This window comes from Sceloporus occidentalis, unplaced genomic scaffold, assembly GCF_023333645.1.
Source record: "Sceloporus occidentalis isolate IW3139 unplaced genomic scaffold, rSceOcc1.0.p SCAF_2, whole genome shotgun sequence".
Taxonomy (NCBI): domain Eukaryota; kingdom Metazoa; phylum Chordata; class Lepidosauria; order Squamata; family Phrynosomatidae; genus Sceloporus; species Sceloporus occidentalis.
The window spans coordinates 246,767,781-246,911,959 of NW_028316982.1; the positions used below are offsets into that span (position 1 = coordinate 246,767,781).

Here is a 144,179-nt window from a genome sequence, read left to right on the forward strand (position 1 = left end):
TTATACCAGAAATAACATCTGGCCCTCTCTATCATGAACCATACAATCTCCTTCAGAATTGCACTTTGCTGTTTAAAAAATAGCAATTTAATCATGATGGCTGTGAGCCTGCAGTTTGATTGCTTCATTTTGGTCTTCGATTTTTAACAATAGGATGACACCATTTTCCTACTGAATCAGTAGCTAAAAGGTTGTTCTTATTTTCCCTGAGGTTCTGCAGTGCTGACATGTTTGCTTATATATGTGCAAAATATAAAACATGCATTATGCTTTGTGTCTTGGATATCTCAGTACAGTTGTTATTTCTTTTCACATAATCTCTGATTTATGGGAACTCTAAGGTGAACCTATCCCAGGATTTTTGTGGCAAGATTTGTTCAGAGGTGTTTGCTTTTGCCTTTCTCTGCTCTTCCCAGGATTCCCTAGCAGTGAGACAGAGCAGTTAAAGTCTCAGACTGGATAATTTGTACCATGTGTTCTGGACTCATGTTATCTTTTTATCAGTTAATCTTCATCCAGTTTTCAAATCCTGAATGCGCATTCTAACATGGACTGATAGAAGACAACATATACAAACACATTTTAAATAATAATAATAATAATAATAATAATAATTAAAAAGCAGAGCAGGGGCTGAAGAATGTCGATTGTGTGTATTAGAGACAACGCAGAAGCAATGTCAATTATTTGTATTTTAACATACCCAGTCTTTCCAAAATGATTGATGATGATGCTTATCTTCTATCTGTTGATTCACAAAAGTAATGAAAGAATTTCCAAACAGAATAAACGGAGACCTGTATAACCAGTTTCTTCATTCAATGAATCCCTTCTAGGAGTATTCCTATTGGTGCCATCCACACCCTTTGATATTCAGTGGAACATGGATGACGGGATCTTCCGTTGTAACAGAATGTTCTCTTGTGTTCCTTCCATGAGGAGAGAATCAGACATTTATGAAAATGTCCTCACCAAAACAATAAAAATGTTAATCAACAGAATGAACAGGGCAGAGCTTTGCAAAGTTACTTTTTTTCATCAGTTCTTAAAATTCCTGAGTCAGCATGGCCAGTGGCCATGTTGACTGAGCTGTAATTCAAAAAGGTATTTTTTCCAAGCTGTATTCAAGAGTTATGCATTTCTTAAGAGAACAGTTGTTTTATGATATTGCTCCCCCAAATTATTTCCTACTGTATATTTCCAACAAATGTGGAAATATGACCCTTTTTGAAAAGAGGTGAATTTTAGAAATGTAGTGTAGCTTGTACAATTCTAAAATTCATCTCTTTTCAAAAAGGAGTGGGTCATATAGCCACATGTGTTGGAAATATACAATAGGAAGTAATTTTGGACGGCTAGTATTGAATTTTGGACTATGACCCTGGAGATAAGAGTTTGATTCTCTGCTCAGCCATGGAAACCCCCTTGGTGACTTTGGATGAGCCACACACTCTCAGCCCTAGAAAACCCCATGATAGATTTGCCTTAGGGTTGCCATAAGTCAGAAGTGACTTGAAGGCACACAGCAACAACAACAACAACAATGTGTAGCCTGATGATCATAAGAAGATCTCCAGGCTAGATAGACCAAAGGTCCATCTAACCTAGCATTCTATTTGTACAGTGCCTGACTAGGTAACTCTGGGAAACAAACAAGTAAGGTAGGAGTACTATAGAATCCTGCCACCTGTGTGAACAAAAAACAAACATATTGCTTCTGATCCTAGAAGAAATATACAGCCACTATGACTAATGGCCTTGCCTCTGGTATCCATGTGAGGACAAAAGAAGTGTGGTTTTTTTTTCCCAACTAAAGAAATTCTTCTGCAGATCTGAACATCTCACTGATGGAAATTTGAACTGCCGAATCAATAACCTTAGACCTGGTTGTATACCTAACCAAATATGTTTCTGTAAGGCTGAGTCAACCTGGAAAAGATGCAAATGCAAAGTTTGGTGTTTCTAGTTGACTGGCATGTCTGGGCAGCATTCTCTGTGTAAGCATTTCTCACATAGGAAGCTGTGGAAATTTTGGTTTGTCACACTTCTTTTAAAGCTATCCAAGTTGGCGCCATTACTAATGGTGTCTTAATGGTGTCAAATAACATCTGTAAAGTCTGTTCATTGTATTTCTCTCCCCTTAATGCAGACTTGAAGGCAACTCTCTTTGGTGTGGAGACTTTTTCACCCAACCCTGGTTTTGTGGCCAGGGAAAACAAACATTTCAAGACTAGATTTTTTTCTTTAAAAAAAAATATGAATAGGAAAGTCAAAACTGTACATGCCCTTTCAGTAAGTAGATTGTATTTAAATTGCATTTTTTATTATTTGCTTGTATTTGTTTTCTGGGTTACATTCCCTTCCTAACTTTGGAAAGGGGTTCTATGTTTACACTTTGCAGAGCCAGTAGAGTGGTTGTCTGCAATGCTGCCAGGCACATTGTGAAAAGATACTATCTATACTCTGTACATTTGCTTGAGGCAATCTACCTCTGTTTTGGAAAACTTAATTCAGCATTATGCTAAATGTATGTGCCCACATTTTGCAAGCCTTCTGATCCCTGAAACATGTGTGTGTGTGTGTGTGTGTGTGAAGTATTACAGTATTTTTCCTATTTGGTTTTATGGTAAAGTTATATACATATGCATGTATGCATGCGTGTGTGTATCTTCTATTTTACCTAGAACACATATGTTGAATAAAAATTTAAATTGGTTTCCTAGTTGCTTAACCATAAGCACTAATTTAGTGAAAATTTTTTAAGTACAGTATTTGGCAGAATATGCCCATACTTAAAGCCTAACTACATGTTACACTGTATGTAAACAGCTTTTCCTCTCAGGAGATAGAACACCCATTCCTGCAAGGAAAAAAAAAATTAGTCTGGAGCAATAGTATAGGGAAAAGTACATGGGGAAGGATGGTGGTTCAGAGAGGAAGCAAGTTTAGACAGAAGTGTTAAGTGCTTCCTTCCCTTGCCGTCTTAACTAGAAAACATCCCTTCCCAAAGTTACTTTGAAATGGAGAAGGTTCTGTTTATAGTGTGACCATGAGGTTGTCTGCATGGGCCAAATACATTTGGACCTTTGTATCAACAGGGAATCCATTCTGGACCCCGACCTCCACTGATACAAATGAATGGCTGGATCTCAAATCCCTTTGTCCCTAATGGCGGCATGATGTATATCCTGCTCCACAAGTGGCCATGTGCGCACACAGCTATTTGGGACAATGGAACTTTCCGTCAAAGAATACACAAATCCGCAGATAGCAAGCCCATGGATAGCGAGGTCCCACTGTAAAAAGTCATCCTCCCTCCTCTATGGGGGACTCTGGATGACACAGGACCCTGGTTCTGATGTGAACTGTCCAGATGATGCCCGACCAGTTTAGCACTGTACCCACTGTATTCTTGTTGTTGTGTGCCTTCAAGTTATTTCAGACTTATGGTGACCCCTTAAATTGTTTTTTAAAAACTTTCCTTTTGCTTTGTGTCTTCCTGGAAGATTTCAGAGCCCTCCTTTGCAATGCCAGGCAGCTGTTTACAATGTGTTCTGCTGTGCTGCTTTCCACTGCACATTGCTCACTCTGAGATCAGAACAAGGAGCCCAACCATGTAAGTGACACTGAGCACTTTGTTCTGACTTCAGAGTGAGCAATGCACTGTGGCGGCAGTGGCACTGGATGGCACAGCAGGACTTGCATTAAAAGAATTACTTGACATTGCCGCAGAGGGGCCCAGGTAACAATGGGATGTTGGGGTAGCTCCAGAGATAGAATATTCCAAGCTGCTCCCAGAATATTTTCACCCATGCAGACCTGGGCCATATATCTTACTATGGAGTGTACATGGCCCTTCCCTTACGTGGGAATCTGTTCTGGACCCTTCCCCCCCGGACATAAGGGAAAAAACATGTATGTTTGAGCCTCATTAGAAGAGGTAATGGGCCCCATTACCTCTTCCAGGACACGCCAGGGTTTTTGCTGGCATGCACCTGCTTATGACACATATGTACTGTATAAGTTTTAGTCTGTTTGGATTACTGCAACATGGTCTACATGGGGCTGCCTTTGAAGGCTGTTTGGAAACTTGAGTCATACACATGGATTGTATAAACTGCTACTATGCACATATTGCCCTGTACCTGAAATTAGAAACATGTGTGTGCGTGTGTATGCCTTCAAGTTCACCTGTCAATGTATGGCAACCCTATGAATTTCATAGTGTTTTCTTATGCAAGGAATACTCAGAGCTAGTTTGATAGTTAGCTAAAGGGTAAAGGTAGTCCCTTGACATGCATGTCTAGTCATAACCGACTATAGGGGGCTGTCTGAGGACTACTCTGATGGTCATGTGGCTGTTATCTTCCCACCAAAGTGGTACCTATTTATCTGCTTGCATTCACATGCTTTTGAACTGCTAGGCTGGCAGAAGCTGGGAATACTAATGGGAGCTCACTCCATCACCTTGCCTGTCATTTAGCTCAGTCCTGTGTTGCAGGTGTATCTCTGGTAATGAAACAAATGTTTTCTTGGTCATTACTTCTTTCACAGACAATTTGGTACCACAATCAGAAAGAATAGGGAAAGGTTCCTACTCGCAAAAAGAGAAGAGCATTCAACATGTTTCAGCAAACTTTTTATTTGAAAACAATAATATGCACATGTGAAATTAAACAAACAGGTCAGATATGCCTTGCAATGGTAAAGAAAAACATGTTGAACCACATAGAAACCTCTGAAATGCTTCTTCCAAAATGAATCCAGGTATATATATATTTCTTCCTCCTCCTTCCACCTTTCTTGTGACTTCTATTTTGGTGGTCAGATGTCTTTAAAATGTTGGCGGGGGAGGGGGGAGCTGGTGAGTAAAAGTTATCTACTGTCATCTTTCTCCTCTGTTTTGCTGTTCACACATGCTCAATAATTGATTCTGGAGGTACCTGCTGTTTACTTTGCCTGTTGTAGGCAGACAAACTAGAGTAGAAATGGTTAGAGTAAAATTCCACTCTTTAAACTCAAGCTTTGTTTATTGTATTGTTTACTGCAGACTTGTTGCTACAACTCAGTACCAGAAGTTTATGCTTCTTCAGCCCTCCTTTACCATCCTCCTCCCAATGCCAGGTCAACTAAAAAACTTTCAACTACATAGAGGAAAAGGAGGAAGGGGAGCTGGGTGAGTGTAAAAATACTGTACTTTGTACAAAGGACTTTGGTCAGAGGCTTTATTAACAGGCATGTCTGTACAGCTTTCCTAAATGATGACTAAATTTCAAGTAACTTTTAGATGATGAAAATATATTCTCTGCTGATCATGTTTGCAATACCAGATTGCATTGACTCATGGGTTACTATCAATTTGCTCTTTTTTATGTCAATGTATATCTCTCTTTATCTATCTCTTTTTAAACATCATTGTAAATGTTGCTTGCGTAGCACCCTGGCTGAAAGGCAACTGGAGACAAGCCAAAATGCCATCACACATATGGCTTAATTTTTAAATGTTGGCAGCGATTGCACAGAAATGAAGGTGCATGACGTGCCATTTTACCTGCAGTGACTGTGAGGCAGCTTCTATAGACATTGCTTTATAAAAAAAATTAAGGTTTCCCTCCATCTTATAAAAATTACTGTGGCTGTATATAAATAAAGATTAATGATCAGAATTGTGCAAGAATGCTTACCATAGTAGAATGTCTGCACAGAGAAAAGGCTGCTTATTCTGGTTTTTTGTTTACTTGTTTGTTTTTGTTTTAGGCTAATAATCTTTGGACAAAATCCCACCATTAGTTTCACTTCGAGTAGACCAAATGAATTATTATTATTATTATTATTATTATTATTATTACATTTATTTATATAGTGTTATAGGCTTTTCATAGCGCTTTACAAGGGAGTGATAACAACGATCCAAAATAGAAACAAAAGCCTGTCTATGGCGAACAATCTAAAACCACAAAAAATTATAAAATTAATAATAATAATAATAATAATAATAATAATAAATTTTATTTTTATCCCGCTTTTCCACGATGATCAAAGCGGCGTACAGATTAAAATTTTAACATTGAAGTACATACATAGCAATAAAACAGTGTATAAAAATATCATGTTAAAAACTATTACACAGCCAGCTGAGTTAAAAATCCACAAAACAATGCAAAAAGCATTACAAGATAGGAGGAAAGGACATAATATCACAACTCATGGGGGGAAAGCTTCTTGAAAGAAAAAGGTTTTAAGATTCTTTTTACTATATTACTATAACAAAGTTATAAAAGTGTAAATTGATACAAATAATATAGTCCTAAAATCAAAAGCGATCACATACATGCCGACTGACCAGAGTTCCCATTGGTTTAATGGATTTGCTTCACTTGGGATTAAAATTTGGCTTTAGGCTTTATATAAGTTGTTCACAGATTAATTTTTCATAGTTCAACAAGTGCCTCCAATTTTTTGTAGTCCTACAAGGGCCTCTTGTGGACAAATTCAAAACAGCAGTATTTGGAGCTGTATTCTGACATCAGCTGGATAAAGTGAGTATTGTAAGTGCACCAAAATGTGCAAGAGAAAAAGTATGCTCCTCTTTTTCATTCTGCTGCAGATTCTGGAATAGAAAGAGACAAAGGAATGTGTTCTGCAGGGTTTTTGTTTTTTGTTTTTAAGAAAAAGGACACCTCTTCACACACATTATTTGTGAAGGGTTGTCCCTTTTCCAAATTTCAGAACATGTGCCTTTTCTACATTGGAATTGCATACCTTCCAAGATTTCACCAATGAAAAGCAAAACATATGTGGCCAAGCAGCCTAGAGCATGATTAAGATCGCAAAAATATTAATAAGGAAGGAAAAAAAAAAACAAGATAAGAGGAGCTGAAGCCTTCTAAATATGAGCTGATAATTGTGTTTGACTGCTGGCTTATAATGAGCACAATTAATTTATAACTGTTGTATTTGCTATTTTAAAATAATGTATTTTTAAGAGAAATAATAATGAATAAATACAGTCAGCCCAGATTCAACCATCCATGGTTTGAAATACACACACACACACGCACACACACACACACACACACACATGTTCAAAACCTTGATTTTGTCATTCTATATAAAGGACACAATTTCTGTGCTATTGTATTTAATGGGACTTCAGCTTCCATGAATTTTGATATCCATGGGGAGACCTGCAACCAAACCCCAAGGCCAACTGGTGTTGCCATTCTGATTTTCCAAGAGAGAGATAAACCTCTGTTATCAAGAGACACAACATGGGCTACTGACGCACTGCAGAAATAAAGCAGTTTGACACCACTTTATATAAGTTCTATGGTTCAGTGCTATGGAATTCTGGGACTTGTAGTTTGGTGGGGCACCAGAGCTTTCCCAGAGGGAAAGGTAAATATCTAACAAAACTATAAATCCCAGAATTTCATAGCAGTTAAAAGTGGTGTCAGACTGCTTTATTTCTACAGTGTGGATGAGACCCTGGAGAGGTCAAAGGTTTTGTTCAAATTAAGTGTCATCTATGCATTCAGCTTCTCTATCAGTGAAACCAATAAAGGAAAGTGAAACAACCTTGTGTCCTTGTCCACTTGTCCTTTAATTTTGTTGACTTGATTAATTCACTTTTCTATTCTTCTAGGATGTTTACATCCTTGAGGGGGACGCTGGGTGTTGTAGTCCAAACAAAATCAGTATTCCAAACTCTACATTTGGAATGTACAAACTAGAGCTTTCTTCAGTATCCATTGTGAGGTTCAGGAGCTTACTGTGATAACACACATGCCAGAAAGAAGAGCCCAAAAATGATAATCTCTCTTTCACATAAATCTGCAAACCAAAGCCATTTATTGGGCTCAGTTGATCATTATAGAAGAGTTAGATGGCATCATCATCTGACTTCTATGCCTGTATCTTTCTTTTGATGCTTGTTTGTTTTGAATTATGTAATTATTTTTAAAGTGTTTTACACACACACACACACACACACACACACACACACACTTTTAAAACTATGGCCCGGTACAGACTGGTGCCTTGTGTTGGCCTGGGGCCGATTATAGGGCTTGGGAGAGTGGAGCGTCTGCATGCTCCTGAGCCCTACCATGCTGTCTGGATGCCACCATGGCTTGACCCTGCCCACATGGGGGCCGCCATTATGACATACATGCAGTGCAGAATCTAAATGGCGCCATGCCACGCTTACGTCAACGGTGCACATGAGGATGCCAATGGCACCCTGGGCGCATCCCAGAAAGAACCCACTACAAGCGAGTTCTTTGTACTCCCCGTGGAGGCGTGCCATTTGGTTGGTGCGGCCTCCATCCATGGTAAAAATGGGTGGCTGCAGGCTGCCCTTTTGGGGTAGTCTGTCCGGCTCCTATTATACATTCCTAATGAGATCTGCTTGAAGATTTATTACAAATAAATAAGTAATGTCAGTAAAACTTTAAAACTCATCATCACCTCAGTCACATGCCAGAACATGACATACTCTTACCTTGGCAGTCTGTCATTGCTCCAACTCCAAAAAAGTCCTGCAGTTTGTCTCCTCAACATCCCTCTTCTACTATAACTTTAGCCTATTCCCTTTATTTGGATCCAGCATCTGGCATGCAGAAGAATCTGAACATGGAAATTACTTTCTGTAATAAAGGAATTATAAATACTGAAGAGTGACAAATTCCAGGAGGAGATGTGATTTATGCCACCTCAATGAGTATTGACTGATAGCAGATTGGGTGAAAAACTCCTAGTGTGGATGTCCAAATATCCTACATCAATGGCTTAAATTCAGTTGTTAGTACGAGCTTTAGCAAACACAGGGACTCAATTTGTTGTTGTTGTTGTGTAACTTCAAGTCATTTCCAACTAATGGAAACAGTATCATGGAGTTTTTCTTGGGAAGATTAGATGAGTGCAGGTTTGTCATTGACCTCCTCTGTGGATGAGAGTGCATGACTTGCCCAAAATCACCCTTTGAGTTTCCGTGGTATAATGGGATTTGAACCTGGTCCCCAGAATCCTAGTCCAACACTCAAATCATTACAGCACACTGGCTTAAAATGGCCTCAGTTTTTGCTTATTAAATCAAAGTTTAAGTAAATCCCATTGATTCAGTGGATCTACTCTAGTTTCTACCAACAAATGAATAAAGACTCATGTCTGTACTTGTGAACACAGATTGCTCCTTTAAAAAAAATTAAAAAATAAAGACTCTGAAAATAATATGAAATTTACCAAATATAATTACTGTATATACGTGACTATAAATCGACCTTATGTATAAGTCGAGGGCAGGTTTTGAGGGTATAATTATGGATTTTGATGTGACCCATGGATAAGTTGAGGGTAAAACATAGGGGCATGTAACAAATGATCTAAAAGATGAAGGAAAGGAAAACAATGCCAAAGAACTTACAAAATTCCAGCAGGCATAACTGTGACCAAACTAAAGGCTGGATGGGTGAGAGAATAGAGGGGGGACAGTGCTTCCAGGACAGATGACACTCTTGCCTTAGTGACCGTGGAAGGATGCAAGTCTGAGTCGAGCTTGAGCCCTTTTGCTGGTATTGAACACACAACCTTATGTTTTTTGCGGGTTTTTCAGGCTATGTGGCCATGTTCTAGAAGAGTTTCTTCCTGACGTTTCACCAGCATCTGTGGCTGGCATCTTCAGAGAATGCTTGCCTGGAAAAAGTTGGGTATATATATACTGTCAGGGATAAAGTCTTCTAGAACATGGCCACATAGCCCGAAACTCCCCCAAAAAACTATGGATGCTGGTCATGAAAGCCTTCGACTTCACAACCTCATGGTTTGTGAGTGAGTGGCTGCAGTACAGGCATTTTTAACCACTGTGCCACCAGGGCTCCTTTGCACCACCAGGGCCACCAGTACCTACAATGACCCATGGATAAGTCAACTTAGGTTTTTTGGGTCAATTTTTTGACTAAAATGTCTAGACTTATACATGAGTATATACAGTAATGTGGAGAAAAAAAACCTGAACAGAAACACTGTAATTTAATTAGATATATGGTTACAACAGCTAGGGTGGTATATGCAAGATCCTGGAAAAGTGAGAGATTGCCAAATTTAATGGAATGGGTGGAAAAACTGGTGGAAATAACAGAAATTGACAAATTAACTTACTTGATTTAAAAAATTCATTGGAGGGTTACTTGCAAACATGGGGTCCATTTATGGAATATATAAAATGTCAAAGAGGAGACACAATGATATTAGGGTTTGACTTATGAACATTAAGGAGGTAGTTAGAATTAATACAAAGAGAATATAATGGAAACAATTGGAGGGAAATGAGAAGTCTTTTTATGGAAGATTGGGGGCTAAGAATAAAGGGGAATGTTAGTTTCTCCGTAGTTATTGTTGGAATGAAGTGCATTCTTGTTATTATTTTTGTCATTATATATTGTCTTTTGTATTTGTGTGTGTGTGTGTGTGTGTGTGTGGTGTTTGCTATAGTTGTATTTTAATGTGTTGAAAATTAATAAAATATTTTATTGAAAATGATATGAGATTATAAAACTGATAAAATAATACACTGATAAAATAAGCCTGTTGTATCAAGCATAGAAGGGTGCTTTGGTTGGCTATAAATCAGTGGTAATTCCACCAATAGTATCTTGCAAGGACTTGAGGCTCAACTTGAGACTTGAAGGTAGAGACTTGAGACTTGGAATAAAAGACTTAAATACATCACTGTAGGGGTGGAAAGAGAGGAGGGGTAGAATCTTGCCCATCCCCAGTATGTCAGGCAAAAACAAGCTGCTGCAGCTTTTCCTGGCTTGTCTGTTCTTGCTCAATACCTTTTACCATCTGGACCACACTATAATCCATCCAACCATCACTTTGTTTATATCTGCCTTTCTTCCAGTTGGGGGGCTCAAGGTGGCTTACAAGAAGCAGAAAATTTCAATAAAAGCAGATACTGTATAGGTGACATGATAGCCATGTTTAAATATTTGAAAGGATGCCATATGGAAGAAGAAGCAAGCTTGTTTTCTGCTGCTCCAGAGATTAGAACTAGCATCAATGGATTCAAGCTACAGGAAAAGTGATTACGTCTAAACATTAGGAGGAACTTCCTGCTGGTGAGAGCTGTTTGACAGTGGAGTACACTGCCTTGGAGAATAGTGGAGTCGTGTTCTTTGGAGGCTTTTAAACAGAAGCTGGATGACCATCTGTCTTTGATTGTGTGTTCTTAACAGAAGGGAGTTGGACTGGATTTTCCTTGTGGTCTCTTCCAACTATAAATCTGTGATCTTAAAAACGTACAAAACTTGAGATTAAAACAGTATTAAACTAAAAACAGAATAAAAATCATTAAAACATTACTTTAAAACAAAGATTAAAAACAGTACAGTATGATAAAAAGCCCTTCTCTTGTTAACTAATTTTCAAAGGCTTGCTGGAATTGAAAGGTCTTAACTTGCTGTTGAAAAGACAACAAAGGAACAGGCATCTTGAATTGTCATCTTGATCATTCTCTTGCTTTGGGTGGTTTTTTTTGTCTGTGTGTGTGTGTGGGCGGGGGGGTACCTAAATTGCTCCAAATTAATTTTTGTTGGGGAATGAATAAATCAGCTCACTTGATTTCCCCAAATCTCATTGAATTCCCTGAAATTTACTTCTAGGTAAATGAGTATAGGATTGCAATCAGGCTGCTACCACATTGCAGATTAATGGAGTTTTGCATTGCTTTTACTGGCATGGCTCAATGATATGGAATCCTGGGATTTGTAATTTGTCGTGGCACCAGCATTCTCTGACAGAGAAGGTTAAATCTCTCACAAAACTATAAATCCCATAGCATTGAACCATGGCAGTTAAAGTGGGGTCAAACTGCATTAATTCTGCAGTGTAGATGCAGCCTAAGAAATCTAAATGGTTCATTATGTTCTGTAATCCATGTTGAAAAGGATTCCTCCAAAAAAGAAGGATGAAAGAAAAAGAAGACAGAGAAAGCACAACTACTGTAAAATATTTGGTGGTGGTTGTGTGCCTTCAAGTTGTTTCCGACTTATGGCAACCCTATCATACGGTTTTCTTTGAATAATTTGTTCAGAGGAAGTTTGTCACTTCCTTCCTCTGAGGCTGAGAGAATGTGACTTGCCCAAGGTCACATCATGGATTTTATGACCCAGCTGGCATTCGATCCTTGATCTCCAGAGTTGTAGTCCAACTTTTAAACCACAGTGCCAATATTTTTGACCTGCCACTTAAAAAAAACAAGACTTCTCATTAGAATGGTATGGTTATCCATACGTGAATATATTAATCTAAAATCTTTAGTGTTCTCCATTTGGAGAACCTTGCCCTTGCAACCTTAAAGTAACAGATGTTCCAGTTTGCCAGTAATATAGGTAATACTTAGTGGTACCATAGCCCTTTAAAATAAAGGAGGAGGGAAAAAAAGAGAAAGAAAGGGGGAGCCAGAGCATTTGCTGCATTGAACTACCTTAGGTCAGCTGCAGCAGTGCTCACCCGTGGGTCTTCCAAAACAGCTGATTTTACAGAAGGCACACACGCCCCTCAAGTTGCAGATGCAATCAAATCCGAACAACCAAGGGAAGAAATGATATAATACTCTGGCCAGTGCGCAGATGCTGTTTATAGAGAAACAGTCTGATACAGTGGCTGGCCTGTGTTGGTGCAGATTGCTCACCTGCTGATGTAAGTACTGGCTCAAGACAGAACTGCTCAGTCACCACAGTTGCATGGATGAGATTTTTTGCTTTCTTTGTCCTTAATTCATTGCAAATTGTTGATTAATTTCAGCAAGCACTTTCATCTGTCGATCTAGGGTTTTTTTCCCATCCTTAAAAAGAGCGGTTCATTTGCAGATAGATCAAAAAGTAGGGATTTGTTCCTTCTGTTTTTGTTGCGCTCTGAAGGTACTGTGGATGTATGAACAAGCTTTTCTTTGGGTGGGTGCCTTAACTTATTGGTGCAGTGATCCTATGTAACCTCATTATTGGTACAACCAGAGTCTCTAGCAGATATTACCCTTGAGCATTGATTTCATGGTGCAGCCTTTGTTTGAAACAACAAAACTGACATCATCAGCAACTAAACATATTCATTACACGGCTGGTTGTAACAAAGGGCTCTCCTGTTTATAGTAAAAAGTAATTTTTTAATGCAATGACATTAGGAATGGTTTATCCTCATCCTTGCAGATTTTCCAACGACCTCACAAAGCAGATGTCACGTATGACTGATAGAGCAAGTAATCCAAAGGTTTTGAGGCTTCATAAAACAATGATTTCAAAATCTATTTTAGGACTTTCCTTGTACCATATATTTTGGCAGCTGCTTTTCAGTTAATCTGTTCCCTCTGTCTGGAGATAGGCTTGAAATGTTGTATTCTTATAACAGGTGAAGAAAAGATAGTTTTTCAACTCATACAGAGACAATTGTTCAGTACAGAATGTTTTAATTGCAGCTGACCTCTTTGGTCTCATCCCATACTATGTCAAATTGATTGCTTTTGGTTCATCTGGATTCGGTAACAAAATCATTGGGTAAGTGATGAATCAAAGGGCTGCCATCTCTCATTTCTCTGTAAGACTTTCTTTTAAAAATAATCTCATTTAATCCTAGGGCCCCACTGAAAATGACTATTTATGCAAGATAAGGTTACTCCAGTATTGCCTTGTTTGACATTTATGCTGAATTTTGTCTGAATTTTTCTGGAAAAAATAGACCTTCGGAGGGGCTGGTGTCACTCTAGATATAGGTGCTGATCCCATTTAAATGCATGTGATACAACAGCCAGAATAAATTTACTTTAATTTCTGCATCGCCAAAGAGCACTGCTGAACATCAGACTCTTGTTTGTTATTTATTGTTTTGTGATATAAGCTTCTTTAAGGACATTGAGGCAATGTGCATCCACATTGCAGAAATAATTCATTTTGACACCACTTTAACTGCCATGGTTCAATGCTATGGAATTTTGGGATTTGTAGTTTTGTGAGACATTTAGCCTTCTCTGTCAGAGATCTGGAGCCACAGCAAGCTACAAATCCCAAAATTCCATAGCAGTGAGCCATGGCAGTTAAAGTTGTTTCAAACTGGATTATTTCTGCAATGTGGATGCAGCCAGCATGAACAACAAGAAGATTTGATTCTAGGGAAACATGATTGGCTTCAGGTTAAGCATGTATAAAGATTTTTTTCTCCTTGTGTGTGAATATTTCCAGTGCTCACTCTAGTCCAGCATATGGAAAAGTTACTTTTTCTTTTTGACTTTTGACTCCCAGAATCCCATAGCCAGGATGGCCACTGGTCTTAGACTTGTGGAGTTGGAAGAAACTACAAATGCCATTCAGTCCAACCCACTGCCCTACAGGAATACATAATCAAAGTACTGGCTGTTTGGTCACTGCTTCCTTTTCGCCTGATCACCCTGGGAACAGCAACTGAGCAACTGGCTGACCAGGAACCGAGAAGACTACCAAGTTTCATGCAATCCTCATCCCCACCATGGTCCTAAAGACTACTGGTTCCCCTTTTCTTTCTTGTACACCAATACTTTGACTGAAAGCCCCCTTGTCACCCCTTTCCCCCCACACACACACACTAAAGCAAAATCTTTTTATTCATATACTATGTCGAGGGGGGGACACATCCACAAGGGACGTAATAGGGGTCCCAAGACTGAATTTTTTTAATACCATTGCACTATACCAAGCATTATCATTTCCAATGAGCCAGACCATCTCATGATGTGTCCAAAGTACAATAGCCTCTGTTTGATCATCTTTGGTTCAAGTGAGTTCAGACCTGATTTGCTGTAGCATCAATTCATTTCTTTTTAACAGCCCGTGGTATCTATACACACTTCTTCAGCACCACATTTCAGATTAATTGGTTTTCTTCATTTCAGCTTTTTTTACTTTTCAGCTTTCACGACCATACATAGGAGATTATCGCACATGCTTTATCCTGTTGTTTTCCTGACAGGATAAATGCACATTGAAGTTCAAAGACTGGTCATATTGCATTCTCTCGTTGGCAGCCCATCTGATTTTCCCATCCTTGAAAAGTCCCGGGATAAGCCTGGGTTGCAGATGGGCTGCTGATGGGAGAATGCAGTAAACCCTGTCTTTGAACTTAAATGCACGTTTATCCTGTTGGGAAAACGACAAGATAAAGCATATGTGATAATCCCCATAGAAATCAGAAATACTATGGCATGAATGATTCTGACTTTGGTATTTAACATCTTTCCACTTGAATATTGCGGCCTCCACAAATTATCTGCCATGCCTTGCTTTATAAATTCATTCTCTGTATCCTACATTAATGGAAACAATCCATTTCTGATGATGGACAGAAGGGCCAGGTAATGACCAGTTAAGGGTAAATAAATAGGTAACATGGCACTATTCCTATAAACTGGTCAAGAAGATTCCCATCTTGACCATGAAAGCCACTGGGTGACCTTGGAGAAGTCACATGCTCTCAGCCTCAGGGGAAGGCAATGGCAAACCTCCTCTAAACAAATCTTGCCAAGAAAACCCCATGATAGGGTCGCCTTAAGGTCACCATAAGTCAGAAATGCCTAGAAGGCAAACAACAAATTATTATTATTATTATTATTATTATTATTATTATTATCCTTTATTTATAAAGCGCTGTAAATTTACACAGCGCTGTACATACAATCTTTTAGTCAGACGGTTCCCTGCCCTCAGGTTTACAATCTAAAAAGACACGACACAAAAGGAGAAGGGATGTCTTATTTTTAAACTGCAGCTATGTTTATTATTATTATTATTATTATTATTATTATTATTATTTTGTAAGCCACCTTTAGGCAGGGTGTAAATAAGATGATTGGCTGATTTTTCATCTGGTTTTTGATATTCTTTGGGACAGGCATCTGAATGACTATATCTCCCTACTACAAGAACCGACCTGGGTTCTGTAATCTTAAAAGGAAGGCTTTCTTTTGCACCTGTATAGCCTCTTAATTGCACTTCAAATACTTTCCCTAGTGATCTATTCTGTCAGTTTCTGATTTTTCAGGTAGTGGTGAAATGTTGTCCTCTAATCATGTGCTAATATCCTTTCACATGACATAGTTATAGCACTCCACTTTAACTGCAATGACAATATTCCATGGAATTCTTGCAGTTTAAGGAGTGGTATTTAGAACCACCAGCCAGAGAATTCTAGTCCTTCACCAAACTACAAACTCCAGAATTCCATAGGAAGGACCTGTTGCAGAAGACTTTGATCTTCCTGGCCATTCCATCTCTGACCTTAGAACTGTGGTCCTTGAAGGAAAAACTATAAAGGAAGATTGGAAATTGCTGAATTGGAATATATCCACAAACTCCAATCCATCAAGTGGGTTGAAGAGATTCAATGGCTTCCTGACAAATAGTTTTTTGTGGGTTTTTCGGGCTATGTGGCCATGTTCTAGACACACTTTATATATTGTGACACTGGTTAACAACCACACCGCATGAGGATGCTCTTAGCCAGTTTATCACACCTCATTTCTAGTTCCCAGCCTGTATGCACCACATTTCAAAGCTCCTTCCACCACTGATATGGTCATCCAGCCACCCTGGCCTTAGGCATCATCTTTCCTCCTGCCTTTGTCACTAAATATCCATAGTAAAAACTGAACTTGTCACCTCATTACCATATGTATAAGTTTTGAATTTCTACACCTATTCATATAGGAGATTATAAAGATCCTTCCTGGGCACCAGTTTACTCCATGCATCTGAGGAAGTAGACCCGAGACTACCAAAACTTGTGCTACAAATTCTTTTGCTCAGTTAGTCTCAGAGGTGCTGCAAGAAACCTTTGGATACTGATATAGTAATCATAATATTAGTACAATGCTTCCTTCTCAAGCACATCTCAGTTTATGGGAGTGTTATTATTGACTAATTTAATTTGTTTCCCATTCTGTTTTGTTATCAAAGTCTATAACGGATGAGTCCATCATTGGATCTGTATTATGTCCCATTTGAAATTGTTAACAAATTGGTTGTCCTGGATGTTTTATATTATTATTATTATTTTAAAAAAATGCAAGGACAGTATTAATTAAATCATCAGCTCCCAACCAGCAAAAACCAAGATATGATATTAGGGAAAATTAGAAAGACCGTTTAAGGAGAAATTAAGAGATTATTCATCTCAACCCCCCTACTTCTGATCAATAAGAAGTACACTGGACCCTCCACATTCACTGGGGTTAGGGATATGGGACCCCCATGAAAGTGGAAACATGCAAATAAAAAACACACTATTTTGTAACCTGAGAGAACACCTCTCTAGGAATCTCTAGGTCCTCCAGGACAACTCTATGGTCAACATCTGCCAGAAGTTGACCACAGAATTGTGCTGGAGGATCTGCAAATGCCTAGGGAAGTGTTCTCTCCAAGAATGTCTAGTTCTTCCAGTGTGACTTTTGGCAGAAGTGGACAATAGGGCCCAAACAGACAGGCCAAAATAAAGCTGCTTTGAGTCACTTTGGAAGTATGCTGTTCAAATGATGCATGCGTTCTAAGAGGCCAAAAGCTGCGCCAAAGCCTGCTCCAGCCCAATAGAGTCACACTGGAAGACCTAGAGATTCCCAAAGAGAACATATTAATCAAATCAGTGAATAAACAAAGCTGCAAAAGTCAAAGCCGCAAATGGGGATGCTCCACTGTGAAACCTTTCAGGACAGAATCAGGAAACAAGAACCATTTTCTTAACTTTGGAAGCATCCTTTGCTCAGTGGAATGTTCTTTGTGAGTAAGCATTATGAGTAAGCATTATAAAAATTAGATGCCACAAGGAAGGGCATTACAAGTCAGGGTAACATACAGTTCTATGGGAGATATTTTGCTATGTTTTAATTTCTTTTTTAGTTTTTGCCCTTGAAAAAACAATACTCCATCAGAGTTTAAAGACTACTGTGTAAGCAGCTCCATAAGATGCTTTTTCCTCTTTATTGCCATAACATACACATCATTTCAGCTGCTGCCAGGAAATTCAGTTTCTGCTGCATTAACTCTCCATGAAAAATTAATGCTGTTTACTGCTTTGAACTTCATGAAGCATTTTTGTTCATCTGGCTACACAGAGCAGGTCAGAACAAAATGTGTATATGCTTACACAGAAGACAGCCTTTAATTGTGAATGCTACTGAGTGTCTATAACTTGCCTAGTTAATAATGTCTAATTTTGAGGTCACTTTAGTTTGGACACCTAGGGCCTTTTCACACCAGCCCATGTTCCATGTTTGATACTGTGATTGTAGCTATCATTGCGCTGTAACTTTGTCACGTGGGGCAGTTTTGGATGGCCTCCCAGTACCTTCTGACACTTTTCTCTGCCCTTATCTTTTGGGGGATGCCCTTCATCCTTTGGAGGGAGCAACTTGGATGTGTGTCACTAAGAGCAAGGAATCTGTGGAAACTCCAGTGAGAAATCAGAGACATTGGCTTAAATCCAAAGTTGTGCTAGCAGCCACCTAATGCCCTAAATTTTCACCCAAAAATTGGCCTGGAGGGATTTCCAGCCTACTGGAGCAGATTTTAAGGGTGCAAGCAAGAGCCTTTTGGAGGAAGGATAATCTGTAACTCTGTAAGCAGAAAAAACTCACTGGAGCATGGCTTTTCTATGTCTAGCCTGGCAGCTGCATGATCTACAGCTACTGCAGAATCCAGGGCCAGATTTTTATCTAAACTACTTTGATAGCTTTGCTTTTCCTAGATTTCTTTACTCCAAATGTCTTGAACCACAACTCTCATCATCCCCAAGGCCAGGATTGGGATGGTATTCACTGCATAGCACTATAGTTATGGTGCTTACATATTTGTAACTACCCAACAGCATTCTGGCGAAGGTCCCCTTCCAAAAAAAACTACAAGTGGATTTTCAGCCATGTGTACATGTGTGTGTGTGTGTTTGTTTGAGGATTCCAGCATAGCAAATTGGCTTTCTGAATCTTCACAGTTGACTACTCCTGGACTAAAATGTAAGTCTGAACATGGGCTCATTACATTCTTAGGACGATATCAGAAACGCCAGAAAGCTATACATCTCTGTTTATGATTTACTGCCTATTTTGCTGGCATCTGTATATACTCTGATGCTGATGGCAATGAAGATGTTGTTGTTTTTATGTACCTTCACTTACGACCCTGCCATAGGTTTTTTTGTTTTGTTTTGTTTTTTGGAGGAGGTTTGCCATTGCCTTCCCCCTTAGGCTGAGAAAGTGTAACTTGCCCAGGGCTTCAAGAGATGTTCTAGCCCAACTACTCCATACTGACTCTTGAAGAACTGGTACCACCTTGAATACACAAAATCTAGTCTGATTTTGAAGATTGAAAAGATTGGGCCTGGCTGGTATTTGGAGGGGGACCATGAGAGAAGAGAAGAGAGGAACCAAATATCTCCAACTAGGCTGAAAATAATCCTATGTGAAGTCTCGAAGTCCCTCTGAAGTCAGAGTTGACAATAATAGGCTAGTTGAACCAATACCTGAATCAGTACAGTATAAAACAGCCTCCTAAGTAATTGTAAGCCATCCTTAGTGCTAGAATATAATCTCATGAAATCATGCCTTCCTGTCCTGTTGAAACCACAAAATACATGTTTTCTGGTGGTGGTGGTGGCTGTTTAGATCTAAAATGCTACAGTATATTGTGTTGTTTTTCTTTATTGCTAACCCATGAAATATATATAAGTGTGCAGAAGTTTGCTCTCTAGCACAAAACTACAGCTTCTAATGAAATCATTGTCTAGACTTTTCCAGCACTGTGCTTGTTTAGTTCACTGCATGAACAGTCAGTAAAGTTTTATGTCTTCCCAGGAGTGATACATATTTCATTTTTTTTTAAAAAATCTACCAATAAAATTCTAATTAAAATTTATCTGATCCTATCCAAGGAGCTGCTCACTTATAGTCCCTAGTTGTAAACTGATGTACGTTGTTTGTACAGAGTTTTTCTAGATGGAGTGGGTAGCTTCAGCCAAAAAGAAATGTTTTTTGCTTTGAACTACATGTTTTAAGTGTCTTAGGTCCCATACAGACAGGCCAAAATAAAGCTGCTTTGGGTCACTTTGGAGGTATGCTGTTTAAATGATGCATGCGTACTAAGAGTCTGGAAGCCACACCAAAGCCACAATCCAGTCCTAAGGACTGGAGCACAGCTTTGGCGCAACTTCCGGACTCTTAGGCGCTGTACAGACCGGCGCTTTGCACTGGCCTGCACACATACTATGGTTGCCTCGGGGTGTCCTTTCCAGACGCCCCGCAACCCTAGTACATCGTAATGGTGGCGCCCTTTCTACATGGGTGCCGCCATTATGATGTCACAGCCGCGCCGCCTCCAAACGGGGCGGCATGGACGTGATGTCTTGGCGCTGCTGAAGGGTACCTGTGGAGCCCTTTCAGTGGCGCCAAAAGGAGCTCCGAAATGGAGCTCCTCCCTTTGTTTGTGTAGCTGGCGCAGCCTTTACGAGGCTGCGCCAGCAACACAAAAGAGAAAGGGGCCGAGTGGCCCCTTTCTCCCTTTCCCCGCCACTGTCAGGGTGTCCTTGGGGCATGAAGCCCCAAGGACACACCTTTCCAGGCCGCAGGGAAGCAGCATTTTGCCGCTTCACCGCGGCCTGGAAAAGCAGCGGATCGGAGCCTCAGGGCTGCCGCTGTGGCAGCTGAGACCCCGATCCGTCGGGGAAAGGGGCGGGTGCAGGCCACCCCAAAGGGGCAGTCTGTACACCACCTTAGTATGCATGCATCATTTAAACAGCATACCTCCAAAGTGACTCAAAGCAGCTTTATTTTGGCCTGTCTGTATGGGGCCTTAGTCTCTGAATTTGAGCTCCATTTTCAATCTCACACTTAGCAAGCAGTACAACACAAGCAGCAACTAAATTATATATCCCATTGTATGCTATAAAATAAGTTTTTGTTAAATGAAAAGAAACTATTGGGGAATCTCTAGGTGAAAACCTACTATACACCCAAAGACTTTAAAATTACCAACCAGATTCAGTTGCTCTTATACATGCAGCCTAGCATTCTTGAGATAGTGCTTAAGAACACAAAGACACAAATGGAACAATCTCATGGTTTGGGTGATGGTTTTCCCTTATGAAATATACTTCTCAAGTGTGCAGCAATGTCACAATCACCATTTTCATTCTTATGTAATATCCTAGAGATACATTTTCAGCATGGTTGAAGTTTCAGATGACCTATGGAATTCTAACATCAAAAGGAGAAAGCCACTCAGCTAAATTTCATGGCTAAATATGAACACTCTGTCATCACATGTTTCTTGCATGCCATACCTCTTCTGTCGGCAAATGGTACACAGCTGAGAATCTCCTGGGCCCCATGTGGCTGAAGATTATATGAGGCTTATTAACAATAAATATTTGAGCAGGTTTAGTTTATATTGTTGTTTCTTGAATCTTGAGATACTTTCTTGACTTGAAAATATGTTATCTCTGATTTGCAGTCAAACAGAACCCAAAGCACTCTGATTTTGTTTCTTCTCAGCAGTTTGAACAGAGCTTGGAAAAGTTTTTTTGTTTTTGTTACAGCTCTAAGAATCTGCAGCTGGCTGGGGGATTCTGGCGGCTGTAACCTAACCAAGAACTTTTCTAATGTCTCACCTTGAAAATGTTTAGAATTTTACAGATTTATATTGTAAAATCTTTTAGCAGGCAATTAAAAAGCCCTCAGAGTTGGGCCAACTATGAATCAACGGTTAAATCAAAATATAGGTAAATCCAGTGTTTCAAAGGCTGTGCTCTAGGAATACATCCATTGCACAATGGCCAAAAAAGTACAACTGCATGTGTAAGGCAACTTGGAAATACAGTACAGTGGTACCTCGGGATACGAAATACCCAGGTTACGAAATTTTCGGGATACGAAAAAATCCCATAGGGAATTATTGTTCCGGGTTACGAATGTTTTTTCGGGTTACGAAAAAACTTTTGGTGCTTTTTTCGGCTTTTTCGCACCAAATCGCGGCTTTTCCCCATTAGCGCCTATGGGTTTTTCGGCTTACGAAGCCTTTCGGGTTACGAAAGCGGCCGCGGAACGAATTACTTTCGTAACCCGAGGCACCACTGTATATGACATCCACCATTTTCTGACCTAACAGTTTACACCAATGTGAACAGAACAGAGAAAACAGAGAGCAAAAACCCAGGCAGTCTTAGGACCAAAACACACTGCAGAAATAATCCAGTTTGAGACTACTTTAACTGCCCTGGCTCAATGCTATGGAATCCTGGAAACTGTAGTTTTTGTGAGACATTTAGCCTTCTGTCAGAGAGCTCTGGTGCCACAATAAATTAAAATTCTCAGGATTACCTAGCACTGAGCAAAGGCAGTTAAAGCGGTCTCAAACTGGATGATTTCTGCACTGTATTTTGGATCTTACACCACTGACCCCTGTGGGCATTTCTTATGCTCTGTGTCACTGCACACTTATTACATTCAATTAAAATATTTCACTTTCAACAGTAAATCCAACATAACCTGGCTCAGCAGAATCAGTATAATAGTTTGATTACAAGAACAAATGTGCGGAATAAGATACATAAGGTGCCATGAAACTCTTTGTTGTTTTGCTTTGACAGACTGACATGCCTGCTCCTTTGAAGTTTGTTACACAGCATTTCCCCCTCTTTTACTATGAATGAAAGCTTTCTTGGGAATCAGTTGCTGGAAACCATCCCACTTTGGAATCTACTGTATTACATTTTTTATATCAAACCAAAGCCTAGAGAACAGATGACATGCTCCTCTTTCTGTGGAAGGAAAGTTTCACTCCCATGGCTAAACTTCTCTAGCCTATGTATGCCTCTTGTTTTTAACCACAAATCTTTCTTGATTACTTAATGTTTGTTTCAATGGATTCCTCTGAAATTTACGCCAAACAAGTATATTTCCCATTTTTAGTCAACACTAATTTTTATCTTCTCATTATTGGGTCATCTCCCTTTGATGCATGCAGTAACAAGGGATGACATTAAAACTTGCTAAAGGCTGGTTGGTTGGGGGCCAGATTATTATGACAGAGACACATTCACCAACTCATGAATGAATAGTATACTCATTACTGCTGGCAATGCTGTCAGTTTAATGTTACTTTGCTCTGATCCAAGGGTTCTGGCAATAGTTTTAATGAGCAGTGTAGTTTCATCCAAAGTTCACAAATATCAACAGATTATTTGAATATTAATACCCATGCCAACTATTTTAAACTACTTTTTTAAATAAATAAATCTAATGTTAGTCCCAGATGAAGTAGACTAATTGAAATCAGTGGGACTTCTAAAAGTGGTGACTAACAAGTCCCATTCAACATTTGTCCTGTAGTTGGGACTAATCTTTCAGACTAATCCAGTCTTCCCAAAAGTCCTTTGAGAGTAGCATGTTGCTTATCAACTCTTTGAATACAACTTTCTCCAGGCAACAGTTCTCTCAAATAGTTCAATTATTTCTTGGTCCTCCTGGGTAGGAGGGAGTACATGTTAAAATGTTGTCAACCAAATTATTTCCCCATATTTTTCTCTAACTTACATGTTTATCCTACCTTACCTTCAAGGAGCTTGGTCTGGCCTGATATACCTGCTCTCTTCCCTCTCCTTAACTCTTTTGGTAGAATTCAAAGATATAGCTGTGTTAGTCTGTAGAATCAGTATGTAGAGAGATCTTGTAGCACTCTCAGAGAGAGAGAGAGAGAGAGAGAGAGAGAGAGAACTTCTCAATGGAAATTTTAAAAACATTTCCAAAGCAAGGCACATAGGGATGACTTGAAGTCCATTTAGTGCCTTCCACAGAATTAACTAGTCCCCCCACCCAGACATCAACAAAACTATGACCAGTAAATGAACATTAACATTTAATGAGCTAAAGTAAGTCCAGCCATTGACATGAATGCTGGCTTCTATCATACAGGTGGAGGAAAACAATTTAATATGGAGCACACTCTTTTTGAACGCCATTAAAATAAAGTCCATTAATAAACAGCATTGTTTGTTTTAACTCTTCCTCAACATTAATATCAAGTTTCAGCTGTTTAATCTATATTTCATTTTTTTAATCTTCCTCTTGTGACTATTTGGGTAAATTGCCTGAACACTTAATTTTATTGAAGCTGTTTTCCCAGCATACTTATTTCTTATAGGCAACAAGCAGGGACTTCACTGTGTTTTATTATGCTTACGTTCCTTAAAAATCCAATTTTAAAAGCCAACATTTTTCAAAAATGGATTTAAAATGCTAATAGAAATGGTTTTAAGGATCAAGAAATAGCAAATAAATATGAGAGGATTCTCTTCTACATGATAATAGCGGCAAGGACAGTATATGCCAGAAGATGAAAAGAAGAACAAAGTCAAATATAGCAGAATAGATATAATAATAATAATAATAATAATAATAATAATTTGTTTTATTTATATACTGCTATTCCAAAGATGTTTGGAAGATGTTTGATTATATAGAAATTGATAAACTAACTAGCCTGATCAGAAATAAGTCAAAAAAGAGCGGTCAGAAATTGTAGAGTTTCTGAAGGTAAGCTGGGGGGGGGGGGGGAGATAAGAAGGCCATTTTTGGCTCTTTTTCTTGCTGCTGAATTTAAAGACAGCCATGGGTTCATCTTGCACAGGGTTATCACATCTCAAAAAGTCATTCTGCAAGGTGTGCATATGCATGTATGCATATGCAGTATGAATGTCTGAAATTAATGTTGGTGCTTATAATTCACACACATTTTAATACAAAGAGGTTAAACAGACTGCATTTTCCATCTTTTACTCTAAAGTCTTAGGCATGTTTACTTAAACCTGTGGGATTTACTAAACAGAGGCCCCATTCCCACTGGCCCAGTTAACGTGGGTGGAACTGGGTAGATCCGGATGCCCCTCCCTGAATCTCTCCATGAGCAAGTGCCCACTACGATTGAGGGGCATTTTAACCCGAATGCCTTATCGGGTTTAACTTGAGGGCGCCTGCTGTCAATCAAGCAATCGTCATAGGTGACGTTTGCAGGGTCATTGGAAGTGTCCTCCCCCTCCTTTTTTTAAAGAGCCATGCACAATGCTCCAAAGTGCGCACCTTTTGTCAATTTAAAATGTCTTTTGTGTGGGGGGGGACATTTGGGTGAATGCAGGGTATGATCTGCCCTTGGCCCCATTTTCAACCCCAAAATGCAAGTTAATGCATCCTGTATCCCCCACTCCTTGCCACCCAGATTGCCTCTTACACATGTAGTATTGGTAATAATAATAATAATAATAATAATAATAATAATAAATTCCTCACCTCGGAAATGCCAGAAAAGGATGCAATTGCCTTGCATTGTTTTTTGCTTTTAAAAGCAGTTCAGGGCTGCCCCTGAATTCCTTGCAAAAGCATGTATCGTTTTGCCAGTTGCCTAATTGACAAGAGCAACAAATGTAACATTCGCATTTTTGGATTGGTTCGCAAAGGAAAAAAAGGCTAGCCCATTTGCAACATTTCCCCTTTGTTGGAAGCCAGCAAATGAAAGGGAAATGGAACAAGCTGCCAGCCACATTCTATCTATCTATCTATATATCTGCCAAATAAAACAAAACATGCACATATTTTGTCAAAATTAATTTTAAAAAAATAAAAAAGGGAGGAAAGTGCCTGCCCTGCCTTTGACCTGACCTGAACTGACCCCTTTCCTCCTGCTTACACTTTGCCATTGCCTTCCACTGAGGCTGAGAGAGAGTGACCTGTCAGTTCCAGCTGACCCATGGAATCAGTTGGGAATAAAAGGGAAATGCAGCGCAGGCATTCTGACTGTAGCATCCGCATATAACACTAATAATAATAATAATAATAATGGCTCTTAAGTTCCATGAGCAAGAGGAAAGCAAGCACCCAAAAAATCATGCGCATAAATTGTCAAAAGAGGCTGCTTCTACTGCATCCATTTCCCTACATCCCCCAGCCTGGGCAATCCTCCTCCTCCTCCTCCATCACTTTCTCCACCCCCACCCCCAGCCAGCCCTTTGCAGCCCAGTCCCCTTTTGCCTCCTGTCACCCTTTGCATCCAGATTCCCCTTTTTCCTTGGGCTCTTTCCTCCTCTCCCTCCCCTCCGATGAGGGGAGGGAATGCTCTAAGCCATGGAATCAATTGGGAATAAAAGGGAAATGCAGCACAGGCATTCTGACTGTAGCATCCACATATAACACTAATAATAATAATAATAATAATAATAATAATAATAATAATCCAGGAGCAAGAGGAAATAAAGCACAAGCAAACACACAGACATGTCACCCAAATATCATGTGCATAACTTGTCAAAAGAGGCTGCTTCTGCTGCATCCATTTCCCTACATCCCCCAGCTTAGCCCCACAGCCCTATTTCCCTGGGCAATCCTCCTCCTCCTCTTTTCTTCTGACCCCTCCCAAGCTGCCCTGGCTCCTTCATCCTCCTTCTCCTCCTGCTCCATTATAGGATGCTCTTATTCCCAGGGCTCCCTCCTCCTCCTCCTCCTCCTCCTCCTCCTCCTCCTCCATCACTTTCTCCACTCCCCCTCCCTCTTACAGCCCTTTTCAGCCCCCGTCAGTCACCCTGATTTCCCCTTTTGCCTCCTCTCAACCTCCAGTCCTTCGACTCTTTCCTCCTCCTCCTCCTCCTCTTCCTCTGCCCTCAGCCTACCCTCCGACCCTAATCCCTTCCTGAATTTGCCCCGAACATGATCGAGGGCAAGTTCATATTTCGCAGAACCCGGGTCTTTTGGGAAAAGACAGATTTTAGCCCGAATCTGGATACCCCCGGGGTAAGGGGCATTTCCTTGTGCAAGCCTCGACATGGATTGTGACAGAATCAGGCCCAATATGAACTTCATGTGCAAAATTCGAATATGGAACCGGGTTAAATTGTACTCTGAATGGCCCCAGAATTAGATCAGGCTAGAAGTCCTTAATCCACATTTTCCTATATATTCTCTCTATATACTTTTGTTGTTGTTGTTTGCCTTCAAGTTATTTCTGACCTGTGGCAGCCCTAAGGCAAACCTATCACAGGGCTTTCTTGGGAGAATTTGTTCAGAGGGGAGTTGCTGTGTGACTTACCCAAGGTCACCCAGTTGGTTTCCCAGAATCCTAGTCCAAAACTACATCAATTATTTTTCCCCCAAAGAATCTTTCAGTTGGATGAAAGAACTTCAGAAAGGGCATATCAGATGGGAGGCTGGGACAATAAGAAAATAGAATCCCGGTTTTAAAGGAATACAGATAAATTTCTTCAGTAAGCAGATACTTACTTTCTCTTGGAATTACTTCATAAGAGAAAAAGGAAAGTACTTAACTCTTTTCTTGCTGGGCTCCCTGGGTTTTCAAACATGACAGCTGTACAGAGGAATGTAAAATTAGTAACATGACTCATAATAGCCAGAAACTGCAGCTCTGTCTTCAGAGGAAATGACTTTTCCATACCCTTCAGTGCAGTTTCTCCCTGTATTCATGTCAATCTCCTGCCTTACTTATTTTCTTTTTTACCCTGTAGGAGCCCAGATATGATGATAAGATGTGGTCATTACCAGATTCAGGACTCAAATGCAGTCATTGCATTTTGTATCCCAGGAAATAAGAAAACCACTTTGGCATTCCCACTTGTTTTCAACGAGGGACAACATTCACCTACATAAAAGAAGAAAATGGTGTGATTTTCCTTGAAGCTGTGGTACTAGCTGCTATAATGTTCCTGTTAACAGTACCACTCTGTTTAATCTGCAGCTGAACTCAAGAAAGCCAAGCCCTTCAAAGAGCTACTTAAAAGACAAGGATTTGAAGGAAAGCAGATAAGAAAGAAGCAGTGATAAATATGGTATCCTTTTGGAGATAAAGGAGTGAACGATTCAACGTAGTCGGTTAGAGCCACTGCTTTTTTAAGATGAGAAGCTGATGTACAGTTGAAGAAACTGCCTTCTTTTCAGCTTTGGGTACTTAGCAGGAAGATATCATGGCCACTGAAAAGATGAAGACTGAGACTAATAGCCTCAGGTAAATTAACTAACCAATGTAAAATCTCAGAATAAAAGTAGACTCATGAAGATTATCTTATTTTGCTAGTATTCCCCTGCTTCCCCTGTGCAGAACATGTGAAAAGTACAAGTGTTTGTTTTTGTCCATAATGCCAAACTGTTATTTGGTATAGAGCTTGGAAAGTTTCTAATATGGACTACAAGTCTCACATTTCCCCCAGTTCTTTGAGGGCTGGGTGAATTTTGAGACATCTGGAGTGGCACAGTTACCCTTCCCTGTTATATTTAGCAGCCTTGTATTTTATATTGGTTTGCTGGTTTTTGCTGGTTGTGGTCTCCATGCTCGTTTTGCTTGCCAAAGTTATATTTAAAGAATGTAAGCAGAAATTCTGGGCTCAGGTGTATATACCTCAGTTGTATACATTAGGGAAGTAATACCCAGTGGCATCATTAGCTGGGGTGTCACCCAGGGTGGAGGGTGTCACTCGAGAAGGGTGCATGACCAGCCCTCCTCCTGCTCTGTCACTGGTGGGTTTCCTCCCCACGGAGAAAGCCTGGCTATGGGGCAGTTGGAAAGGACATTCATTTGCTCCTTCTGCACCAAAGGAGAAGGAGAGCCCAACCGAGTGTCACTTTTCCTTTGGGATGTCATCTGGTGTGGTTTGAACCCCCCCCCCCCCCCACACACACACACTCTCCTGTGTTGCCAGTGGTAATACCATCTGTGGCTATGAGCTAATGATTCACCGTAGTATTATCTATGCAGAAGAGTCTCCCTGCTTATTTCTTTGAAGTGAAGAATGGCAAATATATATCCAAAATAGTTTTCTCATAAAAGAAATGGGAAAGCATGCCCAAGCACAAGGCCCCTTGAATTTACACATGTGTCAGCCCTGGCAGCTCTACCTAGCTTTCCCTTACTCACCCAACATGAACTGAGGTCTTTTAAAGGGTGGAATGAGACAATACACACAGACCTCCGGTCAAAACATCATGCATGTAACACTTAAAGCAAAAACAAAACAAATTAAAATAGAATCCCCCTATCTATATCTTATTCATGTCCACTGCTTTCAAGAATCTCCACACTGGCAAGTAGCAAGTTAAACAGAAACATTGGCCAAGAGACCTACATTGTGATTCCAGTACTCTGGGCAAACAATATACAGTGGGTATAATAGTCACTTTCAGTTGATCCAAATGTTAATGCACGCATACATCTTCAGGGATTACAGATGAATGATGATACAAGTTGAGTCTCCCTTATTTGGAGTATTTTGAATTCCTAGTAAGGGAGATTCAACCTGTATGACTGATAAATTAAATGAATGATATGATTTCAAGATCAGTAACAATAACACATAACTATGATATTTCATGTTTCCAAATGGGTTGTATAAAGGAAAAAGTTTCTCCAAGGGTAACAATCTCAATTTTTAGCTTTGTGCAGTGTTAAAGCTTGCTGACTTTACAGATCCAGGAATTTCATAGCCACACCTGGGAATGTACCTTTCTTGTCATACCAGGGCACAAGCTTGCATCTGCATGGCAACATTATGATGCAATACAAGAGCATTACATTGCTGTTGTGGGTGGGTAAGATAACGCCAATGTTGTTGCTAAGAACTGAAACAGTCACATATAATTACCCCCTTCCATCATACATATTCTTTCCCAGTCATCTTTATTTCTCTCTTTCTTTTTATTCCCTCCCTTTGTTTCTTTCCTACTGTCCAGATTTGGATGGTTCCACCTTGGGACAACAGCTTTTGGTCTCTATTGTTGTTGTTGTGTGCCCTCAAGCCATTTCCAACCTATGTTGACCCTTAGGCCATGGAGTTTTCTTAGAAATCATGGAGTTTTCTTGGCAAAATTTGTTCAGAGGAGGTTTACCATTGCCTTTCCCTGTGGCTGAGAGCATGTGACTTTCCCAAGGTCACCCAGTGGGTTTCATGGTTGATCGGGGAATCGAACCCTGGTTTCCAGAGTCATAGTCGAACACTCAAATCACTAAGCCTTGGTAAATTCCATATCCACCAATAGAACTATATTAATAATAACTAAAACTTCACTTTCTGCAATTTCTGGAAAAATGATAACTATAAGGCAAGTCTACTTTTTCAGAGTGGTCTAGTATTCTATTCACACAAATCTTTGCAAGGTTTTTGAAAGATCTTGGCAGGTCACATTAACTTCTTAAGGTGATAGCCATCTAGTGTGTTTTTTTTTTTTAAAAAACCACCCTTTCTTTGTTCTTCACTCAGAAGAGCCACACTAGTTGGATGCTACACTGTTGCATGAACTCATTAGTATTATTTGGGGTTGAATTCAACTCTATAAACTCTCGGTTTGTGCTGTTCCATTTGTGCAGAGCTGTGAACAAGATGCCTCTGAATATCGGCCTTTACAAAGATCAGTAATTGGATTAATACAGCTTTATAATGGATTTGAACATTTCACCTTATCAGTTAACTTTTGTTTTCTTGAATCAAACAAGAATGAAGCAATCTTATTATAATTAATGCATTCTGATAAACTGTGAATTTAAGGGACGGTCAGTTATTAAATCATGTAATCCAGAGTAGTAAAGTAGACATCAGCAGGTTTACACAGAGAAATCGTGTTGTTGTTGTTGTTGTGTGCCTTCAAGTTGTTTCCAACTTATGGTGACCTAAGGTGAACCACGTATCATGGGGTTTTCTTGGCAAAGTTCTTCAGAGAGGGTTTGCCATTGCCATTCTCTGAAACTGAAAGAGGTTGCCCAAGGCCACACCATCACAGGGTCTAAAGTAGACCCATTAGATCATTGTTTTCTTGGTAGAATTGTTGAGAGGGATTTGCCTTGTCCTCCTCTGAGGCTGAGAGAGTGTCACTTGCCCAATGTCACCCAGTGGGTTTCCACTGCTGAGAGGGGATTTGAACTCAGGTCTCCAGAACATAGCGAAATGCTCAAACCACTATGCTACATGACCACTATGCTTTGTTTATCCTGAAATCCTGAGGCAGGGGTGTAACCAGGAGGGTGCAGGACCGGGTGACACCTTGGGGGGTGTGTGAACACAGGTGGGGTGTTCCCAAGACACCTCCTTGTCCACCTTCTTCCACCGGCCAAGGCACCTCTGCCATTTGCCCACTGTGGCCACTGGTGGGGGTAGTCTGGCAGGGCTGTTCACCAGGTGGGAAAGGGGAGAAGTCCATGACTTGACAAAAGGCCAGTGTGTTGCCTACACAAGTGTATACAAAGCTTCTATGATGGCTGGCTGACCAGTTACTCAGAAAGAGGGTAATGAGAGAAGTAGGAGGTAAGGCCAGGCTACCACCTGCATGATGAATTGACCTGCATAGTTTCAACTCTGATATACTGTGACTGGCCCATATCCACTGGAGTTAAAAGAGGGCAGCTGTGCTCCCCTTCCCAACAAGGATTCATTTTTTCATCCATAAAGGCTTCGTTACATTTGGACCACACCTCAGAATTCTTTTTTTTTTTTAAAGAAATTTGGTAGTTTGAAGAGTGTGTTTCTGGTTTCAGCTTAACTCAAGGTCATATCCTTTTTACTAACAACATTGTTGTTGTTAGCAGGCTTTGAGTTGATGTTGACTCATGGCAATGGTGAATGAGACATCTCCAACCCCCCCCCCCCCCCTTTATGCTCTATCTTTCTGCTCAGGTCCTCCAGACTCAGTCCCATTGTCTCCCTGTCTGAGTCTATCTATCTGGCATGCGGTCTTTGTCTCTTTCTACTACCTTCCCCAACATCATTGCCTTTTCTAAGGAGCCATGCCTTCTCATGATGTGGCCAAAGTATGGCAGCCCCAGTTTAGTCATCTTGGCTTCCAGGGAGAGTTCAGGGTTGATTTGTTCTAGGACCCAACTGTTTGTCTTTTTCGCCATCCACAGTGTTCTCAGCACTCTTCTCCAGCACCACATCTCAAATGAATGAATTTTCTTCCTATCTGCTTTCTTCATTGTCCAGATCTCACATTCATAGATGATGATGCAAACACTATGGCTTGGATGATTCTAACTTTAGAATGTATATCTTTACACTTTAGGATGTTTTCTAGTTCTTTTATAGTTGTCCTTCCCATTCCTAGTCTTCTTCTGACTTCTTGTCTGCAGTCTTTTTATACTGCCGATGAAATGGCACATTTTGTTTGTTTGTTTGTTTTTAAATTAAATAACATGCACATAATAAATAAATCTAGCCCTTCTACTTGGAAGCCAATTTTTCACACTGCAAATTTTATTGAGCGAGTTGATGTATGCAATAAAAATTGGTAAATCAAAATGCTGGCAAGAAAAAAAGATGGTTGTATAAGTGTAAACTTTAAAAATTATTAACTAGTTGAATGTTTTTTATTAAAATTTATATTTTTATATTTTATTGTGGTGTTGTAACTCTAACTAGTTTTACTAGGAACCAAAAGAGTGATAAAAGCCAAGGATCCCTATTGTACTAAGCCCCCCACTCCCAAAAGCTGGTATCCAGAAGACAGGTTATTGGAATCTGACTGGAATAACAGATACGTGCAAATATTAATTAGTGTGGTTTGTTAACTGTTGTGAAATTGGAGAAAAGTCTGTATTATCATTCAGATTGTTGGTGTTCATTTTCAGGTTCCAACTACATATTGGACTACAGTTACATAGGTCCAAAACACACTGCAGAAATAATCCACTCTGACATTGCTTTAGCTACCCTGGCTCAATGCTAGAGAATTCTGGGAACTGTCATTTTGTGAGACATTTAGCCTTCCTTGTCAGAGAGCTCTGGTGCCAGAATAAACTACAATTCCCAGGATTCTCTACCACTGAGCCAAGGCAGTTTTTCCTCATGGTGCAAATAAAAGCCAGGTGGGTCTGTGTCTGTGTATAGAACTGGCGTTCTATATTAAGGAATAATGGAGACAAATGCATTCAAACTTTTGTTCCCAACAATACAAATTGTTTGTTGTCTACGACAAATACTGGAATGTTGTGTTTCTGTGTTCCCACTCCAGTCCCACCAGCGGAAGAGAGAGAAATGAGGTTATCAGGATTCCATTACAACTCTCTAAGTCAGATGGTCATAACTACAGAAATGTGACAATAACATTTGGCAGCTGTGCACATAGTTCCACAATATTTAGCCATTGCATGGAAGTGAACAATGGAATACTTAGGAACTGAGACATCATTTTGAAATGGAATGAACACCTGACTGGAGACTTCACCCATTCCTATACTAATCGTACTTAAAGCATGCAAAGTACTGACAAAGTGTTTGAGATCTGAATGAGATTTCAGTTATTTCTGACTTTTATTTGAGGAGCTCAGGGTATAATTTCAAAAGCTGCTGAAAGGTAGCCAAGCATGGGTAGGATCTCTGCTTGCAGATTTACTGCTAGAGAAAATGCAGAGGTGGATGGACAAAAAATCAGACTTCAGTGGACTGAATCTGAATCTGAACACTCTTTGCTTGCTCTTTTGTCTTCTGAATGAAAGCTCTAGCTTCTAATCACCATGTATAGACCTTTCATACTGCAGAATAACCCATGGATTCCACTTCAACTGCCATGACAACACCTTGTGGGATCCTGGGATTTGTAGTCTCATGAGGAACTATTGCTTTCCAGCTAAGAATATTAAATTTTAATGCTTTCGTATTGTTTTTCAGTTGTATTGTTTTAGCTGCCTTGAGACCCTATATTGGGAGAAGGGCAGGATATAAGTAAATAAAATCATCATCATCATCATCATCATCATCATCATCATCATCCCTCTCTAAACTGAATATGCCAAAATTCCATAGGGCAGAACCATGGCAGTCAAAGTTTGTGTGTGTCTACCTTCAAGTCAAGCTCCATGAATTTCATAGGGGATAGGACACATAGTTGAACTTCTCTTTGTGTCTTTCAAGGGGAGGCTGGCTGTAAGGACACCAACAATGCAGAAGGAAGTTAGTTAATATTAAGATTTTAGCCCTTTTGTGAACAGAGCCTGTTTGGTATAGTGGTTTGAGTGTTGGAATAGGACCCTGAAGACCACAGTTCCAATACCCATTCAGATATTTGAACCTTGAAGGTATAGTTTGTTGTTATTATTGATAACTGCCATCAACTCAGCTTCAACTTATAGTGGCTCTATGAATGAGAGACCTCCAAGTCACCCTGTCATCAGTAGCCCTGCTCAGGTCTTGCCGATTCAGGGCTGTGCCTTCCTTAGTTCATTGTTACCAGTTTATAAAATGTGTCTTTGAGGCTTATCGCATTGGTTATTAAATCAATTTATCTCTATCCTGTTTAAAGCTGAATTCGGATAGCATCCTGATCTTATCAGATGTGTTTGCTGCCAAATCTGCTGCCCAAATACAGCCCAGGTCCATCCCTGCTTCCAGAGCTGCTCCGCTGGCCATTTTCTTAAGTCAGAAAACAGCTGGATCTGAAAAGAGCTGGGAGGAGTGGCTTTGGAAGCGGGGATGGACTCAGGCTATATTTGGACGGCAGATTCAGCAGCAAAAAACATCTGATGTAGTCAGGATGCCACCCAAATTCAGCTTTAAACGGAATAAGGGTAAATCGATGTAATAACCAATGCGATAAGCCTCTTGGTCTGGTTCATTAAGGTTGTGGGTGTGGGTGTGTCTTCAAGTCACTTGCTGACGTATGATGACCCCATAAATTTCATAAGATTTTCTTAGACAAGGAATACTCAAGAGGTGGTTTTGCTTTTTTCTGAAAGATACCCTACACTACATGTTTACAATCATGGGAATAGTGTTACAATTGCAAATACATAGGAACTATGAATACTAATCAGTTACAGATATGTAACTCTAGGTTATACATCCATAATTGTGATAAGTGAATTCCAGCCTATGTTTATATTCAACATTCTTTTGATGTCCATAATATGTTTTAGAATTCACTCTAGTCTAGTGATTAACAATGTGGGATAAGCAAACATTTGGGAATGGTTGCATAGACAATAAATCTAGTGAGCTTTTATTTATTTATTAAGGGGTTTAAGGTATTTTTACCCCATTCTTCAGCCAAAGAGTCTTCCAGGCTGGCTTATACTGTATAATCTCAGTAACAAACAGTGCAGGTTTTAACTACATGCTCACATTTAAAAAAAAATTACATGAAAGGAAAAGGGGATCAGGCTGGAAGACTAAGCAATTTCTGGCATCAGTTTGTAAAGTTTTAATATTCTTAACAACTGAGTGGAAAGGAGCCTGATGGAACAGGTTTTCTTAGAAGCCCTGATAAAGTGGCCCCACTTTCTATCATTTGATGCGCTGCAACATGATAGAATGGCTGCTACCAGGTGGCAGTTTCTATCCTGAGTGTATAATGAGCCACAGAATGAGAATGTGCAGATAACATAATAGTGCCGGTAAAAATTTAAAAAGCAGATATCAAACATGATAATTGTGTGGTCTACAGGCCACATACTTTGGGGATTCAGTGTGGCCACTAGGACCACAACTGACCCCAAAGATCTTGGAATTGTCCAACTTTTTATTTTGGCTGAAAAACATTCAGCCCCTCCCCCCATCCCATTCTAAAGGTGAAAACCCCTTTTGTGGTGCTATGCCAATGCCTTGCAGTTTTGAAGCACTTCCTACCCTGAAACAGCACAGTTGTAGCTTATTTCTAGGTCCTGTGCTGCTGCTCCTGCCAGTGCTTATGCAGCAAGAAGGCTCATGAGTCATGATGTTGGCACTTAACTCACTGTCTTGCTCCAAACAATATGATGAGTTCAAGTGCATGCAACCATTGTCTACTTCCCTAGTCCCCTCCCCTCTCTCCTGGCTTTTTCTGTGTTGACACTGCACAAGTACAACATAACATACAAACAATTCCAGACAGAATCCATGGAGAGCAGGGTGCAGATAGGTCTGTGTGTTTTAAAGCCATCTCACACGATACAATCAGACTTTATCGTCTTTCAGTACTGCTTATCCTGAAATTTAGCTCCTCATCTTTAGGTGCAGGAAAGCATAATACATTTGTTGCTTTGACTTTTGTATATTTGATTATTCACAGATTTTATTAATATGTTTCCTCTAGGAATATCTAGATCCTCCAGTGCAACTCTGTGGTCAACTTTAACCAAAGATCGCACTGAAGGACCTAGAGATTCCTGGACAGAACATTCTACTAGCATTTGTAGCTTCTCCAGCGCAATTGTGTGGTCAATGTCTGACAGATGTTAACCACAGAGTTGCACTTGAGGACCTAGAGATTTCTAAAAAGGTGTTGTATGTGGTTTTGACTATTCACAACTTGGTAGCTGCTGCTTAACAAGGCTGACCTCTTTGCCCCATCTCTTTCTCACCCTTTCTCCTAGCCAGCGAAAACCAACACCATACACCCCCTGCTTTGCCAAACTTTTCTTCCTCTTAATTTCCCAAGTCCTTTTCTTTGAATCCAACATTTGCAGCCACCACCTGGGAGGATCCAGCTTCTGTCCTTCGTCTTCATTTTCCCACTCCTGCTCTCTTTTGGTAAAACAAAAGCAATGCCATGCCTTCCCTTTGTGGCATTGGCTACAAATACTGGATTCAATGTGAAAAGATTTTGGAAATTAAGAGAATGCAAAGTTTGTTAACGTGGGAAAGATACGGTATTGCTTTTGTCTGGCTGGGAGGGAAGAAGGGGAGGAGAGAAGGCGGATGCTCTGAAGCAGTGGCTACTAACATCAGTTTGAAAGTGGAAGCACTTTGTAAATGTGGGGGAAGCTATGGGTTGCGAGGTTGCAAAGAGAGTTATGGATGGTGATGGGGAACATAATGGCTTGGACGATTCTAACTAAAGTTGTATATCTTTACTCTTCAGGATCTTGCCTGGTTCTTTCATGACTGCCCTTCCCATTCCTAGTCTTCTTCTGACTTCTTGACCACATTCACCATTCTGATCAATGTTTGATCCTAGGTGCAGGAACTCTTAACTATCTTGATTTCCTCTCTGTCTAGGTTGAATGTACTATGTATTTCTTCCGTGGATATTATTTTTGTTTTCTTGCAAAGGAATCTTCTAGCACCTTTTTTAAAATACAGTATCAGCTTTTATTACAAGCAATTTAAAGTTACAGCAACCACATTCATAGCATTTATAAAGCATAACAATTTAATCTCTACATACCAAATCTCTTATTCACATCCTGAGTTCATCTTGTCAGTTTTCACCACCACATCCTCCCATACATCCCTTACTCTTCCACCCTTCATTACCTTCAACCCCACTACTTCATCTCTTATTCTTTAATTCACTTCCTCTCTTCTTCCATCCAAATCTACCCCTACCATTCACCACTCCATCACAAAGAGATGTTGTATCACCTTTGAGACTAACTTGTTCACTCCATGCATCTGAGGAAGTAGACAAAGTCTACCAAAGCTTATGCTACAACTTATTTTGCTCAGTTAGTCTCAAAGGTGCTACAAGATCCCTCTGTGTATTGATACAGCCATTTTACTTTATTGATACTTTACTTTAGTTGGGACTGACACATTCAATTTAGGGCTGATTGAAACTGATATTCTCATATCATGCAAATTTAGTTGCTGAAAATGCAAAACACAGGGGGAATTTGCACTCATTTCCTGCTTGTATGAAAGGCAGTTTTTTGACTACTGTGTAAACTGAATGCTAGATTAGATAGGTCTTCAATCTGATCCTCCATTTCTCTTCATATGTTCTTTAAACTTGAAGGATGCCATCTCTGTTGCTTGATATAATATTAACCAGCCTGTAGGTGCTTCTGATAAGTGACAAGTAACTGTAAAATCTTTCCACCCCAATGACATTAAAAATCCATTAGGATCCACCAGAAATGTATGCATTACTTATTGTAGCACAAAAAGTTCTATAATAGCAGTGGATTGTCTCAGAGTTAAATGTGGTTGCTGAGTCACTGGCATTTTCCTGCCAACACTGCAGAAGCTTAGCAGCTGCAATTGTAGGTCTCTTACTGCAGTAGATGTTGTGTTGCATTACTAAGCCCCCAATTATTTGTTCAGAATACCCACATGTATTCAGGTCTGTCCTGTTTATTTGTAGGTATGTCCAGTAACACTTAAGAAGTGGCTGATTCTTGCTGTGCATGGTTGTCCAAAAGACCCTAGTCATCCAGCATCAGAGTTATTACTAACTCCAACAAAAGGTCATTGGTCTCATGGTTTTATGATAAACGCCACAAAATTGCAGATTACTCTGTTCCTGCAATTCATGGTTGTAGTTTAAGATCATGATTCAGGATGGGTTTTTCCACAACAGTGGCCAAGCAGATTTTAATTAAAACCATGGCAGTCTTAACAGGAGCAGCTCACCAAAGGATTATTGGATTGAAATACAAAGCTGTTGTTTTTTAAGGTATTATTTTAAAATGATGTGAAGTGTGATCTGAAAGGCAAAAGCTGCTGGCTCTCAAGGTATTTCTGTAGAAATAGATTTGTTCCTTAAGTTCTTGTTTTGCAAAATCACCACTGTCAAATGTCGAATTTTTGCTATTTCTTGTTGTGTGTCTTTCAAGTTGTTTCTGACATATAGCAATAGCAAGTACATTTCTATGCAGCTTATCAGTGAACTAGCACCCCCTAAGTAGTTTACAATGTATAAGCCAATTGCCCCCAACAAGCTGGATACTCATTTTACTGACCTATGAAAGGATGGAAGGCTGAGTGGGCCTTGGAGCCCTGCCTGGGATCGAACTCACAACCTTGTGGCTGCAGTACTGGCATTTAACTGCTGCACCATCAGGGCTTCCTTATAATGGGATCCATCCCCCCCCCCCCCCAGTTTGAATTTGAAAAAAAAATCCTTAAAATAATTATTTTGTTTCAGTTGTGTTTTATTACAGCAAGAACAAATGTGCCTTGTACCCTATTCAAATATTTTCACTGAACTCTTGAAATATGCTAAAATTTCTAACAGAAATAGCTCTTCCAAGTAGTGGGTTATCCAGTGTCTTGCTTTTGAATTAAAATATTGAGCTACTTAAATGTATTGTGATATACTGAGAAGATAGAAATAGCTGCCATGTCCCAGTATCCATAGGGTTTGGTTCCAGGACCCTCCGTGGATACCAAAATCCATGGATACTCTAGTCCTGTTAAACACAATGTCGTAGTGAAATGGTGTCCCTTAAATAAAACTGCAGCATCAAGGTTTGTTTTTTGGAATTTATATCTTTTTGGGATATTTTCAAGCAGTGGATGGTTGAATTCATGGATAAAGGATCCATGGATAGGGAGGGCAAATTGTAATCTGTGAATGGATACATGTTACGTCTTGAGGATCTGCCCTCCTCACAACAGAAAAGAATGATTTGAGGGGCAGTTGTCGCTATACTGACTACATGGTGTGCTTGTACTACACTCAGCTGCTACCAGTCAGTTTCAGGGCAAGGTACAAAGTGATGGTTATTACATTTAAAGCCCTACATGTTTGGGTCCAGATTACCTACAGGGTCACCTCCTCTCATATAATCCACCCATACACCCAGGTCCTCTGGCGGACATTTACTTCAGTCATCTAGGACTAGGATGAGAATTGTCAGCTAGAAGACTTTTTCTTCAGCCACCCCTAGACTGTGGAATGATCTGCCAGATGAGATTCGACGGCTGAATACACTGTCTGAATTTAAAACAGCATCAAAGACCAGTCTCTAACAGCAGACTTATCCTGATGACTTTTAAATTTGTGAATTTTAAATGTTGAATTTTAGATGTGGATTATTTTAATGTGTGTCCATTTTATTTGTCCTTTTAAACTGAGATGTATTTTAGCTGAAGTGTTTTAACTAGTGTTGTTTGTTAATTGTTGTTGTCCCCCACCTCGATCCATGGAGAGAAACGGGTAAGAAATTATTATCATCATCATTTCTTACCTGCCGCTTCCCTTGGATCAAGGCGGGGGGAAACAATTAATCATCATCATCATCATCATCATCATCATCATCATCACCATCACCATCATCACCCTCATGTGCACATACTCTTGCCAGTTAGAGAGAAGAGAAAAAAAGATTACCAAGGGCATGCCTACATGGGCCATTTGTAGCAGTTCCCACATCCATTCACACATTGCCCTGTCCAGACGACCCAGGGCCAAAGGCCGTATTCAATTGCAGATTGTCTTTGCATGGAAAGGGCAGTCCCACAGCGAATCTGGGCCATTCCTGCTTTAAAAGATTCACCACTTTTTCTGGATCTTCTCTGGAATGACACTGGACAGCTATTTACACAGCATCCCGCTACCTGCACCAGTTGCTCCTCTGAGGTCAGAACAAGGGGTGCAGCCATGTGATTGATACTGGGCAGCTCATTTATAGCCTCAGGGAGAGTGACCTGTGCCAGCGGCAGTGGGAAGCGCAGTGGAACGCTGTGTAGACAGCCATGCGGTGTCACTCTTGAACGTGTGGGTAATGAATGGGGAGGCATGGGCAGCTTCGGGTCCAGAATACTCTGGAGGTAACCTGGCATATTCTAGCCAATATAGACCTGCCCCAACTCAGTTCAAATGCACCACTGCCAGCTTTCCCTGGGTAAAAAGCTGATAATACTTTAGATAAGGGGGAATGATAGTGCCCTAGGTCCAAAGCACACTGCAGAAATAATCCAGTTTGAGACTCCTTTAACTGTCCTGGCTCAGTGTGGTGGTGTCTCCTTCTTTGGAGTCCTTTAAACAGAGGCTGGATGGCCATCAGTTGGGAATGCTTTGATTGTGATTTCTTGCATGGCATGGGTTGGACTGTATGGTCCTTGTGGTCTCTTCCAACTCTGTGGCCCCATACAGACAGGCCAAAATAAAGCTGCTTTGAGTCACTTTGGAGGTATGCTGTTTCAATGATTCATGAGTCCTAAGAGTTTGGAAGCCATGCCAAAGCCACGATCCAGTCCTAAGGACTATAGCGCAGCTTTGGTGCAGCTTCTGGATTCTTGGGACGCATGTATCATTGACATAGCATACCTCCAAAGTGACTCGAAGCAGCTTTATTTTGGCCTGTCTGTATGGGGCCAGTGATTCTGTGAGCTCTGCATGAACACACACAGGCAAGTTTTCAATGCATGGCTGTGCAAATGGTTCTTGCTTTGATCTCGCTTTGCACAGGAAACTATGATATTTTCAGATTGATACAGGAAATTTCTGACTGAGGTAGTCAAGAACTTGTGGTCACCAACTCACTTATTCCTGACTGTGTAGGATTGCTTGAGAAGACAAGCCAAAGCTACATAAGATACTCTGCATTGAGTCCTTAAGTTGGGAGAAAGGTGGAAAATATGATGATAATATTTTCCACCTTTCTCCCAACTTAGGGACTCAACGCAGAGTATTTTATGTAGCATTGGCTTGCCTTCTCAGGCAATCCTGATGCTGATGATGGTAATAATAATATGTTTCGTAGCTAAGCAAGGATCCAAAAGTTGGACATAATAATTAATTCCAGGTAAGAATTGGCCATTACATTTAGCAGCTCTCTTGGTTCCCCTTGTTCCTTTGCACTCTTTGAATGATTGTTGTTATGATGAACTGGTTGGTATCTCTTCTTGAAAGAAAAATTAAAAATTAAACATGAGCTTTACAACTGCTTTAATAGCTGCTTGGTCACTTGTAATCCCCATGGCGATTTGCTTGAATTAACTTCTTTTATTCAGTGCTTTGGGGTTAAAAATCCAGCTCAGGAAATCCCATCCTGATGCTACCTACTTAATTTCTCTTGTGATTTCACTTAAAAAGAGTGCATTTTAGAACTATTTTGTATTTTTCCGTTAAGGTGTTTAACGTTAAAAATGTATAGTTTGTTTGGTGTGTTAAAAAACTGGTGTATTTCCTCCGGCTATAAATCGATGGTCCATAGTATCTCCTCACGGTTTTAGGCTACAGAAATAATCTGGTTTGAGACTGCTTTAACTGCCTTGGATCAAAGCTAGGGAATTCTAGGAACTGTAGTTTTGTGAGACATCTAGCCTTCTATGTCAGAGAGAGCTCTGGTGCCACAACAAACTGCAATTCCCAGGATTCCCTAGCACTGAGCCTGGGCAGTTAAAGCGGTCTCGAACTGGATTATTTCTGCAGTGTGCTATGGACCATAAAATCTGGAGCTACAGCAGAAGAAACAAACCTGTTTGAGACCGCTTTTAACTGCCCTGAGGCTCAATGGGAGGGAATTGTGGGTGAACTGTAGTTTTGGGAGACATTTAGTACAGCCAGAGCTCTCTCTGACAGAGAAGGCTAAATGTCTCACAAAACTACAGTTCCCAGAATTCCCTAGCATTGAGTCAGGACAGTTAAAGCGATCACAAACTGGATTACTTCCGCAGGGAGGATGCCTCCCAAGTCTACCAAACCTTATGCTATAGCATTGGCCTAAATCCAAAACACACTCCAGTTTGAGACCGCTTTAACTGCCCTGGCTCAGTGCTAGGGAATTGTGGGAAATGTAGTTTCGGGAGACATTTAGCCTTCTCTGTCAGAGAGAAAGTCCTGGTGCCACAACAACTACACTTTCCAGAATTCCCTCGCTGCAGTTCAAGCGGTGTAAAAACTGGTTATTTCTGCGGTGCGGATGCACCCTAAAACGCGAGGGGCTACTGAGCAGGAGGAAGATGCTAATAATAATTAATACGATATATTTATATTCCGCCTTTTCCCATTGGGAATGATTACTGTGAGGAACCATCCCAGGATAATAATAATAACAATAAAATACTTTATTTATATCCCGCTACTGTGTCACGAGGATAGGATTGTGGTGTGTTTTTGTACAACTTTTGCCGCAGTGTGAGAACCCACAAACACAATGGCTAGGGGATGAGGGGCGCCGCCATTTCGCCTCCTTGGGAGGCCTTCCCCCTCTTCTCTCAGCCGTCCCCGGCCCGCCCCCGTTGCGGCGAATAATAATCGCCTTCGCCTCAGGGCAGGGCCTCAGTCCCGCCTCAGCCGAAGCCCCGCCCTTCCCCATGTGCGGAACCGGCGCCGCCGAGAGACGCCTAGCGCGAGACGCGGCTAACGGTTTTCCCCCCCCCTTAAACCCCTCCCCCCTTGATTGAAAAGTGGTTTTGCCCGCCGCCGCGGTGGAGGCCTTGACTCTGTCGGGAAGAACCATGTGAGTGCGAGAAAGGGGGGGAGGGTAATGTAGGGGAGGGGGAAGGCAGACTGGTGGTTTCTTCCTCCTCATCACTCAGTCAGTCCCAAAGAAAGGGACACTGAGGGAGGGGTTTTATGGAGGTCTCTCTCTTGAGGTGTTCAGCCTCTCTGGAGTCTTTTTATTTATTTATTTTTTAAATTCTTTGTTTGTAAATTAAAATTTCAGTCATTAAAAAACGTAACTCTGCTTCACATATGTATATGTATATATATGCACACACACAAACATTTCATTTTCTTGACAAGACAACATATATATATATATATCACATAATCATATATATATAAATCCCTTCCTTCCCTCTGAGAGTCTTTTTGTGGCTTGAAGAGCGGGGTTATAAATACTGTACTATCAAATAAATAAGTAGGATAATAAAAGGAGAGCTGAGTAATCTAATCTTGGAAGAGAACAATCAAGAATTACACATTGAATATGTATTTGTTTATATAAATATATAAACGTTTATATATATATATATATATATATGTTTATATGTTTATATAAATGTATCAGTGTTTATATAAATATATAAGTTTATATATATATATATATATAATTATACAAATGTTTATATATTTATATAATAAATATATACTCAATGCACAATGTATATATTTTTATTTATTTACATATATATATATAAACATCTCTCTCTATATAAACATCTACATATAAATATAAATATATAGATATTTATGAATATATAAACATCTATATAAATATATAAATATAGTTATATAAATATATGTATATAAATATTTATATAAATATATTTATATAAATAAATACATATTTGCGTATTTCTGTTGCCATCAACTCTCTGCCTTACCCTCTTGAAGAATTGTGTTTAGAGTTTATATATTTGTATGAATGTATTATTGGATTTTATCTATTTTTATGAGATGGTTTGTAATGGTTTTAATAGTCTAAACCGCTTGATCTATGGAAAAGCGGTATACAAATAAAATTTATTATTATTATTATTTATTATATTAAATGTACAATTCTTGATTTTTCAGAAAACTACAAATCAAATAAAAACAGCATATCAGGATTCTATAGGATGGAGCCCATGGCAGTTAAACTGCATTATTTCCATACTGTAGGTGTGTGCCTTTTAGACCATATCTACATGGCAGAATTAATGCAGTTTGGCACTACCTTAACTGCCATGGCTCCATGCTGTGGGATTCTGGGATTTGTAGTTTTGTGAGAGATTTAGCCTTCTGGTGTCAGAGAGCTCTGGTGCCACAACAAAGGATGGAGCCATCGCAGTTAAAGCCCTGTCAAAGAGCATTCATTTTGCAGTGTGGCATCAGGTGTGTTGACAGATAGGGGTTGGACAGGTTGGGTTTGGGTTTTTCTGCAGCAAAACAAGGGCAGTCCCCTTTCATAGGACTGGCATTCCTATTACACCACCCAAATTGATGTTGCTAAACTAGGTATAAAACACACTGCAAAAACAATCCAGTCTGAGACCGCTTTAACTGCCCTGTCTCAGTGCTAGGGAATTCTGGGAATTGCCATTTTGTGAGACATTTCGCCTTCTCTGTCAGAGAACTCTGGTGCCACAACAAACTACAGTTCCCAGGATTATAGTAAGGAGTAGTGGAATAACTGTGATCAAAGATAATTCATACATTGTGTGGAAAAATATCTGCTGCTCATCTGCCATGTTTGCTTTGGAGAACAACATAACATATATTCAAGGACTTAGCAACAGTAACCTGTTTACATATAAAGGGGGAAGGGAAAAGTAATCTTGTCCCACATTTGTTGTTGTGTGCCTTCAAGTCATTTCCAGTTTATGGTGACCCTAAAGTGAACCTATATGGGGTTTTCTTGGCAAGATTTGTTCAGAGTAGGTTTGTTTACTTCTGCCATTTTAGGGTTGCCAGCTGCCATCCTTCGAAAACAGTTTTTCAAAGTGGAACATATCTACAAAAAGGACAAGTAAAATCAAAGGTTTGGAGTATGTTCCCTACCAATAAAAGAGATTTTTTGAGATTAGTATTGTTTCTGAGATAGTACTGTACTCAATGGAGTTGGATGTCTTCCCAGCCTATTACAGGATGGGTTGTTGACAGTCTGAATATAGAATTTTTTTCTTTTGCTCACAATATTAAAACTTGGGACCATTCTGTTAAATGATTATAGGTTCGGGATAGGAGAAAATAGGAACTTCTTTATATATATTTTTGTGGGGTTTTCGGGCTATGTGGCCATGTTCTAGAAAAGTTTCTTCCTGATGTTTCACCAGCATCTGTGGCTGGCATCTTCAGAGAAAGGTACTTCTTTACATTGTGCATAAAGTACAACACCAATATCTCCAGGTCTGATATCTGCTGTTTCACTTATCTGCATCAAAAAATATGTTCCTTCTAGGCGTTTCTAGGTCCTCCAGTGTGATTTTGTGGTGCAGAGGTCTTTGTCTCATTGAATATAATAGGGTTTCCCATTATCCATGTTTTCAGGTATCTACATGGGGGTCTTGGAATGTAATCCCCATGGATACAGGGGTCATACTATAATTAAATTCAATGGGCTGGGAGTGACAGGAGTACAGTCAGCCCTCCATATCCATGAATTCAAACATTCACGGCTTGAAAGTATTTTAAAAATATATACATTGCAAAAAGCAAAGCTTGATATTGCCATTTTATATAAGGAACACCATTTTATAACACCGTATAATTAAAAATAACAATTGTAAGCCACTCTGAGAGCCTTTAGGGCTAAAGGGCGGGGTATAAATACTGTAAATAAATAAATAAATGGATTTTGGTATTCTTGAGACAGGGGGTCCTGGAACCAAACCCCAGTGGATATCAAGGGCCCATTGTACATTTTTTTCTTCTCTGCGCGGAGAGTTTCAGAGGTGGGATGAAAGATATTACAGTACACTTAGTGAAAGTTTGTTTGCAAAACATTACATTTAAACCATTGACACAAAACGTAAAGAAGGCTGCTACCTTTGTTTTTTTTTTTAAATATTGTGAATAGAAGTATTTATGGATATTAACAAGCGAGGCAATATGCTTTGATAATAAATGCTAAGAACAGTGAAAGAGTTTGCATTCACTATGGGGCTATGCACACTGCCCCTAAGGGGCAGGCTCCAGCTGTCCCTTTTACAGCTGGATCAGGGCCGCGGCAACCGCACGCTGCGGCCCTGATCTGGCTTTTGCAGAGGACATGATAGCCGCGGTGCCATGGCTTTCCGGTTCTCCTTCGGCACTCCATCATGTGGACTCAGAGGAGCGCCATGTTGCCACACGCCATTTGGTGCGGTGCGCAACATCACATTGGCATAATAATAATAATAACAGTTTTTATTTATATTTCCTGCCTCTCCCTGCGGATCGAGGCGGGATTACATCAATAAAAATAGAATTACACTTCCATATAAAATACAGTCCATAAAATCACAGCATTGCATTGCCTAGGGGCAGAGCCGTGGAGTGTGTCATATTGATGTTACATCCCGACTCTGCCCCCAGACTGGCTTTTCTTGCCAGTCTTCACAGCCTCTTGTATACCTTATTTGTGACTTTTTCAGAGGTATTTAGTTGGTCACCCTACAGAATACTGGGGTTGGCTGATCTTTGAACTTGTTGAGAAATTACTACGTAAGGCAAAAAGAAAATAACAAAGTTAAGTGCGAACAGGAAGAAATTGGTTTTTACTTTCACAAATATAACTAATTACTATAAATGACTAGAATGTAAATAATGCCATTAGCTATGTTTTATTTTTATTTTATAAATAAAATATGGGGAGGGGGGGAGAAATGTGGTTCTTATGTACTGGCGTAGCCTGTAAATCATTTCTATATTTGAAGAACTCTGAGATTAGAAAGGTCATATAAAGAAAATAAAAATGTTTAGTAAAATTAAAATGTATTATTCAGTTTGTTTTAGACTTTCTGTTTTCTTTTTGCTCTTTATTCTAATAAGACTTCCTTTGTTGGTGTAGGTCAGCCACGGTGACTGTGCTTCATGACTATGTGGGCTGCAGGACCTTTGAGGTGCCTTCTTCCACATCAGTGGGAGCCATAAAAGAGTTAGTTTATCCAGAGACAGGTTTTCCTGTCGCCGAACAGCGCCTGTACTATCACGGAAGAGAGGTGAGCCTCCTGGGTTTCTTGGCAATTTTATTTCTGTCTGGGGATGTTTCTTTGCTTGCTTTATTCTTGCATCCAAGAACACATAATTTCAGCATTATTCTCCCTGCTCCATGAGAAGTATTATTTGTTTATTAAAACATTTATTCCCTGCCCTATATCAAACAATCTAAGAGTGGCTTACAAATAAAGTTGCTCAAACAGTTTATGAACAAGGGTTTCTGTGTAGTTTCTAAGCACTATATGTACAGGAAAGCCCTGCTTGTCTGATAGGTTAAAGGACCAAAGGACTGTCAGAAAGTGGAATTGGTAGAAAAGTGGAACCCAGTTTATTTAGCTTGCAAATGCCACTGAAAACATAAATAATACATTATATATCACTTTTAATATATAATCAAAAGCTTAATACACTATGCACACACACACATACACTCAAAATTTTCATGCACATAGTCTCAAGCTAGCCTTGAAGGCAAGGGCTTGTCTGCAATTTACAAGCCAGTTTCAAGAGCTAGTTTCAAAAAGCAGAGGAAGCCTGTACTTCAGGACTCCACTGGAGAAAATTCATTTGTGCCTGAAAGCAATTGATAACAGCAAACAAATACATGTTGTATGCCCCAAAGCATGTTTTCTGTGCAGGAAAACCATATTTATTTTTGTAAGAACAATTTTCCCCATGACATCCCAAAGTGCAAAGAATTTTGCTGCTGGTCTCATTTTTCCTGGTGGGATATCTCAAGTATTGAGATTCTCTTATTTTTTAAAGGATCCAAATACTAACAAGTATTATTCACATCTCTGTTTCTGGCACATTAAGTCTTTCTTCCAGAGCAATACAAGACTCAACTATTAATATTCAGAACAATAAATGCAATAGAAACTGCTGTTAGTAAGGAGCATGTTTCCATATGTTTGGCATTGTAAAGAAAAATCAAGGAAGTTAAAATTTTAAATATGATAATAAATACCATTCACCAAATATAATCAAGGTAATGATTTAGATGTGTAATCCCCTAAATGACTTCAACTGAACATGCTTTTTCCCCTGTGTTCTATACAAAGATCCATATTGACTGACAATGGACTGCTATGTTTTCAGTATGTGCTATTGGGCACCAAGATACTAATATGCCGCCCCCCCCCCCCCCCGGGCATATCCCTCTCTGTATGTATCTTAAATTTGTTCCTGAGAATCAAGGAAGCCTCCAGAGTGCATTTGGGAAGTATGTAGGGATGGGAAAGGAAGGAAAGGGGAAATTCCAGTTACTCTAGTAGAGGTCCATTCATGTAGGATTGAATTTGTTTGCTACAGCACTGTTGCTTTACATTACAAGGTCTGTTGCCTGTTCTTTAGTTGTAATAAGAAGGATTTCATAGTGAGTGGAAAAATAAGCATCATCAGGAAAATCTTGGAGGCAAGGGCAGAGTTCTTCAGAATTTAACATTGTAGTTGGTGAGTAGCAGGACTTCCACAATTGATGCTGGAGCCTCCTATGGCAGGAATATATTTATTAGGATTAAATTTTAAACAAAATATGGGTAAGTGTGTTCTACTTTATGAAGGTCTTCTGTATGTCTTATTGGTTTTTTCTGTATAAAGATATTTAAATTGATAACTTTTTATTGAAGCAGCTTAGATTGATTTGGGAGGTAAGGTATGAAACAAAAAAAAAATTTGTTATTTTGCATGTATAGTGACCTCTTTTTTCATTTCAAAAATGGTTTTTAAAATTTGATAGTACATACTAAACCTTGATTTAGCACCATGTAGATGAGCCTCTGCAAGCCAAGTAGTCATTAGAAGGGCTCCAGCCAAGTTTAGTTTCACTTTTCCTGTTAACTGTTACAATGGGAACAGGGAACTGCAGTTTCATACTCCAGTCACTTGCTAAACGAGACAACTACAAACACATGATTTTGTTAAAAAACAAAATTCCAGGTTAGTGTGTAATAACAAGCTAAGAGCTAGGGAAAAGTGAAATTAACCATGGTTAAGTGTCATCCCCCTAGCTGTATAAGGAAAAGGAAAATGAGGAAAGAGGAGGCTTACAGACGTTCATCCACTTAAAGGTAAGTCATGCTCTACTGTTATGTATAAGTATGGCTATTGATGTTTTCAGCATTGTGATAGAACATCCTGTTGCTTTTTAGCAGGTACAGCAAATGATGCTTTTCTAGTACCTACTCCCTTTTAATCACCACTGTATAATGCCATTGTGTAATCAGAATGTAATCTGTGTCAGAATTAATTTTTGTATTAATGCCTATTACTGGCAAACTGTTGACTGGAATATTCAAAGCTGGAAGCAGTTTTTGTATTTTTGGTACATAGCACGTTCACGAATGCCCAACATAACAAACATTCTCTTTTCCTTTCAGTTACCAGATTGTGTTGAGGTTGGGGACCTTCAAACTTCTCAGAATCATGTTTTTCTAAATCTTTTGTCAAAGGGACTAAAAGGAGGAGGTAAATAATCCCTTTACTTCCCCCCTTTTCTTATTTCCTATTATTACTCATTTCCCTCTATATTCCTTCTAAGTTAAATTATTACAATTACAAAAATAGATTTCTTTGTAGTGAAATAAAATTACAGTATATTATTTTATATTATAAATCAAGCCCATTGATTTAGTAGTTAAACTGGTGGATTAATCAATTTTCCATTTCAGAGTCTATCTGTTTCACCCATCTTTGAGCATTAATCAACTGCTTTTTTTACAGGTAGCATTGCTATTGAGTTATATTTGCAGTCCCTGTAGCAATGTGAAGCATACTTACTTACTTTCTCAACTCAGTGAAATCTTTTTCTAGGGCAAGGTACAGACCGCTTGAAAAGGGCGGCCTGCCGGCGACCTAAATTCCTCCGGAGGGAAATCGCAGCCGCCAGCCCGTGTGGCTTCCCTATGGAGGAAAAGGAACCCGGAAAAAACGGGTTCTTTTTGAGCTGCAGGGACAGCGTAACAAGTGTGCCACTGGCATACTCGTTACGTAAGTGCTGCATGGCAATGTGCGGATGCTGCACGGCGCTTATGTAACAATGGTGGCACCCGTGCACACAGGGCGCTGCCATTGTTACGTCGCCCACACGTACTAGGGTTAGGGACCATGCAGTTGCCACGCGGTCCCTAACCCTAGAATTGGCACCGGCATGCTGCTTGTTGGTTGTATGTACCGCGCCTAGGTAAATCTTCTCAGGATTTCACTGTATGAACTGTTATTAGCTATTTAATACTAGGCTACTAGTTTAACATGTCATAAGACACATATCACAACCTACAGGTTTTTATGCACAACCCAAGGCATGACAGATTGAAAGTAAGTCATACTGTGCTAAAGGAATATATTCCCTTGCAAACATATATGGTAAAATATACTTCTATTGACTCTATAACATTGAGTTGGATCCACTGATTTAGATGGATCTGCTTTAAATGGGACCAAGACTGAATCCATTTGGACCTAAATTCAGACAAGGGCCTAAATCCAATTGTGAATTCCAACAGGAGCAGATACTCTGAAACAATTGCAGTATGGAAGTAAAAGCATATAAATTTCATTCATTCATTTAGTCTGCCCAAGTTAGGATTAGCAGTTGCATTTATTTTTAACAGTGCATTGCCTACATAAAAGTTCCACTAAATTTTAGAGGCTTGCTTTAATTTAACACTAGTGGGATTGCAACCTAACTTAGTAATAGTTAGGTTCCACTGGTACATTTGAAAAAGTTGTGGTGTCCCAGCTTGACAACTTTAGTCACAATCTAACCCTGCAGTTTTACATACTTCTTCATCTTGTTTCTTGTACACAGAATTAATTCATTTATCACCAGCTGTAGCGATCACACACAATGTTTTATAGTAATTTATATTCCATGCATGAAATACTTTGCGCCGCCAGTGAATGCCATGAAATTAAGGCTTTCTAGCACCTTGTCAGAAAATGTAGGAGAACTCTCCAAAATTAATTATTTTAATTTTATTTTGTAATCAATTATTAAAATGTACTTAGTATGGTACACAACCCAGTGGGTTTCCACAGCCAAACAGGCATTTAAACCACAATCTCCCAGTGTCCAGATCTAACACTTAAACCACTACAGCGCACTGTCTCCACCAAAGCAAGTAATTACTTCTTTTTCAGTAGACAGAGCAGTTGAGATGGCTGCAGGGTACCCTCCCAAGGCTCAAGAAGATGTTTTTATTACTATTATTTGTAGAATCCAGATGCTATATTTTAGCTGCTATGTTTTATCTGATTCCATGAATTATTCAGGTTATCATTGTACAGTGATTAGAATGAAGGGTCCAAAACACACTGCAGAAATAACGGCGTTTTAAACCACTTTAACTGCCCTGGCTGAGTGCTAGGGAATCCTAGAAACTGTCTTTTATTGTGGCACCAGAGATCTCTGTCAGAGAAGGCTAAATGTATCACAAAACTACAGTTCCCAGAATTCCCTAGCATTGAACCAAGGCAGTTAAAGTGGTCTCAGACTGGATTATTAATACAGTGTCTTTTGGACCAAGGTCTCTGTTGCAATAGCTGTGAGCAGTGAACACTTTTGGTTCTGTTATGGAGTTTGGACCAGCAGAATGGGTTAGAATACTTAAAGACAAATCAGTTAGGAATGTTGTAATTACTGTTTATTTTACCGTTACCTATCACATTTTAGTCATTTCTGATTTTTTAAATAGATAGATTCAATCCTAAACCAAGGCCTGCCCTCAAAGTTGTTTCCCTGAGATTTTGTGTGTGTGTGTGTGAAGTGGGGCAATTGGCTATTTATATACTGTTTTTTGTCATCATGGGTGGTGTAGAAACTCTGGTGGTGCAGGGGTTAAATGCCAGTACTGTAGCCACAAGGTTGTGAGTTTGATCCCAGGCAGTGTTCCAGGGTCCACTCGGCTCTCCATCTTTTTGTAGATTGGTAAATTGAGTACCCAGCTTGTTGGAGGCAATTGGCATACACATTGTAAACTACTTAGGGAGTGTTAGTCCACTGATAAGTGGTATAGAAATGTACTTGCAATTGCTATTGTAGTTGGCACACTAGGGCCCTTGGTGGGTTGCTTGCATAGTGCGAGTGTGCTTTTTCTATCCCTAATTAAGTGATATCTGCCTGCTCTACAATTTGTAAATCAGTGGGCTTGTGTGATCTTTTCCTCACTTTCTACCATACAGTTTGGAATAGGGACTTCAGCAGAATTTAGGTTTGTTCTCCACAAAAACTGGTTTCTTATATAAAAGCCATCAGTTAAAATGAATACTGGTCTGTTTTGAAACAAGTCAACTTCAGTCAGTTTTTTTAGCTGGCTTACTTAACCAAACAGAGTTCATTTTCAACCATTGTCTATGGTTGGTGCATAATGACAAACTACTTTTTGTAGAAAGTAAACTCTGCTTACCTTTCCCTCTGGCCATGTGGAAGTAGTACATAAGCCCTACTCTTTGCTTGGGGTCTTTCAGGCTGGTCCATAGCAATGCTGAAGCAAGAATTAGCATAACATATAACACAGAAATAGGTACGTAAACACTTGTTTGCATGCGTCAGAGAGCCAGTTAGATCTGCAACTCTATTTCTAACAAAATATGTTAACTGGTGCTGAATTTCGCAAGATACAGATTGAGTCTTCCTTATCTGGAATTCCAAAATCCTCCAAAAGCCAAAATGTTTTTCATGGGTGGCTTAGATAGTGACACATTCGCTTTTTGATGCACAAAATTGTTTTTAAAATTATATAAAATTGCCTTCAAGATATGTGTATAAGGTATATATATATATATGAAACAAATGAATCTTGTTTTTAGACTTGGGTCCCATCTCCAAGTTTACTCCATCTCCATTAGGCGTGTATATGCAAGTACAGGTATTCCAAAATAAATCTGGAAAAATCCAAAATAGATATGGTCCCAAGCATTTCAGATAAGGGAGACTCGGGATGCATGTGCACTGTAGAAATAATCCAGTTTGATGTGCTTTAACTGCCCGGACTCAATGCGATGGAATCCTGGGAACTATAGTTTTGTAAGACACTTAACTTTCTCTGTCAGAAAGCACCGGTGCCACAACAAACTACAAATCCCAGGGTTCCATAGCGTTGAGCCATGGCAGTTAAAGTGATGTTAAATTGGATGATTTCTGTAGTGTGGATGCATCCTCAGCCTGTATAACAATCCTGTGCTTATTTGCTCAGAAATAACACCTGCCAAGTTCAGTGGTAAATACCTTTAATTGTGTATATGATTGCAGCCTTATCTTGTAATCTGTAAATTATTGATTTGCAGGAAGAATCTGAAACCATGATACAGTGTTATGAAAGATAAGTTTGTTTCGTTCTTCTGAAATACATGTTTTTTCCTTCTTTTACCTATCTAGGTCGTTTTGGACAAACAACCCCACCACTTGTTGATTTCCTTAAAGATATTTTAAGAAGATATCCAGAAGGAGGACAAATTCTTAAGGTAAAACATAAAATAATAGTAAGTGTGATGATTTTTGCAGTGTTACTTGTAGATATGTAAAATGTGTGGAAATTCTGCATCGTGTTTTTTTCTCCTGGAAAAGGAAATTTTTAAGAAAATGCATTATTAACATCTTTTACAGATTGAAAGTTACTTTGTTACTTTAGGAACTAAAAAAGCACTGCATATAAATTGGTTTGTCATAAAATTGTGATGTTATATTAAAATTATAGTTTCTTCAGAATATAATTACAGGTTGAATTTACTAATGTAAATTGGACTTAAGTTTTAGAAGTCATGTGTATGGTTGTTAATGACAGAATGTGACACCTCCCCCCCCCCCCCCATGTACCTTTTGAGCCAGATAGTGCCCCAGCTGAAGTGTTTTCAAGGAGCTGCAGACTGGGGTGCTAGGAGATGATGACTGTGGCATTGTCCTGATCGCAGGGTAACTGATAGAGGTAGAAGCAACAGAACCCTGAGAGGTGTCTCCAGTGCCATCTCATTGCCCCTCCTGCACTGTGACCTAGAGAGTGCTGAGGTCGTCATTTGCCACCCTGTAGCTATGGTGCTGCCTATTTAAGGCAGCACCATTCTCTTTGCCTTCCTGTAAGGCTGAGAGAATGTGACTCGCCCAAGGTCACTCAGTGAGTTTCCATGCTTGAGTAGAGATTAGAACCCTGGTCGTAGTACAGCACTCAAACCACTATGCAACATTGGCTCTCCTGTTCTCTACTTCCTACTTCTTTCTTTTTTTGCATGAGGAAAGGATTTAAGAAGTTTTTATTTGTGAATTGTAAGAAATAAATTCCCCATTTTGTTAAAATATGTGAAATTGTGATTTGTGCCAATAGTATTTTTAAAACTAGGTTACTGGACTAGAATTAGTTGCAACTTGCATATTAATCTTCCAGTCTCCTCTTCTCATGTATGAAGTGTTGAGAAAGAGAAGGGAGAGACTGCAAGCCTGAAGCTTGTTGTAGCTTGAGTAAGTAATGACAATTTATGGTTTGTTGTTTGAGTAGGACATATAATTTGGTTGATGAACTTGATAATTTTCTACAAATGTAAAATTCCTGGAGCTTTTGAAACACATGAAAGAACTGATGGTGATTGCATTTTAGGCTTGAAAAATAACCACCCCTGAACAGTAACTGTAAATATAGTAATCTAGAGCCTGATGTGATTTAATCAGTTTAACAATACATTTTGTTTTCAGGAATTGATTCAGAATGCAGAAGATGCTGGTGCCACAGAGGTTAGGTTTCTATATGATGAGACTCAGTATGGGACTGAGTCTGTCTGGTCTAAAGACATGGCTCATTACCAAGGTAAAATCTTTTCCATATCTTTTTTTTTCTTAGAAGATTCATTCATTTACCTTCAGTTTGCTTAGCAAGGTGACATGTTTTAAGCATACACTGTGAGCTAATCGATTTATCATGTTGCTAGCCTAGATTACAGTGGAAAGTAAGTTAGTCACAAGTGAATAGATGGATTATTAAATCTCACATTCATACAACTTATTCAGAATTACATAGTCAACTGAGATCAAAGTCTACTTAAGAATAGCATAGTATTTTTGCATTACTTAATAGTTTCATTCTTCATAAACAGTTTTGCTGTGTTTCCTAGTGACCTCGTTTAAAAAAAATACTTTTTTTTTATGTTCAGGTCCTGCACTTTATGTATACAACAATGCTGTTTTTACCCCTGAGGACTGGCATGGCATTCAGGAGATAGCAAGAAGCAGAAAAAAAGACGATCCACTTAAAGTTGGAAGATTTGGAATTGGTTTTAATTCAGTGTATCATATTACAGGTATTGTAGCAGAGATTTTTTAAACAATTAAACTGTAATGTTGTATTTTGAAAGGCTATATACACCATTTGCGCATGTACTTTGAGTTAAAAAATCAGTGTGTTATTTTGTGTACGAGCTATTTCACAGAAATGAATGTTGCCATCAGTGGTAGTTTCACTTTAAAACAACAAGGGGGTACTTTGGAGAATATGGTTAGCCAGGGCATTGAAAAGAAATGTGGGTATTGTGGTGCTGAACCTTCCTCACAGTTTTTTAACACTTTCTTCTTTACATTTTTAGAGTATATGTTTGTTGGATTGTTGTATAGGAGATATTCAAGCACCTTTAAAGACATTTTTTTGTTATTGCATACTTGTATTGCAAATGTGTGGCTACAGTGTTATACATGTTTTATCTTTTATTTTGTAGATGTCCCCAGTATATTTAGTGGTGATCAAATTGGAATGCTTGATCCACATCAGACACTTTTTGGACCCCATGAATCAGGTCAGTGTTGGAACCTGAAAGATGACATCAAAGAAATTAATGAGTTGACCGACCAATTTACACCTTTCATTGGTGTGTTTGGGAGCACTAAAGAAACCTTCAAAAATGGACACTTTCCTGGTACGTTCTTCCGCTTTCCTCTTCGCCAACAACCTTCCCAGCTGAGTAGCAATATTTATAACAAGGAAAAAATTCTAGAATTGTTTGACTCATTCAGAGCAGATGCAGACACAGTTCTTTTGTTCCTTAAAAGTGTGCAAGATGTTTCCTTACATGTTAGGGAAACTGATGGGACAGAGCGACTAATTTTCAGAGTTACTGCCAGTGAAAATAAAGCTTTGAAGCATGAGAAACCCAACTCCATCAAGATTCTGGGAAATGCAACAAACCAGTATTGTAAAGGCATTCCAAGTAACAGCATAACATGTGTAACATACCACATTAACATTGTTTTAGAAGATGAAAGTATTAAAGATGCACAGAAGACATCCTGGTTGGTATGCAACAGTGTTGGGGGAAGAGGAATATGCAACGAACTGGATTGTTTGGCTGATGACTTGAAGTATATCCCAACTATTGGCATAGCTATGTCTTTATCAAATGAAGGAGAGGGGAAAGGAGCGGTGGCAGAGTTTTCAGGAAGAGCATTTTGTTTTCTTCCTTTACCACCTGGTGAGGAAAGTAAGACAGGTCTCCCAGTTCATGTTAGTGGGTTTTTTGGCCTTACTGATAACAGAAGGAGTATCAAATGGAGAGAGCTTGACCAGTGGCGAGATCCAGCAGCCTTGTGGAATGAGCTTCTTGTGGCCAATATGGTCCCCAAAGGTTATGCAACCCTTATATTGGAGGCAATTAAACGAATGAAAACAGAAGAGAATTCAGATTTCCCTCTGACAGTTGACAGAATTTACAGACTATGGCCCCAAAAAAACAAAATAAAAGTTCACTGGGAATCAATCATAGAACCTATTTTGAAAGAATTATTCCAGAATGAAGTTATTTACTCCATTAGAGATAAATGGATAAAGGTGGAAGAAGTATATTTCTCAGAAATGGACGAAAGCTTGGAATACACCCAGGCTGTACTAAACTACCTCCAGGATTCAGGGAAAGAAGTTGCTAAAGTACCAGACAATATTGCTAAAGCAGTTGACCTCATTGTTTCTAGTACAAAACCTGTGAAAAAAGTGATTCCTAGTACAGTACGTCAAGTGTTAAGAAAATCTGGACATAAGGGACCTGCTGATGAAAAGCTTCGTATCTTAGACTTTGTGCTTAGTGATGAAAACTATAATGAACTTATTGGACTTGAGCTTTTGCCCTTACAAAATGGAAGTTTTACTTCATTCTCTTCATCTGCATCAGATCAAGACGCTATTTACATAACTTCAGAAAGTTACCCAAGGTATAATATATATTTATACTTTATTTTACAATTGCATATATTTGTTTAAAATTGAAATGATAAACAATATAAACTAAAATGATCTTGCACATCGGTATCACATAGCCTTGCAAGCTTGTCTGTCTGCCTTCTGCTCTAGAATAGCTTTGCCTGTGCAGCCTGCAGAGAAAACACAGGGGAATTGCTCTGCTGTTCTCTTCTGTAGGAAGGCATAGCAACTACCTTTACGGCATTAGACAGTGCTCTAATTCCCACCTATTATCAGAGCTATTTGCAGCTGACAAAATGTAAGCTAAAGGAGAAGAAAAATATGCTATGGAAACAAGGGGTGCAGAATTGATGTGGGTATACATGATGTGAGAAACAGCATAACTATTGTCTAAACAGAAACAACTGAGTGACACTGCAATGCTTTGAGGCACATTCTCAACACTTCTTTTGCTTTTTACACAAAATTAACCCTGCTCATTTCTAGGTCATGTTTTTACACATGGTCCTGCCATTTGGAAGGTTTCACATTATGAGTAGGACAGACGAAACAAATGGCAGTTGAGGCATTGGATACAAATTACGGCTCTAAGGAGAAAGGAATAAAAACAATGATGAAGGGAAAGAAATGACAATGGACAAAAGAGTATGGGAAAGAAAGTGAGGTTGGCACTTGCACACACACTCAGTTGCAGCCCATTTTTATAACCAAGTTTACAGCCTATCTTTATGACCACATTCTCTCGTTTTTTGAGCATTTTGCTAATCTCCTTGTCCATAATCAAACTATGTAAGAAATAAGTGGATGCCATTCATATATCTCTGTTTGTTCATAGGGCACAATCAATGTTGGGAGCACATGGCATGTATGAGGTGGAAGCTGTTAACCATTTCCCTCTGTACAATTATTCCAATTATAGGCGGGATACAGACTGCCCAAAAAGGGCGGGCTGCCAGGGCCTCCTTTTCTGCAGGCGGGAAGCCACAGCGGATAAAACGTGTTGTTTCCCTTCAGCAAAATAAGAACCCGCAAAAAGTGGGTTCTTTTTCTGGCGCACTCGTGACGTCACAAATGCGCCATTATGTGCGGACGCTAAGCGTTTGTCGCGTCAAAATGGCAGCGCCCATGTGTACAGGGCGCCACCATGTTGACACCCTCGTCACGTGCTAGAGGTCAAGCACATATGGGCAGTGCGCCCTTGGCCAACCCCTAGCACGTGACGAGGGCGCACTTTAGGCCCGTCTGGAGAGGGCCATAGTCTTGTTCCCCCTTGAAACAGTTGTTTTCCTTGAGAGTCAACTAGCAGTGGATTATTTACTGGGGAAAATACCAGCTGGGGAAACAACAGTTTTCATTTAGACTTTGGCTAGTTGTGTATATAAGAAGAGGTGCAGTTTAACCTCTTGTCCCAACACATGACAATCCTGACCTTTATTTGGGTTCCACAATGCTTTTTAAATATTAAGTAACATTTAAAATGCATCCACACATTTCTCATATTGCCTTTCTTGCTTTCTGCTTTTATCCCATTTTTATTACCACTACTTGTAGGGCAACTCTGTAATTGTATACAAAACCCACACATTGTAGCTGTTTATGGATTTGAAGATTTTTTAGGGATTGGATTGGGTTATGACAATGTGTACAGTAGGATGATTCTACTTTATCTTCAAGACACAGCCATTAACATGATTTATGATAGTTAAATAATTTATGATAGTCCCAACACATGACAAAGTATTTTTGAACCACGTACTTGATGTTGAACTGCAGCATCCAGCATTCTTCAGAATTGGCTATCTTGAATAATGCTGCTGTGCTCTGCAGAACAATAATATATGGAAAACCGTAGGATTATTCTTCTGGCATAAAGAAAGGCATGTGTGAGCGTGAAGAGGAATAAAAATTTTTATTCAAAATTCTTTGGGAAGAAAATCTGTATTATGTTTTCTGTATTTGTGGCTTTGAAAAATAACACAAATTATTTAGATTATCGATATTCTGTTTTTGATACGTACTAGGTCCCTCTTCCCAGGTTTTGAAGGAAGATTACTCGCTGATGACTTGAAGCCTCACATTCTGGCAGCTTTGAAAGAAGCTGCCAAAAGCAGAGGTAAAATGTGTACATATTATTCATTGTAATAAAAGGGAACTGCACTGAATTGCAGTACATATGGTGACAACTGATCAAGACATTAAAATTGCAAGGACAGATATAAATCAAATGAAAAGAAATGAACTATTTCAAAAGAAACCATTTGATGTGTCTATGAGGCCACAGTATTTTCATGATCACATACTATGGCCGTAGTTTTTTGCAAAGAAATACAAATGGATACACCTTCACATGTTTATGCGTAGAACAAAATGCATATTTTAATTTTTCGAAAATGTCAAGAATAGTATTTATATATTTTTATTACATTCATTGAGAGTACAACCTATCCATCACAACATTATTCTTTAATATATATTCAGAGTAGGATGGAGGGAATGAAATCAAAATTCCCCGAAACATCAAGAAAGGGTGATATTGTTAATTTAATTCTTATGTTAAGTAGCAAAAGTAGCTTTTGTCCTCTTCAAAGTGCATTTCATTATATTTTAGCCCAACAACTCCTCTGGGGATTTTCAGGTAGGATTGCTGTATGAGTAACTGCTGAATTGCAGTCAAGCATTTGTGTGCATTTTGTTACTGGATGATTTGTTTGTCTGGATTTGTAATGGTTACTCCCTGGTCCATATGTGCTTTTGAACATTTAATTTACACATACTAATACTACTTATAGCATATTTGAAAAAAAAATGACCTTACTGATTTAAATAAGGCTATATACAGAAATCTGATTAATGTTGTGAAATATGTGGTTCCTACTATTTTAGATATATACTTTCCATTATTAGTAAAATAAAAAACCATGTGAATTAGTGAGAAAGTTATCCTTTAAGAAACTGAACTTGGATTTAAATTTAGTCTATCTCAAAATGTTGTAATCATCAGGATGAAAACATAAGTTGCTGGAGTTAATGTTGAGCTGACCCATTAAAAAACAAAGGTACAGTTGGCCATTGTATCCACGGATTCTGCATTCATGGCTTGATTTTAAAAAAAAAGCCAAAAAGCAAAGTTTGATTTTGCTATTTTATATAAGGGACACCATTTTACAGCCCCATTGTATATATGGAATTTAGTATCCATTGATTTTGGTATCTATGGAGGGTCCTGGGACCAAACCCCAGCAGATACTGTGGGTCCACTGTAGTCAGTTTATCCATAAGAAAATTTCCAAAATTCATATTAGGCTAACCAGAAAAAGATTGTATCTTAATTAGAAGCATCATATTGCCTGTCCAGCTTCAATAATTTTCAAATTCTCTAGTGAACTTCAAGTTTCAAGAGCTATCACTCTTGAAAGAGTTGTTACTGAATTACAATATATTAACATTATGCAAAGGGATCTTGCAGCACCTTTGAGACTAAATGTGTGAAAGAAGTTGTAGTGTGAGCTTTCATAGACTTGATTTAGTTCCTCAGATGCATGGCATCAGAATGCATCTGAGGAAATAGACCAAGTCTACAAAAGCTCATGCTGCAACTTCTTTCACACAGTTTCAAAGATGCTGCAAGATCCCTTTGCATACTGATATTCCAGACTAACATGGCAATGTCTTAGAATTCTTCTGGATGCAATATCCCATGAAAAGTTGAATCACTTCTGTTTTAAAACGTTCAGAAGAAACACATCTCCATGTGTTTTCTTTACATTTTCCTTCAAATTTCACAAGGAATATGAAATGGCATGCAAGTTTGTAGTGGTATGTAGAGTTGAAAGACCTGTTGGAAAGAGGAAGTGTATGCACAAGTGTATTTGCATGATTAGAATGATAGCTGCATGCAAGAGGTAAAAAATTAAGACATAAAATTTGTGCCCTGTGGATTTAATGGTAAAAATATGAAAAGAGATTCCACTGGTTTGTGTAGTAGAAATTAGGTACAATCAGTAAAGTTCTGAAATGTTATAATGCAGATTGATACTAGAGCACAAACCTAAGAGAAAGTAACAGAACACCAGTTATCATTCTGCAGTTTCTAGCTAGTCCTGATTGGTGCTTCTCACATTTCATGTTCCTATTATATGCATTATGCAGATTCTGACTTTCCTTTAACATCTGAACATAACAGCAGGTGAACAGTCTTTTGGCTTGAAACCATTTGTGTCGTTAGACACAATGCTAGTCATACTTCTCCTTTGCTCTTCCTCTGTAGCTGGTTGAATGCCTTCCACTCTGGGGATCTCATCTTTCAGCAGTACTTCTTGATTTATTTTGGATTGTCTGATCATAAATGTAGAAGTTGTCAGAATGGTTTATTAATGCGTTTTTCTTTGCATTAACAAGTATCAATTTATAGTGCCACTGCTCTTGTCTCTACGAGATCCTTCACCACTGTTCTGGCACCAGTTCTGACACTGGTGTTCAGTGGCATCATTTCTGGAGTTATTCTGCCAGTCTCACCATGGGGTTGTCCTCACAGGCCAAAGGGCCCACATTCTGCTTGACCTCTTGGCATCTAGTTCAGATGACGCAGGCCAAAACCCAGGGGCCAGGATCAGGCGTGATCCTAGTAGACCAGACATAGATCCAATGGATCTGGCTTGATCCCAGGGTAAATAGCTGTTATCCTGGGGTAATCTGATTTGCTGTGGAGTTTCTTGGAAACTCTGCTGCACCCCCCTGGTGTTTAAATGGTCCTCCAAGCACCTTATCTTGCTGCTCTGTCACTGGTACTCAGAAGCCTCCCATTGTCACATCTGATGCAGAAACGGGCACCTGGCTACATGGATGTACCCTGGCACCATGTTTTTGTGTCAGATGCATCAACAGGGAGCTTCAGAGTACCAGCAATAGTTCAGCAAGGTAAGAAGCATGTGCTAGTAGCAGGTCCCAGATTCGGCACAGGGACCAGTGTGTAAATATCCACGTGTCCCTGTGTTCACCTGGGGACTGATTCGGGTGAGCACCAGGCCAGGATAGCAGAGACTTAGCCTGTGTTATCCTGGCCCAACTGCTCATTCCCCATAGAACTTTCATTGATCTTCTGATGATGAGATTAACTCCTCAAAGAGGCTGACTGCATTCTATCCCTTCTCATCTTTCCATCCTGAGCAACCCTACTGGAAGGCTAGATCCTTGATAGAGTCTGATCACATGATGGCATTATTTTCAGCCTTCCTAATTACACTCAAACATCTTCATCACATTAAGGTGTGTATATGAGAGAGACACATAGCTTTTCCTTTAAACATTACCCCATAGTACTTTGCATAGTACTTTGTGGACAATGGTAGTCATTAACTTCTAACAAAGGTAAGAGTGAGGGTCTTCTAAATTGCAGGATAGAGGAAGATGGGTTTACCCTAGTTTGCAAGAATAGGATGGAAAGCTGTCTAAAACCAAGTGCTAGTTGTGACTAGAGTAAACTCATTGAATCAACTGCTGAATGGTAAACTAACAATTCATGTAAATCTCATTGCTTCAGGTCTAGTTGTGACCAGTAATAGGATTTAGGCCTTTGCCACTACAACTAATGATGGCCATAATGATCAGATTGTTCAAATGTATTTTATCGCATGCCTTTTTGTAAGATGAATGAGATAATTGGTGTTTCAAGCCCATTATCTGGGCATCATTTAAATAGCTGTGTTCTGTTTCTCTTTTAATTACACACTATTATTCCCAATTATTCTATAGTTTTAAAAGGTTTTATTTTTATTTCAGGAAGACCATGCACTCAGCTGCAGCTTCTGAATCCTGAACGATTTGCACGGCTCATTAAGGAAGTGATGAATACTTTTTGGCCTAGAAGAGAGATAATGGTGCAGTGGTTTCCACTTTCTGATGATAAAAGCCAGCCACCTGTTTCATGGCTTAAAATGGTGTGGAAGAATCTCTATATACATTTCTCTGAAGACCTGTCCATGTTTGATGACATGCCACTTATTCCAAAGACATTACTAGATGAAGGTGAAGAAGTAGTGGAGCTTATTAGGTTGCGGATACCATCACCGATTATTTTAGATGATGGAACTGAAACGCAGCTCCCAGAATTCTTACCTGATATAATCGAGCAACTTGGTGGGATTGTGATTAAGAAACTAGACCCTGCTATACAACATCCAGGTTTAAAAAAATACATACATGCTCCATTGCCTAGTGTAGTTTTGCAGATCATGGAAAAGCTTTCTTTACAAAAATTGACTAGTCAGGTTGCATCCTTCCCCATATCCTATAAAAATGCTCTTAGAAGTTTCCTTGCTAGCTTAACAGACATTACTGAAAAAGAGAAGAAAATCATCCATGACCTAGTATTATTTAGGAGAGTTGAACAGTCACTTGATGAAAACATTACTTTTACTGCTTTGAAAGGTTGTAAAGTACTACATCACACTGCCAAAATTCCACCTGGTATAAAATTGTCTGTTTCACTAGTTGACAGTGGTGATGAAGCTACCATCCGTTTAGTAAAAATACTAAAAGCTGAACAGCTAAGGAGCACAGACTGCATAAAATTTATTTTAAATGATATTCAAAGTGACTTTTATTGTAATGATGAAGTAACAAAAATTATGCTCTGGATTCTGGAAAATCTGACTTTCTTAAAGAATGAAAATGCAGAAGTGCTGGATTGGCTGACACCACTAAAATTTATCCAGATTTCAGAAGGAAAAATGGTACCAGCCAGTGAACTTTTTGACCCTGAAGTGGAAGTATTACAGAATCTATTCTATGGTGAGGAAGAACACTGCTTTCCTCCTACTACTTTTAAAGCCTCTCCAGATATTCTTCATTCCTTGAGATTAATAGGTCTAAAAAGTGAGGGCAGCTTGGAAGAGAAAGATATTTTGCGCATAGCCCATAAAATTGAGAATTTAAAGGACTGTACAGGTACAAGTCATGATGCACTTAAAAGAAAAGCCAGAACATTATTAATGATTTTGAACAAAAGTTCTTCATTATTGCATTCAGCTGAAACAAAAGCAACACTGAAAAAAATTAAATGGATTCCAGCATGCAAGGAAAGACCTCCAAATTATCCAAGTTCATTAACTTGGAAAGGTGATCATTGCAGTCTGTGTTCACCACCAGAAATGTGTGATTTATCTCAAGCAACATTGGTGGGCTCCTCTGTTCCCCTTGTGGAAAATGTCCAACCAAGTGTTGAAAAGGCGCTAGGAATTTCAATCAAACCTAGCATAAAATCAGTGTTAAAACACTTTAAAGTAGTAGTAGATTGGCACAGTTCCAAAAAATTTAGTGATGAAGATTACTATCAGTTTCAGCACATCTTGCTTGAGATATACGGTTTCATGCATGATCACTTAGATGAAGGAAAAGAAGCTTTTAAAACTTTGAAATTTCCATGGGTGTGGACAGGTAAAACTTTCTGTTCACTTTCCCAAGCAGTGATAAAATCAGTACATGATCTTGATCTCCAGCCATATCTGCATAATGTGCCAAAAACCATGGCTAAATTCCATCAGTTGTTCAAGTGTTGTGGATCAATTGAACAGCTGACCCCAGACCATGTTTCCATGGTAATTCAGAAAATATACCTCAAAAGTGAACAATCCCTAACTGAAGATGAGAGTAAGCAAAATCTTCATATTATGTTGAGTATTATAAGGTGGCTGTACAGATGTCAGATCCCAGCCAGTCTACATACACCTGTTCCAGTATACTGTAGCAAAAAACCTTACAGGCTCAACATGAAACCAATCCATGAATGCTGCTACTGTGATATCAAAGTTGATGACTTAAATGATTTGCTTGAAGATGCTGTGGAGCCAATAATTTTAGTTCATGAAGATATACCGATGAAAACTGCAGAGTGGTTGAATGTGCCATGTCTCAGTACCAGATTGATTAATCCAGAAAATATGGGCTTTGAGCAGTCAGGTCAAAGAGAACCTCTCACAGTACGAATTAAAAACATTTTGGAGGAATACCCTTCTGTATCTGATATCTTCAAAGAGTTGCTTCAAAATGCTGATGATGCTAATGCAACAGAGTGCAATTTTTTGATTGACATGAGAAGAAATAATGACATAAGAGAAAACCTTTTGGATCCAGGAATGGCAGCTTCTCATGGACCAGCTCTGTGGTCTTTCAACAATTCTGAATTTTCTGATTCTGACTTCCTAAATATAACTCGATTAGGTGAGTCTCTAAAAAGAACAGAAGTTGACAAGGTTGGAAAATTTGGCTTGGGATTTAATTCTGTTTATCACATCACTGATATTCCCATCATTATGAGCAGAGAGTTCATGATAATGTTTGATCCAAACATCAATCATCTCAGTAAACATATAAGGGATAAATCTAATCCTGGGATTAAAATTAATTGGAGTAAACAACAGAAAAGACTTAGAAAGTTTCCTAATCAGTTCAAGCCATTCATAGGTGTGTTTGGTTGTCATCTCCCATTGACTGTGGAAGCACCTTATAGTTATAAAGGGACACTTTTTAGACTTTCATTTAGAACGCAACAGGAAGCTAAAGTGAGTGAAGTTAGCAGTACTTCCTATAATACTGCAGACATCTATTCGCTTGTGGATGAGTTTAGTATTTGTGGGCACAGATTGATAATCTTTACCCAGTGTGTAAACTCGATGGTTTTGAAGTATTTGAAAACTGAGGAAACCAACCCTGGTGCAGCTCAAGAGACTGTAACTATTAAAAAAACCCTATGCCCGTCGAAAGCAATAACAGCCCCTGTTACAAGTGTACTAAAGGAAGCTGCTAAAGTCATGAAAACCTGTAGTACTAGTACAAAAAAATGTCCTGCTGAACCACCAAAGTCATCATGTATATTGCAAATAACAGTAGAAGAATTCCATCATGTATTCAGGAGAATTGCTGATTTGCATTCTCCAGTTTTTAGAGGACCTGAAGATGACACCGTTTCTTTCTTTGAAATGGCTAAATCTGGACAGATTAAAAGACCTGTTGATGAATTACCACAAAAAACTGTAGATACTACAACGTGGCTTATATGTTCTTGCATGGATACAGGAGAGGCCTTAAAATTTTCCTTACATGAGAGTGGTCGAAGGCTAGGACTTGTCCCTTGTGGTTCAGTAGGGGTTATGCTGTCTGAAATAGAGGATCAAAAATGGACAGTAAAACCTAATTGCAGCAATTTAGGAGAGGTGTTCTGCTATTTACCTCTTCGAATCAAGACAGGTCTTCCTGTTCATATCAATGGTTCTTTTGCTGTTACATCAAATAGAAAAGAAATATGGAAAACTGACACAAAAGGAAGGTGGAACACAGTATTCATGCGACATGTTATAGTAAAAGCCTATTTGGAAGCTCTTGTGGTTTTACGCAACATGGCAATTTGTGGTGAGCTAGAGGATTACAGTTACTATGCAGTGTGGCCTGATCCTGATTTGGTCCATGATGATTTTTCAGTGATATGTCAAGGATTTTATGAGGAGATAGCTCATATGAAAGGTAAAGAAGGGATCAGAGCATTTTCTGATGGTTTGTCTTGGGTATCCATGAAGAATGTGAGATTCCTAGATGATTCACTATTAAAACGTCCTGACATAGGAAATTCAGCCTTTCAGATTTTTCTGAAATATCTTAAAAAAACAGGCTCAAAAAATCTCTGTGCTGTAGACCTTCCTTCCTGGGTGAAAGCAGGCTTTGAAGAAGCAGGGTGTAAACAAGTATTACTAGAGAATACTTTTTCAGAAAGACAGTTCTTCTGTGAAGTATTTTTTCCAAATATTCAAGAGATTGAAGCAGAACTCCGTGACCCTTTAATGCACTATGTACTAAATGAGAAGGTTAGTGAGTTCTCAGAAATTCTTTGTATTACTCCATGCATCCCTTGTTCTTTGACTGATCACCCCCTAGTAGAGCCTTCTAGGCTGATCCATCCTGAAGGCCGAGTTGCAAAGTTGTACAATAAAGAAGATGGAAGATTTCCCCATGGCACTAGTCAGGACTACCTTAATCCAGTAATTTTGGTCAAATTAGTCCAGTTAGGAATGGCTAAAGATGATATTTTATGGGAAGATCTGATTGAACGTGCAGAATCTGTAGAAGAAATCAACATGACAGATCATGCTGCAGCTTGTCTCCGAAGTAGTATACTGTTAAGTCTCATTGATGAGAAACTTAAGTGCAAAGATCCTAAACCTAAAGAGTTTGCTGCAAAATTTCAAACTATACCTTTCCTTCCGTTTCTCACAAAACCAGTAGGTTTCTCCTTGCATTGGAAGGGTAATGATTTTGGACCTGAAACAATGTTTTCAGCAATGGATCTTTTTACTGCTGATTATCAGGATATAGTTTGCCTACTGAAACCAATTCTTAACGAAAATTCCCATTCTTTTAAAGGATGTGGGAGCATTTCTGTGGCAGTCAAAGAATTTTTAGGCTTGCTTAAGAAACCAACTGTCACTATGGTAATAAACCAGTTGAAAGAGGTTGCAAGGTCATTCGATGGTATTACTTTGTATCAGGAAAACATTACTAATGCTTGCTATAAATATCTCCATGAAGCACTGCTCCAGAATGGAACAACAAAAACCATCATCGTAGAGGAATTGAAAAACTTCAGTTTCATTCTGGTTGAAAATGACTATGTTGCTCCCACAAGTGTGTCTTTTCATTTAAACTTTGAGGCAGCCCCCCATCTCCATCAGCTCCCAAATAAATACAGAAATAATTTTCGTGAACTGTTTGAAAGTGTAGGTGTGCGCCAAGCTTTTACAGTGGAAGATTTTGCTCAAGTACTTGAGTCAGTAAATCAGGAAACAGGAAATAAACCACTGACTGAAGAAAATTTTCAGCTTTGTAGGAGGATAATCAGTGAAGGAATATGGAGTCTCATTAGGGAAAAGAAACAAGAACTTTGTGAAAAAAAGTATGGTGAAATTTTATTACCAGATACTTGCCTTGCTCTTCTGCCTGCTAATTCCCTGTGTTATAACGACTGTCCTTGGATAAAAGTTAAAGATACATGCGTAAAATACTGTCATGGTGACATTCCGAGGGAAGTAGCAGTAAAGCTTGGGGCTATACCTAAGCGGCATAAAGCTTTAGAACGATACGCTTCAAATATCTGCTTCACTACACTTGGGAGTGAGTTTGGACAGAAAGAAAAACTGACAGGAAGAATTAAAAGTATTCTTAATGCATATCCTTCAGAAAAAGAAATGCTGAAAGAGCTCCTTCAGAATGCTGATGATGCAAAAGCTACAGAAGTCTGCTTTGTGTTTGACCCTCGACAACATCCAGTGGATAGGATATTTGATGAAAAATGGTCACCACTTCAAGGACCTGCACTATGTGTTTACAATAATCAGCCATTTACTGAAGATGACATTAGAGGAATTCAGAACCTTGGGAAAGGAACCAAAGAAGGCAATCCATGTAAAACTGGTCAGTACGGTATAGGATTCAATTCTGTGTATCACATAACAGACTGTCCCTCTTTCATTTCTGGCAATGATATACTTTGTATCTTTGATCCTCATGCTAGATATGCACCAGGTGCAACATCAATTAGCCCTGGACGCATGTTTAGAGACTTGGATGCTGATTTCAGAACACAGTTCTCTGACGTATTGGATCTCTATTTAGGAGATCACTTTAAACTAGAAAACTGCACTATGTTTAGATTTCCACTTCGAAATGGAGAAATGGCAAAAGTGTCAGAAATCTCCCCAGTGCCCTGCTCTGACAGAATGGTGCAGAATCTTCTTGATAAGTTGCGTTCTGACGGAGCAGAACTTTTGATGTTTTTGAACCATATGGAAAAAATTTCTATTTGTGAAATAGAAAAAACAACAGGAGCACTTAATGTGTTATATTCAGTCTCTGGCAAAATTACTGATGGAGATAGACTGAAACGAAAGCAGTTCCATGTTTCTGTAATTGACAGTGTAACTAAGAAGAAGCAGCTCGATGAGATCCCTGTGCAGCAAATCACTTATACTATGGATACTGAAGACTCTGAAGGTAACCTTACTTCCTGGCTAATTTGCAACAGGTCAGGTTTTTCATCCATTGAAAAAGTATCTAAGAGTGTTATATCCGCACACAAGAATGAAGACATCACTCTTTTTCCCCGAGGAGGGGTTGCTGCATGCATTACTCACAATTATAAAAAACCTCATCGGGCATTTTGTTTCTTACCTTTGTCTTTGGAAACTGGGTTACCATTTCATGTGAATGGACACTTTGCCCTAGATTCTGCTAGACGAAATCTGTGGCGTGATGATAATGGCGTTGGAGTGCGAAGTGACTGGAATAACAATTTAATGACAGCACTGATAGCACCAGCTTATGTTGAACTTCTGATTCAGTTGAAAAAACGCTACTTTCAAGGGACTGACCCAACAGTGTCAGTATTACAAAACACATCTATGCATTCTGTGAAAGACACTTTGAAAAAGTTTCTATCATTTTTCCCAGTTAACAGACTGGATCTGCAACCTGATTGGTATTGTTTAGTGAAAGCAGTTTACAGCTGCATTCATGAGGAATCAAAACGTCTTCTACCTGTTGTGCGAGCGCCAAATGTGGATGGCTCTGATTTACATTCTGCAGTTATCATTACTTGGATTAATATGTCTACTGCAAACAAAACAAAGCCTTTCTTTGACAATCTGTTACAAGATGAGTTGCATCAGCTCAAAAATGTAGAGTACAATATTACAACACGCAAGACAGTAGCAGAAAATGTGTACAGACTAAAACATCTCCTTTTAGAAATTGGCTTTAACTTGATTTACAGTTGTGATGAAACTGCAAATCTTTACCACTGTCTTGTGGATGCAGACATTCCTGTGAGTTATGTGACTCCTGCTGATGTTCGATCATTTTTGATAACATTTTCCTCTCCAGATTCTAATTGTCACATTGGGAAGCTGCCTTGCCGTCTTCAACAGACAAATCTGAAACTTTTCCACTGTCTAAAACTTCTTGTTGACTATTGTTTCAAAGATGCAGAAGAAAGTGAAATACAGATTGAAGGATTACCTTTGCTCATTACGCTTGACAGTGTGCTGCAGGTTTTTGATTCAAAACGTCCAAAGTTTTTAACGACCTATCATGAACTGATTCCATCTCGTAAAGATCTGTTTATGAACACCCTCTATTTGAGATACAGCAATATTTTACTTAAATGCAATGTAGCAAAAGTATTTGATATCAGTAGCTTTGCCGATCTGTTGTCATCTGTGTTACCAAGAGAATATAAAGCCAGAGGTTGTATAAGGTGGAAGGAGAACTTTGCCAGTGAATCTTGGCTTAAAAACACATGGCATTTTATCAGTGAATCCCTACATGCCAAGGAAGAGCAGGATGATGCAAAACCAACATTTGAGGATGTTGTTGATACATTGAAAGACTGGGCATTGCTTCCAGGAACAAAATTTACTGTCTCTTCTAATCAGCTTGTTGTACCAGACTGTGATGTCTTGCTTCCTCTCAGTCTTATGCATATAGCTCTCTTCCCAAATTCTCAGACTGACAAAGTTTTCCATGCTTTAATGAAAACTGGTTGCATTCAACTTGCTTTGAACAAAATTTGCTCTAAGGACAATGCTTTAGTGCCCTTTTTGTCTGGACATACAGCAAATATAGATAATCCTCCAAGCATTTTAAGAGCTATTCATTACATGGTACAGACATCAACATTTAAAACAGAAAAATTAGCTGAGAGTGACTTTGAAGCCCTTTTGATGTACTTCAATTGTAACCTAAACCATTTAACATCTCAGGATGACATTAAAATTTTGAGGTCCCTTCCATGTTACAAATCTATAAGTGGGCGATACATGAGCATTTCAAAATGTGGGTCATGTTACGTACTGACAAGAAGTATTCCCTCTGTTGAAGTGGATAAGTGGACACAATCAACTTCAGCTGCGTTTCTTGAAGAGAAAATACATCTAAAAGATCTGTACACTCTGTTAGGTTGTGTTCCAGTAGATGACCTCGAAGTTTATTTGAAGCATCTTATACCAAAGATTGAAAGTCTGTCTTATGATGCAAAACTTGAACACCTAATTTATTTAAAGAACAGACTCTCCGGTATTGAAGAATCATCAGAAATAAAGGAACAACTGTTTGAAAAATTGGAGAGCTTCTTGATCATTCATGATTCATGTAATAGATTAAAACCTGCAAAGCACTTTTATGATAGGACTGTAAGGGTCTTTGACGTTATGCTTCCTGAAAAACTCTTCATACCTCAAGATTTCTTTAAGAAACTGGAACAACTTACAAAACCAAAAAATCGTGCTGCATTCCTCATATCATGGGTAGCATTCCTCCGAAATATGGGACTAAAATATGTAATTTCCCAGCAGCAGTTACTGCAGTTTGCTAAGGAAATCAGTATGAGAGCTAACACTGAAAACTGGACTAAGGATACATTGCAAAATACAGTGGATGTCCTTCTCCATCACATTTTTCAAGAAAGAGCTGATTTATTTTCTGGAAACTTTCTTAAAGAACTGTCTTCAATTGCATTCCTTTGCCCTGAACGAGCTCCTGCAGAAATTGTAAGATTCCATCCACAGTATCAAGAGGTTAATGGAACACTCCCTCTTATAAAGTTCAGCGGAGCCCAAGTCAACCCTAAATTCAAACAGACGGATGTTTTGCAGCTTCTATGGACTTCATGCCCTATTCTTCCAGAGAAAGCAACACCTTTAAGTATCAAAGAACAGGAAGGAAGCAGTCTTGGTCCTCAGGAACAACTTGAGCAGGTTTTGACTATGCTTAATGTCAACTTGGATCCTCCTCTAGACAAAGTAATAAATAACTGCAGAAACATATGTAATATAACAACTTTAGATGAGGATATGGTAAAAACAAGAGTTAAGGTTTTAAGGAGCATCTATGAATTTCTTAGTACAGAGAAAAAAGAGTTCCGGTTTCAGCTTCGAGGGGTTGCTTTTGTGATGGTTGAAGAAGGCTGGAAGCTCTTGAAGCCTGAAGAAGTGGTAATTAATCTTGAATATGAATCTGATTATAAACCTTACTTGTACAAGCTTCCATTAGAACTTGGTACATTCCACCAGTTATTTAAACACTTAGGCACTGAAGATGTGATTTCAACAAAACAGTATGTTGAGGTTCTGAGTCGTATATTCAAGAACTCTGAAGGAAAACAGCTTGACCCTAATGAAATGCGTACTGTTAAACGAGTTGTTTCCGGTCTGTTTAAAAGCCTTCAAAATGATTCTGTAAAAGTTAGAAGTGAACTTGAAAATGTAAGAGATCTGGCTCTTTATCTTCCAAGTCAGGATGGAAGATTGGTAAAATCAAGCATTTTAGTTTTTGATGATGCACCTCATTACAAAAGCAGAATACAAGGAAACATAGGGGTCCAGATGTTGGTTGATCTTAGCCAGTGTTACTTAGGCAAAGACCATGGTTTCCACACTAAATTGATAATGCTGTTTCCACAGAAACTCAGACCTCGCCTCCTCAGCAGTATTCTTGAAGAGCAGTTGGATGAAGAGTCACCAAAAATTTGTCAATTTGGAGCACTTTGTTCTCTTCAGGGGAGACTCCAGTTACTGCTGTCTTCTGAACAGTTCATCACAGGGCTTATTAGAATTATGAAACATGAAAATGACAATGCATTCCTAGCCAATGAAGAAAAAGCTATAAAACTTTGCAAGACCTTGAGAGAAGGCTTGAAAGTGTCTTGTTTTGAGAAGCTGCAGACAACATTGAGAGTTAAAGGGTTTGCTCCTATACCTCACAGCAAAAGTGAAACATTTGCCTTTTTAAAGAGATATGGAAATGCCGTAATATTGCTCTATATACAGCACTCAGATAGCAAAGACATAAATTTCCTTCTAGCATTAGCAATGACCCTGAAATCTGCAACTGATAATCTAATTTCTGATACTTCCTATTTAATTGCCATGCTGGGCTGCAATGATATTTATAGGATTAGCGAGAAGCTTGACAGTTTAGGTGTGAAGTATGACTCTTCAGAACCCTCAAAACTTGAATTACCTATGCCTGGAACTCCTATACCACCAGAAATCCACTATACCCTTCTCATGGATCCAATGAATGTTTTTTATCCAGGTGAATATGTTGGTTATCTTGTTGATGCTGAAGGAGGCGATATCTATGGATCATATCATCCAACTTATACATATGCTATCATAGTACAGGAAGTAGAAAGGGAAGATGAGGAAAATTCCAGTTTCTTGGGCAAAATTTATCAAATTGACATTGGATACAGTGAATACAAGATAGTAAGCTCTCTTGACTTATACAAATTCTCCAGACCTGATGAAAGTTCTCAGAACAGAGACAGTGCGCCATCTACTCCAACGAGTCCTACAGAGTTTCCAGCCCATGGAACGCGCACCGTTCCCCCTCTTTTTCCTGGGAGGGAGAGTCACAAATCCTCATCCTCATCCTCATCTAAACATCATTCCCCAAAAAAGATTAAAGCAAATTCTCTGACAGAAATTTTACGAGAAGTTACATCAGTGGTGGAGCAAGCTTGGAAACTTCCAGAATCTGAAAGGAAAAAGATTATAAGAAGACTGTATCTTAAGTGGCATCCAGACAAAAATGCAGAGAACCTTGATATAGCCAATGAGGTATTCAAGCATTTACAAAATGAGATCAACAGGCTAGAAAAGCAAGCTTTTATAGACCAAAATGCAGACAGGGTATCCAGACGGACATATTCCTCCTCAGCTTCTCGATTTCAGTCAGACAAATTTTCATTTCAGAGATTTTACACTTCATGGAATCAGGAAGCGACAAGTCACAAATCTGAAAGACAACAGTCAAAAGAAAAATGCCCGTCTTCAACAGGTCCTTCATATTCCCAGCGTTTCTTTGTGCCGCCTACATTCAAGTCTGTAGGAAATCCTGTTGAAGCACGTAGGTGGTTGAGGCAAGCTAGAGCAAACTTTTCAGCTGCAAGGAATGATCTTCATAAGAGTGCCAATGAATGGGTGTGCTTTAAATGTTATTTGTCTACCAAGTTAGCACTGATTGCTGCTGACTATGCTGTGAGGGGCAAGTCAGATAAAGATGTGAAACCAGGTGCACTCGCACAAAAAATTGAGGAGTACAGCCAGCAACTTGAAGGACTTACAAATGATGTCCACACGCTGGAAGCATATGGTGTAGATAGCCTAAAAACACGTTATCCCGACCTCCTCCCGTTCCCACAAATTCCAAATGATAGGTTCACTTCTGAGGTTGCTATGAGAGTGATGGAGTGTACAGCATGTATTATAATAAAACTTGAAAATTTTATACAGCAGAAAGTATGAGGGAGGCTAAAGGCATGGTGAATTCATACATATATGTGCTATATCTACAGCCACAGTTTTTCTATAAGCTACTTATTGGTGGCATTTTAGTGTTGATGTGTCATGCAATGAGCAATATGCCTTCGTACAATGTCAGTGGAAGTCATGCCTCAAGAAGATCAAAACCACAGATGTCAGAAGAGCACATCTGAGTTCAACTTTTGCTCGCAAGAACTGTATACTGAATGTGATGGGATAAAATGTGATTTGCTTGTGCAGCTACTGTAGTTTGGAGGCAATAGTTTCTAGAAGCTTATTAATACTATATATATATATATATATATATATATATATATATATATATATATATATTTATTCAGTCATGATCTGGGCCAAACTAGATGTTATATGATAGACCTGAGTGTGGGAATTTGTATCATTACTGAACATGCTTTGCTGAATAGAATTAAAGCAATGGAGGGAGGTATGATTTTCAACAGAAAAGCGTTGAACAGAAGAGGTCTTTTGAATTGTTTATTGGTCCATCACTTTTCTCCTGGTGTGTCAATGGAAAAATCATTTCCATTAACACACCAGGTGAGCATCAGGTTCCGGGGACTGAGGGAAAGTTGTTTTGGAGGGGGAGAGGTTGCAGGAGGTACGAGGCAGGAGAAAGATTTAAGAAAATAGCTGCTGCATATTGTGTCTTTTGTGTACCTTGCAAAGAGTTCAGTGCCAACTCTAAGGGTTCCTGAACAACTTGTTCAGCCCTCAAATATGTAAGACAGAAATTTAATTTAGATTTAAAAAATACCACAACTGAGCCTTTTATTATCAAAACTGTAAGAACTATTTAAAAATTTGCAGGGAGACTGAGCTGTAAACATGGTTTTATGTACACAATAGTGATAGAATTCACAGGGCTGAACTGCACTTTATATAACCAAAGCTTAGAACGGTCGTTGGTAGAATTTGTTTGTATGTCTGTATGTGTGTGTATATATGTATTATATTCTCCTTGGATTGCATCCATTCAATTTTATGTTTCCAGTTAGCATTTTTTGGTGCACTAATATAAAACTGGATATATTTAGTCTGTTTAAGAGGTTCAATATTTTTTAAAGACAAATTGTGCAAGAATACTCTGTGGACATTTGTCTTGCCATGGACATTTATTTCTATCAGGGCTAATACTTGTCTCCAGAATTTTGTTACAGATTTAATTCAATTTTATATCAGAGGTTATTGGAGGTTACCAAGGGCCTTTGACACAGCACAGTATTGTAATCCTAAACATTGAATGACTTAAAAAGAAAACTCAACCTTCCTGATAACCTGCTTTGTGTTATGTGTGTTGTTTTTTTCTTACATATTTCATGGAGAATTGCATGTGCATTGTCTAGCAAAATACTTCACTTGCAGTTTTTGACACTGACATCAAAACTCACCTTTTCAGAAGTTATCTTGCTTCAGCTTTTTGGTTTGTTCTTATGTTTTTCATGAGCCATCACTGAAACCAGTAGAACTTGGTAAATATTTTGGTATACAGTGGGATTTTTTTAAATTACATATTAAATGGTGCTGCAATGTTATATGTTTTGTTTTGTTTTTTGACTCACACGATGACACATGAGATGTCTTGATTTTTAGTTCATACTTTCTTTTGTAAATTGTAATACTTTTTGATAATGCCATGTAAATTATTCCACATTTGTAAAAAAAAGTCATCAGAACTTGTACAATAAATCTGCAAAAGTTAGTATTATGTTCCATTATTACCAATCATAATTATTTATCTGATTAGTACACTGAAATTATAATTTCACTGAAAGAATGTAAAATAAAAAGGAGGAATATAAACTTAGATTACAACCAAAATTATTTCAACACAAAAGAAAATAAATGCTGATAAAAGTTCTTCAGTTAAGCATAAATAATAAAGGGCTTCCAGTGTGGGAAATTTCTCAGCAGAGTCTAGGTGTTGAAATCTTTCTGCTGATTGCAAGGCCATGTGAATATGTTGGCTGTTAAGTGCCATGCAATAATTGTAATAATAAACTGAAACGTTCTTCAGAATGGTGTGTTGATTTTTAAACAAAACTTCTTTCACTGGTAATTTTAAGTGCATGCGTGAGAGATGTTTGTGAGAAATCAGGCTCTTAACTACCGCTCTCCTTTTGATTTTCAGTAATATAGCCTACAGCAGTGGTACTCAAACTTTTTTATCTTTGGAACCCTGCTTTACATCTACATGCAGATGTCACACTCCACCACTCAATGTAGTATATGAATAAAAATATTTCATTTATTTACCATGATTTTCATTTGCACATTCATGTATATTCATATTTTAACATTTTATAAGGAAATAACATTGTTCAAATCAGAATAATTTCATTTAAGTAAATTTAGTATTTAACTCAATTCCTGTGTAAATTTTAAACATAAAAAAGTTTGGGAAGAGAAGCAGGGACCAGGGCCTTTCACACCCCACCGTTTGAGAACCACTTATCTACAGTAATGCAGTTTCTTTTTGGAGAGAATCAAATGGTACCTTTCCAATAACTATTTTTCCTGTGGAGCTTGTTTCAGAACATGAACTAGAATGAGTTCATTGGAATTCTTTAGAATGAAACAAATTGTTCAAATACAACTTCTATATGTCAGAGACATCGGGGAGAAGGTAGCAGGTACATTTGTGCTATACTTGATAGTGTAATAAATCTGTTAAGTTTAAAAGTGCCATCAATTTTTGTGTACTGCTACCTCTTTGAACTGAAATATTACTTCTTGTCTCATCTTTTGAAAGAATGTGTGTAGTACAGGACATTCATTTTTAAAAACACACGTTAAGAATTTAATAAAATTAATAGTGAAACCCAAGGCTGAAACACAACAACAGCTTTGATATGTGGGACGGGAGCCATGCAGCATTTCACTAATTACCAATATTTAGTGCTACTTTATTTCTCATTTTCATTAGCGCTGGAACCTGTGAAGCATTACTTCAGGGACTGCCTGAATAGAACTGTTGACTGGATGTGAATAAATAAACTGAAACTGAATCCACTTAAGATAATACAGTAATGTTGATGGTAGGCTGGTCAGAGAACAAAGTACAATGGCTTAACCTTTTCTAGATTAGGACATACTCCTTGAGCATCTTCACAAATTATGATTCTATTATTGATAAGATCTAGAAGTGACAGCAGTTGACGGTAGAGCCTCTCCATTTTAGATTTCTGTATTAACATCTTGTACTATTACCCCTACTTGGGTTACCTCCTGATCTAATCCACTGCTCTTTGAAGAGCTGTCCTGGAAACAGATGGAACTCTTAAAGTAAACAAAGTTTGGCTACCAGTCCTGAAAAACACCAAGCTCAGGACCCAGCAAGTGCAAATGAACACTACCCAGGGTGAGGAGGTTTCCCAGCAGACAATGGAGCACTAATTAGACACCCTGAGGCCTTGCCATTCAACAACAGACCAACATACAGAGGAACATGTAAATCACTTCCTCTCAACCAAGGGCCACACTATATATACCCCACTCACTTCCATGCCAGCATTCTCTGAAGATGCCAGCCACAGATGCTGGCAAAATGTCAGGAATAAACTCTTTCAGAACATGGCCACATAGCTTGAAAACCCCACAAAAAACTACTTAAACATCCCTTTTTGTTGTTGTTGTTTTGGTCAGGGAGAATTATTTTAAATATAAATTTTACACTAAACTTTCCTGCTCAGCCCACAAAATACTGCCGGTGCATAGAATTCTGATTTCCTTGCTTTCAGTAATGTTCATTCCTATAAACCCAGGCAAAAAAGGTAATAGAAAGTGAATTGTTTGGAGTCCTTTTATTGGCAAATATGACTGTATGGTAGGCAATTAGAAACCTCATCAGCCAGGGCTAAGTACAGCCGTCCATCTAGGCAAACACAAACTTCATAGAGTTCTTGATCTGTGTCAGATTCTCCATTTGTTCCCTGAGGCAATTTAGGAAGCCGCAAAGTCTCTGCATCAAGCATAAGCTATGTGGAAGAAAGACACAGATTTAATTGTTTGTGTAGTACAAGAACAATTCAGTTGTCCAGTGTTTGTCAGGTAAATACTTCAAGTTTTGATTATGGGTGAATATATTAGACTGTTATAAATTTTAAAACAGATGGAGATACAGCAGAGTTCTTATAGAATAAAAAGGTAAAGGTAGTCCCTTGACATCAACATTTAATCATAACCGGCAGTAGGGGGCGGTGTTCATCTCCGTTTCTAAGCAGAGGACTGCTTTATTGGTCATGTGGCCAGCATGACTCCACCAAATGCTGTTACCTTCCCACTGAGAAGTGGTACCTATCTATCTACTTGCATTTGCATGCTTTCGAACTGCTAAGTTGGCAGAAGTTGTGACTAGTGATAGGAGCTCACCCCATCATGCAGCGCTTGGGCCTCGAACTACCAACCTTCCAATCTTCCGATTATCAGAACTGGCGTCTTAGCCACTAAGCCATCGCATAGATTGGCAAGTTATAAATGTGAGGTCTCCCTCCCCTTACTTTCCTTCAGGAAGTTACAGTGTCAAATTTGAAAATGATAGTTTGACAGTGACTTTATATTCTTCTCCCCCATTCCCTCACTCAGAAGTAAAATACTACATACATTCTGGGGGAAACTAAACTAAAAACCACTTCACTGTAGAAATTTAATGGCATTTTAATTGGCAGAATAGACTCTTTTCTCATTTGGTGTCTAAATCCCAGGAAAACCTTCTGTCTTAACCGTTTTTGTGAGTGAGGAATTGAGTTCCGAAATGTAAATACCACAGGCTAGTTCTGCTACCCTCATTTATTTTTATGTGTATGTCCCTCTTTTCCTCCAAGGAGGTGACTTTTCATTCCATTTTAACTTCACAACAGGCCTATAAGTAAACTGCAGTGGGTCCTCCACATTCGCTGGGGTTAGGGGTGCAGGAACCTTGTAAAAGTGGGAAAACCACAAATAAAAAGCACACTTTTTTTAAAACCTGAGAGAACACCTTTGGGAATCTCTAGGTCCTCCAGCGCAACTCTATGGTCTACATCTGCCAGATGTTGACCACAGAGAAGCACTGGAGGACCTACAAATGTCTATAGAGAAGTGTTTTCACTAGGAATCTCTAGGTCATCCAGTGTGACATTATGGCCAATTTGTGGCAGAGTTGTGCTGGAAGACCTAGAGATACCTAGATATAACATCAAATCAAATCAATGAATAATCAAGTCTGCAAAAATTGAAGCTGCAAATGTGGGGAGATAAATGTAGATAGAAAAGTAGTGACATTTATTGAATTTAATGCCTATGTAGAGATTTGAATGTGGATTTCTCCAGTCCTAATCTGATGCTGTAACCACTATAGCATCTAGAAAGAGGTTTGGGGGTGGTGGATCTACTCTACTGCCGAGGGAGACAATTGTAAACACAAGCCTTTTGTCCTGCTGGAAAAATCCATTTGGCAAAAGCCATGTGTTTATGACCACTACTTCTGGAGGGAGAACAGAAGTATCATGCAGGAAGATAAGCATAAAGCTACTTCTATCTTGCTGCTCCTTGTCTTTCTTTTGTAATTCGATAATACCATAGATTTGAGTTTACTTCCTCAGATGCATGAGGCTCTATGAAAGCTCATGATACCAGCTTTTTCTTTCAGTTATTCTCAAAGGTGCTACAAATTCCCTTTTCATACTAGTTTTAGACCAAAATTTTGATGGAATGTTTCAAGGTGCCAAGGATAATAAAATTTGCAGATATTTGCAAGTATGCACATCCAGAGTGTTGCTTCTGTACCCAGGAATTTTTTCCTGAGCCCATTGGCAGAAAAGGCAGGTATTGTTCAAACTTTGACCTAGCTCTACACCAAATTGTATGTGTGGATGCAAATCCTCATCAAGGGCCATTAGAAGTGGAATGTGTTTGAACTGACTGAGCTAGCTTCCAATTTGTTTTCAAGCAAAATCCAGTGTTAATTTTGATGGATAAAGCTCTTGGGGACAGGATGTCTGAAAAACTAACACCTGCTGTACAAATGAGATCCTCAGTGGAGGCCCTGTTACATGTTCCCAAACCCAGATAGGTTGGATTGGTGAGTAGATGTTAATCCGTATGGCCTGTGGATTTTAAAAATGGCCTTTAAAATTGATTTTAAAGAAAATTTTATATCTAGTACATTACTTCAGGGGCCTTAATGGATAGAGCAGCAATTACTAAAGACGGATAATTAAAAAATAAATGAAAACTGTGACTGGCTGTGGACTAGAGCCAAATTCTATTTAATTTAAGAATATAGCAACATTATAGACTTAACAAAACACTTGGTTGAGAGAGATGGATTCACAAACTCGGTATTACTATTACCAAACTTGGTTTCACCTTGGGTGGTAACTGGTATCCTGCAAATAAACAAGCAGCCCAGATGTGCAGTGCAAATGAGATGCAAAAGACAAAATCCAAAAACATTTTGTCACCAAGTACTTTATCATCAACAGTATCAAGTTCCTCCATCAGATGTATAGAATGCAAGCTAATTTGATGTAAAATACCCTATGATTGCAGAGGCATGAAATAGATTAAAAGGTAATGGTTTTAGGTGGGAATGCAATACTACCACATGAACACTTTCTAAAATTTAATTTGCCTTTCAACAGCCAAGTGCTAAAGCTTCCATAGGAAACATTTTCTGCATTTTGTCTAGACTCTCGATTTGATCGTCAAGATCCTGAATATACATTTATGTAAAATGGAATAAAAATGCATATTAGCTCCTTGTGACGATTATTTCAGCCAAAATTTAAAACAGAAAAATATTACTTAGGTAGTAAAGGCTTTTGTCTGGATCCTATTGGTGAACTTTGCTAGCAAAGCAGTCGTAACAGAAAACAGTCAAAGGCCTTAGTTCAGCACCATCTTAGTATAGTGGACAATTTTTGCATGCAGAACTATGCTATGCTGAGCTATATTCTTAAATTATTCCCCACTCCCGGCTAACTCTAAAGCCCCAGAGCTACCTTGCATGGCCATTTTGTGTTTCATGGCAAGCAGGCAGGATCAGAGATGGTACGTTTCCCCATCTCCCCATAGCCATATGCACAATGATGACATCGGGGGCACTTCTGTAATCATTATGTGTCTGGATGAGGGAGGACCTTGCCAGACCCTTCTCTGATCCTACCTATTCACTTTGAAGCATGGAATACTTCCGTGAGGGAGCTTCAGGGCTTTGCAACATTTCAGGAAGAGGTTCATGGAGTGCATGAGAATACCAGTCACAGCAGTGTCCTAAAATGCACACCCACACATCCCTACCTGAATTCTGCCCAAATCTACTGGTTCATGCAACCTGTTTTTTCAGTGCCTTGCTTTCTATATGGCCACCCCACCACAACCTTTTTCTTCCTGTTGCCACACATTCTGATCAAGTGCACCAATAGGATTCCAACCTATGTCTGCAGGATCTAAAACTGGCAAGAACACAACCTAAATGGAAGCAAAGGGCAATACCATCACTGTGGGAACAACTGCAAATGGACTTGTTAACAAAGAAATAATTGCAATCTCACCATGCCATCGCTACTATGCAGCTTGATATCCAAATGGGAAAGACCCTCAATCTTTCCAGCTTGTGCTTTTATTTGAATCCCTCGTGGAGCATTCATTCTTAGTGCCCGAGTTGGTGACTCAAGTCTGAAAATAACCAGGAGACAAGAAATTGTAATACCTCAGTAAAGTGGGAATTTTAAAACTATTACTTCAGTGTAGGTGATACTGATTTTATAGGTGTAGGTGATTACTGATTGGTGATAGCCAATTTTCTCAGGCTGGAAGTTCCCAGTGTCATGGGATCTATAACAATATGGCTACTACCAGGGACATAGCCAGGATTTTGGGAAGGAGGGGGCTTGGATGTGGTGGTGCGGTGGGATGCGCACCCTATGGGAGCGAGCATCATTCATTGTATTCCAATGTGCAGCTTCAGCATAATGTTTGGTTGATATTATTTTTAAGATAAATTAACGTATTTTATACATCACTACTACTATGGGAGTTGGTTGCCCATCAAGGCTAAAGGACAACTTGCTGAAAAACCTAAAAACAAAATCAAAAGTAAAGGCAGCTTTTTGATCCACAGTTTTCAACAGATTACCCATTTCACAGAAAGGCAAGCAATTTGTTTCCTTAAATCATTCTAAATTTGTTCCACCAAATATATTTCCCTAAAGAAGCAGATAACTCCCAAGGACAAACAACCACACTGCAAACATCCAAGAACAAGACCAGAATAAGATGACCCCCCCCCCAACATGTATTGAAATTTTTATTAATTACACATATATACAATCTCACTCTCAAACATTTACAGACATGCTACCCATTTATCCATTACAAAAACATATACAGATATCTTTCTTTTCTCTTCAAGTAATGCTCCAGTCTAAAGAATATTAATAAAAACGAGACCCAGGCTATCTTTGTGGCAACTGTCACAAACCTGCAAACTAGCTAGTTAACAGTCTGTGATCTATGGTGGCTTGTATTTGTAGCAGGTGAATCATGTGTTCCAACTCAATAGTCCTAGGATCTCAAAGGGCCATACATCCCTTTTTAGAAGTTAGGCTCAAGAAATATAATTGGCTACAGTATGAAACAAGATACAAGCTCTGAAGAGTATTTATTAGCTGTGAAAGCCCCCCTTTTAGCACATAGCCCCAAACAGAGTGTGCTAACAAAGTAATAGGAGCAGCATCGAGCTGTGTGTGCACATAAAACCAGCCTTTGGGTCAGGGATAGGGAATGTGTGACCTGCCAAATGTTGAAGACACACAGCAACAAAAATATTGGGTGCAGTTGATGGGAACTGTAGTGTAATAACTTCTGAAGGGGTAACACATTCTTGACCTCTGCTTTAAGCTTACACCACCCTGCAAAAACCTTATTATAAGCAAAAGAAATAAAAGAAGTGTACTCCAATATATACAAGATAATACAAAAACCAAATACTAAAGGTAATCAAATATACAAAAGAGTAGTAAAATGCAAGTGAAATGCATAACAGTAGAATGCCAGAAGGCAGGTGGAAACTATCAGCTTTTCAGTGTCCCAGCTATCACTTTTGACCAATGAGCAAATGTTATAGGGATGTGCATTTCTCATAGGGGAACAGCAAGCATGTTAAGCAGTGAACTTGAGGGGGGGGGGGGCTTGAGATATGCATGGCAACCTGTCACCACTGCACAACAGGGGAGTCTTCTAAAGGTTTCAAAACCCTTAGAAGGATCCTTCCATCTCAAGCCCATTGCCTAATGCATTTGCTGTTCCCCTCCAAGAACAATGTGCCCCACATTCTGGGGGCAGGTCTTGCCTGCTGCTGGAAGTGAATGATGCCAGTAAGTTGGTCGCTAAAAATGTACAAGTCACAAGTACAGTAGAGTCTGTGTTATTTATTGCTGAGTTGAATCCAAGTTAACTCACTGATGTGAGTCCAATTTGAGTCTGAGTTAATTGACCAAGTCTACATCACTACAAATTAACTATACCAAATCTACTAAAATGTATCCTAGAAATGATATATGCCTTAAATATCAAGTATCAATTGTAATTCCAAATTTATAAGCCTTAAAATCAAGTAAGGTATAATATCTATACCTATATAATATGAGATATTGGGTGATGGAAGCACCACAAGGTGGCAGACAAGCACTGCAGAGACAATCAATGCCACAAGGTGGCAGACAAGCACTGCAGACCTTTCACTTTGAAAACTAGAAAGTGCATCAATATGTGCACAATCCAGCCAAAAGACATCTCTTCTATACACATCCTTAGGACAGAGATAAACATGTGCTTGTATGTTCATAAAAAAGATCCACTATGTTGGAAGAAGTAAGTTAGAATATTAATTCTATAGTTTGAAAAATATTAGTTTGCTTTTTCTCTTTTCCTGTGTTTGGAGAATATTAACCCCCTAATTCTAGCTGGAATCCAGAAAGGCATGCAAAAGCACAGATTGATTTTTCTTCAAATTGGTGCCCAATCCTGACTTATGGCTGGCTTTTCTTGAGAACCTCTGATGCCTGAAGATACAAAAGGCCATTGCCACAAGGTGAGAATAACAGGTTACTACAGATGTAATTTAGTTCTTTAAGTGTTCCTGTGTGCATTCACAGTTATGAGCACTCACACAAGTGCAGAAGGGATCCATACAGTACCTGGAAATGAAATGCCTTTGGTTAGCCTTGTTATCACTTCATGTATACAATTCAAAAGGGGGTACAAAATATTTTGATGGTGGAACAAAAGTTAAGTAAACAAAAAAACTGGATTATAAACTAGAGTGTAACAGGTACTTCAAATACTTTTGGTGCACAAGGGATCAAGAATGAGATTTTTTATGATTAAGGTGGCTCCACATGCTCAGAACATTTTGAATGTTCACGGTGTTCCGTATGTAGTGTGCTGCATTTGCACTTGGGTTTATGTGGCAGAAACTACTCAAGTATTGTTTGTTTCTAAATATTATTTAGATGTGTGTGTTCTCCATTGAATCTCATGCTGCTATCTCATCATGGAGATGACCCTAGGCCAGGGGTTGGGGAAAATGTAGACTATGACCAAATGCAGCTCACAACTCCCCTTTTTAATTTTACAGTATTTTTTTTTTTTGGCTCCCTGATTTCTTGGTTACTTCCTGTTGAAGAAAGTTCCTCGTATGGGCCTAAACTGGGGTGATGCTGAAAAAAGGGGATGTTGGCAGGCAGTAACTTTTTAATTTTAAAAACTTCCATTGGGGGAGGTACAGCCCTCTAAGGTTCCCTTAAGTATTCTCTTTAAGTATGGCCCTGGTGGTGGAGTATATAATAATAATAGGATTTATTTATATGCCGCCCAATCACTGGGAATCCAGGTGGCTTACAACAGAGGGGATAATAGACGGTTCCCTGCCCTCAGGCTTACAATCTAAAAAGACATGGCACAAAAGGAGAAGGGAATGGTGAGGGGGAGGGGATCTGGTCCAGCAGTTCTTCTCTCCCTCTGAGGCCTGGACCAAGGCAGATGGACTGGAGGGAGGGCTCTTCTTCTTCAGGCTAGCTCCGATGGAGCTGGGCCAGCCTATTTTCTTCCTCACAGGCTGAAGGATGACAGTTATGGAGGGAGGGCGCTCTATCTTCAGGCTAGCCCTGATGGAGCTGGGCCAGCCTATTCTCTCCCTCTCAGGCTGGAAGATGACAGTTATGGAGGGAGGAGCCTCTTCCTTCAGGCTAGCCCTGATGGAGCTGGGCCAGCCTATTCTCTCCCTCACGGGCCGGAAGATGACAGTTAAGGAGGGAGGAGCCTCTTTCTTATATGTCTGCTATCTGCAGATGAACCTAGCTAATAGAGAGAAGCTTGTCATCAGGACAGTAGATAATGAACTTGCCACAACAGTAATGAGCAAAACAATATGAAATCAATGCAAAATACATTGCTGAGAGACTTAATGCCAATGAAATAAAGTATCTTCAAAATATTTGAGGCAATGGTGTGTCTATATTTCTGTTTGGTTGGCAGGAGAAACAAATTTTGGCACGATAACTGCAGGAGTGAAGCCATTGAATTGAAATTAATGTGCAGAAACCACTATACCCATAGGAAAGGAATTTAGCACAATTCTTTATAACTTTATAACTAAGATGAATTTTGAAAAGATCAGGAGAAAATATATAGCAGCAGCCCACGTCTGTCTTTCTGAGGAGCATTTGCACAACAGCCTCCTTCCTCATAAATCAGGCTTTCATGAAACCCAACACTAGGACTAAAAGCCAAGGGCTTTTGGAAACATAAAAGGCCTTTGTGTAAGACTTATGTTCCTATTTCTCAGTCAGAATGACTCACACATGGTCAGCAATGAATATCATAGTGCATATAGTACAAACGAGAAATATCCCAGTGCTGAAGTGCTGTGCAGTTGCTTCTTTCTTGACACTAATAGCCCTGAGAATAGTAGGACCTGGAGCAGCAGTTTCAGAGTTGTTCTGCAGTGTGTGGATAGCAATTTCTGATTTCTTAATCCAGGCAGAAATTGCCTCCCTTCCCCTTTAACTTGGCAGAGTAGCACAATATTTTTATGAACATTTGTTACTTTGCAGTACAACTCTCTTAATAAAGATGATCTTCTGAATTCCATTCAACATGCAATACTAGAATTAACAATAAATGTACATTTGTCAGTGGACCCCCCTCCCTCCCATAACATGAAGTTGTAGAATAATGTGTGTAAAATGTGGAGCTGGAGAACAGGCAAGTGCACAGCATGGCCATATTGTGTCAAATACCACCATAATTATATATTATAGACATTGGAAAGGAACTCAGCAAAGTCTTGCCATATTTTTATGATTAAGACTTGGTTTGCCATCATGTGTAGTTATTGAAAGGAATAAATCTTAGAACAACTGTAAAATATGACTCAGTCTATATGTAAATAAATTACTGTATAATTCATATATACACTTTTTTAAAACAAAAAGAACAGATTCTGAAGGCTTAACTACCATAGTAATAGCTAACTGTTGATGATCTAGAACATGACTGGTTTTTTTCTTTTAGCAATTCCTCATTACCTGGTAATATCTTAACACTGAGTCTTCAGCTTTTTACTTGAGTGATTTTATTATATAATATAGTTTAATGAGTGCCAGAACTTAGCCAAGAGTTGGTATATCACAAATCCTATACAGTTGGCCCTTCCTTTACATGGGGGATCCGTTCCGGACCCCACTGCGTAAGGGAAATTCTGCATAAGGTCAAGCCCCATTAGAAACAATGGGGCTCATTCCTGCAGCATTTGCCCAGCGCACCATAGACCACATGCCACAGGCACACGCCCCATTGTTTCTTCTGGGGCGCAAGAGAAGCCTTTCTGGTGCGGCTCCCAGCGTTTGCTGGAAGCCGCGTATTGAGCACCCACATATGACACGGGTGCACTGTAATACGTTCCTTACTAGACCTTACTAGATCTTACCTACTAATATTAAAAGTTTGCCATGTGATGGATATGTATTTTATATGATTTGCCATCATGAAATGCTTTATGTTCACTTGTGACTCGATCATGCAAAATATAATCCATGACAAAAGATACAAAGATTATTTTGTAACTACCCCCCCCCCCCCCCCCAATATCATTCCCCTTTTGTATTGTGTATTTTAAGATTGTAAGCCTGCAGGCAGGAAATGTCTTATTATTAGTCTTTCCAAGCCATCCAGGAAGCCTTTTGAGAGTGAGAGTGGTGCAGTGCTTTGGGTGTTGGACTAAGGCTCTGAGAAACCTAAGCCACAGAAGCTTATTGGGTAGCCTTGGAAAAGTCACACTCTATCAGTGTCAGAGGAAGGTAATGGCAAATCCCTTCTGAACAAATGTTGCCAAGAAAAGCCTACGATAGATTCGCCTTAAGGTCTCCATAAACTGGAAATAGCTTGAAGGCACACAACAACAGAGGGATGAACATATTTTAAGAAAGCACATAAATAAATAAATAAATAAATAAATAAATAAATAAATAAATACAGTGACACATGCTTACCTAAGCTCTTTAGCATTGGTCAGACCCTTAACACCTTTAATAAGTGGTGTTTCTATAGAGCGTTCACAAAGAGCTCCTTCTGGCCCTGGAATACAGTATAGCATAACGAAAAGCCACTGAGTTAGGTAGGCATCAGACTGATAACTGGAAAACTCATCTTCCCAATGATCCCAGAAAACAAAATGGCCCCACCAAAGATCAGTATGGGTAAAAGCTGGAATAATGAATGAACAACACTTTCCCCTAAAATACTAGCTCAGCAATAAATAAAATGCAATAGAAAGTTCTTACGGTAAACCTGTACTAATTAATATATTCATTAATCAGTAATAATTATCTGTTTTTTTACAATAAAGATCTTATTTCCAACTGGAAGCTTTTAACATAAAGAATATTTTTGGATTTGATTGCCAACCTGTGATTCGAAGTTTATCTGTACCCACTGTAACTTCATCTTCGTTCACTGTAAAAAGAGGTTTTCTGTCCGGTTTCACTGAGTTGATCTGAAAGTGCTGACCATCAAAATGTATCAAGTCAGGACCTATAGATGACATAAGTGCATCTTAAAATAACACCATAATATATTTATTTGCAGAGTAAAACAGTGTTACTCAAAGCATTGGTCCATGGACTCATGTGGGTTCACAAACAGGCAGATTGGAGTTTCCCAAAAAGAAAGAAACAACTGTAGTCAATGGGCACAAGTACCAATTCCTGGAAAATTCAAGGGGATGGAGGAAATGTCAGTAACCTACATCAAATAGGAAGCAGTTATAAGGCTACAATCTTCAACCCACCTACTAGGAATAAGTCCCATCAAAAGGACTTACTGCTAAGCAGATGTATGTAGGACTACACTGTAATTTAACATCTGATTATGGACTATTTTTGACTTTTACAAGAATGAAAAATATCCTTTTCAAAATCAAGGGATGGAACTAGGAATGATTCAGTATGCAAAAAATGTGCAATGTCCTGTGAAAATGGGCATGGAAGGGAAGTAAGGGAAGCAAACATTCCCCTAGTTTCTTACTAGAATAGCAAATTTCATATACCTAACTATAAGAGTATATCCTTATAGTGCCATATTTTGCATGCTCGCACAGAAGTAAACTCCACTGTGTTTGCTAAGGTGAGTGTTGTTTGTTGTGTGCCTTTTTTCCAACATGGGTAAGTATGCATAAATTTGCATGCTTAATTGCTAATTAATACAGATTTAATTATATCAAGGTAATTTATAATGTTGCTTAATATATAAAAATTACTGTTGGACATGAACACCCTCACGAGAACTGAAGTGTTGAAAACAAGTTTGTAAATGAGGTTATAAAGATAAAAGCAAATAAAACATTTAAAAAATAATAATTTTCCAACATGGACATTAAAAATGTCTTGCATTCTTTAGTTAATCTGGCAATTTGGAGGCTATTTCTGCAACATCTTGAATATATACAAGACTTTAACCCAGAATATATATACCTCCTCACAGATTCAAAACTTTTAAATTGCAAATTAAAGAAACATAGATTAAACCTACCCACACGCAATCTGCCTGTGACATTCCCATCAGTATTACGTGCATTTAAAATCACATTATGAGTAGACTGCAAATGCAGTGATTCATCCTAAAATTTAAGAAAAAGAGATGCATATTTAGTATGTTCCATGTGTCTTTTTTGTTATGTACCTTCAAGTAAATTCTGATTTATGATAACTCTTATTCTAGGATTTTCCCTGCAAGACTTATTTAGAGATTTGCCATTGCTGAGAGAGTCTGCTAAGTCCAAGGGGGAATAACAACAACAACAACAACAACAAATTTGTATTTATATCCTGCCCCTTCCCATAAGATCAAGTCACAGTCTTGCCCACCGACACTAGGGAGATTATCATACTGGCAAAAAAGACAGCAGCATGCTCCCATCAATATCATACAATAACGCGAAGATTATCACATGACATCGTGATTATCCCATGATTATCCCATGAATAAAGAGGAATTCTAGTGCTGGTTTTTATTCATGAAAAATCCCTGTAATAAAAAGCAGCGCTGGAATTCCTCTTTATTCATGGGTTAATTGTGACATCATGTGTTAACCTTTGCATTAGCGTGCAATATTGACGGGAGCATACCACTATGCTCCCGTCTTTTTTACTGGTGTGATAACCTCCTAATTGAGATTCCATGACTGAGCAGAGATTTAAACCCTGATCTCCTGGAGTCACAGTCCAACATAGACCACAACAGACTACAACATCCTTGGCTCCTACCATGATTTTACTCCATATCTAGTCCTTACCGGAAAGATTCACTGGGGCAGAGGCTGCTCAACATGAGTACCTCCTCCCTGCCTTGTCCTTATGCATTGGTCCAAAGCACAGAAATTATTGGGCTTTGAAGCAAGAGAAAGGGGACATGGCAGCAAAGGCCTCTGTGTAGTGCCTTTTTGATCAGGAACACCCCCATCCTAATTCTCAGTTGAGTTCACACTGTCTTCTGTAGTTTGAGCTATTGTTTCCTCCAATATACAGCCCTCCATTATACAGTGGACCCTTGTTATACGCTGGGGTTTGGTTCCAAGATCTCCCGTGTATAACAAAATCCGTGTATGCTCATGTCCCATTACATATAATGACATAGCAAAATGGTGTCCCTTATAAAAAATGGAAAATCAAGGTAAATTTATACTTTTTTGGAACATTTTCAAACCGTGTATGCTTAAATCCGTGTATAAAAAATCCGTGTATAAGAAGGGCCGACTGTACATTATTTTAGGTCCAAAACATACTGCAGACATAATCCAGTTTGAGACTACTTTGACTGCCCTGGCTCAGTGCTAAGGAATCCTGAGAACAGTAGTTTATTGTGGCCCCAGAGCTCTCTGATAGACAAGGCTCAATGTTTCAGAAAACTACAGTCCCCAGAATTCCCTAGCATTGAGCCAGGGTAGTTAAAGTGGTCTCAAACTGGATTCTTTCTGAAGTGTGTTTTGAACCATTATTATGCATTCTTTAAATACATTCTTTTAATTTTTTGATCTGAATCACCCCTACCTTAATTATTCATAGAATCATAGAATCATAGAGTTGGAAGAGATTGCAAAGGCCATCCAGTCCAACCCCCTGCCATGCAGGAAATCTAAATCTAAATCAAAGTATCCCCGACAGATGGCCATCTGCCCTCTGCTTAAAGACCTCTGAGTAAGGAGACTCCACAACAATCCGAGGTCCTAGTCTCTAGAGCAGCAGAAAACAAGCTTGCTCCCTCCTCAATATGACATCCCTTCAAGTATTTAAACAGGGCTATCATATCACCTCTTAACCTTCTCTCCTCCAGGCTAAACATCCCCAGCTTCCTAAGTCATTCGCTTGAGCTCTTATTTCCTTCAGTACCAGTGATACAGGGTTGCGAAAGATGTGACCCTCAGTCCTAGACAGCATAACTAATGGTGAAGGATGGTGGGAGCTACAATTCAACTTCTGGAAGGAAAGATGTTCCCTATTCTTATGGTAATGCATATTTCAAGGTTCCTAGTAAAGTCACTTTTGGTTTGGGTCTGTGTTGTCTTGTGAATGGTTATATAGCGACAGAAGCCCAGTACAGACGGGCAGGAAGGGGTGGCCAGACACCACCCCTTTCTGCCCCAGATCAGAATGACCCGGCACCAATCCAGCCTCTGAAGAGCACAAAAAGGAGCTGGTTTTTCCAGTTGTTTTTTTGTGCCTCTGCGGAGGCGCCATAGCCGATGCTGGGCGCCTTGATCATGCCCCTTTGGCATGGCACCGTTTGGGTGCCGCACCAAAGGGATGTCATTGAGTGCATCGCCTGAGTGGGCGTGTGCAAAGCTGGCACCCGGGCAGCTGCCCTCACCCCGCCGACAGACTGGCGTTTTTTGCTCATCTGTACTGGGCCAGAAATACACATCAGATCCTGATTTACTAACATTCGCTATGGTATTCCACAATACAACAGTTATTCTGAAGCTTTCATCTCTAAGATCTCACCACTTAGTCTTATCAAAGAATCTAGTCAAACCATGATGAAACAAAAGGACACTTTCTCCTTATTACTTATTACTTATGATTTTATCACATATTTATCATTTATGTTAAAATTTTAAGGACATAAAAAGTTCAGTGCTATTATTGAAAGTAAGTGCAAACAAAAATAATAATCTTATTAATAGCTGAAAATTGTAATAATACTGTTGAGCACACATTGTACTCCTAAAGTAACTACAGAACAAGTAAATATAAATAAATAAAAAAGAGAACCATGGTAGTATTACTAGCAATATGTGTTACTGGTGACTCAAAACCATAACATATCATGATTCCAAGTTACAAAAGCAATCCAATCCACCTAAGTCTAAATGGAATTATTAGTACTTATTAGAGTAAACCCACTGATTCGATAGATTTTGTGTAAGCATTAATTTACCGAGTTCAAATTGATTTAAAGAGTCTAATCTAATTGGGACTAACAGCTGGGGTTAGGCCTGATACTTTTTCTTCATCCCAGCAGTGCTGCATAGAACCTCTGCCAAAATGCTGAGTGTAAGCTATACAGACTTTTACTGTATATGTTAATTTGCAAATATTTCTTTTTCAGTTTACCCAGTGATTATCTGATTTAAGAGTCCCTTAAAAGTGTGGGAAAAGTGTGAGTAGTATCATAGCCTTCCTTACCTTTCTAGAGTGAACTTCTTTGACATATAAAGGACATAAAAATTCTGACTCCCCTTCTAGACGGACTCCTTTGCTGTGAACATGTAAGTATCCCATTCCAATCTGTAAAGATAAAAAACATAAGCTTCTTACTCAAGTGATTTGCAGAGTATGATGCTCATCTTTCCAAAATGCTGGATAGATAGGTATCTATTACAACTGACCAAATGCTGAATAATTTCCTAAAAAAGGAGCATCTTTGATGAAAATTGGAGATGAAAGAATGGTTGAGAATATATATTAATTTAGCAAGCCAGCATCAAAAGTAGAGATGGAAAGAAAGATTGGATTCTACTATCTTGGTGAAAATATTTGTGCACCTCCCAAGACTGAACACTGAAAGTCGTGAGAAGGAAAAGGGCTGTGTTGCTTACACAACAATGATAGAATGGAGTGGTAATAGTGGAGTAGTTGAGACCATTATACAAATAGTACTCCTATCATACCATTAGGGGTACTCCTAACATTATCCTAGGAGATAATTTCATCACTGGGAATATTCTAGACAAGAATTAAAACAACTGCCAAAATAAAAGAGGGCAGGATTAATCTTCAGTCATTAGGATGGGATATTTTAGTCCCCTTGAGCCACATTTTTTTTATGAATAGTCCATAGTAACTGTCTTCATCTGTACAACACCTCTACCAAAAGAAGTATTATTGTACATGTTCTAAAAAAAAGGAACCTCTTTAACTATCTGGCTAAAGAGAGAGGTGTTATATGGGAAAGCCTTTCCTAGTAAAATCTTGTACTCAGTATCTATTTCTGTTCAGCATTCAGCTGCACGCATCATTTCACTTGCTCGCCGTTATGATCATGTCTCCCCTCTGTTGTCCTCCCTTCACTGGCTCCCTTTTCCTTTCCACATCAAGTACAAACTTTTGCTACTCACCTTTAAAGCCCTGCATGGGCTGGCCCCTCTTTATTTAACCGATCTTCTCTCTCTCTACATCCCTACTCGCACTCTCCGCTCTGGTAGCCAAAGTCTCCTCTCTCAACCCAAAATTTTCTCTGACCCGTCCCAGATCCGCCCCTTCTCTCTTGCTGCCCCTCATTCCTGGAACCTTCTTCCTCTGCATGCACGGCTCATCACTTCCCTAACCAGCTTTAAGGCTGAGCTGAAAACCATATTGTTTAGGGAAGCGTTCTCAGGGAATTTGTGATTGTCATCTGGCTGTCTGATAATATTTGATGTGATGTGATGTGTTTTATATTTGATGTTTTTAATTTGTTTTTTCTTTTCTATATGGTAATTTTATCTATTCCTCTTTTTAATTGTTATTATCTTAGAGTGTACGCCTTGGGCAGGCTTTTATATACTCTTTAATTTTACCGACTTTGTACAGCGCTTTGTATAATTACAGCGCTTTAGAAATAAAGTTTAATAATAATAATAATAATGATTAAAATATTGAAATACTGAATACTCTCAGGCTTTCTCTCCCAGTATATCATCATACTGTTGGCAAACAATGCATTATGGAGAGGACATTGCATTGATAGCAAGGATCACCTTTTGATCATTTGCTCTACTTTCCCATGATGTCTTTCTTAAATGGGTGATTGTCTGAGATATTAATACCCTTTCTTAAACAAACTGCTATACAGTATCTTTGTCTGAATCATACAATTCTAGACTTGGAAGAGACCACAAAGGTCCTGTCATGCAGGAATACACTCCCAACAGATGGCCATCCAGCCTCTGTTTAAAAACATCTGAAGGAGACTACTACTTTCTGAGGCAGCAGAAAACAAGCTTGCTCCTTCTTCTATATGACATCCTTTCAATTACTTAAACAGGGCTATCATGTCACCTCTTAACCTCTCTCTTCTCCAGGCTAAACATACCCAGTTCCCCAAGCCAAACCTCATAAAGCATGGTTTCCAGACTGTTTACCATTTTGGGCACACTCCAGCACATCAACATCCTTCTCGATTTGTGGTGCTCAGGACTGGATACAATATTCTCAGTGAGGTCTGGCAAAAGCAGAACAGGCTGGTACTATTATTTCCCTTGAGCTAGAGTCTAGACACTATACTCCTAGAATTGTATCAGCTTTCTTAGCTGCCATATCACATTTCTGACTCATGTTCAGCCTTTGGAAAGCCTCCTTTTGTTTTGGAAGAACTTCCTGATCTTCAAATCCTTTTAAAAGGCCTGTGCTCTTGGTATAGGCTCTGAGAGCTTTGAAATCATGCTTATGGAGACCTTTTGCTGAAATCATTGCCTAAGCTTTGTTTTTGTTTTTTTCTTGCTGAAATTACTACTTATCATGACCTAGGACTTGCTCCTTTTAAGATGAAATCTCTCTTTCAGAGACCCCAGAATCCTGTCTCGCTGCTCCCCGCCATTCTTGGAATGGCCATTCAAGGGAGCTATCACAGCATAACATGAGCCCTAGGGGAGAGTGATGGTGGTTGTGATTGCTGTAGAAGTTGAAAAGGAATACCAACCTCACAATGAAAAAAAAAAAGTAAAAGGCAGACTTGTATTTACGTATGTCAGTAGCAGAATACTACCCATCTGTTGTCAGCAGGTTGGCACCACTATGTGAGTGGATGGGGTTTAACTAGATTTTAATTTTTAAATAAATAGACTGGCGCATGGAAGTTAAAATACTTACTGAAGAAAACCACATCACTTTAAGGATCCAAATTGTCAAAGCAAGATTCACAACTAGGATGACGATGAGGAGGAGGACAAATAGATAAAGGCAACGTTTTCTCCAGCCATAAATGCCAACATTGTAGACATACTGAGTTTCTGGCCTCTGTAGGTTTGTACCTGGTGTTGTTGCAGTATACTGTTCACGTACCATCTGCTAGTGAAAAAGGAAAATTATGTAATTATGAATATTATTATGGCTTCAACACTTAATCTCTTAATAAGGGTCACTGATTATTTTTTGATGTGTGTGTGACTTATCTCAGATTACAACACTGCTTATAAAAACTAAAGATATTAAAAGTGAATCAGTGACTTAATTTACCAAGGTGTCTTTAATCAGGTTTTAGTTCAAAATGCTCTGATTAATTGAAGAGCCCTGCTGGATTAGACCCTACAGTGTAGGTATGAGGGGCAAAATAAGGGCATTGCTCATCCAAATAATAATTCTGTCACCAAATTTCTAGCTTTGCAAAAAGTGGGACATTGAATGAGTTCACATCTAGAACTCTTTAAGACATGCTGTGTCTGTATTCCTTTGATAATTCTGTCTGCACCTTTTCTTTGCATGCTACACTACATTTCTAAATGCTCAAATTAAAATTTAAGTTTCTGTAATGCTAGAAAATTGGGGGTAGAAAGAAAATTTAATGGGGGGTGGGATTTAACAGGTTCATCAATGCCTTAATCTCTCCCTGCTTGTAGCTACACCTTTTGACCAACAGCCTACTTTATCAATCTTTTTTTTTTTTTTTTGCCATAGTGGCTAACTACATCCTTATAACAAGCCCATAGTTGGGACATGTGGACAATTTGTGGTTGTGTGCCTTCACATCTGTTTCAACTCATGGCAACCCTAAGGCCATGGTGTTTTCTTGGCAAGATTTGTTCAAAGGAGGTTTGCTGTTGCCTTCCCCTGAGGCAGCGGTGGCGTTCCCTCGTGCAGTAAAATACAGTTCTTAGCCCCATCCCATTCCGTGCACGCACACGTTTTGTAACACAATGGGCCCGTTTTAGGGCCCGTGCGATAAACTTCTTGGTCTCCAGTGTTGTAGTCCAACATTCTAACCAGTACACTGGGCTGGCTCCTTCACATGTGGGTAATACCACTCCTCAATATACGATCAGTAGCTGTATCCTGGGAACTGTAGTTTATTGTGGCATCAGACCTCCCTGACAGAGAAGGCTAAATGTCTCAGTTCCCAGAATTGCCTAGCACTGAACCAGGGTAGTTAAAGCAATCTCAAACTGGACTATTTCTGCAGAGCATTTTGGACCTAAATGTGCATACAACTTTGCATGTGCTTTGAAACTGGAAGTTTTTTTTTCATCCATGCAAATAAGTATACAGTGAAAATCTTATGAAGTAGTCCCATTTACAGTAAATGAGAACTTGCGTTTTCATATTCAAAGCAATGCCAGGAACAAGATTAAAGTGCTGAATTCTGCTTTAAAATATCTGCATGAACACAGCCTTACACAAAACTACTAATTAATCATGCAAGAGTATCTGCCTGTGCTGTAGAAGTAACGAATCTGCAAAACCAGTGTAATATGATTTGTAACTCTGAGCCCGAGAAGCTATTGATAGCTCACTGACTCAACTCTTGTGAATGAAATTTTGTTTTACAACCACGGCTTTATAAAAACTGAATTAAAATTTAATGCTAGCCTGTAGCCATATACAAAATATATCTTTTAGACACTAAACATTCCATCATTAATTTACTACATCCATATATTTTAGAAGTATGGACATTCTTTGAATATATTCATCTGAAGAAGATGGTTTATATCTACAAAAGTTCACGCTAAAATAAAAATAAATAAAAAACAGTCTTAAAACCAATGCCACATTCATTTCCCCATCCTCCTCCCTTTTATGCTGGAAGAGGTTAATAATAATAATTAATAATTTGTTTTATTTATATACCACTATTCCAAAGATCATAGCGGTGAACAGCAAGTAAGCTAATTAGCAAGTAAGCTAATTTGCCCCCAACAGCCTGGGTACTCATTGTAGCGACCTCGGAAGGATGCAAGCCTGAGTCAAGTTAACATGGCTACTTCTCTGGAAATTAATTTAAAAAAAAATGTTAATTGTATTTGCCTTAGCTTCAAGCATAGAAATTTAAAAAATCAATTAAAAGTTGATTTCTAGCTGCTAAATAGTTGGTAGATGGCAACATATTTTTTTGATGACCCTCTCAGAAAGTATTGAGACAACATTGCTGGTTAATAATAGTTGCAGCAGCTGTTAGGTATTCTGAATTAACAACAGTGAACCTTCTCTATTTAAAGCTTGTTTCGATAAACTGTCAACGTCAGATTGCAAACAGAGTATAAAGTAAATGTTTTTAAAATAAATATTTGAAGGCTTTAAGAGGGAAAAGATAGAGAAATAAACACCGAATAGTTCAGTGGCAAATAAAGAAAAGAATAATCCAAAATTTTATCAAACAGATTCTTCTTTCCATTATTACATTCTCTCACACGACAGCTGTCACACACTTCTACTGAGTGAGCACTCATTTGAAAAGTTGTAAAATTAACCCTGAGTCATTCAGCCATCCTAACAAGAACTAGTTCTGGGTACAGTGTGTCTCACGTCTGGCTTCTTCCACTTAACTGGAAGCTCCCTGTAGTTTAGGGTGGGGGAAATGCCATTCTCATGCAGCCTCCAAGACCATTTTGAGATACTAAGACTCTGTCCTACCATTTTTATTTGTTTTCACATAAAATTTTCCCCAGTTGTTCAAAAGTTACTTTCTGTTTGAGGGCCTAAAATATGGCCCATTCACAATGAAAAAAATGTGAGGTTGTCCTCTACACCCCATAGAGTGTATGAAGGACATTTTGGTATCCCTCCAAATTTGGTAAATTTCTGTGGGGTGGGGCAGCCCACTAAGTTCTCCTGGAGGACTATTTGTTCCCCCAACCCTTATGTCTGCTGTCCTTGTCTACTGTAAAGGTTCATAACAATATTCTGGAATCCAATTGATAAAATTTGAAATGCATCCTTACCTTTTTACAAAAAATTTGGAGAACACATAGGGGAGTGCAAGGGAAACAAGAGCAAATCAGTCAGGCCTATAGCTAGGTTGGGGCAACTGGGGCACCACCCCGAGGCCCCCAGCCAAAGGGGTCCCCAAATGGCAGTGCTCCAAGATGGCGCTCAGGGCACATGGTAGGACTCGGTAGCGTGAGAATGCTCCACCCTATTGAGCCCTACTTTCTGTCCCTAAAGGCCTAGCTACGGATCTGAAATCAGCAGCTCCTTGTTCACTTAAGATGGAAAACCAAGTACAGCTACTCCTGGACAAAAACAACTTGATCACTATCAACAATATCGTAGTAACATCTAGATGAGACTACTCTTCAAATGCATTGTACTTGCAGCTGCCTTTAGAGATTATTCAGAAATCTCAAAAAAATGTAGAATACAGCACCTAGATTGCTTTCTGGAACCGCAGGAGTGGAACACAACTTGCCATATTCAAAACAAATTTAAAAAGAACATATGCTAACAATGGCAACTGGGAGAAAAAGACTATTTGCACTAAAAGTTATCATAGTATTAAAGGGTTAAATCTCTTTCCATTTTACTATGTCCTGAATTCACCCATCCTTAAGCAGCTGTTTTAGGGGTACATATATAAAAGACATCAGGAGATGTATTTACAGAACTCTAGTATTACATCTGGTTTGGTTCTCAGATACACAGAATGTATAGGGCTGTTCCTGTTCCCAATAACAAAGGGCAGAGAAACATCCTCCAAGAACTGATGGCAGATGACAGATCTGGTGGGTTCGCTAACAAATTTATGAACCACTGCTCTGCTGCTCCCAAGGCTGACTGGAAATCCAGTTAAGTTTTACTGAGTCAGGAAAAAGAATGCTTTAATCCTGTTGCTGTGTAGACTTCCTCAGTCCACACATACTCGGTAAGAAGGATTCAACATGCATTGTGTAAGATCAGAAACAAGATCTCCGTTTTCCTTTTCTTCTATGGAACAGCCAGAAGCAAGACTGAAATTTTTTGCTTTTGTTTTGTCCAGACTGTGGTAAATGTTGACCATGGTTAGTTTCAAACAGACTAAATTCAATCCATAGTAACTAAAGCTGGCTTGCTGGAACAAGGCATAGGCTGTCATACTTTGGCCACATCATGAGAAGACATGACTTATTGGAAAAGGCAATAATGCTAGGTAGAAGGTACTGGAAAGAGAAGAAGGCTGCATGCCACATAGACTCAATCAGGGAGGCAACAGGCCTCAGTTTACAAGACACAAGCAAAGCAATGTAGGACAGGAGGTCTTGAAGATGTCACAAAAACAGGGTCACCATGAGTTGGGTTGCCTCAAGGGCAGTTAACAAAAACAACAGGGTCAACACAAGTTGGAAACAACTTGAAGGCACACAACAAGCTCCATCATTCTCTTTTCTGCCACTCCTTTGAAAGATTTCGCCTGTTCTCTTCTGTGCTCCATATGCCTGGACCTGCCTCCTAGAACACCAACACAATTTTTTTTAATTTATATACCGCTATTCCAAAGATCATAGCGGTGAACAGCAAGTAAGCTAATTTGCCCCCCAACAGTCTGGGTACTCATTTTAGCGACCTCGGAAGGATGCAAGCCTGAGTTGAGCTTGGGCCCTTTTGCTGGTCTTGAACTCGCAACCTTGTGGTTTTGAGTGAATGGCTGCAGTACAGGCATTTAACCACTGCGCCACCAGGGCCCCTGATGGAGTGTGTGTGTGCCTTCAAGTCACCTGTTGAATTTCGTAGCCAAAAAAATACTCCAAAATGGTTTTGCTAATTCCTTCCTCTGAAATATAGCTTACAGCACCTGGTATCCATTGTGATCTCCCATCCAACTACTACTCAGACCTGATCCTGTTCAGCTTCCAGGATCAGACAGGATCTAGTACCTTTAGGCCCTAGCTATACAATGTTATCTTCCTAAAATATACAATATATGTATTCTCAGAAACAATGTTTCCCATAGCTACTTTCCCTTCCTTTGAACCTTTTCAATTAAACAGTTGACACAAATCCTTAAATTCCAGTTTCCCAGATTAGGCTTTTATTAAGTCATCCCTATGTTTGCCTCTACACAAATGAATTAGCATACACAAATTTATGCTCTCATTTTTTGTTGTTGTTTTTCTGGTGTGTAACTGCTTTTGTGGTTAACACATTAATCTTCTACTGATTTTAACTGTGATTTTATACTATTGTTTTAATATATCTCTGATTTAATCTCTTTTTAGTATTACTATGTTTTTATATTGGGGGGAGGGATAGGGTTTTTTTTAGAATTCTAACTGTATCTTGTTTTATTGTTGTAATCTGCTTGGATTCCAAGTGATTAAGTGGATTATTATTATTATTATTATTAATTATTAATTGACTGCCCTGTGCATGAACAGCTCTATGTGCACAGCTTCTGTGGAGAAGAGCCCATCAATATGCAGTGGCTGCAAAAGGCCCTTCCTTATGTTGATTCAATCTGCACATTTCTCTGCAAAAGCTTTGTATGCCCTAAAAATATAAAATAAGGCTTCTTCATTCCATTCTTCTGCACCTGCTAACAATATTACTGTTATGCTACAATATTATCTGTCACAACTTCCATCTTGCACACCAGCCACCTCTTCAGTACTGAACAAAAGGTGGAGTAGACAGCTAGTTCAGAAGAAAAATCAGTGCAGTCCACTGTGGAGCTGGACAAAGTCCCTGATGCTGGTCAGAGCCTGCCTCCTTGGGTCAGATTCCTCAAAGGGTCCACTCCCATCTACACCAGAGACTCATGTTTCTCATTACCTTCTTGTTTGTGCAGCTAAGGCCTTTGTTTCCAGAGTGAAAGCATAAAGAAGAGATGAACTGTGAGGCTTAGGATGAGAAGACAGGATGGCTGCTTAAACATCAGCCCCCAGACGAAAATGAAAGCAGCAGATTTGCATTAAAACTACATGGGATTAGCTCCTATTGTCAGTTGCAACTAGAGTAGACCTACTGTATCAATGAGATTTATTGATATGTTGACTCACTAAATGATAACCAATTCAAGGGTCTACTCTAGTTGGGATTAACCAATAGGATCTAGCCATGCATTGATTTACGTTAGTAAAGATACAACAGAGAAAAGCACAGACAAACCCCCTCTACACAATTTCTGCCAAGATAAGCCCATGATAGGTTTGCCTTAGAGTCACCATAAGTTGGAAACAACTTGAAGGCACACAAGAACAATGACAGCAATGAAAACAATTGATATAAACACAGAAACAATGTTTATTATTTAAATATAAATTCAATACTAATTGGAAAGACCACTGTGAACAATGTGATATATGTCTGATAAACCTGCTGGACAGGTGCAAATAGTTGATGTAAAATTTCAAGGCACTTCTCTTTCTTTACCTTTCAATAGGACTTGAACCTGACACAGCCATTCAAACAGGATACCTTCAAATAGAGGACTACCTTCTGTAAAGTAAACACATTGCCTCACACTAGAGAATTATTCCACGCTTCAGGAAAGTGGCAGTGCATGGAAGGAGAAATTTAGGCAAGCCTAGTGGTTTGACCCTTTGAAGACAAACCACTAATAGCTAAGGTCCAATATCCCAAACCTCCCAGCCAACATTGCTTTTAGGCATTTCCTTGTAATCTGTGGGGACCTGACTCTGGCCAGCAGAGGACAGAAGAATGGTAATTCAATGTCCTTTGCCCTGTTGCATGTCTATTGCTGGTGTTTATAATATTTAAAGGTATTTTCTGCACTTTTCTGTAGACAGTGTGGAAAAGGATTTGTGGCAATTAATGAATGAATATCAATAGCAGCACTACAATATAAGGAACTTGCTAGAAATTCACCAGACCCTAACAGTTCTGAAAGGTTAAACAAGAACGTCACTGAATTGCCAGAGCCATGAAATATGCAAAAGGGAGCATGGAAAAAGCCATTTTCTGAACAACTACAGAAAGAGTTAGTTCATGGACTCTAGATGCCTACTCCCACTCCATCCCAGTTACAATACATAGCAATCTCTTCTCTCTCTCCTTGCTCCATTACTCCTTAAACTGCAGCATTAATCAAGTAAGAATGGTCTGTACAGGAAAACAGACTTTTATAAACAAATCCCCTCTATACACAAATGCAGCAGACTAGGAATTAATGGAAACAGTTGTATCAGTGGCACTCAAATGCAGCCTACATACCACAGACAACACAGTAAATGTTTCTGATAAATGTGTGTAGAATGTGTTATAAACATATAACGAACAAGAAATAAAAAATAAAGAAGTGAAAGTAAAAAATACCTTATTAAGTAGCAATATTTTTGTCAATAAAATAATTATCTATGAAGTCATAACCATTTGGGGAAAGAATCAGAAAAACTTGGCAAGTAAAAGAAACCAAGATTCCCTAGCAGTTGCAAAAAAGGCAGTTCATACCATGACAAACAGACTGCCTAAAGACAGTGTCTGTCCTTTCAAATGTTTCTCATTATGATATTGCCAATCTAAAATGCAGCAGCATATAATTCAATTAAACCAAAGTTAATTTCTTCTACAAAATCTTTAACATGTATATTTTAACATGTATATATATATATATATTTAAAACATTAAATGTTATATGCTTGAAGTTAATATAGCAAGAGTCCAACTGCAAATTAATAGAAGTGAAAGAAATGTCACAATTTAAAAAAAAACGTAATGTATTATATTAGCTGTGTTACAGTACATAATAGTTATACAGCCAAATATACCTAAACAACTTACCTTGGAAGATTTTTTTTTAAAAAAAATACAAACTGCTGAACTAACTAGGATCACACTCTTTCTGTCTGACAGAAGGACTTTCTCCACTTGTATCAAGAGTGGAAGATATTTTAGGCGTGGCTGAACTTGTTTATATGTTTGGCTACATCTCACATTCCACTGCCTTTCACTGGCAACACAGGCAAGGCTAATTTTAATCTATGACAAACTAGCTGGTGCTGTACTATTGCTTCAAGGGGCAAAAAGCTTAATATAATTCTTATTTCCAGGGACATTTACACTTACTTCAATTTTGCTCATCTTAAATATGTATATTTTTAATTTTATTATACAGAATCATAGAGTTAGAAGAGACCACAATTTCCAATCTGACTGGCCCTCTCTCTGCATGAAGAAACACTGTGTTGGAGACCTGGTTGGACCCATTCCCATTTTGCTCTGTCCTGCCCCCTCAGACACACAGCATTTGTGTTGGAGTCATGACAGTGTGAGACAACATAATTCACACCATCCTAATCCTAATCAGCAATGCATTTGGTATGACAGAACTGTTCACATTTAAATATGTGCATTTAAAATTATGCTAATTAAAATATAAAAAAGGCAATATGCTATGTATAGGCAACAAGAAGGTGATGATGATTTACACCAAGCCCTTCATCATAGTTTCTCAGGGCAGTTCAACCTACCAGTTTCTAGAAATTAAGTGCTTGTTTATAAGATTCTCTGCTGCTTTTTGCTGGAACTAAAAACTGGACAACAGTTTCTTTCTAATGTTCGACAGCTGCAGATTACAAATTATAGACCAATTCATGCTTGACTAAATATGGAAATGTAAATAATTTCTTTACTTTTATGCATTTGCTGCCACCAATCTTTTATCGGTTTCCTTTTAGAATGAGTACAGAATGAACATATTTATCTTTAGTATCTCTATCTATCTATTTATATCCAAAATATCTATATCTAAAATATCTATTTATAGATAAATCTTCTTAAATAGTAAATCACGAGAGAGAAAAGACTGAAATGTGAAACATAATAAAATATAATGTAAGATACATGAGAGGGACCCAGCATGGTGTCGTGTTTTGAGTGATGAATGTGGACTCTATGAGACCAGGGTTTGGATCCCCAATCAGCCATGAAAAGCCACTGGATGACCTTGGGCTAGTGACACTCTCTCAGTCTAAGAAGAAGTCAATAGCAAACCTCTTCTGAATAAATCTTGCCAAGAAAACTTTACAGTCAATATAATCTTGATAAGAAAACCCAAGCAACAACTTGAACAAGGTAGAGGAGAGAGTTAATAAAGCTAGAGACTGTCCTTACAATCCTAGCAAAGTTGCCAAATTTATCTTTTTAATTTACGGTAACTGACTGCTGTCAAAGATGCTCTTCTGAATGGCTAGAAAATACCTGAAAAGGAGAGACCCATTGAGATAATCCAGCCATGGTGTTCATACTGGTACTAATAACCCCCTGTAGTAGTGATCCCAATTCAAATTCCTCACACTATTTTACTGTTACCAAGATCACCACAGGACCCACTTTTGGCTAAGTTTGTGTATAAACATAGTGTAGGGTTTGGTATTTAAAAAAAAAAAACCCTAAAAAAACCCCCCTTCAAGGTGTAATATTGGGCATAGTAACTAGATGACAGGCGTAGATATGTTAAAATAACAAATATATGTGTGTTAAATACAGGCTAATGTGTTCTGTATATCTGTGACTTCACTTTCTACTCTCCAGCAGACAAACACTTAAGATTTCTTATTTAAAACAAGCAGATTGATATTTTCTTTCCTCCTGCCCAATGTAATTAACCATTACCCAGATCCCTGTAAATATTAGAAATGGAAGAAACTGGGAGCTTTTTCAAAGTAAACTTTTTTTTAGTACAGATTATTGTAGTTAAAATTAAAATATTATTTTGATGAATGAAGTCTGAATTTCTGAACTAGCCAACTGTTAAAAGTACTGTTAAGCTTTTGCCTTGTATGCTAGTGACCTCTACTGGAATAAAAGCCAAAGTCACCTGACATGATTTTAGTATTTTTAAATACCCCAGAAACTGACATGATAATTATGATAAAGCCATCATTATTTTTAACATTTAGAAGGTGAAATCAATCAAATTACCTACATATTATTTTTCAAAAATCTGAGGAAGAAGCATTTGTATGAAAATCAAGGATACAGTAAATATTTAACACGCACCAACAAGAAAAGGAGTAGAAATGTCACTGTAAACATAACTCAAACGTACAGTACAATCGTTTTAAGGAATATTGCAATAAAACAGGTCACAAATAAAATAGTGAAAGTCACACATTTCTATTAATTTTAATGATTTAAGAAGATAATCCTATGGTCTCCGGGAAGCTGTTCCAGAGACCATAGGCAAGGGGTAGGCAACCTTTTTGAGCCAGGGCCCGGGTTGCTATCCCTCAGACAACTGGGGGGGGGGGGAGCGAAGCTGGGGGGTGGAGCTCCCACCCTCCAGGGGTGGGGCTGGGTGCCGGGGGTGGAGCTTCCACCCTCTGAAGGCGGAGCCGCATGCCAGGGGCGGAGCTTCCAACCTCCGGGGGCCAGGCCTCCTCCTCTTTGGCGGCCCCTGATGGGGCCCCAGGCCCCGTCAGAGGCCAGCAAAAAAGCCAGTGGGGGCCGCCAGCGCTGGAGGCCTCCCCCTCTTTGCCGGCCCTTTTGCCGTCGCTGGGGCCTTCCAAGAGGGCTCCGGCGGCGGCAGCGGGCCTCTGGGAGGCCCTTTTGCCGTCACCGGGGCCCTCTTGGAAGGCCCCCGCGATGGCAACGGACCTCATGGAGGGCCCCAGCAACGGCAACGGGCCTCCCAGAAGCCTGCTGCCACCGCCCTCTTGCAGGGCCCCAGCAACGGCAATGGGCCTCTTGGAGAGCCCCAGCGACGGCAATGGGCCTCCCAGAGGCCCACTGCCGCTGTCAGAGCCCTGTTTGAGGGCTCCAGTGGCCGCAGCAGGCCTCCCAGAGGCCGCCACCAATGGCGGCGAAGTCTCACCCAACCTCGGGGAAGGTTGCACGAGACTTTGCCACCAATTTGAGATATAAAATGGCGGCACCCGGCAGCAGCAAAAAGCTGCAATCGGCGGCGGCGGCAGGGGCAGGCAGGGGGCGGCTGAAAGGCCTCCGTGGGCCACATTCAGCCTGCGGGCCGGAAGTTACCAACCCCTGCCATAGGCTCTTCAGATGTTCCTCTCTTAGACAAGAGATTGATATTTGCCCCCAGAGAAGGAGATTTCATTTTATGAACATTTTGTCTGCAACTACAGAAATGTCCAGTGTGGGGTAATTGTTTGAACACTGGGCTTTGACTCTGGAGAACAGGGTTTGAATCCTTGCTTGGCCATGAAACCCAGTGGGTGACACTGGGCAAGTCACATTCTCTCAGTCTCAGTGGATGGCAATGGCAAACTCCCTATGAAGAAACCTGCCAAGGAAACCCCGTGATAGATTCACCTTAAGGTCACCAAAAGTCAGAAACAACTTGAAGGCATACAAGAACAACAAAACTGAAAGGTGTAAAGATGCATTTTGAGAGAGGCTTGAGGTTCATAAAATCCAAAGGTCTCTTCTTCCCCTGTATCAGCCCAGAATTCAGAGTATTTTATTTCTTTCCTATTGGAATCAATGGGTGGAATTAATCTTTAAAAACAAATGTCTATAAAAGGTCAAATAAAAACATGGGAAAAAAAGGTGTGTCAGTCCCTTGAATGTCCTGTTGATATTTTCCTTGAAGCACATAGGAGAGAAGAAGGCTTTCTCTACCTTGGTTTCTCCGTCTCCTTGGCTCTTTCAATCACACTTAAGTAACTTAATCAGATCCAATGTCACGGAAAGAAGATGTTTGAATTAGACTGATTTCCCATCACCATTACAAGTAAGCTTGGTTCAGGAACAATGGCTAAATAATATTTTGTTTAGTTTAACTTCAGTTTGTGTGTACATTCAAACCCAAGCAGGTTTATGAACTATGGTTTGTTTAGGAGTTACAAAGTAGAATCTGAAACCATGTTTTGAAATTGGCATGTGAATTGAATTAACAGTGGTTTACTGTTATCCTGGCTTAATCATAATTCAAACCTTAATGTCTACTTGGATATAGAGGTGCAAGAGATGAATGGTGTGGAAAAAAACCTACAACATAACAGCTAAGAAAGTCTTGTTGGTGCTTTCATAGATGTCTTTATAGCTCTTCACTTGGCCTGAAAATAGACTTGATAACAAACCTTCCCTTTTCAGCTTGGCTGTGCAGTGCAATTCCATAATAGCAATACAAAGGAAATTCTCACAAATGATTTATGTTATGCAAATACAGTTTGCTCTAAAAGCCTTCCGGAATCACCAATAGCACTAAACATTAAGGTTACTGAAAGTCAGTTAGCTCTCTGTTTTTACTGAGTCTTCTCTATTTTTGGACATTCTAACTTGGGTAAATTGTAATGTTTCTTCCCTTTTAATAGCCATTGTTTAGACTTATCTAGGCTGAATATCTAATGTAATCTTGGAAGCTAAGCAGGGTCAGCCCTGGTTAGTACTTGAATGGGAGACTACCAATGAATACCAGAAGCTGTAGACTACAGAGATTGCACATTTTAATAATGCGACTTACCTGCCCCATGGCTTTTGTCTCCAAATCCGCCATCCGAGTACAGCGGAAAGCTCCTGACTTTGAAAAACGGTTGCCGAAGTGCGTTAAGGGACCTAGGCTGCAGCCGTGCTGTATTTGGATGGCAGATTTGGATACAAAAGCCATGCTATAGGACTAGGATGCAGCCCAAATTAGACTTCAGTTTGGGAGAGGTTAGTTGCATTATTAAGATGTGCGATGATCTATATTTCAGAGGAAGGAACTTGCAAAACCACTTCTGAGTACTTCCAAGAAAACACTATGAAATTCATGGTGTCATCATAAGTTGATAGGACACTTGAAGGCACACACACACACACACACACACACAGGTACTGGCAGGGCATGCAGTTCTGGAAATACTACTTAGACACAATCAACAGAAGCATGACAACGCTTGAAAGGATTTTTCAGGGCAAATGATTTGCAGCTAGTTATACCTAGTTTGTCCAAGACGACGCAAGAGTTGTTAATGTATCACAATCTGTGAGCATTATGGATGGACAATTAGTTGGCATCTTGAACCAGCCAAAAATCTGGCTGAAGACTGAGCCCTAAAATAGCAAAAGACAAATTTATTAGGATATGCAAAGTAATTAATTCACAAAACAAGATATTTGAAATATTAAAGGTAGTACACGTAAAAAGAAACTAATTTTTGTTCATCTCAGTCCACACTGCCAAACTTTAAGGTTCACTTATTCTCAAATTAGATGAATATAACAGAATATTTTTTGAAGTATTAGGTACCTCTTGGAGCGTTCCTTTAATATGGGCAAAGCAGGACCATTGCCCCAATAGAAGATATGTAATTTCTCCTTCCTTTGGCACCATGGGTACATTTACACATGCAACTTTCATTATGCAAATAGCAGTAACAAACAGCCTTCATCAAACAATATATGCACAGCTTTCAATCCATCTCACTCTGTTGCTGTGACTGGGCAAAACAGGGCATATCTTTTATCAATAATAAAATGAACAGAACACCAATAAAAATTCAAAATTTCACTTCTACAGCTATTTAATGAGATATCAAGAGTGTGTATATAAATGGTAAAAATGTGAATCAGCTTTAGGAATCCACTGCTTGATTTGCTGTCAGATGCAATAAATTATACGATGCAGAAACTCAATACTTGTAACAAAGTAATCTGCTAAGATATGCTTCAGCTAAATTAGTTTAACAAATGCAGTCAAACATTCACATTCTGCATGTTCTTATACACAAAATCAGCCACCTCCCGGCTCAGTTGCTTAGCACTCCTTTTTCATCTATTATAATAGTTATGTTAGTAATTGTAGATCTCTACTTTATTTGTAAATCAGCTAGAAAGATGGTGGCACAAATACAGAAATCGGTCTAAGGGTATATCCACACTACAAAATTAAAGCAGTCTGACCCCACTTTAACTGCCATGACTCTATCCTACAGAATCCTGGGATTTGTAGTTTATTTCCAAAGCTTTGTGACAGGCCAGGCTGAATACCTCAACAAATTACAAATTCTAGGATTCTGTAGGATGGAGCCATGACAGTTAAAGTGATGTCAAACTATTTCAATTCTGCATCTACAGTGTGGACACTTCCTTAGTCTAGATCCTACAAAATATAAACAATTCTTTTTTTTTAATCATCTCCAATACATTTTCTGACTTGCACACAAACTTATCTGCATAGCTCTCTAACAAAACTATAACAACACCTGCAACTTTTTTCTTGGAGATAACAAATTATGTCATATCCTTTCTATGCTTTTAAATGTGTTGTATAAAATGCATTTTATATTCCTACACCTCCCCCAATGCTATATTACATCACTATTGAAAGGAAAGGTACTCTGCCTCCAAATTGGAAAAATGTGTGTAAGTGGGGGAAATGGACCAATGAGTTATATAATAATTTCTGCACTCAATTTAGACTAATATGGTCACTGTACAGCTATAATTTTATACTCAGTAATAAGCCAAATTGATTTCCGTGAGACTGACATCTGAGTAGACATATATAGAATTATGCTGTAGGTTATGCTGCAATGGGAAAATATGGGGAAATGGTGCGAACATATATGATGACATGTTGAAGTGTATATGAAAATGATGGGGAATGTACTGAACATGACCTAGAAATGTCTACAGAAGAAAATTACATGGGTGAGGAAGGCTGCAGTACATGAGAAGAGGCAGAGAGGTAGGGAAAGAATGGCACTTGCTATAGAGTTAAATGAAGAAGACCTGGGACTAGAAAAAACATATTTAAAGTGTTTGTGTTTCCAGATATGTAAACATATACAGAGAGGCATGCTTGTAAGAGATGAGTCTATAGTCTATACAAACCATGCATATAATAGGCTTCCTGTCAATTTATAAATGTTGCAAGGGGCTACTCTATGTGCATCATGTTTAAAGAAAATTTCAAAATTTAAAATGTAGCCTTGCAGAACCCGAAAGACTATCAAGGTTGATTTGCCATCATCTTTCATAGACTCGAACCTACTTCATCAAATGCCACATCATGGATGAGCATTTGGGCATAGGCTAAATAAAAGTTGCCAGTGTAAAGTCGAAGGCTTTCATGGCCGGCATCCATAGTTTTTTGTGGGTTTTTTGGGCTATGTGGCCATGTTCTAGCAGAGTTTCTTCCTGACGTGAAAGTGGCCAGTCTTTAAGTTGCCACAAGACTGTTGATTTGAGTTATTCCCCCCTTCATCTCAAGGTCTCCATGTGGTTCATGGAAGGCAATATAAATGGCAAGGCTGCCTGCCACATTGTAATAGTAAGGCGTGAATCGTTTTATTTTAAGACATTGTTACATTCTCCTCTCCACTAAGAAAAATAGTGTTCAAGGAAGCTGACAACATCACCACAACCAAAGTATGCCAACAACAACAACAACAACAACAACAATAATACTGAGGTGGAGTGGTGGGACTCTGAAAACAATTCTCTATGTATGTGTGTGTGCATGCACACTTTTAAGTCTCCTCTTGACTTATGGCAACCCTATGAGTTTCATAGGATTTTGTTAGCCGAGGAGGACTTTTGCCAGTTCCTTCTTCGGAAATATAGTCTACAGCTTCTGGTATTATGGCCGGTTTCCCATTCAAGTACTAACCAGGGCTGACCTTGGTGCCTTTCGGATATTTAGCAGAGGGGTGTGTATGTATTTATTTGTGTGTGTGTGCAACCTTTCTCCCGGAGTGGGACCCAAGGCAGCTCCCAGAGGGAAATCAACGATAATCTACACTGCAGTTTTAAAAATGATTCAAAGAGAGATCCTGAAAGCACTCTCAGCTCTGGGCAGGAATGCTTTCCTCTCCTCTGGGGAAGAAGGACTCTCATTATTTCCCCCCAGAGGCAGCAAAAGCCCTCGGCTTCTCTGCTATGGGCAGCCATGGCTTTTCTTCTGTCGGGGAAGCTGTGGCTTCTTCAGTCTCCAGACCCCAAACTGTGCTCTTCAGCTCCCAGAATCCCAGACTCTTGGCCAAAGTGGCTGAAGTCCAGAATCCCTTAAAGGGCGCCGTTTGGGGACGCCTGGAGCCCCAAAGACCCACGCTTTGCCAAAGGGAAGTGCTTCTGCTGGGCTTCCCCAGTGTCTCTCTACCAGGAGCAAGTAGGCTTGCCCTAAAGGCACTTACCCACCCTCCGGAGTTCGCCTTCTGCTGCCCTCGGCGGCGGGGGACCAGGGGCCCCTGGCTGGCTGGCCTCCTCCTTCCCGCCCTCAGAGTGGCTCCTCCAGGCGGAGCTGGGAAGGCGAGGGGCTGCTTCGCCTTTTGCCAGAGAGAGAGAGAGAGAGAGCAGCAAGCGCAGCCCATGGGGAGAATATCGTACTTGCTCCCAGGGAAACATAGGGGAATCCTTGCCCAGAGAGAAGAGAGAGGCTGGGCTGCTAAAACATTCAACACCAAAACAGGAATCCATAAATGATTCTCTAATGAGAATCTTCTTTGGGCAAGTCTTCTCCTAGGACTCTCTATGGGTAAGTCTTTTCCAATGACCCTCTATGGCCAAGGGTTTTCCTCTTATCCTCTGTGGGCAAATATTCTCCAATGATCTTCTGTGGCAAAGTATGGTTTCCTTATGGGCAAATACTGTCAATTGTTTCAGTATGTCCCTTTTTTTCTGGGCCGTCAAGCCCTTTCTGACGTATGGCAACCCTCTGGCAACACTATCACAGAAGGTTTTTATGTCCAGAGGGGGTTTGCCTCTGCCTTCCTCTGAGGCTGAGAGAGTGTGACTCATCCAGCAGGTTTCCACAGTTGAGCAAGGATTCTAACACCGGTCTCCAGAGTCACAGCCCAGCGCTCAAACCACAACACCACACTAGGGGTACTATCCTCTTGATGTTGCTGTTTTCCTTCGTGTCCTTTCTGACTTGTGGAGACCCTATAGGGTTTTCTTGGCAAGTTTCTTCAGAGGGGGTTTGCAAAGGATGGCCATGGCCATCCTTTGAGGCTGAGAGAGTGTGACTTGCCCAAGGTCACCCAGTGGGGTTCCCATGACCAAACTGGGAATCAAATCCTGGTCTTCAGAGTCGTAGTCCAGCACTCAAACTACAACATCACACTAGGAAAACATCTTGTTGTTGTAATATTCCTCGAAATCATTTCTGACTTATGGTGAAGGGGAGCCTTTCATAGGGGGTTTCTTGGCAGGTTTCTTCAGAGAGGGTTTGCCATGGCCATCCTCTGAGGCTGAGAGAGCATGACTCGCCTAAGATCACCTATTAGGTTTCATAGCCAAGCAGGGAACGAAACCCTGGTCTCCAGAATCATGTTTAAACCACTACACCACACTGCCTGCTACTTAGTTTATGGGAGTGCTAAGTCCAACACTCCCTCTTTTCATTTACAGAAGCTGGTGGTTGATGTTTGTGTGCCTTCAAGTTGCTTCTGACTTATGGCAGCCTCTCAGGTGTCAGAGGATTTTCATGGGAAGATTTGTTCCGAGAGGGTTTGCCATTGCCTTCCCCTGAGGCTGAGAGAGTGTGACTTACCCAGGGTCATGCAGTGGATTTTATGGCCAAGCAGGGAACTGAACCTTCGTCTCCAGAGTCATAGTCAAGTACTCAAACACAAGGGATACATCACAAGGCATACATCTTGTTATTGTTGTATGCCTTCAAGTGGTTTCCAATTTATGGCAACCCTAAGATGAACCTTTCATGGGGTTTTCTTGGCAAGAGTTGTTCAGAGGAGGTTTACCATTGTCCTCCTCTGAGGTTGAGAGCATATGACTTATGCAAGATCATCCAGCAGGTTTTGTTGCCAAGCTTGGTCTCCAGAGTCATAGTTTCATACTCAAACCACTACGCCACCCTGAGATACATCTACAGTGTTGAAATAATGCAATTTGACACCACTTTAACTGTGATGGCTCCATCCTACAGAAGCCTGAAGTTTGTAGTTTGGTGAGGCACCAGCACTCTTTGGCAGAGATGGCCAAAGACCTAGTAAAACTACAAATCCCAGGATTCCCTAGGATAGCACTACTGCTCTTAAAATTGTATCAAACTGTATTATTTCTACAGTGTAGATGCACCCTAAGAGGAGAAAGGAAAAGTATATTATTATTTTCATTACAGCACCACGGACCCAAGCTTCAACACGATCAACACATCACATAAGGATTTTTCAGAATGGGTCATTTTAGAGCTCATCCAAGGGCCTGAGGCAGAACTGCAAATGTCAGTCCCTACTAGTCTCAAGGCCAGCCCAGTTGTTTTGACACAAGAGGCAACAAACAAACAAATCGTACTTTTGTTTTCCTCCTTGGCAGCAAAAACAAGGCAGGCAGTAGTCTGCAAAAGCTTGTGCTGAAATAAATTGATTTAGACTCAAAGGTGTCACAGGACTTTTAATTTCCTTCAGGGAAAATCGCTCACCATTTGCTGCCTTTTCATGGCACCCATAGGGTTGCCATACCTCCGGACCTCGAAACCGGGAAAAATGTAGGACAAAAATTTCAAATGTAGGACACACAAACATGTGTCCTACATTTGAAATTTTTGTCCTACATTTTCCCTCACCGCTTGGGCTCCGCCCCCGCCGCGATCGCAGCGAGGCCCAGGGCCCAGGCGGGGAGGCAAAGCCTCCCTGAGTGAAGGATTCCCTCAGGGCCTGGGCCCCCGGCCTCGCCGCGATCGCGGCGGGGAGCGGAGGCCCAAGCGGCGCGGGAAAGCCTCTGCCTTAAGGAGGCTTTCAGTCGCCGCCTGGGCCCCCGGCCTCGCCGCGATCGCAGCGGGGAGCGGAGGCCCAAGCGGCGCAGGAAAGCCTCCGCCTTAAGGAGGCTTTCAGTTGCCGCCTGGGCCCCCGGCCTCGCCGCGATCGCAGCGGGGAGCGGAGGCCCAAGCGGCGCAGGAAAGCCTCCGCCTTAAGGAGGCTTTCAGTCGCCGCCTGGGCCCCCGGCCTCGCCGCGATCGCGGCGGGGAGCGGAGGCCCAAGCGGCGACTGAAAGCCTCCCTCAGCTTGCCACATCCTGCCCGGGGGCGGGGGCAAACCGGGGCGGGACCGTGCGGACCCGCCCCAAACCGGGAAAGTCCCGCCCCCAGGTGGGATATGGCAACCCTAGGCACCCAAGACCTGCCACCTGAGGCATCCACCTCATTGGCTAATGGTGGACCTATCACACTACAACAGCTAGTGCGGTGTAGTGGTCTGAATGTTGGACTAGGACTCTGGAGGTCAGGGTTCAAATTCTGGCTCGGCCATGTAAACCCACTAGGTGACTTTGGGTAAGTCACACAGAAGATGGCAATGGCAAACCCTCTCTGAAGAAACTTGCAAAGAAAACTCCATAATAGCATTAGGCTTGCCAGAAGACAGAAATAACTTGAAGGCATAACAGTAATGTAGACTGCAATACAGAATTCTGGCCTATAGAGCTAACTGCCATGACAATATCCTATGGAATCCTGGGGTTTGTAGTTTGGTGAGGCACTATGGCTCCTTAGCAGAGAATTTTACCCTTCCCTAAACTGCAAGCCCTCCTAATCCCCAAAATTCAAGATGGAACAATGAGTCTTAAAGTGGAATCATAGTGCTATAATTTTGTAGTGTGAAAAGGCTTCTTATTTAGGAGATTGTTGCACCCAGGAATCCTGATGGGAGAGATGCAGGATCTAAAAGACAAAAATGGATGTTATCACATTCACCCGTGTCCGGCCTGTTTCATGGCTGAGCAGGGATTTGAACCCTGTTCTCCAGAGTCACAGTCAAATACTAAACTGCTACACCATGCTGGCTCTTCAACTCTTACTACTGTTGTTAAAAAGAAATCTGTGATATTTGGCAGTTTGGCAATTTGCCTCTTGGTGTCTGCTTTCTTTTTGCTCTTTGCAGCATGATAGCTATGAACATTTCTTACTTTCTCAGGAAAAAGATGCTCTCCCTCTCCCTCACCCCCCCCCCCCAAATGTACCAGGAGCTGTCAGAAATTGTACAGCTTTTTCTCTCAAATTTCATTGCATCCAAAAGGACAAAGTGAGGTAGTGGTTTCTTCTAATTAGAATGTGACATTGGACTAAAAGTTTAAGTTTTCCTTAAACCTTTGTGATATTTGGCTGTGGTAAGGGTGTGGGGCCCTAAATACCCTAAAGTTGCTGGATCTCATCTGATTTTGGATGCTAAGCAGGGTCACATCTTCCTGACAATAAGAGCTGTTTAGCAGTGGAACAGACTGCCTTGAAGGGCAGTGGTATCTCCTTCTTTGCAGGTCTTTCAACAGATGTTGGATGGCCATCTTTTGGTAGTGCTTTCATTGTATTTCTCTGCATAGAATGGGTTGGACTCAAGAGAAACAGAGAAACATGACCAAAGCACTACCAAAAAGATGGCCATCCAATATCAGTACACAGCCCCTGAGGTTCTTTCCAGTACAGTACTATGATTCTATCTGTAGTAAGTAAGCTGATCACATTATTTCATGTGTGAATCTGGTACCTTTTCAAATGAATATTTATTCAAAATAGACTTTCAGTAGCATACACTGTGGTATTTTCAATCTATTTCTTCAGGTCCAAAAGAGATAATCTTTCTGGCATGTTTCAAGTGAATTAATTAGTTCAAGTTGGCAGGGTCTAATATTTTCCCAAAGATATGATATCGTTGGCTGACTATCCATCTAACTTAGAACATGTCTGCTAGCACTAGTGTACTCTGAGAAGACAGGAGGAGCATACAGGAGCTGTGACCCAGAGGTACTTGGGGAAATGTTTGTATCCATACCTGATTCTTTTTAGCATGTATATCCTGTTAGCATACCCTACCCTCCAATCATGCTGAATATGAGGTTTCATATTTTGATATCTACAGTCAGGCATATTTTTAAGAGGTCATGATGACCTTTGAAACTCTAGGAAGTTTCCCATGGGAAAGGCACACTGGCCCAAAGAAATGTGGAAGACCTAGATATTTCTAAATAAAGGTTAAATGGGTTTACTGATCACTCCATCCTCCCCCAGGCTTCCCACATATCTTCTCACAATAGGGACTGAGTCCCATAGCAATGCAGTTAAAGACCATATTTTGTTTTCACCCCGGGCAGTGTCCCTATTCACCCCGTCCTATCCAACCATCCAAGGTTTGTCTTCAGTCTAATCATGGTTTTGTCACACCAAAGTTAAAACCATCAGTCATTCCAGAATCCTATTATAAATTCACTGGGAAGATTTACACTGCAGGATAGCACCAAGTACCCCTCGAGGCTATGAAATCAGATATAAATATCAGCCCTAGCTCATGTGTGCATAGAGGGCCTCTCTCTCACTCACTGTATCTTTCTCAGATGCTGTCTGAGCCCCACTCTATCTTCCATGGAACTCTTTTTTCAAGACTGGTAATGATCACCTCCTCTAATTCCCCAATTTCTCACTATCCAACCTTTTACACTTTTCTTTTTGTTAGCTCTGCATAATTCTTGAAGTTGCAATGGTTTTGACTGCACCTTTGCACCTTTCTAAACAAAACTCTTTTTATTCTTCAAAACCAGTGTCTCCCTGCAATGTGTACTAATATACAAAAGTAGAAAGATTGCTTTATATAACCCAACCTCTGACTGGCCTCCTGTTGAGCTAATTAAAGTCCCCCCAAACACTAAGGAGATGCTGTCACTGTCGGTGTGGATCCCATATCCCCTCACCTTTTTGGATAACAACAGCTAACATGCTTTTCTGCAAGGTTTACATGGGAGGTTTGGTTAGTCCCCACCTGCCCTCTTTCCACCGGCAGGCAAAGAACTTTTAATTACTTCTACAGGTCTTTGGCTGTTAAAGCCTGCAGCGGGAGGATCCTTTAATAAGGGTTGTTACACCTTTATCCTTTTTACTATGTTTTAATATGTTTTTAAACATCTTTAATTTAGTAGTTTCAAAAGAATTATTTGCTATTTTGTAGCATTCCCACTGGTGAGCCCCGGGGATGCGACCCCCTCCCAGGATAGCAATGTTCATGAAGATTGAGATGTGGCAATCCCGTTGGCAGACCACAGGATTGCTACCCTCTTTCAGGGTGACAATGCTTTATCCATAATTAGATAGATAAGCCCATGTTGACTCGGCTGGGCTAGTCTACACTTCCTGCTTCCTCTGCTAATTGGAACTCACCTAAGTACATACTGGTTACATAACCTAGCAAATGATTGTAAGGCAGACAATGAGTTAAAGTAAACATTATGACAATAAAAGGCCCAGCCAAGACCTAGCTGGGAAGAAGTCTTGTGCACCCCCATTCCTGTCTCTGCGTCTCTTTGCCGCGACAGCTGGTGACCCCGACGTGATACAGAGAAGGCGGCTATGGCCCGGCTCACCCGACTGGAATAGTCTGCCCGCACATCCTCTACAGGATCCCGTGAGTATGGGAGAAACATTGTCCGCCAAGCAAAGGTCTCACGCTAGGGAGTTATAGTTAAGCGGTTGTCAGGGGATAAACAAATCACCCGGAGAGACATAAAAAATTTAGTCGCAGAGATCTCATGCCAGTGTCCCTGGTACCCAGAGAAGGGAAGACTCTCTGCGGAGGAATGGGAGAAGATAGGCAATCATCTAAAGGCTGAACCTCGTGCTGCGGCACCCCACCTGATTGCCTGGCAGGTAGTAAACACGGCCATGGGACGGTTAAGCCAATCCACGACCCCCAAATCCTGCCTTCAACCCTCCACTCCTCCAGCCTCATTAGTTCATCCTCCGGGAGATCCACCTGGTTATTCAAGGCCGGTGGTTGCACCCCCCTTGTCACCTGTAAGGCCCCGGCTGGGAGCGGTAGAGGCAGGAATAGCTGAAGCAAAGAAAAATCCTAAAGTCAGAACACTAGAAGTGGCCTGGCTTTAAACTCTATCTGAGTTGAAAGGTGGAGGGAATGCCAATAAATCCCTAAAGGTCTTGGCCAATTTGGTTTGGAGCAAGTGGTTTTAACCCAGACTCTTCATTGGACAAACCTTTTAAGGTATCCACCAACTTCGGCTAAAAATTGGGTCTAAACCCTAAGCCAATCACGTCTAAGAGGCTTTACAGCTTCACGACAGACTTGGAGGACATTCTTCCAAGGAAAGGAACAGTAAGTTTTCTCAGCTTTTCTGCCCTTCATCCTCCCACTGGAGGATAAGACTCAGATAAGCTCCCAAAATTGCTAGGGCTTTCCCCAATAAAATGAAGAAAGAGATTAAAGAATTGATAGCCGAAGTCAACCTCCTCAGGGAGGAAAATTCCATTTTGGCAGCCAAGGTTCAAAAATGGGAAGCAACGTCAAATCAAGAACAAACCCATTTCTCCATCGCAGAAGCATGTGTAATGGCAGATTTGTTAGGTCCCTTAAGTCAGGAAACGAGCATAAAATGGATGATTCGGGCTGCAAATAGTTATCCATATGCTGTGGGATTTCATCTGACACAGTTGGCTAGGCTGTGCATGTCCTCTGTGGACAGAGACAACCTGGAAGCAGCAGTGATGTGTCGAAAACTTTTGTCCCAAGATATGTACTCCTGGATGGGACATATCTTGAGCCTACTGTGGCCAGGACAACTGGCCGAGGATTTATACTATGCACAAGAGCAAAAAACAAATGAGGATCCAGAAACATACATGGCTAGGAAAATGTTGCTTGCAAGAATAGCTCTCCCCTCCAAAGCTATGAATAAAGAGTTCATGGGTGAAATATATCGAGGACTTCATCCCAAGAGCAAGGAGTCTCTGGGATGCCAAATCAAAGAGTCAGAGCTATTTGCGGGTTGGGAAATCTTTTCCCAGCACCTAAGGCAGCTCTCTTCAAAATTTCATCTGATGATAGCACAGAGACAAGAAAAGTCCCTAGCTCTAAAGAAGAAAGCTGGGGAAAATTCCCTTAAAAAACGCTTTTTAAATCCATCTAAAAGCCCTACTCAGCCTTTTCTCATTCCCCAAAGAGAGATGGAAACACCCGAAGGCCTGCCTCACCATAGCAAGCAGAAATTGCCAGAGACCCCCAAGGGACTCCATTCCAAGAGCCCCTATATTACTAGTTGCTCTGTAAATCTCAGGAAAACAAGCCCCCCTTGCCCAAACGAAAAGAAAAATGTCTCACTTTCTTTTGGAGACACCTCTGCTACTGTTCGGACTACAGTCTACAAACAGAGAGATCAGAACCATACCCCAAATAAGCACTTCGAGGCCAAGAGGGTCAAAACCCCAGAAAACAGGGCATGGACTCAACCACAAAACCCCAAGCTTTGGAAACCTTTCCAGCCAGACATGCCAGAGAAAGGGAACCTCAGAGGTCATATTTCCCATTCCCGTGGTTCAGATTGGAGTGGCACTGGGAGATGTGTTTCCTGGAAGAGGCAAAAGCCCAGCTCCCTGGGAAAAACAGTGAAAATGGATGACACCGTCTCAGCTTCAACCCAGCTCCTTGACCAAGAGGTGAGGCACACTGTTTCAGCCTCAGCTCCCAGAACAAAGACCTCAGAAGGTAGTTCTCGGAAAGGAATCGTAGAAACTGCTCTTTGAGAAACACAAAACCCTGCAGGCATTTTAAACATTGCAGAGAACTTTTGTAAGTGTTGGGATCTTAAAAGACAGGAAGTTTTCCTTCCCCTCAGTAAGTCCAGTTTATTCAGTAGTCTGTGTTTTTTGTATTTCTGCATTTTCCTTTGTGCCCATGAGGCAAGTGGATAAGATCATTCAGTAGGAAATTCCAAATTGAGTAAGGACCCCCCCTCTTCTGTTCCTGCTTTGCAGAATTGAGATTGAGAAATGTCTCACTATTTTCTGTTGCTGGCACTCTACATGTGCTCAGGCAGAGTGACACTGTCTCAACTTTTGTCTCTACATTCTGTTTTCAGAGGATTCTGTATGCCTTTAGTTTGTTCTCTCCTATTTAATTGTGGAAATTGTAAAGGGACAGGAGTTTCTAGGTTCCCCCCCCCCACTCAAATCTGTGTTAATTTTGCATTTTTGGTTGTGATAAAGCATAATTGAAATTCTCTTTGGATGCACAAATCTTACAGACAAAGAGAACATACAATTTTATGGAATAAAATCAGTACTTAGAGTGTGCTTGGAAAACTATGTCTCATTCTTCTAGTAGTCAGCTTGGCTTGCCCTCTGTCTCCTTTATGTGTTTGATTTTCCCAGGCTTGGCTGGAGAATTGCAACAGATAAAGGCCAGCATGGTTGTTGTAGATCCTATCAATTTTTGCTTGTATCTGTTAATTTGCTTGTTTGTTTGGCTGTTTGTGATTTGGAAATCTGAAGACAGCTCCCTTCCTTTAGTCCAAAGGTCTTTGCTGCATTGGTTTTTCGATAGGGATTAATTCCTGTTCTCAAGTGCCTTTTTCTTTGCTGCTAAGCCTCACTTTGGTCAGCACAGTCTATCTGTAAAAACTGTCTTGGCTAAAGTGGGAAAAGGTTTTGTCTAGGTTGCTTTATATTCTCATGGCTAAAGGACTACATATCCCATCTACCTAAATTGTGGTACATGTTTAGAAACTGATTCTAGTCCTCTTGCACCTAGAAATTGTTCATTTGTCTGTCTGTTAATGTGTTTGGATTTGTGCTACATTTTTGCAACTCATAAGTCTGAATTTCTTGTACTCTTCCTCCATTTGTGTTGTTTTGCTTCCTTCTTTTATATATTGTTTCCTAGAGAGAGAGCTTCTCTTACCAGCACAGTCTATCTGCCTCTCTTACTCTTCATCTGGGTTAGCTATAGTGGGATTACTGGGGGGGAGAACCCCTCCTTCTCCTCTGCCTCGTCTTTTTTGTTGTTGAGTTTAATCCTGTGCTCCATAGGTCTGCTTGCAGAAAAGGATTTGCTAAAATAGATTTCCTCATTTTTGCTAAAATTGGTATCCTACCTTCTTTACTAAAGTCTGCTATTGCCATTCTTCTATGTTCTTCCCTATGGGTAGCCCTCTCTGTTTAAAGTTCAAAAAGGGGGGAGAGATTCTTTTTCTCTCTCCTACCCACTATTTTCCTATGTTCCTAACAATTTTTCTTTGTTCTCTTCTGTGAGAAGGTAAGGCTAAACTAGGGTTGCCATAAGTGAGGACCTCCAAACCGGGACAAATGTAGGACAAATGCAGGACAACATTTTCAAATGTAGGACACATTTTATAAAAATGGAGGACACGCAAAAAAATTGAGGCTTTTTTAGAAATGTTAATATAAATCCATGTTTCTTAGGCATGATCAAAATGGAGGACATTTTGACATTATTCGTAGACAGATCACGGAAATGTACTTCCCTTTCTGGCCACCCCCCTCTCCCCATTCCAAACAGCACATTTGGGCATTGAACATGGCTTTATTTTAACATTGCCTCTTGCATATTTCAGAGGCTTATTCCACAACCAAACCCTTTGGTCAAGGGACTTTGGTTTTTCTTCATTTTGGCTTGTTTTGTCTGTATTCCTCCCCACTAAATAAAGGAGACATGAAATGGAGTTAATGGGTACAAGTTGTTCAACAAAAAAGTCTTGTGAGACTCTGTAGGCAAGAGGTGCACCATGTGAAGAACTGCATTAAGCACACTTAGGCTGCTGCCACACTGCTTTCACTCTCATCACTCCATCCTATGGAATCCTGGGATTTGTAGTTTGTTGTGGTGCCAAGGCTGGGCTTTGAAATCTCAGGCATAAGAGAGGCAAAAGGCTTGGGCTGCATCTACACTGGAGAAATAATCTGGTTTGAGACCACTTTAACTGTCTTGCCTGAATGCTATGGAATTCTGGGAATGGTGGTTTGTTCCAGCACCACAGCAGAATGGCAGTTAAGCCCTGGAAAGCTCTCTGACCAAGGTGACCAATGCCCTCACCCCAAAATGTAGGGCACCCAAGCAAAAAAATGTAAATAAAAGCTAAAAACACCCATGTAACTATAAATCCATGCTTCTTAGCCATGAACCAAATGGAGGACTTTTTGAAATTTGACAGAAGAGGACATGTCCTGGAAAAGGAGGAGGATGCCTGGTCACCTTGTCTCTGGTCCAAAATACACTGCAGAAATAAAGCCCAGAGTTCCTCACCAAAGCTGCATCCACACTGAGGAAATAATCCAGTTTGAGAGTGACTTAACTGTCCTGGGTTAGTGCTGGGGAATGCTGGGAACTGTAGTACATTGTGGCCCCAGAGCTATCTCTGACAGGGAGTCCCATAACCCTCCAAACGTAGTTGAACTGCAGTGCCCAGAATTCCTCCCCAGGTGCATCCACACTGAGGAAATGGTCCAGTTTGAGACTGCTCAGTGCTGGGGAATCCTGGGAATTGTAGTCTATTGTGGCCTCAGAGCCATCACTGACAGAGAAGTCTCAATGTCTCCCAAACACTCGCATTCCCAGGATTCCCTAGCACTGAGTTAAAGCAGTCTCAAAGTGGGTTATTATTCCTGCAGTGTGTGAGAGAGATATAAAAGCTAGGGACTGGATTCATTTGGAGGATCTCTGTGTCCAAAACACACTGCTTGGACTGCCAGGGCTCAGTGCTATGGAATCCTGGGAATTGTAGTTTATTGTGGCACCAGAGCTCTCTGACAGAGAAGCCCAAATGCCTCACAGACCCCAGAATTCCAGAGCATTGAGCTTTGGCAGTTAAAGGGGTCTCAAAGTGCAGAGGGGGGGGGGGAGAGAAAAGCCAGGGAGTGTGAATGAGCTCTGAGAGGAGGAGGAGAAGGAGGAGGAGGAGGAGGGAGGGAGCCAAGGGAAGTGGCCAGGACCACCAGAGGAGCCCCTGCTTTTCCTCATCATCGCAGCCTTCTCACTGCTGGCAAGAGGCTCTGCCCCCAGCCAGGCAACGCCTCCATTCAGTCTCCTTTTGTCAAAAGAGCTCTGGTGCCACAAGAAACTACAATTCCCAGAATCCCATAGCACTGAGCCATGGATGTTTAAGGGGGGGGGGTCAAACTATTTCTGCAGCCTTTGCTACCCCAAAGCCTTCTATTATTTACCAGCAACTTGCAAGGCAAAATCTCTTCCTTCCAAGCCCTTGAAAACCAACCCAAGGGGAGGGCTGATTGCTTCTTTCCCATTGGCAGCTTCCGGAGAAATTTGCATATTACAAGGAAAGGTGTTTAGGGCCTCAAAAACGACCCTGTGATAAAGAATTACAACAATACTGAGTGGTAGACATTTAAAAGATGAGGCATTTAGACTCCCAGGGAAACAGGAACGATTGATGGCCTTTTTTTCTTTGCTCACTGTAACCTGAAAGTAATGCCTTTTGCAGGGTATATATACCAAGTGGGCTGGCAATAGCTCTGAGTGGCAGATGTCTTTAAGACCTGCTCTCTAGGCTAAGCCAGGCAGGGAGGGTGGCACACAGCCATGGGGAGGGGTGGAGCTTCCTCCAGGGCTTTGCTGGGGGGGGAGGTCCTGGGGGAGGGGCCAAACTGGGGCGGGACTGTGTGGCCCCGCCCCAAACCGGGAAAGTCCCGCCTCCAGGCGGGATATGGCAAGCCTAGGCTAAACAGCCTCACTATTGCCCTTTGTCTCGTCTAAGGTGTTGCTTCCTCTGCTTCTGTCTCTTCATACTCTTCACATGCTCAGAGAACAATGCAAGTTCAGGTTGTTCACAATGCCATCTGTCTTTTCTGAGCTCTCCAGTCCTCAAAGTAAAAGGCACATGCCTTACCTTTTCCTTTCAATCTCAGAGGTGGTACACCTTCTCAATTAAAATGGTGCAAATATCCCAAATTTCTTTCGTGAATTTTGCCTATGCCCAGAAGTTAAAGGGACATAAAATCCCCTCTTTCTCCTTTTTAATGACCCCAATAGCCTTCTTCTATAAACAAAAAAGGGGGAAATGCACCCCCCAATCAACACAAAAAGGTTGTGAACCGGGTCATATCTGTTATATTTTATTTGCCTGGAATAATTTCATTGCACTGTCTGATTATTTATTTCCAACACAGAAACATTTTTCTTCATTTTCCCTGCTGCTGTGGCCCTTGGTGTGATATTGACAGTTTCCAGAGACAGCGGAAAGGACCAGCAACCCCTGTCATTTGGGGAAGAGGTTGTGCAGCAGTGTCAACCCCAATAGGCACAGTATGGACATCAGCCAAGTATCTTAAACCTGCACACGATATCAAGGCCTTCAGAACCTAATACTTCAATCCAATCAACAATTTCACATGATGTCAAATGATGAACAACATGAACTTAGAAATGCCACTCTGGACAATGGAGCAGCCATAGACTATTTACTTTTGCTATGTGAAGAAATCAAAAATATGTGCTGTTTTAACCCATAATTCTATGTTAACTGTTGTACTTGGTTTATTATGTTTGACCAGTGGAGCCCCTTCAGCCCAGTGGTATCAAAGGGGAGATCAAAATGTTTGGGAAAAGAGATTTCATTTATATATATCCATATTTTATTGCCACCTGGATAGCCTTTTAATTGTAACTGTCAAACTTATAATTCTATACCTGCCAATGTGTCTGATGGCACACAGTGCTGTCCGAGTAGGCTTGTTCCTGTTCTCCAACACCCTTTTATCTTGGATGTTTCCAGGGTTCAGAGAGCAGTAACACTCACCTCTGACTACAATATACCTCCATAGCCCAACTGAATACTTTTGCTGTATGAAGACATCAAGATATGTGTTGCCTCAAATTGTCAGATAACTCTTGTTCCATTAATAATTTGATTGAAGAACTACATGATTTACCTGACTCAGGTCCACCAGAACATTGGATATTCTGGATTATGAAGCTGATTGGTTTACTATTTGCCAGACCTTCATTGGCTGAAAAGACTTCTTGTATATGGCATTATCATTTTTGTGTTATGATCCTATTTTGCCATCTCATCCAATGTATTCCTGCCTTCTGCACTATGTTTTCGCGGAAGGCAATGACGGCCGCAGAAAAACGGCTGTTCGCAGGATATGTACACCAGCTCATAAAAAACAAAAAAGAGGGAGATGTAGCATTCCCGCTGGTGAGCCCCGGGGATGCGACCCCCTCCCAGGATAGCAATGTTCATGAAGATTGAGATGTGGCAATCCCGTTGGCAGACCACAGGATTGCGACCCTCTTTCAGGGTGACAATGCTTTATCCATAATTAGATAGATAAGCCCATGTTGACTCGGCTGGGCTAGTCTACACATCCTGCTTCCTCTGCTAATTGGAACTCACCTAAGCACATACTGGTTACATAACCTAGCAAATGATTGTAAGACAGACAATGAGTTAAAGTAAACATTATGACAATAAAAGGCCCAGCCAAGACCTGGCTGGGAAGAAGTCTTGTGCACCCCCATTCCTGTCTCTGCGTCTCTTTGCTGCGACACTATTTTTTTTAAAAAAATTGTATCAAATAGTTTTTGTCTGTATTTTGTTTTAATTTATTGTAAGCAAGATTGGGCCCTGTATTAGGGGAAATAAATGAGTGGATGAATACATACAGTAAATAAAAACTCTCCACCAGAGGTGGGCAACATGTAGCCCTTCAGATAAATAAATAGATAGATAGATGGATAGATAGATAGATAGATAGATAGATAGATAGATAGATAGAACTTCTCCACCAGAGGTAGGAAACATGCAGCTCTTCAGCTGTTGTTGGATTGCAACTCCCATCAGCTGTAGATATTATAGCTAGCTGAGGGGGATAATGGGAGTTGCAGGCTAACAACATCTGAGGGATTAAGTTCCCCTTTCCTGCCTTACACTATATTTTATACTTCCCTGAGTTTGTAGTCATACCTGTTTTAGTCCTATACTGTAGCGATTAAAGGGTTTTTTCCCTTCAAGAGTATAGCAGTGTGTGTGTCTGTGTGTGCTAGGAGGGGGATAAATGAGGATAAAGTTCCTCTGAATAAGAATTCTGCTTCTGTTGATAAACTTTTCCAGTCCCTAATTTTCTAGCACTGCAGTCCAGCATTTAGAAATACATTTCAGGCATTCAAATAGAAAGATATTGAAGAATCCCACAAAACCCCAACAATAACACCACACCAACTTACTAAAGTGTAGTACTTGTCCAACGAAACCTTTTTATATATGCAAATTTTGTATGCTGTAGGACTCACCTTAAATGCAGCTATAGTTGTGCATGGAAATTTATTCTCACCTTTTGACACCTGTGGTGACACCTGACAAGCCTTGCGCGTTCTTCAAAGAAAAGCAAATGTATTGATCTGGACTTTTGAAAAGAATATATTTGAAGCAATTTTAAGCAGACAGTTTCTCTATGAGTTTGCAGAGAAACTGGGACACATTAGATTTTATTAATTGTTCACATCATTACAATAGGATGCCTTGTACATTTACCTTCTACTGACCATTATGTAATTTACAAAACTCTTTTGCATGTGGAAAATATTATATTTCAAATTGATTTGTTTTTTTGATGCTTCACAATACCCTTTATAATTAAAATGCATTAATTGGGGAATATTTTTGCCATTGCCTATGAAAACCTTTTACCATAGAAACTTCTTTTCATGCCCAAACCCTTCTGACCCCCAGTTTTTGTCTCTGCCCCTGCATGACCTTCCCCTCACTATACCTTGGTTTTCCTTTTTTAATTTTTCAAACTGTTTCCCAGATACTGGAGTTTTGTAACTCTCAAAAAAAATTTTTTTTGAAAATAAATTGGCATGTTCATTATGTTAGTCATTGTGCATTTATAACCGTCTCTGCAGATTTTGAAATACAGTTGCTAATGGTTCAGATGCTAACAACTGCTGGTTACTTCAGCACACTGAGCTGTGTCATCAGTGGCTGCTGTCTTGAAATCGTTTAAACTGACCCAATATTTTTGTCTTTCTTTATATCTATTGTAACCTGTACCCCACTCCTAGTTATCATATCTAGATTTTCAAGAAGTTAGAGGCTTTCCCCACTATCACTCTTACTCTCTGCTGCATGACTTTTAGATTGCTATATATTATATCCAGCAACATAGATTTAAGCTTAATTTTGTTCTTCACAAAATATTACTACTTCACAGTAGAAATCAGCAGAAAGGAACAGGAATATGAAAAATGCATATTTCTGTCTCTTGATGTAAATGGCCTATGATTGAATACAATGGTTCCAGTTTTGATTTCCAGCAGTAACGTGGTTTCTCTTGAGTGCACTCTTTTGAAGTTTTCTATTTTATTCAGTTATAATTCATGGAAACTAATAACCTTCCCAATCCCCTTTCCTCAAAGATCCAGCCTATATGAAAATAGAATCCACTGCTATCCAAATACTTAAAATCCTCATTTTTGCAGACTTGCAGGAGGGGTACAAGAATAACTAATACATTTATGCATAATAAAGCCTTGCTCCTGAGGAGCCATCATAGAATATGAGCATGTGAGGGCACTCAGAGCAGGACTGAAACCACTCACCTGGACAGATGAAGCACTCACTAACACTACTGCCATAATGTCTGATCTAAATTCCAATTTATTGGCCCTTATATGGCCCATTACTGGTGCCGAGCACTAGTTTACCACTTCCATTATCTCACTTACATCTAATGAAGAAGAAAGAGCTGTGTCTCATCAGCATAGTAATGGTTCTGTGCTCTAAATTTCCACATGACCTCTGTCAAGATGTTCTTACAGTTGTTAAGTAACACATGGAACAAGATAGAACTTTAAGGACCCTATAAATATAGAGCTTATAGGATTCCAGCATAACCTTATCCAAACATCCACTAGTTATAAGCAGAATAAAAGTTGTACTGCCACAGTTGGTAATCTTTACAGAAGGTTATCATGGTCAATGGTGCTGAAAGCTTCTGAGAGGTCCAGGAAGATCAGCAGGCTTGTACTACTTTGTTGTCTCTTTCATCAAAGACTATCATATAAGGCTACCAAGGCCTTTTCCACCTAAATCCCAACTGTAATGGATCTAGAATGCCCATTTCAACCTAGAATACCAGGAACCTATTGGCTATCACCAATAGGTCACCAGGCTACCAAGACTATTTCTACCTAAACCCCAACTGTAATGGATCTAGAATGCCCATTTCATCCTAGAATACCAGAAACCTATAGGGTATAGTCACCAGCCTATAACTATTCAGAAATTCTAGACCCATTATGATTTGTTTCAGGACTGGAATCATTACTTCCTCCTTTAAGGAAACTCGGACTGCTCCTCTCTTAAAGATTACTCTTATCCAGTGATGACTTTAATAGACCCTATGCATGAGCATGATCGAGTTATGTGGTAGGTTTTCTCAATGTGATCAAGAACCATATAAAAGCCATGATATGGTTCATTGAAAATATGGATGCACTTTGGTTGTGCATGTAACTGTGGATAATTCCCACTCATACAGAGACCTCTGCATACAATTTGTCTTTAAATAAATTTTACTATTATTATTATTATTATTATTATTATTATTATTGCTTATATTAAATATTCTCTGTGCTTAAAAGAAGTTTTCAGTGGTGTTTAGCAATTTTTTTTTGCTAAGATGCTTTTGTGTATCAATTATCAAGGAATACCATTAACTTGAAGTCTGTGTAATTAATTAATTCAATAATTAATGGACAAGTAATTAAAATCATTAATATATCCATGAGCTAATAGCAAAATATCACTGCATTACAACACATTTAAGCTCCTAATTTAACATCTTCAAGAAATACAAAGTTGCCTAGCTAATGATAGCAGGGCATTTTTCTACAATAGCATTTGGTTCTCTACAGTGGCCCCATTCACACTAGCGTTTTTTGTGACAAGAAGATCTGGGGAGATTCGATGATGCAATACTGAATCAAAGTTCCCACTATGATTGAACCTCTCTGTGGCAATTTAATCCTGATCTTCACTGAGCATTTGCTGGATTTTCTTGGCCAGTTTGTAGACCATTTGGAGATTGTGTTTCCTCACCAGTTTCTCTATTCTATCTGTGACTTCTTTGATGCGTGCGGATGCCGTGGCCCCAATCCGGCGCTCATAGAGGTGGCACAAAGCCACTTCTTAGGGGCAGTCTGTTTCACCCCAAAGTTTGGCTACCAGTCCTGAAAAACACCAAAATCAGGACCCCAGCAAATGCAAATGAAAACCACTCAGGGTGAGGGGGTTTCCCAGCAGACAATGGATCATTAAATAGACACCTTGAGGCCTTGCCATTCAACAACAGAACAATACACAGATTAACATGTAAATCGCTTCCTCTCAACCAACAATATATATACCCCACTCTCTTCCATGCCAGCATTCTCCGAAGAGAATGCATTTTCTGAAGAGAATGCTGGTGAAACATCAGGAATAAACTCTTTTAAAACACGGCCTCATAGCTCGAAAAACCTACAAAAACTTTTTAAAAATGTTTTCAAGCCATGGATAGTTGAAATGATGGATGCAGAATCTGTGGATATGGAGAACTGACTGTAATCATAGCATGAATGGAGGAGGAGGAATGGCTAGAGGAGAAAGTCTGACTTTTGCAGGTTGCTTTTAAGTGTCTTCACCCATTTTGAATTGGTGCTATGTGTGTCTGGCTCCTCATAAAGTTTTTTTAAAAATATGTGTGTTGGACTTGTGTAAAATCAATGTATCAAAAGGAATGGGAAGGCAGTCCTCCCTCTTCTGTAGTCTCTCTTTTCCCCAGCCCTGCCCCCTGTACATCTGCTGTTTTTCTTTTCTCTTTGTTTCTTCCATCCCTCTCCAGTCCCTACTGTAGCCATTCACACTCTCTCTACTTATTTTCTTCCATACAGAGGGCAGCAATAACATTCTGTGTCCCCTTAGACTCGTTGAAAAGTCTGGGCCCTGTAGAGTCTAGTAACATATGGAACTGTGTAGAGACCCTGTAAATAAACAATCCTCCTACAACTGCCTTCTCTATAGTGAAGATTAGCCTGACCAAGAAGGGAATGACCATGAGCCATAAAACATACATGCCATTCCACATATACACCTTGATGTTTGACACACTTGGCACATAATTTCTCAAGTTTCTTTAACCATTCCAAATATGTACACACACACACAGCTGACACACTACTTTGTCACAGCTGAGTGTGATGGACACTTGTCACTCAATGTTTGCTTCATACACTTCTGGATTTCTTTTGGAGTTTTCTTCTGCAGGAATTTCATGATGGTCCAGAGTTCAGCACTTGAAAATTCCACACTTTTTGTGGACATGGTTCTATCAGTTTTCTGGGGGGCGGGGAGGGGGGGAATCAGAAATTAGAGCTACGATCCTGCAAAAGAACACTATTTCAAGCTACAGTGACAAACTTACACTCAGGTTTTGGGGAGTGGGTTGGGCTGAGAACTTTTCAGCACACCCTTGTATTAAACAAAAACTAATCCAGAACTACATATCCCCAGACTGTTAGCCGCTCTGATAGCCTTGGCTGAAGAGCAGGGTATAAATAAATATTAAGTTGTATTAAGTAGTATCCATGCCCAATTTAAAATGCCTAGATTAGAGAGCCAGTGTGGCATAGTGGTTTGTGTGTTGGACTCCAACTCTGGATACCAGGATTTGATTTCCAGTTCAACCATGAAATTCATTGGGTGACCTTAGGCAAGTCCCCTTCTATCAGCCTCAGGGGAAGGCAATGGCAACCTCCTTTGAATAAATCTTTCTAAGAAAACCCCATGATAGGTTCACCTTAGGATCATCGTAAATCGGAAATGACTTGAAGGCACACACCACACACACAGCTTAGAATTATGGTTGAGACAGACGCACTATATGGATATGTCATGTGATCTTATTCAATACAGTGAAGTGTCATATTTTTAAAATATATTCCTCTGTGGATGGATGAGTTACAAAGACCTTGGAAGTCTAGATCGAAAGATGGAGCGTAAAGATTTTTTAATTGGCAATAAACCAAGAATCCTTTCAATCAACTATAACCCACATTGACAGAGCACAGAAAAAAACATTCTCCAAGTAACATTCCTTGGAGATTCAGTTGTTTCTGGAACAGTGAAGATCTTTTCATACACTACAACTAGTTTCTTAAATGCATTCATTATAAAACCAATAATTCTGCATGGGAGATTACTGACACTTCCAGCTTCAGTTCTCATCTGTCTTGAATGATGTGGTTTCACACACTCGTTCAAGCAGTAATTCTTTTAATGGGTTCTCAGGAAGATACTTCATTAGCTGATTGACTGTAGCATGATTATCATTAGATATATCTCAGAGACACACTCTTTTTTCCCCAGAAGGAAAAGAAAGCTGGTACACATCACCATACAGATTAATGATTCAAATTCTTATAGTGTAGGGAAACATTCATTATATCACACAACAGCCTGCATAGAGTTGCCAGTGCAAAAGCATTGAACAACTATTTCCAAAGCCAAACAGAGAAGAAGAGAGGAGGATGGGAGAAAGAATGTTTAAGAGGAAAAACACTGCCAGATAGCCAAATTAAATGGCAAAAACTATAGGTGACCCCAATGCTCTAAGCAAGATGCTGCTTGCCCTGCCGGTACTAAATGCCATTTAAGCAAAAAGGTCTTTCACAGCTTGACATCTGCCTCTTGATGACTGCAGAAGAGGCACAGAAAGTCAAGCAAGGTCATGAAGTAAATGATACTCTTCCACTGACCTGCAGTTTTAGAGCTTTTGAAATGACCAATGTGTAAAAAGGAAAATAAAGCAAAACAGCACCGTAATAGAATTTTTTTACTAGAACAATGCAATCTGGGACCCGGATAAGGTGTTGCAGCAAATATATAGTGGCTGCTGAAAACAGCAGCTTGACATTGCTCTTCTCTGTTTTAATAGAGCTAGTGTTGTTTCTAGTTCTTTGGCGGCCATGTGAACAGACAGAAGAGGCGCTCACAAGGGGTTGAAGTTGCTGCTGCTTCCAGAGATTAGATGTCCTTTCTCACTACACAGTTATAAAACTTAGGCTACATCTGCACTGCAGAAATAATGCAGTTTGATAGTGTTTAATTGACATGGCTCAGTGCTATGGAATTCTGGGATGTGTAGTTCTGTGAAATGGTTGCTTTCTCTGTTAGAGAGTTCTGCTGTCCCAATAAACTACCAGCATTGCATAGCAATCAGCAATGGCAGTTAAAATGATTTCACACTGCCTTGAATTTCACTTTAACTGCCACGTAGCCTCCAGTAGAATCCTGGGTTTGTAATTTGGTGCAGGTTTTCCAGAAAACCTAGAGCAAAGCACAGTGGTGACAGCTGGCTCCCTTACCATGCAGTCCCTGCAAGTACCCTACCCTGCTGAGTTGTTCTGCAGGCACAAGTTGCTCTTCAGTCAAAATGAGGTGTCCAGCATTGATAATATGGCTGAGTATCCTTGTTCATACCTCAGAGCAATTTGCACCCGTAGCACTAACTTGCAGGAACTGTGTGGGAAGCCAGCTGCCTGCTGTTTGCCTTATCCATGGAATACATCCATTGGAATACATACATACATACATACTATAATATTTTCAAACCGTGGGTGCTTGAATCTGTGGATACAAAATGTAACAAATTACATGAAACAACAAATTTGACACATATGCCTGGTACCAAAAATTTCATACATTAAATGAAGTGCTAGTGGTGGACTTGATTGCAGGACTCTTTTACCTGTGATTTGCAATATGTAGATGCAATCTTAAAGCAATCTTAACCAAATACAATAGATCTAAATAGATCCAAATGGAATATAGAAATTACACCATGACGATATTACCCCTTTGTTTCTTCTTCTATAGCTGAAAATACCACTACTTTATTAAAGGTAAAAAAGGGTTACTCCTTAACCCAGCAACACAATATGTCTCTTCCTGAACTCAGCTAGCAATTATACCACCTTTCTAGGGTTTCCCCACCCACTGGGCCAAACCAATAACTCATAGAGGTTACACTGCCATTATGATTTTTCTTAAAATATGCACATTTCCCCATGTATTTCCCCACTGAATAAAATTTGTGCACATGCTCCACATTTTTAGTCATACGCATTTTTGAAAGGTATGCATGGTTTGTGTCAAATTTCCCCCTCCTAAACATGACTCAAGACCTGCAATTTGCGAATGTACAGATTTCTGAGGCTGAGATGTACTCTGTTCCATTGTCAGTCCCAGGAGAGAGTATCACAAATAGTCCCATGTGGACATGTGAATCCAACACATTTCCTCTCCACTAGTCTCACTCAACAGATTACTTCTGAAACTGATGAATGTCTTAGGATCTTGAAGCGTGATCTACCTTTACTTTGGGATTAATAAGGACACATACTTTGATTATTTCAACTAATAGAGAAATGATAATATCACTTTCTGTGATGAATTTCAGACCTTTAACATATATCTATAGGCCTTCAGGGGCAAATAATTCTATGTGCAATGGCCCTTTATCCTGGATTTACAGAACTGTAATTGACATCAAAATATATAATTTGTTTCATCCTTTCCTTCATTTTAAATGTTCAGTTTGGGACAATACACTTTTTATGATGATGGCAGTGTTATTCCTCAAACATGCATTAGGAATCTGAATGGGCATTGGGCCCAGGCTTACTTAAATTGCTGTCTGAACATTAGTATGACATACAAAAGAGATAACTACTTAAATAAATGAAAATGAAAAGGTGGGAACAATTGGGGATCCCTACCAACTGTGCCAGCATCTTCTTAAATGTTGGAGGAATTGCTTAGCTCAAGAAGGCTTGTGAGAGGCTGGGTAACATTGAGAATCATTTCCACTTATTTATACCAATATTGACGGGGGGTGGGGGGGTGGGGGTGCTCCAGGTTTCGTGAATTATAACCTGAAACAGACAGGCCAAAAGGATCACACTGGGACCAGACCAGCCCTGATTGTGCCGGGATTGTTTTCAACACACAGGCTGGCTTGAGAAACCCTGAATCTGGCCACTGAAATTCCAAAGTCCTGAACCCAACCGCCAGCAGGAGTAGTTTTTCCCCATTCCATTTGTGCTGGCTTTTCTGAGTTGGAGCACTTTCTATGTTCTTTCAAACGCTTTGGGGGTGTGCGTCATATAAATGCCACACCCCAAAGCTGGTGCTTTTTGCCTGTCTGCTTTGGGCCAAAGAAGATTTTTATTTAGAAATCTGCAAGAATGCAACCAAAACACATGACAGTAATTCAAACAGCAACACCATATAGAGCTAACCAAAACAGAGTTATGAAAATTGGATAGATCCTAGAATCAAGGGGTGCTAGTTGCTATCTTGCAATGTAACAAAGACTTGATGGTCTTCCCAGGGAATTGATAATAGGATTCTGGAATGACTGATGGCTTTAATTTAGGAGTTACAAAAACAGTGATTGGATTTAGGACAGCCCCAGAATAGACTGACAGGGAAGTTGGTTGGGATTAGGTAGGAAGTGTTGATTTAGAGGCTGTACAGATTGGGAAAACGGGGCAGCCAGAGGCCACCCCTTTCTCCCCTGGATCATTGCTGTGGCAACTGCACAGCGCGGCAACAATCTGATCCAAAAAGGAGCCGCGATATGCAGCTCCTTTGTGCACCACTAAAGAGGCACCATAAGTTCCCTGGAGTGGCACTGTCCCATCCCTTGTGAACCGTGCCATTTGGGCGAGGCGCACGGCAGACATCATCATTGCGTGCCCCCTGTAGGGGAATGGAGTGATCAGCAAACCCATTCAGCCTTTATCTTGGTATTACCCAGGCCCTTCACAGGTCATCAGATATATTTTTCCTTCCCATGGGAAAGTTTTCTGGTGTTTTAAAGGTTGTCATGAACATCCCTGGTTCCAGATATGAAAATATAAAAATATGAAAGCCCAATATACCACGTGGTGTGTTCGGTATGCTAACAGAGTGGCTATTTGATTGTGTGTCTGTATTTCTGAAAAATGAGGATCCCCCCCCCTCAGGAAATACAATAAGATAAAACATTTTTCCCACTTTCAATTACTATATGTGTCCAATAAAATATTGCAATAGCTCTTTGACTACTATGACAATGTGACACCATTAGTGTAATAGGGTTAAAATAACAAATCCTGTAATTGACCATGTAAGATAATGACATCTATCCATATTCAATCATTAGACAGGTAAACATTTAATTAGTAAAATAAGCACATTTAGCATTATGTTGCTCTTTTCCTGTTTGCTACAATAAGAGCAATGGCGGATTTGTCTGTTTATCTGATTATCCCACTGCCAAGAGAATATTATGGTATCTATTTTCAGAATCCATATTAATGTGCAGACTTTGCCTCAATATATTAATCTTACCAGGAGAACAAGACAGGGAAACCTGCAGTCTTCCAGCTGTTGTTGGACTGCAATTCTAATCAGTCTCAGCCAATCTTAACAAACCCCCTGATTGAATCCATTCATATGGTCTGCAGTCTTCCCCTCCTTCTTCCACCCTCCACCTTTCTTAGCATTTTTGTTTTTTCTAGTGATCCATGCCTTCTCATTATGTGGCCAAAATATGATAACATCAACTTGATAATCCTGGCTTCCAAGGAGAGCTCTGATCCATTCTGTTCAAGGACTCACTTGTTTATCTTATTGGCTGTGCACAGGATCTTCTCCAGCACCACATCTCAAATGAGTTGATTTTCTTTTTGTCTGCTTCCTTCACTGTCAAGCTCTCCCATCAGTACATGTCAATGAGGAATACAATGGCCTGAACAATTCTGACTTTAGTGCTAATTTGTATGCCTTTACTCTTCAGGATCATAATGTATTTATATGTACATCGTTTCATGTAGTTAAAGTGAAAATCTGGTAAGATATGATGTTTTTAAACAAAGGTTAAAAATACTATTTTAACATTTAATTAAAAAAAAACCTTGAGGCCTCTTCTTTCTCCTCCCACTCAGCCTTTTCCCACTCACACTACCTCTTCTAGTTCTGAACACTTGTTACATAGGACAGCAAACAAAAAGCATGCAGCAAGGAGTTAGATGTTGTTAGGGCACTGCTACTCACAAACAATATAAAATTTAGTGGGTAGGGGGTCATTTTTTTTCCCTAGGAGCCTGCTGCAATATTTACTGTAACACTTCACACAGCCTGCTGAGAACTCTGGCTGCAAGGACAATAAAGAAGCCTTGCTGGATTCTCAAGTAACTACCACCAATCAGGTAGCCTGTGTTGACTTTAAATTACCTGCTAGTGGAGAACACAGAATTATATATATTTTTAAACAGGTCATATGTGCAATTTCTAGAAGGCAGTTTACAAAGGATCAGATGAATGTTTAGTTTCTAGAGAGTTGTTTGAGATAGTTTGAAAAGCCAAACACACTGCTTTCTTTTTCTGCCTTTGGTAGTTTCATTTGCAAGAGACAGTGTGATACAGTGTTTTGAGAGATGGACTAGTACTCTGGGAGACCTAATCCCTGCTTAGACTTAAAAACCTAGTAGGTGGCCTTGGGCAAGTCACATCTTTTCAGCCTCAGAGGTAGGTAATAGCAAGTGTCCTCTGAACAAATCTTGTCAAGAAAAACCCCGGGATAGAGTTGCCTTAGGGTCTCAATATGTTGAAAACTACTTGAAGTTGTACAACAACAGTTTCATTTGCAGTCTTCCCTGCCCATGGCTGATGATAAAACTTCAGAAGACCATTTAGTTTTCTAATTTCTCCTGGGCCTAGGACAGCTGCCTTGTGGAGGCAAAACAGTGATGAATTGATCCATCCCATATAGACAGTGTGTTGGATACTTTTTTACATAAAAAAATAAAACAAAGTGTGAACATTTTTGATGGGGGTATCAAAATAGCCTTGGGGAGAATCACACACCGGCACATTGCACTTTGACTGCCCTTCATCTGGTCCCACATATTTTCAAAATACATTGCACTGCTTTGAAACTGAGGAAATTTTCAAAAGTATTTTTTGATTTTAATTTCAGGGTTGAGACTCAGGGGTCAAATAATAATTAAAAGGAGAAAACAGACATTTAGTTAGCCTGTTCCCAAGCCCAAGTATTTCTTAGGACCAAGGCTACTCTTTAAAATCCCTTTATAAGTATAAACTGACATACCTTCCAATATTTCATAGATAAAAACAAGGACACATGTGGCCAAGCAACATCAGAGGATGGTCAAGATGGCAAAGGTCATTAATGAGGAAGAACAGACAAGGTAGGAGAGGATGCAGCTGTTTACTTTAGGCTGAGCCTACAGTGAAATATAAGATTCGCCTCTCTGCTCTTCTGTCAGTGCTGAATTAATTGAACTAAACTACTCTTGCATTTTGAACTTAGTCTGCTGCAATTGAAGTAAGCTGAGGACAAAGGGGGATGAGGAGAAAGCAAGCAGGACATTTTCAAAGCAGCTGAAAAGTGTGATGACAAAGGATTAATTGGGATTGTCCTGTTGCCCCAGGACCAGCCCGCCAATCACCCCTCTCATATTTGCTATCAGTCTAATATTAAAAGGGACATTGAGAGAAATGACTGGTGAGTGACCTGTAAAGGCAATCCCAAGGTGGAAATCTGGCCATAATTTGGTTGGCTCTAGCAAGGGAATAAGCAAGTCACCCACCAAAATGAGATCACCCAAGACACCAACATAATGCCCTTTGGCTATGGAGGGCGATGATGGGATTCTGAAGCATACATAGACAAAGGACACTTCTCCAGCAGCAAGAGGTTTGCCTTTGTTTGAGATATTCACACCAATTGTCCAAACATTTACTACAAGTTCCAGTCATTCTTTCTTCCTGGAAAACCATTTAGCAGTTAATCCATTCATCCCAAAGAATACTGGGACTTGATTTTCAGTATATATACCACCATCTAGACACTAGCAATTTGATCTAGTTTGTAACACTCTGTTGGTTCTACTAGGCACCTCAATAAGCCATACATCCTACTTGTCTCTGTGGCTATTGAGCCTTCTCCATTCTAGACGTCAATCGATTTGAACCATGCTTCAAAATCAGTAACGTATTACTATTAGCAAGGCCTCCACTATTCACCTCCTCCCACCTTTGCTTCATTAGTTCTTGTGTGTGAGTGTGAGTACAAGTGTGTATGTGTTGATTATCTCTTTAAGAAAACTACAAAAACCTATTTGGAATTGCCTCTGGAGTTCTGCGTAATTTGGAACTTTTATACATAGGGTTGTGATCCCAAGGCCAACCATTGCCTCAGCCAAAATATAATTTGAGCTATTAAAATTCCCTTAATTTATAAAAAGTATTTAAATCTGTGGACCCTATTGCATGGGATTAAAACTCTGGTTTACCTTTCCTGAATTCAATCCTAATTTGGTAGGAAGCTTACTACTTCTAAAAATGGTTGCTAAAGTGGCTTTCATGACCCCGGCTGAACCTGGGATGGAACCGGGTGATTATTTGGCAGTGGTTTCTGTGTGATAACTACCGGCTTCCTGCAGAATTAGTACAGAATTTGGAAAAAGTAAACCAGGGTTTTAACCCCATGCAATAGGGTCCTGTGGGTGCCCTCCCAGGACCCCAGCATTTTAGGTAACAGTTCCTGACAAATCAGGGTAGTTGGAGGGTATGGACCAGCCTCCCCCAAACTGATACCCAGAGTAAATGGGATTCCAAAACATCTCAAGAGCCCAATATTGCAGAAAGCTGGTGTACAATCTCTGGAATATATGAAGAAATCAGTGCAGAGTCAGTATGTTTCTGCATGTGTAGCATCACTTATTACCAAGTTCCTTCAGAGGCTGCATAATTTTGGAGGAGCGATTATCATCAGCTTGCAGCAAATTGTAAGGACAAAATCATAACCCCTTGAAATTGAGAGTTCATAATAAGCAAGACCTTTCACTAGAGTTCATAATAAGCAAACTATTCACAAAATATGTAGAAAGGGAGTTTGTTGTTACCAGTCACTGCTATAGGGAGGTATCAAATGAAAAATGAACGTTCTGTCTTTTCTAAATTCTTCATTGCCCTTGGGGTCAAATAATATTGCAGACTGCAGGATTTGGATAACTTATAATGAAGGCAACCAGGGAAAATATTTTTACTACTAAGATGAACAATGGTGCTCTAATTCTAGGATTCTGAAACCTTTTGATGTGGGGTAATTACTGTGATTTTCTAGAAGAAACTATTTTGTTTGTTGGACTTTGGCTCAGAGGATTTCTGTTGCACATAGTTGGGGCTTACAAATGTAACATGGAAAGAGCAGTGGTAGATCTGACCAAAGGACTGTCTTGTGTTTGGGTCAAATCAAAGAGTTGTTTAGTCCTGCATCAAACCAAAAGTCTGTTTAGTGTTGGATCAAATCAAAGGCCTGTCTCATCTAGAATTTCATTTCCACTGTGTTCCTAACATTTAGGGACTCATGCTACAATAGGTCATCCTTTGACACAGGTGTTATTCGAAACATCTTTTGATTGCTCTTAGTTAATTCAGCAGTTTGCCAGTACTTGTCACCACCACCTGGCACCTGGCATTATAACCACTGTCAAAAGCGATTTGAGCATTACATTTAGGTCTAGTGATGGAGGGTGTGTGAAACAGCTAGAAATTCTGAGAAAATGCACTAATAGATCAAGAAGCAAAATGAAGAGTTTATTGTGGGAACTCCATTTAAGATAGGAAAGTTCTCTAGGGCTAAACTAATACTGAGATAAACTGGTTTCACTTTAGATAGGAACCTGATAGAGAAGAAATGTGAAGAGAAGAGTTGGAGAGATCCTTGAGAGTATCAGTGAGTATGTCAGATGAGAGGACTTTTGGTCACCTAAACTATTTAGCCCAATCACAAAGACATTTTTAATTCATGAGTGCTGAGTGTTGTTGTGTTCATAGTAAACATTCATAGTAAGCATGGAAGTCAACAGAAGTCTTGAAGATACATACACACAAACCTAGCCAAGATGTTCCACACTATCACAGTTATGTCTGGCTTCCATTAGCAGGGACAACAAGAAAATGCACCAAGGACTTTATCACTTCAGCCTGCTGTTCCACCTCAGTCATGCAAGTTTAAGAAATTCTTCCTAATGTTTAGGTGGAATTTCTTTTCTTGTAGTTTGAATCCATTGCACCTTGTCCTAGGTTTGAGAGTAGCAGAAAACAAAGTTGCTTCATCCTCAATCTGATACCCTTTCAAATATTTGATCATGGATATCATGTCACTTCTTTCTATTCTCCAAGGCTAAACATACCCAGCTCTTTAAGCTGTTTTTCATAGGGCAAGGTGTCTGGACCTTCTTATCACACTTTTCTCCATGATAATGCTTTGGTCACATGATCTGTTTTCCACACTTCCAAACACCACCTTCCAAGAGGAAGAGGGGAAACGAATGATCCTAAAAGCTGGCTGCTTTGTGAATGTGCACATAGCAGCCAGCTCCAAGAAGCTGTCGGTGGCTTCAGTCACTGATCCTGCCCATTCCCAAAGCTCCATGTTCCTGTATGCATAACCATCTGATTGGGACAATGGCTCTTGGTGGTTTTCCAGGGAGCCTGAGATGGTAGGTGTGTGTGGGGGTGGGGTGTGGGGTGGGGAAGCAATCCAGAAATCACATCCTGAAAGTCAGACAGAGACCAGCCTGTCCAGCTGGGCAGAAAAGGAAGGTGAAAAAGACCAGATTGCTGAAAAGGGCATAGCATTGTCTCTGCTAGAAAAGAAAAAGAAAAAGAAAACAGCTTGCTTGGGAATTGTAAAGGGGAGGAGAGAGAAGAGCAGAACCCACACCACATGACTATCTGAGAAGTGTAACTGCAGTGGAAGGGACTTACTGCACTGTGAAATATTGCAACATTGCTGTGCAATATTGAAGAAATGGAATAGCAGTGAGACTGAGAGCCTATTGATGGGTTTTGCCCATCAGTGAAAATGTGTACTACAGTAACGTGTGGAATGCAAGGCAGCAGCAGGACAGACACAATGTTATGTGATAAGTACTGGCCAAAGACTGATATCTTTTATCTTGTTAAAAGTCTATTTTTCTACCCTTGTGTGATAAAGTCTCAAGTATTCAAGGCATGAATTCAAGCCTTAACTTATTTTCATATCTGTGTTTGAATCCAGCACTCATAAAGCATTCATGAACACTACTCCATTTGGAACAATTCTTTTAGGGTAAGCAGTCTGTGCATCCATAGGCAATATATGGCCACCTTCACTCAGAACTCTCATTAGAGGTCGTGGGGAGCTGAAATAAAAAAACAAAACACCAAAACAAAACAAAAACCTAGTGAGTACATGTTAGAACTGGAATTACACTCTCACACTTTCTTGTTCTCAGTGGGAAAGAGTATTATAACACATTGACATGCTGTTTAAAAATGGTCAGTAACCACTGGTTTTCATACTTCAAGAATTTTATTTTTTTCAGAAATATTGGTTTTGCAAATACGTGGATTTTATGCAAAAAGTTCAACATTTTTCAGTGCATTCAGTGCATTTTGAAAACATACCTTTTGTACAAACTCTTCTCGGTCTGCAATAAATCTTGTAATCTTCACTAATGGGAAGAACCTGTCTGAGTGTTTGTTTTAGTAATCTGAAATTATTCATTCTTGCATGTGAGATTGTTGTGAGTCTAGTGGGAGAACTTGCAGTATTTTAAAATTTCTCCCACTAGACTCACAACAAGATCAACATAAGCAAATATTTACATCTCTAATTCAACTAACTTTTAAAAGCAGGGGTTTTTTAAGTATACGATATCCCAGTTAACAAAGTCTTGATAAAGAAGCTCCTTTTTACAAAGCCTTGTTATGCCCTCCCAGCACATCTTTCCATCTTGTCCTTCGTCTAGTTTGATTTTTTTTTTTAAGCAGCATCAGCTTTGGAGAATGGCGAAGGAGTGCTGGAGAAACATAGACTGTTTTTTGTTTCAGCAATGTGTCTGCAGTAAGCAATGCAAAAAATCTGGAGCTAGGGAAAAGAATAGGATTTTATGGCAGCTTATCCTATGTAACTGCCTACAATAGGGGAAATCAGATATGTCTACATCACTAGGTACTCCTGGCAGGTTGAGGAAGCATGGAAATCATGAGAAAAGTGGAGACAGATAAAGAAATGGCCATTCCCAGATGCATTTTGGAAGAAGCTCTCAGTTTGCCTCTGGAAGGTTCAAAATGTTTTTGTTTACTTATGCAAGCCTTACCTGATTTGGCTGTTTCATTTCTCATGTAGCTATTGCTAGTTCTGAATTTTTTTAAAAAATGATGGAAGTGATACAAGTGTTCTCTGTGTGTGTGTGTGGTGTAGGCAAATAGCCTTGTTCTTTCCAGGTTATTTCTGCTTCTGCTACCAAAATTTCTGTTAAAAAAGTAATACCCAGGTAAACATCTACTTTGTTAAGGTACACCTGTAGTATTTAAGGCAGCATTTAAATGGCATGTCAAAGTAGTATTTATTTATATTTTGTTTATTTAATGCATATCCCACCTGTCTTCCAGCACTGGGAGCTAACATCACAAACAAAGGAAATATGGAAAAGAAAAAGGTATGGTGTTTTACCTGAAACATAAAAGAGGGGTAGTGCAATGTTCTGCTCACTAGAGACAGTTGGAGCATACATATCATGTCTTTTGGGCCTAATGTCTTTGCTGCCTGTGTTTTGAGAGGGTGCATTTCTCATTTGGCTGATCAGAAGAATTACTGCATTTAAAACACTGCCCACGCTTTTCAACCCCTGCAGCAATTTTAATTGCTGGCACAGGACGAAGCAAAAGTTCACTCAGCCTGAAAAACAGTAGAGAACTATTTATGAAAGGCCTGGTACCTGTCAAGTAATTTGCAAATGACAGCTGGGATGCTTGTCATCATTCTACTTTTTAAAAATGGTCACTTGCCCTTTTCTCAGCCTGCAAACACAACCTGGCTGTGTTTGCATGAAATAGCAAGTTAGAACTCCAGGGAAACCCAGATTACTGTTAACTGCAGGCTTCGGTGCTAATGCGGCACTTAATCTGCTCTATGTAGAAGTTATGAGAGATACTGAACCATATCCCCAAAACAGGTTCAGCACCTAGGACAGCTCCTTTGAAATTCTTGAAGACTAGAACCCAGAATGGATTTACTGCCCTACTGACATGGATTCCATTACCTGCCACTGATTTCTATCACAGAGCTGCATGCTGGTACATGGGGCCTGTTCACTCCTACCTTTCAAATATTCCTCAGCCCTGGTTTAGTATTATGTGCAAACCAGGACAATGAGTGGACAAACTTGCCAATAAGCTTTGGGACCATACTGCTGCTGCTGTGGATAACAGCCCAACATACCTTTTTCCCAATGCAAAGCACACCTGCAGTGTAGTACATTTAGTAGACAAGGTATTTATGGGGTCTGCAGGGGACCTTGAACCTTTCTACTTGTACCTTGATTTTCCCTTAAAGTTTTACCAGAGTTTTTGAATCTGTAGCAGTGATTTATACATGCATTTAGCTTGGCAACAGAGATCTAGAACTTTGGACAGGGAAAAAGTGCTAGAGGGATGTTTCTGAGGGAAAGAGTTGCAGATGGAAGAATCTAATGATACACATAGCTGAAGTGTAACATAGCAGTGTAATGAAGGCATAGTTCACAGTGAGTGTCTGTGATAAAATTGTTCACTG

The 144,179-nt window shown here is 39.8% G+C and overlaps 2 protein-coding genes across 5 annotated transcripts; one reads left to right on the forward strand and one right to left on the reverse strand.

Moving 5' to 3' along the window:
- The first annotated feature begins 12,530 nt into the window (after positions 1-12,530).
- On the forward strand, positions 12,531-76,879 carry LOC149319933 (sacsin-like). 2 transcript variants are annotated; one of them, XM_089512616.1, is made up of 10 exons: positions 12,531-12,702; positions 27,571-28,067; positions 47,163-47,313; positions 49,690-49,777; positions 53,688-53,773; positions 54,993-55,104; positions 55,448-55,594; positions 56,006-57,488; positions 59,499-59,590; positions 63,256-76,879. In XM_089512616.1, the coding sequence occupies exons 2-10, from the start codon at positions 28,027-28,029 to the stop codon at positions 74,823-74,825; spliced, it is 13,770 nt and encodes a 4,589-aa protein (XP_089368742.1). In that variant the 5' UTR covers positions 12,531-12,702; positions 27,571-28,026; the 3' UTR covers positions 74,826-76,879. The 2 variants fall into 2 exon arrangements, with proteins under 2 accessions (XP_089368742.1, XP_089368743.1); XM_089512617.1 differs by lacking the exons at positions 12,531-12,702; positions 27,571-28,067 and adding an exon at positions 43,060-43,145.
- A 1,770-nt stretch (positions 76,880-78,649) lies between these two features.
- On the reverse strand, positions 78,650-111,949 carry LOC149319934 (gamma-sarcoglycan-like). Of its 3 annotated transcripts, XM_089508211.1 has the most exons (9): positions 111,886-111,949; positions 108,689-108,802; positions 95,750-95,947; positions 93,086-93,187; positions 89,934-90,021; positions 88,812-88,937; positions 88,397-88,481; positions 82,397-82,520; positions 78,650-78,838 (listed from the first exon to the last, which is right to left on the reverse strand). In XM_089508211.1, exons 3-9 carry the CDS (start codon positions 95,942-95,944, stop codon positions 78,665-78,667), a joined length of 894 nt encoding a protein of 297 aa, XP_089364337.1. In that variant the 5' UTR covers positions 95,945-95,947; positions 108,689-108,802; positions 111,886-111,949; the 3' UTR covers positions 78,650-78,664. The 3 variants fall into 3 exon arrangements, with proteins under 3 accessions (XP_089364337.1, XP_089364336.1, XP_089364335.1); XM_089508210.1 differs by lacking the exons at positions 108,689-108,802; positions 111,886-111,949 and adding an exon at positions 103,586-103,672 and having other exon boundaries at positions 95,750-95,944; XM_089508209.1 differs by lacking the exons at positions 108,689-108,802; positions 111,886-111,949 and adding an exon at positions 103,586-103,672.
- Positions 111,950-144,179: the final 32,230 nt, after the last annotated feature.

Excerpts from the sequence above, each read along its gene's own strand:
- LOC149319933 (XM_089512616.1), top strand. The coding sequence starts at position 28,027 with ATGGCCACTGAAAAGATGAAGACTGAGACTAATAGCCTCAG. Across the intron at positions 53,774-54,992 it reads AAGGAGGACAAATTCTTAAG|GAATTGATTCAGAATGCAGA; the intron begins GTAAAACATAAA and ends TTTTGTTTTCAG. Across the intron at positions 57,489-59,498 it reads ACTTCAGAAAGTTACCCAAG|GTCCCTCTTCCCAGGTTTTG; the intron begins GTATAATATATA and ends GATACGTACTAG.
- LOC149319934 (XM_089508211.1), bottom strand. The coding sequence starts at position 95,944 with ATGGTACGTGAACAGTATACTGCAACAACACCAGGTACAAACCTACAG. Across the intron at positions 88,938-89,933 it reads CACAGGCAGATTGCGTGTGG|GTCCTGACTTGATACATTTT; the intron begins GTAGGTTTAATC and ends TGTCATCTATAG. Across the intron at positions 88,482-88,811 it reads AGATAAACTTCGAATCACAG|GGCCAGAAGGAGCTCTTTGT; the intron begins GTTGGCAATCAA and ends ACTGTATTCCAG.